This window comes from Lagopus leucura, unplaced genomic scaffold (genome assembly GCF_019238085.1).
Source record: "Lagopus leucura isolate 7727_CA_CO unplaced genomic scaffold, USGS_WTPT01 Super-Scaffold_100048, whole genome shotgun sequence".
Classification (NCBI taxonomy): Eukaryota; Metazoa; Chordata; class Aves; order Galliformes; family Phasianidae; genus Lagopus; species Lagopus leucura.
Window position 1 is genome coordinate 1,451,334 of NW_024962294.1, and position 142,094 is coordinate 1,593,427.

Genomic DNA, 142,094 nt, shown 5'->3' on the forward strand with positions numbered 1-142,094 from the left:
GCGTGGCAGCAGTGTGTGCATTAACACACAAATGGAGGGTTTCTGTGGCAGCCCACTGCCCAGCCTGTGCAGCCTGGGTAATATGTGTAAAAGCTGTAATTTGGGTTACCTTGGAGGAAAATTACCATCCAGTTTGTCCTCAAATCACTGCCTCGGTTGGTGTGCTGACAACTGGTCCTCCTTAGCTGAGTTAAACACCGGCTGCCCCACGTTCAGCTGTTCCTCTTTCTTCCTCAGCTCTGCCCCCAGCACTTACAGAAAGCCAATATTCCTATTAACTCAGCTCCTTGCTCTGCTCAGGGCTGACCAGTGGCTGTGGTGAACTGGCTTTGCTCAGATGAAAATGAATCTCCTAAACCTGTCAGTTTAGAGCTAAGCAACGTCTTGTTTTTAGTGCGTATCCCTTTGAGGGGAGACACAAACAGGGCAGAGTTGGGTTTGGATGAAAGTAGACCTCGGGGTGTGGAATTTCTTAAAGGTCAAACAGCTTTTTGTTTGTAAAATGATCCTTTGATGGGTCGGTTTTGCTTTGTTTCTTTATAACAAGTTTGTAACAAGTTTTTCCCTTCCAGAAATCGATGTATTTTTCCTTATTTTCACTTCTAATTCCAGCAGCTTTTAAATTCACGCTCAAGTTTCTGCTTAATGTCCATTCACTTGATTTCCCAGCCATGCTTTATCTGACCCGTACGGATTTCTGAACATCCTGAATTTTGGAATAAGAGAAACATTGGAGCTGACTGCAGTGCGTGAACCTGAACGTGAGGAATGCCCAAATGTTGGGAGGGCAGCCCTGAGCTGCTGAGCTGTGAGCGTGTATAAAACAGGGAGGAAAAAACAGAGCATAGGGCTGCAATTCATAACAAGTGACAAAATAAGTTTAAGTCCCAGTGCAACCTATTTGTTGAGCAAGCGAGCTGAAATACCTTGCAGCTGAATTGCTGAGTGTGTCTGCTGCTTTTCCCACAGAACTCGTTAAATCTTTTTATGTAACGTTGCTGCAGCCGCGCTTCCCAAATGCTTTTCTTGTGCATTTCCGTTGTTGTTTTGATGTGTTTTAATAATCCCTTTATCCTTTCAACTTGCAAAAGTCACGATTCGACAGCCCAAATAGATGAAACAACTTGGGTAGGAGGCAAGCTCTGCTGGGTCGTGTTTTAGTGCAAACTCATGCTGGAAAGAAAAAAAAGCATCGTTTATTCCTGGCTTTGAGAACCTAAGTGATGAGAAACGCCTTCAAAACGAAAACATTCAAGCCCAAATTCCCCAGCAGTGAAAGCAGCCGCAGCACGGCTGACAGCAAATGGGTTTTGCTTTGGATTATTCCATGGGGAAAGCGAGGCTGTAGCTCTGGAAGCTGCAGCTGCAGAATGTGCTCATGTGGGTGGGGGGAGCAGAGGGGGCTGTGGGCTGTCCCAGCAGAGCTGCTGCTTTACTTGCAGCCTGGGGACCTGTTGGGATCGCTTCTGTGTCGGCGGACACTGAGGTTATACACAGTTCCTTGATCACTTCCTGGCCAATGCTGTTAAGGCTCATTAATGCAAATTAACAGCTGATCTATTTTTTCCAGAGACTGTTCCATCAGATGAAGTGCCATTATACACCAACTTTAAGGAAAATCAATGTCTTAGTCCTTGCTACAAATCGATTTATGGCTTTTCTGCTTGCAGCTGATTGGGCCCATCAGCCCTGAGCAACAGAGCAGCGCGCCCTGCAGCACTGCTGGGGGCCAAGGGTGGAACTCCACGCACTGTAATGTTTGCCTTTAAATAAATTCCATCCTGGGATTTCTTTATGGAAAAGTTATGTAAAGCCTTACGTGCAGGAAAAGAAGTGAAGCACTGTAGTTGCTGGGTCTGACTTTGTTGCATCCCCTCCTTTGTGCGCCGATTGTTGGCTCCTGTTGAGAGCAACGCTGGCAGGATTGCAGCCGTCTGAAATGTGGCTTCCTTTGCTTCCTCTGGTTGTGCAGCAGCAGGACAGGAGCTGGTGTGGAAGCAGAGGGGACCCTGTGCATGGCAGCCCTGGGGCTGAGGGCCCCTCGAAGGTCCCATGTCCTGCATGGGGCCGGCTGTGTTGCACCGTGTGGCTGTGTGGTCTCCTGGGCTCTGACCGAGTAATTAAGTTTCAAGCTTGAAATGAAATGTCTGTCTTGAAACGAGAGTTTAAATGAATTAGCTGCATCTATCAGTAGGCGCTGAAGGGGCCATTTTAATTTAAAAGGCAGGTATAATCCTGGCTTGGCACATACAGCTTAATTACAGTCAATTTTGACAATAAACAAAAACACGAGGGGAGAGCGGAGCCTGGCAGCTGTGGGATTTAAATTTTTACAAGTATTGAAATAGCTTTCTAATTAATTAACTCTGACCTAACGGCGTGCTGCTGGAACTCGGTTAGCCCCATCCCTCGGCTGAGTTCTGTCATTTAACCATTAAATCTGGGGCAGGTAATGGGAGCCACCACGGAGGTGGGCTGTGCTTTGGAGCTGGGCAGGGAGAGCAGCACAGGGCTGAGAGCGTGGGCTGATGGAGCACAGATGTGTGTCTCAGCGCTGATTATGGGCTGTAGCTGGAGAAATGGAGTGATTTAATGAAGTTTTGATACAGCTCATCAGATACCGAAATGGGAAGATGCAATATTAATTTAGAAACGCATTATCATTTCAATTGTCGTCGTTCTGAGGAGCATTAATAACAGGGGAGCTCGTGGCAGTTGGGAAAGATGATGTATTATTCTAAAGGCAAAAATATTCTTCAGAATTATGTTTCATTTGACACCTAAACAGCCAGCATATTCCTATTATCACCATGTAATCAATTTCTTGCCATGTCTTCCATGCTTAGGAGACGTAATCTCTTCCTGCCCTTCATGTGCAGCTTGGAAGGGTGGGCAGGGCGAGCTTGAAACACCGCGCTGATGACTTTTATCTTTTAATCCTAAATTCTTCTGTGGAATTAAATGACTTGGAGCTGTTTGACAGCAGGAACCTCCTTTTGCTGTCACAAACAAAAAGATGCAAATGTCATCTGCTGCTTGTTCCATCCATGTCCAATTGTGCCATCTGACACCGCCGTCACTCCAAAAGCTTTAATCCTTTTTTGCACTGAAGTTGGGGGCACCTCGGGGAAGGCACCCAGCTGACATCACAGCAGCATCTCTTCGTGATGACGGAGGATGCAAAAAGCACGCTGTGGTTTTTCTGCACTGTTTGCTGCACGGAGCAAACGTGCATTGGTTATTTGGAGGCTGTGTGGAGTCGCAGTCCCTTCCCCAGGGGCTCACAGGCGTTGTGTGGCTGTGGCACGGAAGCAAGCGGTCAAATGGATCCCTGGCCTCGGGAGCAAAGCCCTTTAGTGGTGTGTTTGAGCATCCAGGTGTGCTGCCCTGGTGCTGGGGCTGCATGCAGTGTGTGTTGGCACTGTTAGTGCCCTGCTGGAGTGCGCGGGCTCCCTCTGTAACTCACGAGTACTTCATTAACGCTGCCTCCTGGCAGCGGTGCGCGAGCAAATTCCCTGTCTGAAAGCTGAATCAAAGCAATATTTTGTATCTATTCTTAGTCACTTCCATTTAATCTGTAGATACTTAAAATCCTCCAATGGGCTGACTGCAGGGCAGCTCCTTCCTAATGCTTTAAAGTGAATTCCAGCCCTCCACACTCCTGCGCTGAGCTGTGGGGCTGGGGCTGAGCTGGGCTGCTGCAGAAATGCTCCTGGGGGCCCAAGGGGTGAGCTTGTGTCAGCAGCCAGGATTTTACCATTTAAAACACACACAGAGAAGGAAAAAAACGAAGCAAGGATGAGATAAAGCTGCTGCTTGGACTGAAAAAATCCAAACCAACAAATCAACAACAACAACAACAACAAAAAGAATTCCTCCTCTGAGGAAATATTTCTGTAAAGCAGATATTTAGAAAAAAATGATTTCCTTAGTAATTCTTTTGCTTGGCTGCAGATTGGGGTGGGAAAACGTGCTGATGCCTGAGCTTACCCAGCAAGAGGTGGGCTGTGATTTCCCTATGCTGCCTGTGCAGAGCTGCACCCCCCCCAATGGTCAGTGCCCAGCTCTGCCCTAATGGCCAATTACCAGTGCTGTGCCCTGGAGCTGCTGTCGGGGACAGCAGCCTGAGGGACAGCTCTGTCTTTGCTTTTGGCATCTTCTGGTTGAATAAAAACCTACAAAAATCAATCCTTGTGTTCAACTCCTGTGTGCCCAACTGAAGTCAGTGAGGGCCTTATTGCCTCTGCAGCACTCGGGGACAACAAATGAGGTGATATTTTACCCTTCAGGTTCTGCCACTGGCAAATGCTTCTCCGTGTGCTCCGCGAATTTATGGTGCTGGTGGCAGGGCTCGGTGGCACCCCTTGTTAAACGGAGTGATTTATTACAATGAGGAGCACTTCATTGGGCTGATTAGCACCAGGTGAAGTAATTAGCGCAATCAGGCGGGGCTGAGTTCAGGCTGAGAACCTTTTGTATGAAAACCAGCTGTTTGCAGCTCCGAAGCGCAGCAGCGCTGGTGCACCTGTTTGCAAACAGCAGTGGGGGGGCTCCAAAAAGTCCCCAAATACCTGAAAGTGCTTTTCCCCATCCTGCTGCTTGTTCTGGCTTTCAGCAGCGCTCTATTTATGCAATTATATAGTACGTGATTATGTATTTATATAGGAAGGCTGTAATGCTGCTAATGAGTGCTTCACGGGGGCCAGTCACTGTGAGCAGCCCCTCGTGCTTTTTGTGCTGTGCCTGGGGCTGTGCGGCCCCTCGGCTCCACGGCTCCACGGCTCCGCTCCGTTCTCCCCTTCAGAAGCCATCCCGTATCTCTGCCTTGCATGCACGGCTTTTAAATTGTGGCTTAAGGCTCATTTCTGTATCAGGGAGACACGCACTCCTGGTTAGGTTTTTAGCAGCTCTAGTTCATTGTATTGTAATTGGATAGCCCTGGGGAAATCGCTGTCACACTGGTAGGCTCCTAGGGCTTTGTGTGTCTGTTGGTGGATTACACGCGCGTTGTTTCAGGTGCTCATGTGCTCATGTGTTCCCTTTGGAGCAATAAACCATCACCAGCAGTGGGAGGGGACAGCTTCCCTTCCTGCGGGGATGTGCAGAGTGGAACTTGAGAGCCATGGGGGTACCTTGAGCTGTATGTGCTGCTGTGGGGTGACACGCAGGGAAGACGTTTGTGCTTGCAAATTATCCCATCTGTTCCAAAGGGTGTCTGGCAAACGATTTGGTGACGCCACGTTTCCCCGTGTTTCAAAACAAACGTGGGTATTTCCACCCTTGGAAATCGCTCTCAGAAACAACACACAATCGAAACCCAGATAATGGATTTTACAGTCTGATCAACTCCCAGGTCTGTGCTCGGCTTTGCCAGAAGCAGAAACGTTTTGCATCTCTGCTTATGATGATCCCCCTGCAGAGAGGAGCTCTGACAGAGCCTTTCCTGCTGCCCCAGCAATGAGCACCACGTGTGGGTCCCTCCAGGGGTTTGTGGTAAATTCATCCTAATTTGTGGGCCCAGCAGATTTGGAGCTTTCAGAGCTTATCTCTCAAACAGCCACGGGTCTCCCAGTCCTCCAGGATGTGCTGCAAAGTGCTGGAAATGGTGCATAATGAGGGAGTGCCCTTTGGAAAGGTGAAGGTTGCTGCCAGCTCATCTCTGTGCTCCAGGCTGGATGGTGCATCCCAGACTGTTCAAACCCCTCCTGCAGCGGTGTGGGATGTGGGACAGGCATCTCCTGCCCTCCTAAAGCAGAACGCATCTGTTTGGGTACTGAAGTTCTGGCCTGTTAGCAAACGATGACCCAACTGCTTTTTGTATTGCGCTCAGTCTCGTGTCTTCCTGTGCAGCGTGAGCAGTTCTGTAGTTGGTTTTTATGCTTGATTTGGTTATTGGGGAGGAAACCAGACACGGCCGTATTCTGCTCATCTGGAAGGAATGAGAACAGAAGCTGACTTTTAACCATTAGTTTACACCACAGCAGTTTAAGCAGCCTCCTGCGTGTTGAGCCGTGCTGGGAGATGCTCCTGAGCACTAATTGGGGTTTGTTAGCCCTTCTGTTTGCACAATCTCATTCAAGTGGAGACCAGGAGGCGGCCCCGCGGGACTGCTCGGCTCTTTGACTCCATCTGCAAGTCAGCAAGATGTTGCAGGCAGCTTCACGCGTTTCCTGGCCCTTCATTCCTCCCAGCACAGTGAAGGTGGGTTCTAAAGCCAGCAGTGCAACGGGATCTGATGGACAACAGGAGTGCAGCTGTGCAGGAAGGGCAGTGCAGAGCCTGATCCCCGCGTGCTGAGGGCACAGCTCGCAGTTGGCTGCTTTGTGGTTAGAGGGAGGTTTGTTTTGCTGATTATTTTCAACACGTTCCACTTAATATTTGCCAGAATTGTGAAACTCTTGTAAAACCCCTTTGTAAGTACTTTTGGATTACTCCTTGTTCCTGTTTCGCTGCAGTGAGATTGCACTTGTTTCTAGCCAGCAGTGAGATTTTCCCTCTTATCAGCTGACACGAGGAGATGGGGAAATGCGAGCAGGAAGCCTGAGAATTTGCAGCCTCCAACAGAAGAGCTCGTTCTGTTGCTCATTCCCTGCCTCTGGGAGAGCTGCTTCTGCCAGAGCAAACCCTGCAGGTTCCGTCCCTACAGCTTGCATTGGACGGGAGCGTTCATGCAGCTTTTTCAGCTCCATTAAAAAGCACAGCTGCCCAAGCAGCTAAATGGATGAGGCTAATGAACATGTGCACGAGCTGGTGGTTCAGGATCTAAATTGCCTGGGAGCAAGCAAAACAGAATTAGGCAAGTAAAGAACCTGATTGTTTTTCAAGTGATAAAAAATTGGCATGAATTACAGGAGGCATTAGAAAATCTGGAAGATGTGTAGATTTAAATGGATGCATTTGTTTCAATTATGTAAGGAGGAGGGAACCGAAGGCCTGTTCAGAAGTATCCCAGACTGAGGATTCCATGGGATTTACTTGGATTTCTGGCCTAAGAATCAATGCCTCTGTGTTTGTATCTTAAGAACAGCTTGTTTTTGTTGTAGAGGAACCCATCTGCAGCAGAATAAGGGCAGAACAGCCAACAAGGAGCTCAGCAGCCAGACTGGGACGTTGTGGATCCAGCTGAAAGTTTGGAGGAGGTCTTGTGAGGTGAATCCTTGTATGATGGGGAAGAGTCCCATGGCTGCACAGTGCAGGTGTGCTGCTCCTCCTGCATCCTCAGCAGCGCCTGGAAGAGGAGGAGGAGGAGCAGGAGGAAGATGGCTGAGGCTGGCTGGTGAAGAGCCCTGCCCTGCAGTGTGGATGCGCTCCGGGAACCAAAGCCTCATTTCCTCTCCACGAAGCCTGGATTCCTCTTTATGAAGTCCTTGGGTTTCAAGTGAAAGATTTTAATTGGAAGTTGTATCACGTTACTTTCCCAAGCCATTATTGCTTTTTTCAATTGCAAATATTCTTCCTATAGCCCCTGGAAAATACAATATTTCTGTGAACGTTTTGAAAAGCATCTCAAAGCAAATTTTGATTAAGGCTCTGAGGACCGAGACGTGAGGAGCGCGCTGGTACAGCCGGGCTCCCCAAAGTAATTTGTTCTGATGAAAAACATGAACGTACTCATTTGCACCCCTTGCCCTCTGGGGCACAGACCCAGTGTCCTCGGGGAAAGGCACTTTCTGGTGCTGACAGACAGGTGGCAGATGTGAATCCCCTCCTTGTGGTGCCCCAACTTAAGGCTCCTGATGCTTCTGACAGCCCCAATCCCATGGCAGTCCCCTCCAGGATGGAAGCCCAGCATTTCTGGAGGCTTGGCTGGCCCGAATGCACCGCCGTGTTCCTGCTGCTGCTGCTTGCCTAGCTCTCCTCCCCATTCAGTTCTCGAGGTTGCAGTGGCATTGATTGAATGGGAGATTCATGGTGGGAAATTAAGCCTCCAGAAGATACAATAATTTAAATAATTGGCATTTTTTGTGTGCGTGTGAGAACATGAGAAATACAGAGTGTTCATTCACCGTAAATTCCTCCAGGACCAGGATAGCAGAAGCAGATGAATTCTTATGAAACAAAGATTCTATTTTCATGCAAATATCTCTCAGTAATAAAATACCAAGGGAATAAAAATGACAGGAAAATGTATGATGTACAAGCAGAATTGTTTCCAAAGCAGTGTGTTTCCATGAAGCCTCAATAGGTTTTTATACAGTGGGCCATGTTAGCAACAAAGCACGAAGTGGGATCAGGCTGTGCGTGAGCAGTGGGTGCTGTGCTGAGGTGGGGAAGTCCCCTAAGGGAAGGGGAGTTGGATCTGCAGGGGAGAAGGCAGCTCAGGGAACAGTGGGAAGGAGCCCTGAAGCCCTTATGTGTGCTGAGCATTGCCCAAGCCCAAGCTTTGCTTTGCTCACCCCTCTCCTTTTGGGCTGCAGTGTTGGCTGTGGGCTGTAGATTTCAGTTCAAGCAGCCATTATTCAGGGCCACCGAGATGAACAGTTCCTGCACATGGCACGTATTTAGCACTGACTTGGACTATCCTCTGTCAGCACTAATTAATTAGCCAGAAAGACTTCAACTCCTGCTCCGCCATCACAGTGCCAGCACGATTTTAAGGCCAAGACATTACTCTCTCCTCTGTATTTCTTCTTAGCTTGCACGTGAATGAAGAAGCATGCCTATGGAGTTGCACAGCTGCAAAGCTGGGGATGCATGCATGCAATGCTGGGGATGCATAGTTGCAGTGCTGGGGATGCAAAGTTGCAATGCTGTGGATGCGTGCATGCAATGCTAGGGATGCACAGTTGCAGTGCTGGGGATGCATGCATGCAATTCAAGGGATGCAGAGTTGCAATACTGGGGATGAATGCATGCCTGCAATGCTGGGGATGCACAGTTGCAATGCTGGGGGTGCACAGTTGCAATGCTGGGGATGCAGCCCCCATCCAGCAGTTGGCCTGGAGTTCCCATTGGGGGCTGCAGGTGCCTTCAGTGTTTGGAGATGGTCTCAAGCAGGAGGCTCACCTCTCCATAGGCAGCTGATAAATGATGGGATGGGAAGCATTCCCTGCTGCCTGAGCTAATGATTGCTTTCCGAATGGCATCTGTGTGTGTATGGGGGGGGGCAGCAGGAGACGGGGCTCTGCGGGAGAAGGGGAATAATCACAGCAAACTCCATCTCAGCAAGTGCTGCGGGTATGCATCATTTTTATTGCAGGGAAGATGAATGGATCCTGTGGTGGCTTTTGTTTTGTTTCAGCAGAGGGAAGTGTTTAAATCGCCGGTTGATTTCAAACCATGTGGGTAATTCAGGAGCTGCTGGGCTGTCTGAGCTGCTCAGTGCTTCTGAAGCTGCAGCACTTCTGCGTGGCTTTCCTTCTGCACCGAAACGCTTTGATTGCAATTCCTGTGGCACTTCTGTAGCAGGCGTGCAATAATTGTGCTCAACCCTCTGCCTTTTTGGTAGGGATGAGCCTGCCTCGAGCTGGGCCCGTTTGCAGCCATCTCCGACGGATGATTTCATGTTTCTGCTCCACCCCAAGCTCTCCAGTGGAAAGATTTCAGATCCTGTTCCAACAGAAAGGCTGCCTGAATGGGCAAGTTTTTGCACACCTCAACAGACAGGTTTTTTGCACACAGTCACATTTTTGGATAGAGCAGTTTGTAGGTATTTGTTGGTGCAGATTTCCCTGGTTTGCCGTGCGCTTGAGCACAGATGCTCTTCGTGCGGGGTTTTACAGGAAAGTTTGTCTAACTTGTGCAAAGTGGGACTTCTTAAAAATTAAATTCGATGCTTTTTCTTCTGTTTAAAACCTTTAGTAGTTGTGAAAGCAAAAATGCTCTGCCCAGAACGGCTCTGTGTAAGGTCAGTGTGAGGAATTGGTGCATGGGGAGGGGTTAAAAGACCCAGTCCAGGCCTTGGGCTGATGCAGAGCATTGCTGGTGCTGCTGGGTGTTGCTGCATGCTGCTGCAGCATCACTTGGGGTTTTCCCTGTTGTATCTCAGACCTTGCCAGCATGCATGGACATGGCCATGGAGCTAAATGAACAAATCAATGTATAAATGACCAACAATCGTTTGGCCTCGGAGGCTGGAAGAGGCACATCTGACAAGGAAATCCAAATGCCAAAATTAAAATCTCAATTAAATATTGCAAATAACGGGTAATTACGGGGTGCTTTCTCTTTTTGTTTTATGCTCACACTAAGTTGTAAGGAATTATTAGATATTTAACTGACATTTATCCAGATAGCCCACAGCAAGTTAGGTAGCAGTTACATGCTGTTATAAATGTCACCAGTTAAAAATTAATTGCTATGCTATCTAACTTGCTGTGGGCTGTCTCCTTAAATATTAATGGTGTGTCTAAAAATACATTGAGTTGAAGGGATGATCTGGACGTGGGATGGAGGAGCTCTGAAGCCCCTGCTTGCAGAGGAGTGATGCTGGAGCAGCGCTGGGTTGCAGGCATTGCTCCCTGGAGCAAAGCAACACCGAGCTGAGCTTCTGTGTGCTTCAAAAGCAGTGCAAAGCGAAGGGATGCAAAGTGAAGGGGTATTTTTGTTGGAGATGTCTGCTGCTATGAATAATGCATGCTAATCTCCCAGAAATGCGGGGCAATCAGAAGGAGACCATTGCAGGAATAAGGACCGTTCCCATTGACTCCTGCTACTTAAAGGCAAGGGATGCGTGCTGTGCTTTCCCAGCCAGACACCACTTCAGCACTTTGCTGTTCCCTGCACGCTGATAAAGCACTGGAGGGGAGAGCTGGGTGCTTCCCTTCCACCCCTGCAATACCCAGATGGCACAGAACACCCCTGCAGACACACTGACACGTGGGGCTGAGCATAAAACCGCAGAGAATTGAATTTAAACCGCTTTGGAACAGGCTGCCCAAGGAGGCTGTGGATGCCCCATCCCTGCAGGCATTCAAGGCCAGGCTGGATGTGGCTCTGGGCAGCCTGGGCTGCTGGTTGGTGACCCTGCACACAGCAGGGGGTTGGAATTGGATGAGCACTGTGCTCCTTTGCAACCCAGGCAATTCTATGATTCTGTAATTCTACTCCCCATCCCTTCCCCTAAGCAGGACAAGAAATGCAATTTCATTCATCGTGTACTCAGTTCAAAGCACCATTTACTGCCGAAGGATTGAACAAATATAATTTAAGGTTCCACTGTGCATGTGACAGATTTAATTAGTGTACATGGGAGCTCAAAGTTGTTCAGAAAGTATTTGTTTGCATAAAAATAGGCAATGTCTGCAATTTAAACTGGAATAAAGTACTGCAGTTATGAAGAATTTAATGAGTTGTTGTGTAATGTTCTGAACACCATCCGAGATGGGAAATTCTATTAGGAAATAAAAACGAGGTTAGGAAATGCAATGCAATGCTTGCTTCCCTGCACCCCCCTGTTTGCAATGCTGTGTGGCTACAGAATGCTGCACCTCTGGGCTGCTCAGCACCACTGCAGGCTACAGGGGAGATATTCCTTGTTCTCATCCTGCAGAGCACTGTTTATTCAGAGGGAGATGGCAGCTTTGCATGGTTTGCTTTTCATCTGCCCTCCAGCGCTCTCAGATCGTTCGGATCTGTGCTTCAGAGCTGCTCGGAGCAGCGGCAGGCACGGGTGGAAGCACCATTCAAACTACCAGCATCTCTGATTGCAGTGCTGGGTTTGCTGGGCAGGCTGGGGGTGTGGTTTTATTCCAGGAATACTTTTTTTTTTCCATTGTAATTCCATGTAATTTCCATCTCACGCTTCTCGCGTGCAGCCCAGAGGTGTGGGGGAGCTGCTTGGGAGCTTCAGTTGTTCCTCGTGCCTCTGGAGGTCACTGTAACAAAGACAAAAGTGCAGATCCTGCAGGTTGTTCCTGGGTTCTCGTTTGGCTGCTTGCACTCAAGGCATTTGCTGTGTTAAAGGCCCGTTCTGCACGTGTTTTAAAGACAGTGTTTGTAAGGTCATAATCCAAGGGGTCCTCAACCCTGCTTGCTGCACTTGTGGTCAATGCATGCATCTGCTGCACTGTCAGAGCAGGCAGTGCCTGCAAAGGGCACCAGGAGCCCGAGTGCTTCTGAGGCAATGCCTTTGCTGTCTGGCTATGTGGATGGTGTCTCTTCCTCTCCTAGATGCTGTTACCATTTAAGACAGAATAGCTGGGCTGTGATCTTGGGTCCTTTCTGTGAAGGTAAAGGGAAAAGCTCCCTTTTGGAATTGAAATGTGCCTGCCTCAGTCTGAGGATTTGTTTTTTTCTCTCTGGTCAGTAATGGAGGCCCTGCCGTAGCACTTCGTGTCTTGCCTTTAATGGTGTAACGTGTGCTGCTCCGTGTGAAACCCCCCAGAATCCTCCATCTTTTTCTGCAGAGTTCAGATGTGATGAAAGGTTTATATTCAGCTCACTGAGGCCAGAGAGCTGCAACAGTGGTTTCTTAAGAGACGTGGTTCCAAGTGGCAAAGACTGGAGGCAAGTGAAGGCAAAGCAGTGGCCAACTGCCTCTTAGGATCCTCTGTGCGCTGCTGAAGGGTCAACTGATCCTTCTTAATAAAGTGAAGAGGTGCTGACAAGCTGCAGTGTAATGTAACAGCTGCCAATTGTTTTTTGTAGTGCACAACAAAGCAGAAAGCAGCCTGACTGCCGTAGCATTTCATCTCTTTGGTGCTTCTGATGCTGCAGAGTGCTCCAGGGGCTTGAAGCAGCACAGGAGGCAGCGGCACCCAGCGCCCATGGCACACATCAGCACTGCTCTTCCAAACAGACCCCTGTCTTCATTGCGTGCGCTTTGCTTTTGTCATCTTTGTGTTCTGGAGGCTGGGTTGAGGTATAACAGGAGAAAATCCTCATTCACAGGTGTGAGGAAAACACGTTCCACATGCAGCTGAAGTAATGAGGTCTCTGTATCGATCCTGTTTGCAGAATCCAAACATCTTGTGTTTGGATTCTCTGCGGTCTAATTAGACGTGAGCTCTGATGTGCAGCCTTTCCTCTGCCCGGAGCATTCCAAACATCCCTCCTCGCTCCCCATCCCTCATCCCTACAGGTTCTGCAGCAGGAGGTAAAGCTTGAAGCTCGGGCTGATGTCTTTCTATTCTTTTTCTTCTCCAGAGCTTGTTTAGGTGGCATTCTGATCTTTCTTCTAGGTGTGGCTGAAGTAAGCTGATGAATTGGGCAGTTCCTGGAGGAGAGGGGGGTGAAAAGATTCCCATGCAGTATTGCTGGGTCTCATTTCCCCAGCAGAGCCAGCTGAAAGGCTTTACTTCAACCAGGAATAGGTCAGGAGGCCTAAGTGTGTCCCTGGGTACAGCGTGAGGAGTTGGCATCCCTCCCTGTACAACTTCCATTAATGCTTCTGCTTAATCTGTTCCTATCTGAAAGCAGCGTTGCTGGGCGTTCCCTGGCTGCCACTCATTGCATTCCTAGCCCTCACCAGCAGAAGTGGATGCTCAGAGGACCTCATCACCATTCCACACCACTGGGTGTCTTTTAATCCCGTGTGTGTGATGGCAGCGCTGCTCAGGAGGGATTACTAAGATCTGTCATGCCAGTGATACACAGCGTGACCTTCAGCTCTTATTGCCCAAATAAAGTTGGGCAGAACTTTCCGACGGATGGATGCAGGCTGCAGCGCAGAGCAGGAGGATTGCTCGTGGTTGTTCATCACCTGAAAAGTGCAGTGTCTGTTCCCAGATATGTCAGGATACAGACACTGGTTTTTGTTTGATGGCTCGGCTTGACTTTTCAATGACTCAAATTTACATCATGGGTTTTCAATCATGTGCGTTCTCAGCCAAACTCCAGATGCCTTTGATCTGTGCCCATGGGTTAACTGCTCGGAGGAGTCTCCAGGTGTTGGTATTGTTAAACAGACAACATATTTTTCTTTTGATTAGACACCGGGGTTGGCACAACTGTCTGCTTTGCAGAATTATCTGAGCAGCTTTCTCGAGTGCTGGAAGTTTACCCTTGAATATGACAAGTATAAAACATGTTTTCTGTGTCTGTGTATCTTTCAGTCAAGTGATTGATCTACTGCATTAGTGAGAGCTTCGGCTTTGTCACCCTGACGCTGTGCTGTGCTCTGCACGGGGAGGTGACCGATTACCAAGGGCACTCCTAGGATGGAGTAATCACCAATAGAAACCTTTGCATCATTTGCAAGCACATGAATTTGGTTTCTAAAATAATAAGCGCAAAATACCCGTAAGAGAAATTGCTTTCAAGGACAGCAGACGAGCTGCTCTCACAGTTTGCAACCCGAGTCACATCACTTAGCATCTTCTTGTCAATTTACATTAGCTTCTCAGAGGTGTTATCAGGCAGCTGGTTACAAACTTCTGCTAATGCTGCTTCAACAGATCTATAGGATCTGCAAGCACACGAGGGATTGTGCTGCGAGCTGTGTTGAGTAATGATTCCTTAAGTTATTTTTTAAGAATTGATACAGAAGTGATGAAGATGCATTGCAGAAGCAGGACGGAGTTCATTCAGTTTAGTCGAGGATGTGGGAGTTCCTCTCCAGGGCAGGCAGGAGGCAAGGTGCTGCTGGGCACAGCACTGAGCATTGCTGCCTCTATGCTTCCTCCCAGGGAAGCAACCTGCTGCTGGCTCCAGGCTCTGGTCAGTGATTCATCTGCTGAATGTGAAGGTTTCTATCAGCCCCAGGCACAGGGTAATGCTCCTTGGTGTGAGCACAGGGTGTGCAGTGGGTGTTGGGCTGGGGATGTCCTCGGTTGTTTTGCCTCATAGTCGTTGCAAGCCAAAAAAGGAGGCAAATCTCAGGAAGAGAGAAGCAATACTCTTAGCACCTGCAGAATGAGAAATGGTAAATAGCAATTATAGCCATAAAACGGATGGTTTCTACTCTGGCATTTAAAAATGATTTATTTGGAGCGAAAAGTCAGAGAAACAGAACTTCCCAGGAAGGAGCAGAAGCAGAATTTCACATCCAGGACTGCACTGCAGCCTCGCTGCTCTGTGCTGAGCTGTGCTCCCTCTGCTCCCACCCTGCCCTGTTGGTGCAGCACTGCGTCCCAATCCAGGCTGCAGAAATTGCTGTGTGCTTTGTGGCACTGCTGGCTCCGACTGCTGGAAACGCGGCCTGAATTGTCGAGTGCAGGGAGAAAAAGATGTCGTGGAAGATTGAATGGCAGCTGTCAGCTGTGCACCTGAGCCCCATCTCTGCTTAATTTGTCTCAAGAGAGGAGAAATTCCTGGGTGACATTTAGCTGCGTCTCCAGAGGTGGGAGAGGTTGGGGATTTTGGAGACCGTTTCTGTGAAGTAGCACAGAATAAGTGTTCAGTGTTCTGTTCTCCCCAGAGACTCCGGGCATTTCGTTGAAATACCACGAAGAGAAAAGCAGAAGCACGTAAAAGGTCATTAGAAAAAAATTAAGAAAGTGGCATTTGGAGTCAGCTGAAGTGCTGGCTCTGTGCTAATTGCAGCTCCTAAAGATCACCAGCAGCGTTCTTAGGGATCATAGGGAGATGGGGCAGTTCTGCTGCAGCTTTACCAAGGGCAGTGCATAGAATCACAGAATGGCCTGGGTTGCAAAGGAGCACAGTGCTCATCCAAATCCAACCCCCTGCTGTGTGCAGGGTCACCAACCAGCAGCCCAGGCTGCCCAGAGCCACATCCAGCCTGAATGCCTGCAGGGATGGGGCATCCACAGCCTCCTTGGGCAACCTGTGCCAGTGCCTCACCACCCAATGGGTGAAAAACTTCCTCCTAATATCCAACCTAAACCTCCCTTGCCTTAGTTTAAGACCATTTCCCCTTGTCCTATCACTGTCCACCCCAGTGCATGGGGCAGAGCAGATCACAGTGTGTCCCTCTGGCACCTGGAGATCTCTTTGCTCACTGAGTCCTACGAATCTGCAATAGGAACAGCAAACGCTGGGGGGGATCTCTCCCAAGTTAATTGGAGAAGTTAAATGGATTTGGAGGTTTTCAGTAGCATTTCAGCTTTTAAAAAGCAACAGCAACAAAAAACACACAAAACAAGAAAACTCTGCAGGTTGGAGGCTGTGTGGAAGGGTGGCTGCTCCCATCGGGTCCTGGCAGCTGCAGAGGGCACTGCCCAGCTCCTCCTGCTCCACGGGCTGCAGCACAGCCACATGAAGACAAATTCTCCTTCATCACTGAGGAAGTGCTGGCATCCACGGAAAGAATGAATTAAATTGCTGTCGTGAAGCACGTTCACCTCTTGGTGTGTGTGCTTAATTATTTGGTGGCTTTTGCTAGAATGAAGGGCACTGAAGTGGCTGTGTATGCTCTGCGTGGGGTTCAGTGGAGTGATCTTTGTATTCTCGACTTACAAATGGCTTTGACTCCGCATCTAACGAGGGACCACATTAGGCATAATGGGAAAGGTATAGCAGAGAGGAGACCTTTCAATTGGCACCTAAAAGGCACCGGGTTCTGTATGGGATGACAGCGTGAAAGTGCCTCTTAGAATAACCCACGAAAAATGCAAGAGATGAGTGAAGTGTGAACCCAGGAGGAAGGTCTTGAAGATTGTGCTTGCAGCAAAAATCTGATCAATCAGGAACAGAAAGCGAAACAATGCAAAGCCTGGCAGCTAAAGTAGGTCAGCAGTTAACAAGGCAATGACTCACGCAGAGAGGGAGAATTTAATTTTTAAACACCGGGTCCTGAGTTTGCTTGAAATAAAAAGTATATATGCATTCAGCAGCCGGTTAAATGAGATTGAAAAAAAAAAACGTGCTTTGTTTCGATTTCATTCTGCTGTTTGAAGTTTCTTATTGTATTTACTTAAACGATGCTTTAATAACACAGCATCTAAGCCAGGGTGACGTCTGTGGGCTCGGCATTGCTGGAGCTCACAGTGTGTGGAACAAGTGATGTACTGCCAAAAAAGGGATTGCCGTATCAGTTCCATTCGTTCACCCTTTGCAGAGCCTGAAGGATGTAGAAGGCAGAGCTGAAGGGACATCTTAGAAAACACTGACCTGGATGACGTGTTTGTGTGAGCAGTCGGTGCGGTGATGCATGGCTTCTGCTCTCAGAACTGTCCTGTGCTTGCCCAAAGCCCGGTGACGTCCTCTCTGTGGTTATAATTGGTTTTTATCCTATTGATTAATGGAGGAAGGCATATCTTGAAATCATTTAGCAATGAAACAATGCTGTGGTAATACTTCTAAGAATGACACGGAACTTGTTTTTCCTTCTTGGATTCAATGCTGGGTTTGTTCTAATGAGGGAAACTCAGGCAGCCCCATCCGGCAGAGCAAACCCAGCTCAGCCCTGGCACTGCTTCATGAAGCCCTCATCAGTTTTTGGGAGCAGGAACTTTTTTTCACCAAGCCAACTTTTCTCCATGCTGGAGCATCCCACCACCTGAACATGGGCAGCAAATGGATGAGGAGCAGAGAGGGAACGATGCTCCCTGCTCCCAGATCGAGGTAGGCTTGCATCAACCCCTCTCAAACTGAACATACAGTGCCCACGTGGAGCTGTGCACTGGTATAACTGAACAGCTGCTCCACACTGCTGAGCTCCAACAACTGAGGTTCAGCCAGCAGTAGGGAGGTTTATGCCTGGGAAATGTTTGTAGAGAGGAGGCTGGAGCTCCTGAGCTTTGCTGGATGCTGGCGAAGGAATATTTGCAAATACTTGAGCGGGAAAGGAACGGAGCAGGAGAATATTTTAAACAAAAGCAGAGATTTTGTGAAATCCTTCAACCCATTTTGCACGCAGGCAGCTTCTCATTCGCACCTTTTCCAACGAAAGCCATCTGTTGTGTGTTAGCCAGATGCTCCCCTTCACTTCCCAGTGCACGGCAGTGCCAGACTGCCTCCCAGGGCCGGCTCCTCCATCACACCTGCACTCCCTGTGGGAGCCAACGCTGCCCTGTGGGCTGCAGCACGGTGGGAGCAGGGCAGCACTCAGCAGGACCGCTGCCCACCTCTGCCTTCTGACCATTGCAGAGGGGATCACAGAATCACAGAATCACCCGGGTTGGAAGGGACCCCAAGGATCATGTAGTTCCAACCCCCCTGCCTGGCAGGGCCACCAAACATCCACATTCAGATCAGGTTGCCCAGGACCCCGTCCAACCTGGCCTTAAACACGTCCAAGGACGGGGCATCCACAACCTCCCTGGGCAGCCCGTTCCAGGGCCTAACCACTCTCCTAGTAAAGAACTTCCCCCTAACATCCAACCTAAATCTTCCCTCCTTCAACTTGGATCCATTTCCCCTAGTCCTGCTGTTATCAGCCCTTTTGAAGAGTTTACTCCCCTCCTGGGTGTAGGTTCCCTTCAGGTATTGATAGGCTGCAATGAGGTCACCCCGCAGCCTTCTCTTCTCCAGGCTGAACAAGCCCAACTCCCTCAGCCTGTCCTCATAGCGGAGGTGCTCCAGCCCCCTGATCATCTTAGTTGCCCTCCTCTGGACCCTTTCCAAAATCTCTGTGTCTTTCTTGTACTGAGGGCTCCACACCTGGACACAGTACTCCAGATGGGGCCTCACAAGAGCCGAGTAGAGAGGGACAATCACCTCCCTGTCCCTGCTGACCACCCCTCTCCTGATGGAGCCCAGGATCCCATTTGCCTTTCGAGCTGCCAGAGCGCACTGCTGGCTCATATTCAGTCTCTCGTCCACCAGGACCCCCAGGTCCTTCTCTGCCGAGCTGCTCTCAATGACCAAGGGATGATGGGCGATGGAGAGCGTTCCGTTCTAACAGTTGTCCTGCAGGTGTGTGCTTCCCGGCCCGAAATTACATGTATTTTTAGAGGTGAGGCGAGTTGTGGATTAATTAAGAACGTAGGTTTCAGGCTCCTTCAGATGTGAGCTCCTATTAATATTTATTAAAAACGATTATATATTAATACATTCATAATACGTAAGATATATGCGGCACCGTCGGTTTTAATAGATTTTTTTTAGAACATCATTATAAGTGGGGATTGTTCTCCTCCGTCCTTCTTCGAGTTTAAAGAGTAATCGTATGGATTTATTCCCCCAGTGTTTATACAAGGCTTTTTTGGAAAAGCCTCCTTTTTAATTACCTTGCCAGTCCATCAATAAGGGCTGTAGGCAGTGTAATTTCAGCTGCAAGTGGCTGTATAAACTGCAATCAGAACGCTCAGGAGCAGAATGGCTGTAGGTGTGGATGTGATTGAGTGCAATCTGCAGCCCTGTGCAGAGGAATGTGAATGAGCACAGGGCTGTGCTGAGCTCCTTGTGTTCTCCTGCTCCTCCAGGAATGGGCGCTTTGGAGAAATGCAGCATGGAGGAATGGAGGCCTTTGGTTTCCATTCATGCTGGTCTGTGGTTGACCTTCACCGATCTTCCTCCTGGTTGCTGATGGGGACTCAACCTCTTCAGTTTCCAGTCTCATTTGCATTCAGAGCATCCCAATTAGAGGCGAATCGCTTTACAGATGCGCAATTCTGCGCTGATCACTACGCTCAACCATTTCATATTTACGAGGGAAATGCCTTCAAAAGGAGCTCTGCCACCTCCTGCATCCCGAGCTTCTCTCCTTGCAGCTGTAAGCAGTGAGGAGCAGCATCACGGAGGGGGCCGTGTCCCTCTGCAGGGCGGGGGGCTCAGCCGGTGCTCCTGGCTGAGAAAATGAACCAGGCACTGCGTGTGCATCACTGCTGTCACAGCAACAAGGCCTCGGCAGCCCGGGGCAAAGCCCGCTTCTCTGTGTTTTGCTGCTTGAATTTAGGTTTAATTTTGAATCGGTCCGCGGTGATATTGAAATAAAAATAGTTCTAACATGTTTTGCTATTAGCATATGTTGGCAAGAATAACGCGCCGCCGGGCTTGGTTTTGTCAGCCTCGCAGTATGGGAGCTCCAGCTCTAAATGTTCACAGCATGTTCCTCAGGCTGTGTTAATGTGCATCAATTCTCGCTTACAAATTAACACTGAGCGCTTGCAGGAGGAGCACAGGCAGGCTGGGGCTGCGGCAGCGGCTCTCTGTGCCATGGCCAAACCCCAAAGAAAGGAAAGTTGGTTCTTTTTATTAAGGTCAGGTGGATAAGCCTTGTTGGTGCTTACATTGCTGACACGTGACGTCGAGCTCAAAGATTCTGAAGCCAAACTAACACTGTAGGGATTGCATTCTTCCCCGCAGCTCGGTCCGTAGGCAGTGCTGTCCATCCAGTGCCATCAGATGGGAGAGCAGAGCAGGGGGGGTTGGCACAGAGTCAGTCTGTTCCAGCTCAAAGTCAGATTGGGAAATACCATCACCTTAATTCATTATCATTTCACTGCGAGAATCGTAATCTTGTCATTACCTTAAAGATGGCATAAAGGATAATTCTGTTCCCAGGGGAGTGGGGAATGCTGGGCTGTGTCACACACCAGTGCACTGTCGCTGCTATAATTACGGGACACACGCAATCTTATTTAAAACCTGGGGAGCACCTGTATAGCCAGGAAAGGGGCTGTGCTCATTACGCTGCATGGCAACTGCTGATGTTGTTATACAGGTGTGTGTTATTAAACAGTTTGCTCATTCCATTATGTATTTCCCTGGTAATTGTAACCCTGGGCATGGAGAGCTCCTGGGTACCGGTGTGCCACTGAGAGATGCTTCTGTACCCCCAGCTGTGTTGGTAATAAGGAGCTCTTGTGAGTCATCTCCAAAACCACTGGACCAAACAGCTGAGCGGTGAGAGCCCCGTGCTGCAGAGCAGGGAAAGTTCGAGAAGTGCATTTGGGGCTTCTGTTCTTTTCCTGTGGCCTGAAAGGGGCTGTGGGGCAGGGATGCAATGCAGAGCTGTCAGGCAGGGCCATGGGGCAGGGCTGTGGGGCAGGGCTGTGGGGCAGGGCCATAAGGTTTGGCCACAGAGCAAACCGGAGTGCTGATGGCTGGCGACCACAGTGGCGATGTCCGTGTGAGCATCAATCTTTGTGAGTGAGGAGAGGATGGAGAGGGGCAGTCACAAGTGAGTTATCCTGTCACTGCTGACAAATGAAGATAAATTGCGTGCCACCGGCTGTTTATTTACATGCTGTGCTGGGGATGCATATGGGTATGAGCAGGAGAAGCAGCACAGTGTCACATATGTGATCACTGCTGCAAAGGGCGGGGGTGAGAGGTGAGGGTGAGCGTTGGTGATGGCTGCGTGCGGCCACTGGTGTGTGCTGGGAGCACAGGGAGCAGAGGGAGAGGATTGGGGGAGCTCCGTGTTTGTGCTGGAGCTGTGGCCCCATCAAAACTAAGCTGGTGGTTCAACTGCTGTTGTTTCACACCTGAGCAAAGAAGCTCCTCTTCTGCAGGTCACTGTCCTGCCGTCTCAGTTCTGGGTGCAGCTGGCACTGGTGTGTCATCCTGCTGGCTGCTGTGTGAGCACACGTTGGCAGTGAACTTGGGGTGTCAGGACTCAGTGCATCACCCAGGGAGGGATTGCAGGAAGCTGCCTGATGCTTTGTGGATGAACGTCTTTGTTTTCCCAGGGCCCACAGCAGCGAATAGGTTGAAGTCTGTAATTGCAAGATGTGTTATGTGGGAGCAGTGCTGATGCACTCCATAGCAGTGTCTGACTGCAGCAGCCATGCAGGTGCAGAGCGGTGTGCCTGGGAGCATCACACACTTGGAATTTGCATCTTCATCGATGCAGATTAGTTTCCAACTTCTCCCTCAGCTCGGTGCAGTCCCACTAATCCTTTTACAAAGGCATGAACTGCTAATCCTGGTCCTGCACCATCCTTGCTGTTGTTTACGCAGCTACCTGGATTAGTTTCCATGTTTATAATGACATCTGTATTATTTGTATTATTTGCGAAGAGTGCACTTCAAAATATGGGTTGACTTTTTGCCGCTTCCTGGCATGGAACCTCCATTCTGTAGAGCTTCCTGAAATGGAAAGCCGTGGCAGCCAAGGGATCGTGTCCTTCAGGTCTCTGCATTGGGCTCACAGCTGCTGCTGTGCATGGAGAGCTGAAGGCGTTATGCTAATCCCGTGTCATGGCTTTTGCCTGCGGCACAGGGTGCCAGTGGGGATTAATGTGAGGGAGAGAGCGGTGTGGTATGGACCTGGAATAGCTGACAGGCTGAGGAGTGTGGACAGGTCTGACGGGAGCCCATTATCTTCCATCAATATGTTGATAAACTGTTATCACTAAATTTTCCTGAGCCTAACATAAGCTTTGCATCAGGCGGGTATGAAATCCATTACTGTCTGTCACACTGCTTGGCTGTTGGAAGGAAATGGGTTTCTCCATTAGGGTTTGGTTGGATTCCTTTATCTGCCCCCTGCTTTTCCTGTGACTCTCATAATGCAAAATGACAAAGAATCAAAAAAGACACCCAAACAGGGGAGCGGAACGAGCCGCATTGCCCTGCTTGGCCTCATTAAGGAGCCTGAGGTCCGAATTCACTTGCAGATTGGCTTGCTTAGTGAGTGATCCCGTGAGCTCACTCTTTTTGCTTAAAAAAATAGGAGAGTAATTTTTGTTTTACAGTAAATTTGGCATACAAATGTCATGGCATAGAGAAAACCGTTTATCGTCATTAGCGGAGCAGCTTCCCTGACCCTTTTGTCTTCACAAAAGCAGATGGCACGGCTGCCCTATCATTTGCTTTTGTTTTATTAATCTCACAGCTCCCCCAGCAATCATCCCTGTCAAACCGGGATGTGTGTGATCCAAAACTGCCCGCCAAAAACCAGCAGCCGTTTGCAAACAACCCAGCAAACACAAATAAGCAGAAGGATAACGCATGCAGGCGCACTGTGAGTGTTACCCATTCCTCTCCAAGCCCACGGCCGGGCTGTGAGCTGCTGTGGTGCCCTGCTGACCCTGTGGGGGAGGCTGTGCTGTGCCATGCTGTGCCATCTATGCTGTGCCATGCTGTGCTGTGCCATGCTGTGCCATCTATGCTGTGCCATGCTGTGCTGTGCCATGCTGTGCCGTGCTGTGCCATGCTGTGCCATCTATGCTGTGCCATGCTGTGCTGTGCCATGCTGTGCCGTGCTGTGCCATGCTGTGCCATCTATGCCATGCCATGCCATGCTGTGCCATGCTGTGCCATCTATGCCATGCCATGCCATGCTGTGCCATGCTGTGCCATCTATGCCATGCCATGCCATGCTGTGCCGTGCCATGCTGTGCCATGCTGTGCCATCTATGCCATGCCATGCCATGCTGTGCCAAGCTGTGCCATGCTGTGCCATCTATGCCATGCCGTGCCATGCTGTGCCATTTATGCCATGCCATGCTGTGCCATGCTGTGCCATTTATGCCATGCCATGCTCTGCCATGCTGTGCCATCAATGCCTTGCTGTGCCATGCTGTGCCATCAATGCCTTGCTGTGCCATCTATGCCGTGCCGTGCCATGCTGTGCCATGCTGTGCCCCAGTTGCATCCGCAGTTTGCCACTGTTTCCTGCCCCAGTACTTGCAGAGCAGGAGCTGCTTTCTGCCACCCCTGAACGCAAGGCTCACAGCTCCGCTGGTGGAAGTGTTTGGATGCCAGCTGGCCGTGGAGAAGCGCTTTGTCTCATGTGTGTTGTCACTGTGCTGCAGCAGATCCCACTTTTCGCTCCCAGTTTGGTGTGTGCAGAAAGAGGGAGACCGAAGGACTTGGCCAAATCTGGCACCGAGCTGGGTGTGAGGAGTGCTTCCTTTCCAGCAGCAGCACCGACCCGTGGGTTCTTGGGCTCACAGCAGTGCATGGTTCTGATGCTGGGTTTGGTTTGTGTGCTGGCTCTGGGCTGGATCCTGGCACCCCGTGGGGCTCCTGCTGTGAGCACAGCCCCTTGCTATGCCTGGTGCCGCGTTGGGGTCTGCCAAGGACAGCTGGAATTTAATATAAATAAATAAAGGAAATGAAGAGTGTTTCCCAAGCAGCTGAGAGGTCAGCATGGAGCAGGCTGTGCCATTGCTGCTCTTCAGACATCCTTCCCTGCTTGTAGTTAATCCCAGGCAGACAGCCACAAGTGTGTTTGTTTCCATCCTCTCCCCTTTGCCTTTCTGTCCTCCTGCAGTGCACACCAGGCCCTGGATTGTCACTGCTGTGACCGGCCCTGTGCTCTGCTGCTGCTGGTATTAATTTTTTGTTTATAGAAAAATCAATAGGCTTTGAGTTATCAAAAGATGTGTGCGCTGCCGGGAAAGACACAAAATCAATGCTGAAATATTGCCTTATTTAATGGCTGCTGTAAATAGCTCTGTTATGATTCTTTAGTAGCAGTAAATGATGAAAGCAGAGGAGGGGTCTGTGGGATGCACTGTGCTGGCCTGCCCACCGCCCAGAGCTGGCAAGTGCAGCTCTGAGGGGCTTGGAGCAGCACAGTGCTGGTGTTTAGTGAACATAGGGAACAATGACAACATGCTGTTCTTGGATGATGATAAATTGTCTGCGTAGCTGCGTGCTCCAGAGGTACTGAGTGGGCCAGGAGTGAGGGTTTGGGCTCCAGATCTGAATATTTGCTGAGCTGTGTCCCTGCTGCTTGCTTGGCTGGGATATGGATCCATCCCTGTGCAACTTGTGGGGCTGGGAAGGAGGCAACGACCTAAACTGTGTTCAAATGATATCGTGGAGCTGGAATCTGCTCCCAGCAGACTCTCAAGGGAGTTTTAAACAGGAGCAGCATGTATTCCTGGAAGAGAACAAGGCACAGCTTCCATTTGCATCTTCTCAGTTATCCTCTAACCCTCGGTCCTCCTCACCAGCTGTCAGGAGAGCCGTTCTCCAGCACTCAAGTACGAAAGAAGAGAAACCCAACTTCTCTCCGTGCCCTTGTCTGAATGCAATGGGACCAGTGAAAGCAAGGCTGATAGCAGGGGAGGAGCAGCAGGAAAGCAGAGTGCCTCAATGCCCAGTGAGCACGTTGAAGCTCAGGGCTCCATCAGCATCTGCAGGGGTGGCGCTGCTTTGGCTGCTCTCTGCTGAGGATTCCCTCGCCTGAGATGCACCGAAGCCCAGCGCTGTTCCCTCCTCCCCACGCACTCCTCTGGGCAGCAGTCGGCCAGTCACAGCATTTTCTTTTTATTACGCGTTTAATATTCATGAGGCATGCAAATTAGCGGAAAGGTAATTGCCCCAATTAACACCAAATAGGTTTTTCTCGCACATCTGAAGCAATTTGATGCTTCTGCTTATCTCATAAAAAGTTTCCTGGTGGAACCGCCTCAGACGCGGTGTTCCTACAAGAGCCTGCTGAGCTGTTGTAATTAAGCTGTGATTAGCCAGCTATGAATACATGCTTTTGAATACGACATTTCGCTCTTAGGGCTCCTACAGATAACACAGAGAGCACCCAAGCTACGAGCTGGGATGGAGCTGCCTCATGATGGCACGCTGCTCGCCACGACCCCATTGCCATGGCTGTGCTGCTGCCTCAGTGCCATCACACCATGCTCTGCCATGGCAGAGGGCTCCTGGCTGCACCCCCCACCCCTCACCGTGTGCTCTGAGCACAGCAGCACGGCAGCATCCCCCCGAGCACAGCCCTCCTCCCAGGCTTGAGACCAAGGGCCACGAGGTTGTGTTCACTCAGCCAGAAACATGATGTATCTTGTGGCCTCTGAGCCCAACCGCAGCTGTTTGTAATGTCAGGGTAGTGCTCCGAAATGAATTACAGCTGGTATTTCATCACACGTGTTATTCGGCTGAAGGATAAAGCAGAGGAAGCCGGGACAATTCAGCGAGGAGAGCGAGCTGACAGTTCGTGAATAAATGATGCATTATTCACTCCGCTCCTGTTGCTCTGTGCGCTCGTCCCGATTCCTCCACTAAAGCTGGTTCCTTTCAAACCCGGCTGCGTTTCCATCTCCCCGCCTGACCCGGAGTGACAGATGAAATGGTCAGGAAATGTTCTTCGGAATTGCAAGTTCTGTCAAAGCTGATTCTGAGAACCGCTTGCGGAAAATTCCTATCAGCTGCTGATTTTCACCCCTTTGCACCTCGAATATGGTGTGTGAGCTTTCTAACTTGATGTTATTTCGGTTCTAAAAGCACTTCAGGATTATTGTCAGAACAAGCACTTTCTTTTCAGCAGCCTCTCTCCTCCCTATTACAGCTCCTAGCAGGGCTGTTGCTGACTTGGCCTCTTTGTGCCAAGCATTGCACAAGCAGTGTGCACAAGACCTGAGGTCTCCAAGCTGAGCAGAGCCTGGGTTTGGCTTTGAGGTTGGCTTTTCAAGTTGGCTTTGAGGTTGGCTTTGAGGTTCGTTTTGAGGTTGACTTTTGAAGTTGGCTTTGGGGTTGACTTAGGAGTTGGCTTTGGGGTTGGCTTTGGAGTTGGCTTTGGGGTTGGCTTTGGAGTTGGCTTTGGAGTTGGCTTTGGGGTTGGCTTTGGGGTTGGCTTTGGAGTTGGCTTTGGGGTTGGCTTTGGGGTTGACTTTGGAGTTGACTTTGGAGTTGGCTTTGAGGTTCATTTTGAGGTTGACTTTTGAAGTTGGCTTTGGGGTTGACTTTGAGGTTGGCTTTGGAGTTGGCTTTGGGGTTGGCTTTGGGGTTGGCTTTCAGCTGCTGCAGTCAAACCAGTTGGGATCTGACACTTCTTCCATGTGTCTGGGATGGAAATCCATGGATGAGGCAAGCACAAGCCCTGTGCCAAACCCAGAGTTAGGCTGAAAATGTGGTCCTTCATATGTGGTCCACATGACGTGCGTGGAACAAGGCAAGTCCCTGCTGTGCTGTGGATTGAGTTTGACCTACTGCTGAGGAAATCTAAAACTTCAGAAGGAAGAGTGTTTGCACAAGTAGAGATGCAGCACCAGAGAGGAAATGGCAGAGTTCAGTGCTGAGATGGGGGGAGATGGAAGAGAAAGCAATATCTGTGCAAGGTGAAAGCTGGGCAACGTACCCAAGCAAAGAAGGAGATCCCAAACAAAATTCAGAGAAGGGAAAAGAAGGATTTGGGGCAGGATCTGACATGTGATGTGCAGGCAAAGGTCAGCAGCCTTTGGCAGCGCCCCTGGGATGGAGTGGAGCTGCTGGGGAGCAGCTCTGTGCAGCAGCTGTGAGTGCTGCGTTGCTGCACAGCGTTCCTTGCAGCTCCCCTCGGGCAGCGCAATCACAGAGCACTGCTGAGCTTTAACCTCACTTGGAGCTGCTTCATACAGAGCCGTGTCCACGTTGAGCTTATTGAGACTGGGAGGAAACATGCAGAGCGGACAGAAAACTTCCTTTGCTAATTTCTCCATCTGTTTTGTGCCTTTGCTCTGTTTGCTGTGTGGGTGCTCGTTGGAAGATGGGCGTTTCGAAGCTGTTGTGCAGCTTTTCCCAGTAAACATGCTTTGACAGTCACTTCAAGTGGGGCTTTTGCTGCAATTCTCATGTTTCATTTCTTTATGTTCTGCCAATCCAGCTGAGTCCTGCTGCTCTTCTTTGTCCCTCTGCTATTCCAGTCCAACCCTGCCCCCTACATGAACACACGGAGAAGTATTTTGTCCAATTTAAAGCCAAGCAATTTTTATTTGTAGCTGTAAGTGGGTCCATTAGTGCTAGTCAGAGGAAAGCTGAAGAACATTTGGGAGATAATTGGGCCTGGGTCCATCAGAAGGTCTCAATGCAGAGCCTGCAGCACTCTGTGCTGGTAAAACATCTGTGTAAATAGCTCTGAAGCTGAGGTTTCATTAGAACTGCCCATCACGACAGTCCTCCTAGAGCTCTAAATACGCCAGGGACTCTTCTGCGTCTGCCCAAAATAGCAAGCTCTCCATTTAGCGGCCCTGCTCTAAAACTGGGGTCGTCTCATTTCAATGTTCCCGGCTGCAGGCGTGACCCAAGGTTCTTTGTTGTAATGTGCTGAGCTATCAAAGCCTCTCCTGATAGCGTCTCATTAGTCCTGGGAGAGGTGAGGCTGGGGTTGGCATCCAGCTGCGCTTCTGAGCGGAGTGTATAATTTTCTCGCCACATCTGGGGAGGGGGAGATGTGTAATGGCATGCAAATAGCCCTCTGTCACAGCAAAGAATGTCATTTCCAGTAGGATTTTCTTTGGGAAAAAAAAAAGAATATACCTTTGGATGAGAGGAGATTATTCTGGTGTTTGTGGAGCTGAGCAACACAGAAAGTCAGATGTAACCTCAGGCTCTTTTCCCAGCTCTGCTCCAGTCCTGCTCCTTTCCAGCCCAGCATCCCCATGCAGGTCTCCCGTTGCCTGCCTGGCCCTGGCTTCCCACACAACCATTCTGCCCTATGTTTCTGCATCTCCTGTGTAAGGCAGGCCCCATCACCCCTATGCAGCCATGCTGTGGAGCTGCTGGGTCCCTCCTTGCCGAGTGCCGTGTTCAGCCGTGCACATTTGTTCAGCAGATCATCATCTGTTCCTTCTGTGTGCCACTTAAACTGCCTGTTGTTATGCAAATCCGGTAATGCATTTATGAGTGCTCTCCAGAGATTGCGAATGGCAGCTAATCTGGTTAGTGGATCGTTCTGCCCTGACCTGTGTCAAATTCAGCACTGATGCTTCCTGCGTTCCTCCAGAGATGGAAGCTGTTCTGCCACCGTCACCGAGCGCTACAGCAGCTCTACTGACCTGAGCCTGGGGAACTGCTGGGAGGAAGGATAAACACACACATGTGGAGAAGCATTTTTGGTGTATTCACAGCTGCTGGAGGTGTCTGCAGCATCTCTGCAAACGGAGCTCAGCTGGTCTGGAGTGAAGCAAAGCTGGGCTGAGCTGTGCCCCAGTGAGGAAAATGCTGGTGCTGCTGTTTGGGGCTGGACAGCACAGTACTGAACCTGAACCTAACCAAACACTAACCCTGACATTAAGCCTAATCCTAATCCTAATCCCAATCTGACCCTAACAATAAACATGACCCTGAACTTAACCCTAACCCTAACCCTAACCCTAACCCTAGCCCTAAACCTAACCCTAAACAAAAACCAAACCTAACCCCAACCCTAAACCTAACCCTAACCCAAACCCTAGCCATAACCCTAAACCTAACCCTAACCCGTACCCTAACCCTAACACTAAACCTTACCCTAACCCAAATCCTAACCCTAACCCTGACCCTCCCAGGCACAGCTCTCTACTCCTCACTCGGTGCCCTGCTCACTTCTTCCCCACGCACTGAGCGCAGCCAGAATGATGAAATCCCCACACGTTTCTTGCTCAAATGGTGCTTTGATTGTCTGCGAGCTGAATGAAACATTTCTGATTTTTTAAATACTGACTTGAAGCTAGATTGAGGGAAATGAGCTCTGTTATTGAACGAGAAAAGGTTCATTAAAAAGTCACTTTGTTTTGACTCTACATTTCAAAGGCAAATACCTTCAACAAGCCCAAGTCTTTGGATAATTCTGATGTACACAGAGCCCTTTCTCACTCATAGTTCAGTGGAAGGCTGCATCACACAGCTCACAGTGGTGCTTCCATCATCCCATCCCTGCCATGCATGCAGTGTGGTCGGGTCCTGAGCCCCTCCTGCCCAGCTTGGCACATGTGCTGCCCTGCTGCTCCCTGCCAGATGACAGATTTCAGGAGAGCGTTAGTGATGAGGAGCTCCACTTTCATCAAGGAAAATAATTAGTGGGAATGCATGCAGTTTACAAAAGCGGTTCAATTAAAGAGAATAACAAGCCTTTTACAGCAACAAAGGAAGGGCTAAGTAGACCTCAGTGAGTAAATAAAGCTGCAATCAGTGCGATTAATTTGAAATCTCAGGAAGGCCTGAACTCGATTGGTATTCCAGCAGCCTAATGTCTCTCGTGGGACCACAGAAGAAATCATTCCATGTTTTAGGGAGAATGTGAGGCCCTCACTTCTTGCAAACAGCAAGAAAAAAGGAAAAAAGTGACAAGCATTATTTTTGCTCTAAATTTCTTGTCCTTGGTAGCACAGGTTTTTGTTGGTGTTCCCTTTGTGAGGCTACAGGGCAGCAGAAGATTCCCATCTTTGATTCCTCCATCCCACCCCATTGCTGGGGCTCTGGTGGCAGTTCTCTGCTCAGCTCATCAGTGCTGGCACTGCTGCCTGCATCCGTCCTCCAGCCCAGCACAGCCATCCCCTCCCATGCGATGTCCTCTCTGAGTTAATCCAGTATTATTCAGGGGAAAAGGAAAAAATAATTTCTGTCTGAAAATCGATGACATAGGTGGCAATTATCACACACACAGAATCACAGAATCACAGAATCACCCGGGTTGGAAGGGACCCCAAGGATCATGTAGTTCCAACCCCCCTGCCTGGCAGGGCCACCAAACATCCACATTCAGATCAGGTTGCCCAGGACCCCGTCCAACCTGGCCTTAAACACGTCCAAGGACGGGGCATCCACAACCTCCCTGGGCAGCCCGTTCCAGGGCCTAACCACTCTCCTAGTAAAGAACTTCCCCCTAACATCCAACCTAAATCTTCCCTCCTTCAACTTAAAACCATTTCCCCTAGTCCTGCTGTTATCAGCCCTTTTGAAGAGTTTACTCCCCTCCTGGGTGTAGGTTCCCTTCAGGTATTGATAGGCTGCAATGAGGTCACCCCGCAGCCTTCTCTTCTCCAGGCTGAACAAGCCCAACTCCCTCAGCCTGTCCTCATAGGGGAGGTGCTCCAGCCCCCTGATCATCTTAGTCGCCCTCCTCTGGACCCTTTCCAAAATCTCAATGTCTTTCTTGTACTGAGGGCTCCACACCTGGACACAGTACTCCAGATGGGGCCTCACAAGAGCCGAGTAGAGAGGGACAATCACCTCCCTGTCCCTGCTGGCCACCCCTCTCCTGATGGAGCCCAGGATCCCATTTGCCTTTCGAGCTGCCAGAGCGCACTGCTGGCTCATGTTCAGTCTCTCGTCCATCAGGACCCCCAGGTCCTTCTCTGCCGAGCTGCTCTCAAGGACCACTCCTCCCAGCCTGTACAGGTGCCTGGGGTTCTTCCGGCCCAAATGCAAAACCTTGCACTTTGCCGTGTTGAACCTCATCAGGTTCACCCGAGCCCAGCCCTCCAGCCTGTCGAGGTCCCTCTGAATGGCATCCCTTCCTTCCACCGTATCAACCGCACCACTCAGCTTGGTGTCGTCAGCAAACTTGCTGAGGGTGCACTCAATTCCCTCATCGATGTCATTAATAAAGATGTTAAAGAGCACCGGTCCCAACACAGACCCTTGGGGGACACCACTTGTTACCGGCCTCCACCTGGACATAGAGCCATTGACCACCACCCTCTGTCTGCGGCCTTTCAACCAATTGCTTATCCATCGGGTCGTCCACCCATCAAATCCACTTCCCTCCAATTTGGAGATGAGGATGTGGTGGGGGACCATGTCAAAGGCCTTGCTCAGGTCCAGGTAAATGACATCGGTCGCCTTCCCTTCGTCCACCAATGCCGTCACTCCATCATAGAAGGCCACAAGATTAGTTAGGCATGACCTTCCTTTGGTGAAGCCGTGCTGGCTGTCTCGGATCCCATGCTCGTTCTTTATGTGACGGAGCATGTTGTCCAGGAGGATCTGTTCCATGATCTTCCCAGGCACGGAGGTGAGACTCACCGGCCTGTAGTTCCCCGGGTCCTCCCTGCTCCCCTTCTTGTATATGGGAGTGACGTGACCCTTCCTCCAGTCATCCGGGACCTCACCTGACAGCCACGACTTCACTGCATCTCCGACTGTGGGATCTCCCTCTGTAGAGGCTGTGAGCAGTAGGTGCACACACAGCAGCCCCCCGTTCCCCCCTGACCCCCCAGCAGCAGAGGGGTGAATCCTCATCCTGCAGAGCGGTTGGATTCCTCTGATTCAATTACTCTTCCCAAGGCCTCCTCTTGCTAAACACGGCGAAGCTGTGTCTCAGCAGAACAAAACAAACACTCAGCCTGGATTCTGTGGATCAGCCTTTTGCAGCACCCCAGGGAGGTGCGTGATGTTGTAAGCAGACAGCAGACAGGTAGAAGCAAAACAGCCCATGTGTGGGCCTTCAGCTGGGTAAACAGCTCTGCTGTGCTCCTCTGGGTGCAGCTGGTTAGGGTTAGGGTTAGGGTTAGGGTCCTCCTACCAGCCTAGTAGCGAGGGCAGCACGAGAACAATCGATTTGTACCTGCTCAGGGTTTGGATTGATCCCCCCCAACCCCTGTAGTGCAATTCATGCCTTTTCTCATTTAAGCATGCTGTTTCTGTGAACCCAGTCTGCAGCAGCTTTGAGTTGCAGCAGGAAAGGTGCCCTGAGAGTGAACTTTACCCGAGCAAGTGCTGAGTGCTGGGCAGTGCCTGCTTCAGGAATGGCAGCTCGGAGATGATGGGGTCAGGCTCTGCAGTGCGGTGCCAACCTCCCCATAGCGGCCGTTTGCGCAGCAGAAGGAGCAGCGTTTGCATTAAGTCCTCCAAAGTTTTGATAACCTCGTTTCCCTCAGGGGAGGCTTTAGGCAGGATAATGTATAGCCCACTGTTGTATGTTCCGAATTCCATTTGCTGGAGATCAGTATTTTATTGCTAGAGCAGTGCTTAAAAATTGTTCTCTATTTTCTCAGCGTTGTGGGAATTTCTGGCACCCGGAGAGGGAAGAAAAGGATTTTTTGATAAGACGCAGCCTCAGTCTTTATTTATTGGTTCTGATGGGAAGCTTTACCCCCACAAATTAAACCTCTCAGTTCCCTGCAGAGGGGCTGTCATGGAGTGTGGCCTGGCCCCCCGGCACAGGCTCTGAGCACACAGTTTGGTTACACCTGGTGGCTGTCGGCGCCCGGCCACCAGCAGCGCGGAGCTCCAGCAGCTCTACCTAAAAATAGGACTCTTTGAGTCTCTTCTTTTGTTCCTCTTTTTATCCCATCCTTCAGCAGCCGCCGGGGCCAGCCGTGTGCTGTACTTTAATGCCTCCCCAGTGGCTGTCCTTTGATTTGCTGTGCAGTGCCTTCAGCTCCAGCATCGCTCTGCCAGTTCTGCAGTCAGCCCGTCCCCAGCTGGCACTGCTGCCTCCATCCCGTGCCCATCACCTTCACGCTGCCCACATCCCTCCCTCCACATGTCCGTGTCCCTCAGCGTGCCCTTGCTGCTGAGCTGCCCATTGCTTTCAGCAGCACAGCTTCCAAAGGCCGTGGGCTGGGAATGTGCATCTGCACCGTGGAGAGGTTGGGGAGCCCGGAGGTGTGAGCAGGATGTGCTTCTCCTCATCCCTACTGCAGAACGTTTCAGCTCCTTGTGTTTCTGATTTTATTGCTGTGTTTTCAAAGTGTTACCACAATACTTAATTGCCACAGTTACTGAAATACTTGGATAATTACCTTCTATTCCAGTTCTCATACCGTAGCTGTGTCAGCTCAGCACTGGCTCTGCAGTTATCATCAGACAATGCTTCTGGACAGCAGTACCAGACAAATGGGTCTGCTTCTCCCTTCGGGGCAATGACAGTTTAAAAATGCCCCGTCCTGCCCGTACTTCCTCCATTTGGCAGCTTTTTGGTAGTTTATATAATTTGGCCGTGATCCCCTGTCTAAACCATGTCCAACATTTCATGCAATAAACTTAATGGACTTTTCCATCTTTGAACAGCTGAATTCTTTCTGAGCAGCTGCTCTGGGTTATTGATGGCCTAATTAGAGCTCTGCCTTAGGCCTGCCACCAGACTCTGGGAGACTTTTACATATTCCAGGATGTAACGGAGCAAAGTGTCTCCAAATGATCTCAGAGCACAGCTTGGATCTGGGGAGCTCAAGGTGGGTGAGGAGGACTGAAGGATGCTGATGGGCACAATCCAGGGGCTGCAGAGGCCCCAGCACAGCGCTGCTCCCAGTGCTGGTGGACCGACGTGCCCTGGGTGTGCTCTGTAAATCCAGTTAGGAATAAATCAAAGCAGCAGCAAGCCATCGAGCCACCCGAATCTCAGACAGATTTGTTTGTGTCATTTTCATTTGCCTGCTTAATCGAATTGGTTGGAATTAGAGGGTTTGTCTGGATAATAACATTTTCTAACCCTCTGGAACACGAGAGGGTTCGGCTGCGGCGAATGCTGATGTAAAGAGAGCGATGCTGATTGCAATAACCTGGCCCTAGATAGCATCAATTACCCACTTGTGGGGGATGTCTGTGTGCTGGCTGCCAGCCCTGCACCATTCCTGCCTTCAGGGATTCCACTGCACCCAGCAGCCCTTGGTCTGCATTGGTGCTTGTGCTGGGGGCGGGCGCAGTGGCATTCCCACTGCAGAATACAACTGCTTTGGCAGCCTTGTCAGATTGCATATTGATTACAGCCTGGCTGTCTCCTTTACTAATTTCCTCTTCTCTCGTGCCCCTCGGTTGCTGCTGAAGCTGGAGGCTGCTGGGTGGCCGAGACAGGGGCACATGGTGATGGCTGGTGGGGTGCCTGGGGACAGCTCTGCACCACTCTGCAGGGCTTGGGGCAACGCTGGGGGATGGAATTGCTGGGATTCAGGGGCTGCAACTGAGCTGTGCGACTTCTGAGCCACCCTGCTATGACTCCAATGACTGATGTGGCACATGTTGGTAGTGCAGGCACCTTGGTGTTCCTGTAGACTTCTCCATGGAGGAGAAAAAGCAGCAGCCACATTCAGCTTCTCCACTGTTCTTGAACCCAAAGCCATTTGATCTGGATCCACACCAGTGGCCCTACTCACAGTAGTGCCATATTTCCAGCTGGGAGCTTCAGGGCCAGCTGTGAGACAGGTGTGGATCTTATGCCATGGACAGCAGGGCAGGGGTCCATAGGGGTGAGCAGGAGATCTGTGCGTGGAGGAGCTGCAGAGCCAGAGCTAAGGGCAGGGCTTTCTGTTCTGAGCACTGCAGTACCAGAATTCATCATGAAGGCCATACAGATGGTATCACCTGGTGTTGTTGTGTGGTTACCCACAGTCTGGGCTGGGCTCAGTGCTGTTGGCACAGCGCACTGCTGAGGATTGGGTTCCACCAGCCTGAACGCTGCTGCCAACCAAAGGAGTCCCCCTGTGCTCTGCTCCTGTTTGAGCAGATGAGAGCTGCAAAGCCATTAGCTGCGAGCGTGTTCCTTAATGTGGCATAAACAGCTAAAGAAGATGTATTTATGCTCCTTCATTTGCAATTGATAATCTCAAGAGTGAGAGGCTGGTAATAAATAGTCTCGCTGGGGCTCCCGTCCCGCTGCAGCCCATGCTACAGAAGGGAATAGATGGCTCATTTGCATAAGATAATGAAACTGCAGCAAAATAGTAAAATTGCAAAGCAACTTTGTTTTAATAATGACAGATGCTTCTTAAACACTTTAATGATGTCTCTCCGAGCAGTTTTCAGCCACAAGCAGAATGAGCGAGGTTCTTGCAGTGAAACCCGGAGCCTTCCTGCGAGATCCACCTCTTCTCTTCCCCGTGTTGCAGTGATGCCCTCACCCCGTGCTCTGCCCCGTGCCCCTCCTTCATGTAACAACACCCCCTCTGTGCTGGTACCCACAGAAGGAACCCACTCCCTTTGGCCATGGCAGAGCACCGTGGGGCTGCGTGTGTTGCCTGCGCACCATCACTTCCCTGCCCTACGAACCCCTTTGAAAGCACATTAACTGGAGCCCATATGTTACACCAGTGCTGCCAGAAGATCTCTTGTCTACTGAGATCACACTTTCGCTCTGTGTTTGGAGCCTGCAGCACAGAACCATTGATACAGGGCTCCGAGTGAGAGGTGTCAGCACCCTGTCTGCCTGCAGTTTGCTCCGTGCTCCCGGCTCCAGCAGTGCTGCATCCCTGTGCAGCTGCACTGCTCTGCAGTGTTTGGAAGCCCATCTCCACAGATCCTGGGAGATGCTCCCTGCAGGCAGTGCTCCAGGCATGACAGCACCAGGGAGCATTTGAGCCTTTTGGTTTGTTTTCAGAGTTGGGAAGTGCAGAGGAAACCCCACGTCCTCTTCTTCAAGAAGGCATCCTCCTTTTCTCTGTTCCATCTCCAAGTCTTTGAGGAAGTGAGGAGCGTTCAGCTCATGGGAACGTTCAGTCCAGACCTGGGGATGGGTTTAATTGGTTGTAGGGCTGCAGTTGGTGTCCGCTGCCCTCGTGCCACGGGATTACAGGATCACAGAATTGTAGGGGTTGGAAGGGACCTCTAGAGATCATCGAGTCCAACCCCTCAATCACAGAGTGGAGCTCTGTGCTTTGGGATCAGAGGATGCTGCTGCAGACAGAGCAGTTCTGCTGTGATTTGGGCTCTGCAGGTTAGGAATCCACAACGCAGACAGCAGGCACCGCTCCCTGATGTTTGCCCTGTTTGCCCCGATGGGAAGGACTGATGCTCAGAGGGAGCGCGGCGCCTTTTTACGAGTGAAAATCCGTTGTCTGATTAAATATTCATGGCACATGATTGGCAGCACCGTGCGGGCTGAGTGGCAGGGTTAATTACTGCCTGGTGACACGGCGCAGTGCAGCATGGCACGGTGCAATGTGCTGGGAGGCTCCCAGGAGCAGCCCCACGTGCTGAAGGAGCCTCGCGAAGGCATCGGCTGCTTTTACCTTTTTTTCCCCTTCTTCTTTTTGCCGTGTCCTCTGCATATTGATCAGGGCTCAGAACAAAAAGAGGAGCTCTGCGGGGCCCTCCTTGGTAGGGACGTCGGTGCTGCGGCTTTCCAGGGCTGGAGTGAATAACAGAGATGAGAACAATTTATGAGGTGACCCTTAGGAATAATTACAGTGTGGAGAGATTCTTTTGACTGATGCAGAGGGAATGGCAGCTTTGGGGGATTGTTCAGAGCCCAGAAGGGCTGAGGTCCACCCATGGCTGTGGCATCCCTGCAGTGAGCACAGCCATGCAGTGCTGTCCCTCTCTATGGACCACAGCTGGGCTGTGATGCTGGGCTGCATTTAGGAGCTGCATTCCAACTAAGGGAGATGGAGACATCAGGCACAGACCGAGGCAGATTTCATTGTTTTCTAGAAATCATTTTTTATTTAAAATTTAAAACCATATTACTTCATACAGCAAACTGTGCACTTTGATATATCACAGTGTCTTAAAAAGGAAAATAATTGGAATTTTTTCTCATTTCTTTTTCTTCTTTTTTTTTTTTCTTTTCTTTTTTTTTTTTTTTTTGGAAATTTTATTTACATCAGCCTAGAATGATCAGCAAGTAACACAGTTACTATGAAACCAAAATTGTTACAAAATGTTTACAAAAAACTATATTCATAGAAATTCTGCATGTCCACAAAGGAAATTCCCCTGAATGTCAAGGAGACCAGTTTTTATTTTTTTCTATTTTTCCTTTTTTTTTTTTTCCGCACTCTTTTCCATTGTTGTCAGTTGGTTATTTTGTTTTTTTGTTGTCGTCGTTTTCCCTTTTTGTTTCTTTTTGTCCACTCTTTTGTTTGACAAAGGTGTGGGCAGTGCAGTGCATCCCACACCGCAGCGCTGTGGGGCTGAGCGGCGTCCCTCCGTGGGTTTGCAGCGTTGGTGTCTTGACCCAAATCTCAGCAGATCAGCCTAAATGGAAGAGCAGCCCCAGAGGGAGCTGCCCTTGTGTCCCTGCTCTGTCTCACAGGAGACCTGGAAGGAGAAAGCAGGTGAGGAAGGGACAGTGAAGGGGAATGGGGACGCTGCGGGTACAGTTCCGTAGCCCTAATGGGTTTTCTTCATTTTCTCCTCACTTCTTCAGTCCCTCTGCCCACCAAGCAAGGAATGAACCTGCTTGAGGATTGGAAGTCACATTCCTAAGACATGAGTCGCTGGTAGCCACGAGCAGGTCACAGGGCAGCTTGCAAAAGGCTTCGATGCTTTGTCATCATAGCTGCTCCTTATGGGGTCTCCCCTCTGCCATCTGCCAGGTTCCTCACTGCTGCCTGCACAGCATTGCACAGCCCAGCCCTGGCTGCATCCCAGCTGCGTTCCCTCTGCATCCCATCTGCATCCCAGCTGCATCCCAACCTGCTCCAGCAGTCAGCAGCGATGCTGAGATCAGGGCTGCCCAGCGCAGTGAGCAGGGCTGGGGGGGCCGTGGGGCCGATGCTGTCTGTGCTGTGTGTGCTGTGAGCTCCCTGCCCGGCAGCACAGTGCTGTCAGCAGAGCTGGTGCTTCCTGGGAGTGAGCAGGGTTGTGATGGTTGAACCACACAGACACGTGGAGAGCTGCTGTGTGGTTGGAGAGAGAAGGGAGAAAGCAGAGCTGCAGCGGTTTGTCTTGCTGGCCCACAGCACGAGCAGCGCTGGTGCTCACCTGTCACTCTGGGGCATTTGTGAGTAAAAGGAAATTGAACTGGTGTCAAAGATGAATAACTGGTGCTCACGGCAGAAGCGATATTTAGCTCAGTAACAAAAGAGGTCTGCGGAGAAGCAAAGTGAATGCTGGTTTGGGGGTGGTTTGCTCTCAGGAAATGTAAAGCAGGTTTCAGGCTTTTTTTATCTTCGTTGTGGTTGTAAAAATCTCTGTCTGATGGCTTATAAATCTGCAAGGGGAGCATCAGCTCTGCTGCCCTGCCCAGCCCCAGGGTGGTGAGGAGCACTGGTGCATCAGCTCAGGGAACAGAGCTGTGCTCATGGTGCATCCTCAGCCAGTGGGTGCACAGTCAGCAAACTGCAACCGTGATGATGTGCACTGAGGTGGCAGCTTTCAGCTCTGACTTTTCACGATTTCTATGAGAAGGTGGAAATAAATGTGAATTCTTTGCATACCTCTACTTGAGTCAAACTATCCGTTCTTAGTTTCGGGTCTCTACGTTACTTCTTTACATCAGGGGAGAACAAAATAAAGACAAATTCTGTTCTGGGGGGGAGGGGTTGTCTCCCCTTGATCTAGGTTGCTAGTTGGGATCAGCTCCAAGGAAACCTTCCTGATGGAGGGTGGGAAGAAGCCCCCCGTGCTGTGGGATGCCGGGCAGGGGCTGGGGGCTGCGCTTTTCTTCAACACCACCATCTGCACCAGAGCTTTGAAGCACTTTCTGCAGTGCTCACGTGCTCGTGGTGCTCGGGGTGACAGTGGGTCTGCTTGCTTCTTTTTGCAGTGGTTGGGAAGAGATGAGTTGTGTTCCCATGGAGGGACGGAGCGGAGCGGAGCTGCTCAGCGTTCCTTTCGGTTAGCAGAGGGGTCTTTGGTAATTCTGACTCGATTGGTGCTCAGGACCAGCCTTCTGGGTTAGCGACCTGAAAAGAAGAACACAGTGCATGGAAGATTCCTTAAGAACACATGAGTGCGTTTGCATGGAGCTGTGGGTGGGTGAGAGGCACTGGGCTGAGCTGCACCGTGTGCTGGGACCCCAACGGGATGCTTAGGTGTGAACACAGAGCTGCGGCCAGCTTCATGGCACCCGTCCTGTCCTCCTCTGGGATACAGCTCTCCTCCCATCTCTGCTGCAGCCCATGAGCTCTGCTGCCTGGCAGCAAGGGGAGGAACCGGGCTGTGTGGTGTGGGGCGTTGGGGCAACCCCAGGTTGGCAGCAGTTCTTTGCAGTCCCCACACACACCATGTCAGCCCCTTCCCGCCTGGCTGCAGTTCCATTCCAGCTTGCTGGGCTGCCTCTGCTCCACCAATGGCTGCTGGGGTGCCTCCTCCATGCCAGCAGCTGCAGTGCGTCAGGAGGCTTCTCCTGTCCCTTTCTCCCAGGTGTGCCATGCACACCCGATGGACAACATGTCCCTTTATTGCCATGCTGGAGGAGCTGTGCTCGGGGGCTCCTCGCTGCCCGCTGGGGCTCGGTTTGGCTCAATTCAGTTGTGCCTCCGCGTGTTCTCGGTGTGTAAACATCAGACTCTGGTGGGGCGTTGGGCTGCACGAGGCCAGGGAGCAAAGCTGTAAAAAAATGAGGAATGAAAAACAAGAAAAAACAAAACAGAAAAGCCCCGAGACCCACAGTGCAGTCTGTGCTTTGACGTTGCTGCTTCTGCGCCGGTGATGGATGCAGCGGTGTTGAAAGGCCTTGTTCTCGAAATGAACCAAACCAAGCTTTTTTTTTTTTTCTTTTTCTTTTTTTTTTTTTTCTCCTGCGTTTTTTTCTGTCTTTCTTTCTTTTTTCCCTCTTGTTCCCTCTTGATGAAAGGATTTGGATTTTTCTTCCAAATCCTTTCTTCCCCCACTTCGGAGCAAATCCTTTGCGCATCCTTCCCTCCCGCCCCCAGTTTCTGCTGCCTATGGGAACACGGGCGTCAGGCCGGTGTTGCAGCTCATGCTGTCCTTCCCTGGCAGCCGGCGGTCGTTGAAGGTGTGCATGTTGATCACAGCATCTGCCTTCACCATGACGGGTGGGGGTGGTTTGTGCTTGACCCGGCGCTGGCAGGTGAGTGACAGCCGGATCTCATCGGCCACCGCGCTGCAGAAGGAGCGCTGCGGAGAGGAGGCACAGAACACATCGTTACCACCCCGTGCCTGCAGTTTTGGAGCTCATCTCTGCAGCAGCAGAGGTTTGGGCCGTGCTGAAGGCATCAGGTTGGATGTTAGGTGAGATTTCTTCTCCAAAGAGCAGTGATGCACTGGCACAGACTGCACAGGGAGTGCTGGCGTCACCATCCATGGAGGTGTTCAGAGCTGTGGGGATGTGGCACTGAGGGACATTGTGGGCATGGGGGGCGCGGGCTGGGGTTGCTTGGGGGCTGAGAGGGCTTTTCTGACCTCAGTGACTTTGTGATTCTATGATCAGCTGTGCTCAGTGGGACTTGAGCTGTGTGCAAGCTTTGGGGTTGACTATCTCTGCTTTGGTAAGGTTATACCTTGTGTATGCTAACTCCTGCAGGAAGACAGAGCTCTGGAGGGTTTGTGTGATGCTGGTGGGGGCTGGTAGGGTTATGAATCAGAGAGGCAGAGTCCTGCTGCACTTGCCAGTGAGCAGTGTCTGCACCTGTCTGCCCTGACACACAGCCTGAGTGTTTTGCCATGGTTTTGCTATGGATGCGCTTCCCATTGCAGCACCGCAGCACGCAGGAAGGACATTCCTACAGGCTGCCTTTCAATGCCATGGGCTCTCATTGTGCACAGGATGGGACGGGCAGGGAGCACAGGGAGGGCACCCAGGGGTGCTGTGGCTCTGCCCTGTGCAGGGGGCTCAGGAAAGGGAAATCCTCAGCCCAAAGCTAGCAGGGAGGTGTGGGATTGGTACCTGCTCACGTTCCGCCGTCTTCCTCAGCTTGTAGATGAATTCCACCATGGCCACAAAGACCGACAGCACCAAGCCTGCTGCCAGCACGATGAAAATGCCACCAATGTTCTGGATGCCCAGGGCACTGGCCTCCTTGTTCTCATCCTCAGGGCAGCCGTTCCCCCGCCACCACTTCTCCTTCATGACGTGCAGCTTGTCCTCCTCCTGCAGCTGCAGGATGGCGATGGTGATCTTGTCCCGGTACGGTGAGCCTGGAGGCAAACAGCACAAAGTGGGGATGCCCTCCCAGTGACCAGGACCTCCACATCTCTCTTTTGGAAGGTGGTCCGTATGAGCTTTGGTGTTTGGAAATAGGCTGTTGGGAGAGGATTGTGTCCCTACAGCCACTTACCCATGGGGGTCCCAATCCCGTAGCCTTTGGAGTCGATGAGCCCCCCGACCTGGGTGAGGTTGCAGTTCCTCTGGGTGATGTACTCGATGGTGGTGGACTCCATCAGCAGGGCGTAATCAGCCGTCAGGGTCCGCTGGATTCCTTCCTCGTTGTTCTTAACGAGAGCTGTGGGTTTGCTGCTCATGAAAGCCCACATTTTTTCGAAGGTAGAAATTTTGGATTTCTGGGAAAATGATACCAAAATAAGAATTAATGTTCTGTTTGCTGGGGAAAAGAAAAAAAATTGCATCTTTACAGTTAAAAAAAAAATAAATGACAGTGAGAGAAGACAGAGGATGTGTTGGAGGATCTGTTTTTCTCTCTCTCTCTCACACACTCTGTTGTATTTCTGTCTTTCCCCAAGCACCACAAGGAAACGTCTCCTCTGAGGTATGTGCAACTGCCAAACAAATTTAACGTACCCACATAAACAGAGGCTTGGAAATATTCGAGAAGATTGTCTTATGGTTAAAAATAGGCTCTGGTATTCTTCCACGAGCAGCAGGCATTCTGTTAGAAAGGAGGAGCATGCTGTCTGGCTTGCTCTTTGTACAGACACGTTTTTCTTCTAGGAAATGTGTTGGTGAGAAGAAGTGTGGCTCTTTTTGGTCTTTCCATAACATCTTAAATACAGGCTTTGTCTGTGGCCATGCTCTTGGTCGGCTGCTGTGCTGGGGACAGGCACAAGGCTCATCCTGCACACGGTTCTGGCTGCTGCTATCCATGTATTTATATAGGGGAAAATGAGCTAAGCCAGGCAGTCCCTCTTTATGATTGATATTTCGGATGCTTTGCCTGTCCGCCTCCTTTATTCAGCACGTGGGTTTGTGGCTCTGCTCACCCATCCAGCACCCCAGCAGTGCCACATGGTGACAGAGGCCATTCCTCTGCTGCTGACCCATGGGCTCATCCCTGCTGGAACAGCCACGGACTCGCTGATGTCAATTAGAATTCACACTCGTTATAATCCGCTGATGAACCTGCGGTGCAGGAGCGAGCTGCATTCAGGAGGCAGGATAATCTCCCTCGCCTGAAAATCCGGTCCAGTGCCCGTGAGCTAGATTTGTGGCATCTATCAAGCCTCAAAGAGCAGCAAGAAATGTCGCCTCCAAAAGGATTATTAAATATCTGTGCATTACGATGGGTAATTGAAATGAACAGCGCACTCGAGTTGCCGATAACGACTTGTTTAACATTTATATAGTTCAGATCAGAGGCCTCTGGGTTCACTGGCTCTCCCTTTTGCTCTTTCTCTTCCTGCATTTAATGCTCCTTGGGTGTTGACACAGGGCTCTTAAACAACATCAGTGTTCTCCCAGTTTAAAGCGCAGAGCAAAATAAACTGGCAAAAAATCAATAGGCTGCATTTAGTGAAGCTAATAGGACTTGCATGAGGCATTGTAGCTCTTCAGGCAGCTTAAATTACATGAGACAGGACTGCTTGGAACAGAAAAAAAACCCACTTTTCTCTTCTCTGCTCTTCTTAAATCCCTTCTTTTGACCTGCTCAGGGACTTCATTGTGTGGAAATAGCAGGATGGATGCTGCGTGTCTCCAGCACGGAGTCCTGGGCTGCAGACCTTCCTGTTTGCTGCAGCCCCAGCCTTGTGTCTGCCCAGCAAGCTGCTGTGGCCTCGTCCTCCCCAAACAGAGCCCTGGGGTGAGCTGTGGTTGCAAAGGCAGCTCGGCACAGCTCAGCACAGCTCAGCATAGCTTGGTGCAGCTCGGCACAGCTCTGCTTTGGCTGAGCTCTGCAGTCTGCAGCCCTCCACCTCCCCACAGGGAATTTATTTCCAGTTAGTTTCTTTAACTCGGCTAACAGGAGATAAGAGCAGTCCCTTTCCAAGCGAAAATTCACCAGCTGTAATTCTCAGTGCAGCACCAGCGGTTTGATAGAGCTGGCTATTTGTTAGAAGTCCAATTTAGAAGTGATTGTCAGTCATGGTGAGAGCAGCCATCAATCAGGCGTTGCAGGAGGAATGGGGAGCTGCAGCTCACACCTCACAGAGCGCTGCGGCCGCACTTCAGAAGGCCTCATTCATCTATGGGATGTGGGTGATGTCCCCTGGGAGCACACCACTGCCATAAGCAAACCCGTCCTCGTTATGCACAGTAATTCGTTAGCAGTAAATGGATACTCGGTGAGTACATACGTCGTGTACACGTTGTGGGATGTGAATACAGCACCTGGAGGTGTTCAAGACCAGGTTGGATGCAACTTGCTGACCCTTGGGGTCCTTTCCAGCCCAAGGTATGCTATGGTGGCAAGCAGCCCCTGCCCTAGAGCTGAGTGAGGGGCATGCAGAAGTGGGCAGCAGCCCCACTGTGTGCAGGGAGTGCAGGAACTCAATGCCTCTGAGCTCATTCTTTAGAGTCACAGCTCAGGAGCTGCCTTTAATAACCAATGCTTCAAGAGCAGTCACCCAAATAAATTAATGGAATAGTTTAGAGGAGGCAATATGAGGCGTCTTGCCAAGACATATATGCTTTTTTATCAGTGAAATTGGCAAGAAAGTAACTTTCAGGCTGACGATTTTCAATTCCAGCCTGTATGAAAAAATAAATTGATTTTCCCCAACTGAAGATACTTACTCTGGAGGATTTAACATTTCTGTACAAGTGAATGTATGTGTACACACATCCACACACCCTCACATTAAGCCCCACGTTTGTTCAGAGCGAGACAGCATCTCCTGCACGATATGAAGGATTCCTGGCATGATCCGCAATGAAAGCGAGATGCTGCTCCCAAATTAATTGATCTGTTTACTCCTGTAACTCAATCTGCATCGCCGGGAAATAAATAGCTGCTCCAAGGTTCTTCTCATGAAGTCGCAGTCTGCTGATGCAGTCGGGAAGCTCTCAGTGCTGCGGTCTATGGGGGGCTGAGGGGGTCTCAGGGTGGGCAGCAAACAGCCCATGCATGAAGGCTGAGTGGGTGCAGCATCCCCTGTGCTGTGCCCGTGTGTCAGAGGGCAGTGCTGGCGTTCATCTCCAAACAGCAACGGCACAACGCAGGGAAAGGGAAACGTGCTGCAGCACTGAGCTGTGCCAAGTGCCCATTAGAAGCCCGGAGAATGATTCTGATGCATAATGATAGGAAGCTATAAAGATGCTGTGTCCTTGGTTTAAAAAAAAAGATGGTTTCCTTTTATTTCCATATAAAACTCTTATTGGAAAGAGTAGTTAAAACGCCCCAGTAAAAGGCTGTGTCTCCCAATGCTTGCTCCTTCAGGAGGCAGCACTGTGCTGCTCCAGGTTCAGCCAGCAGCCATGGTGAGGAATCCTACTGCTGGCCATCAGAGACCCTAAAAGACCCCCACCAACACACAGACTGAGCATTTGCAAGGAGACAAAACCCTGCTTCCATGATTTCAGGGGGAGTATTGAATGCATACCGCCCAGGAAAACCTTTGCATATGCAACACAAGCACTGCATGTAAGCTGAATATCAGTTGTGCAAGGCACACGTGGTGGTGTGCAAGGATCCCCTCGTGCACTTGGCACTGAGAATAAAGCATGCCTCTGTGTTCTGCCGTGGCCTTTTCTTGCAAGACAGCTTTTTAAGGTCACCATTAAATTTAAATTCCTCTCCAAGCTGGGATGCTCATTGCTCAGGTTAATCACCCCTCATTTCGATTCCTTTATTCTCTTGCTCTTTTCTAAAAGTGTGTTTTTAAAGGCCAGCTGCGGTTCCAAAGGTCTTTTTAAGTCTCTGGGTTTCTTTCCATTTTTGAGGCAGCAGTGAAATATGAATGCTCTTGGAACCCTCCCCGCAGTGTTGGCTAACTTCTGAAATCATGTTTTAAGCAGCAGAAATAAACGTGATTTGATTCTGAAGCCTTGGTGGCATTGCCATGCATGGGGCTTCAGGAGGTAACGTGAGCAGGGGCACCATGGGGCAGGAGGGGCATTTTGGCTGCACACAGAGCAGTGTGACCCAGGATGGAGGAATAACAGTGGGGGAAGTGTGGAAATGGGGATTCTTAGGGAATGAAGGAGTTTTCTGTAGGCTTTAGTGTAAGGAGCATCCATCCTCTTTGCTGTAGGTTGAATCATCTAAGCCTGTGCTGGGTACAGCCCCCATTGCTGCAATTTTATAATTGCAACTTCAATTAGCAACTGGGAGAGAAGGATTTAGCCATGATGTGAATCTAGGTAAGCTAAAGCGACAGGGTTAATGTCTTAATGAAGATGGCAGGCAGGAACAACCTGCTGGAGAGGGGGGCAGCATCCCGAGCCGCGTCTCACCTTGAAGAAGGTCATGGTTGCGCCGTCCTTCACAGCCCCATACTCGATTTTGGTTTGCTTTGCCAGGTCGTCTGCTGAGTCAATGGGGGATTCCATCCTCTCCACCGTCAGGAAGGCGGCGAGGTTGGCCGTGTAGGACGAGATGATGATGAGGGTGAAGAACCACCAGATGCCACCGATGATCCGCGTGGAGAGAGCCTTGGGCATCAGCTCAGAGCCTGGGGGAGGTGGAGGGGGGGATGGGACCAGAGAAGGGACCTGTTTTATATCCATCATCCACGTGTATACGTACATATACAACAAGGATTGGGTTTCACTGTCAAACTGTAACAGCTACGCAATTAAAGCCAGTTGCTTCTGAGGCACGTCATCCAGATGCATGCGAGGAGATCAGTGGGTCCCTCTGTCCCTTTCTTGCTGACCTTGGGTACAGTGCACAATTTACAGGAAATGTTCAAACCGAAGTAATTAACGAGGCAGCTTTTATGAGATTTGAATAGCAAGGCACTGATGAACTTTGATGAGTGTTTTGTTCTGCCATTTAAAGAGTGCTTTGCTTTTATACGGATCACTTTTCAAAGCTCTCACTCCAGGGAGTGCGTTCAAATACACAAGGTTTAAAAAGAGAAATCAAACATTGAGAGGAAGGAACTATCAGGGTCCGGTGCTTTGAATGGTGGTTAGAAGTAGGGGAGCTGGAGATGCTGCTGCATGAAAGGCGTAACAGGACTGGAATGACTTTTACTGAGCAAACATGAAGGACTAAATGGGCTGTGCTATTTTTGTAATCACCCAAGACACCTTTTAGAGCCAGGAAAGAGCTCTGGGTTTGAAACAGCTGCATTTGGAGGATACAGCCAACCTGGAATTTGCAACAAAGAGCAATTTTGGCTTTGCAGAGCAATTTTGTGCAGCGGCATCAAAGCCTGGTGTGGAGTGCAGCTTTTCTCCTGTCTGAGCGTAGCGAAGAGGCGCCGGGAAGCAAAGCATTGGGTTTCCAGTTTGCTTCAGTTCTTCTCAAGACGCCTCTCCTCTCCATCCCATCCCTCGCCCTTTGATGCACAGGGAAGTGTGACATCAGTCTACCTTTGAAATGTTTTTCTTCTTAGATGTGGGATTGAGTTGAAAAGAATGCAGCTCTTTTCATGTATCCGCAGCCGCTGCCCATTGGGGGCAGGTGTGGGCAGGAGCCCCACTGCTGTGGGGCAGTGCTATGGGTCTGCCACTTGCTGGCTGCCACCACCACTGTGGGATAAATAAAATGGGAAGGGTGTTTGATGTTTTCCACTGATTCCTATTCCTGGATTTTCTGCAATTAGACCACAGCTGTATTTTGCTCCTCATTCAGCACTGCTCACAAGCTCGCTCCGTGCTGTCTTCCTAATGGATTTACTCTATTCATTCCATCTCTATACATTCTTTTTGCTCTGTTGCATCCATAGATACAGCTGTAATCCTATCTGTGCCCGTTTCTAAGCTCCCTGCCACGCTGGTAACCCACACCAGCAGCTCTGGGAGTGCTCCAAAGGGCTCTCAGCCATTTCCCAGTGCTTCAAAGGGCTCTCAGCCATTTCCCAGTGCACAGAATGACCACACAGGGATGGAAACAGGGACAGATCAGAGTGCACAAAGCTCTGTTTTCTGCAATAGATCTGAGATAACATATTTAAACGCATGGCTGAACTAACAGAGCTGGAGGGCTGCTGCTATGTGTGGCACTGCCCCTGCACAACCCGCACTGTGATTCCCAATAGCTGCTCTGGAGCTGCTCCTTCCAACACCTGCACTTGTCATTAAGAGTAATTACTGTTAGCAGGGCACATGTGAGCTGGCTGTGCCCTGCAGGGTGAGCTCATGGGATGGGCTTTGAGCCAGCGCCCAAAAAAAGGGGGGAAAAAAAGGCTGAGATGCTCAGTGCTGCTCTCACCCAGCAGAAATCTGGGGGCTCTGTGGGCACACGGATGTAGGAACCCCATTGTGGGCTATGCCTGATCAGAGCAGCCCCACTCCCCATCCCCTGACAGCTGTGCCCCGGGGCTGGCAGTGTCCCTTTGTGGTGTCTGCTTGGATCTGACAGACACAGCGATGCTATCTTGTTCCTGTCACATAGAAATGAAGCCGTATGTCTGAAAAGCCGCGGTGTGGGAGAAGCAGCAGGGAGCTCTGTACCTTGCTGCATCAGCGCGCCCATCCCGAACCAGAAGCTGTTGAACAGGGTGAAGTTGTTCTCCACGATGTCCGAGCCTGGGTTGCAGGGATGTGCGTCGTACCACTCGTATGGGCTGAACCTGTGGGGACGCAGAGCAGGAGCTCATGAGCTGGGATGTGGCACAGAATACAGGCCATGCACACCCGGTGCTGCGCGGGGCTGCTGCTCCATTTGCCCTTGCAGCTCCTTAAAAGAAAAAGGCAAATTCAGTGCCAGGTTTTGGGCAGTAACCAGCGTGGCTGGGAGGCTCTCTGTCCCACACTGCTGCAGTGATGGGACGTGACAGATGTGGGAGCAGCTGGGATCCTGTGCCTCTGAGCAGAGGTGCAGCGCTGATCCTGCAGGCGGCTCTGGTGCAGGGGACTCTGCTCGTGCCTGTGGGATTGCACCCAGTGGAGCTCCTCACAACCCCACAAGCAGCAATTCTGTGTGTCAGTGCTCACTGTGGGCACACAGGAGAGCACTCCTTCTCCAGGGGGAATCTCCGTGGACAGCCCTCTATTCACGGGCAAAACAGAAGGAATTCAGTCATCTCTGCACACATCCTGCCCAGGAGCAGTCCATAGGATCTGCCTCTGTTAGCCAGGAGCTGGGGTGGATGCCCCGTAGGAGGGATGCTGAAGTTTATAGAGCTTACATTTTTTATATTTTACAAATATTTACATTATTTTCGAGTCCCAGATGTTGCAGAGATTAAATTAAAACCATAATTGACATAATTGTTCTTGAACCAGGCATTAATTATCATCTCCTTCTGAAATCCCTATAGCTTTGCAGCAACCCCATGGCCGAGCCCAGCCTGCAGCTCACGCTGGGCAGTGTTCCCCCATAACCCATGTTGGATGTGCTGGAGGTTTGGTGCTTTGCTTCTCGTGTCCACAGGCATGGAGGGGGATGTGCTCAGAGCACAGAACAGCTCTGTCCCAGCACAAAGAGCTCACGATTCAAGGAGCTGCCCCAACCTCTGCTTGCTGCATGCGCCTCTCACAGAACCCAAACTCTATAGCGCAGGATGGAGCTGTGCAGGGGATCCTTGGAGCCGCCCCCACCACCCCCCTCCCTCTGAGTGGTGAAATGTGAGAAAATCAGAGAGGAAAAGCAAACATTGGGCTGAGCTGCGCTCTGCCTCATCTGTTCAACCTGCTGTCAGTGTGTGCTGTGTGAGCGATGCTGCCTGAGCCCCAGCTGTGGGGTAGAGGTGGAGTTTGGGGTTGGATGGAAAATTTCTCGGGCTGCCCGTGGTGGGCTGTTAGACAGAAAGGAATTGCTGAGATCAAATGAGCCTGGCAGGATGGCATGCTGCAGAACTTCAAGGTCTCCGAGTGAGAACCTACCGATGCTGTTCAGATTACAGGGAAATATTCAGAAAATTGCAAAGCAGCAACTGCCTTCGGTGCTTGAAAAGCAGCAGGACCGTTAAAAGAAGGGGTGGGTAAGGAAGGAAGCAGTGAGCACTGCTTGGTGACCCCATGCAGATGCAATCTGGGCTGCTTGGGATGTGCCATGGGCTGGCATCCCTCTTCCTCAGGTGCAGAACAGGGGCTGAGAAATATTTCATCAAAACCTCTGATTACTTTCTTGTCTCTTTTTGGCAGGGGAGCGTTTCAAAGAAGGCTTAGTTAAAGGTGAGATCTAACACGAAGTGCTTCTGAGTCTAAATTGCATCTCCAGAGAAATCTCCCATGAATCACCCCGTCTTGATTGCAATTAAGATGAGTGTTGATCCCCACCCTGCTGTGCTAGAAGTGATGGGTGGTGGCTGTGACCCCACATTGTGTCCCCTCACAGGAGATGCCACGGAGCTGTTGGCATTGTGGTTCTTCAGCACTGGGAGCAGAAAGGCTGATTAAAGGGGGAGAGGATCACGTCCATCGTTCCCTGCCTCTGAGCAGCCCCTGGGTTGGCTGCAAGCAGCACTGACCTATGGCTGTAACAGCAGCACATGACCCTGGTGCCTGGTTTGGAGCTCACAGCTCTGAGTTCAGGCTTTGTGATGCTGAGTGTTTTTTTCTCCGGAGGATGGAATCTGAAAGGCCTGGCCAGGGTCAAAAGCAGATATTGGCTGTGTTGCTTCTGAGTATGATAAATACATCCCATATTTCCCCCATGAAAGCTCTTAACACTCTGTTGTTCCTGCAGAACCTTAGTTACGTGGAATGCTTGATGTTCTTAAGAGTCTGAAGGCAGAAGGAGCATCAGGAACAGAACACTGTTTGTAGGGCTGTGTTTCAGCCCCTGTGTAGCCCACACAGTGCTGTGCAGTGGGGCTGAGCAGTGCTGGGTCCCAACACAGTGGGGGTCAGGGGCTGCCAGCACTGTCCTGTACTGCAGTGCCTTGTGTGGCTGCAGAGTGCACAACAGACACGCTTTGGAAGAAGAATCTGAATCCTCTGAGCTGGGTTTGGTACTCAGATGAGTAGGGAGAAATAAACTCATAACAGTTAAAACTGTATTTGAATTCTAATTCCAAGCTGTGCGAGCATCCCTATAATTGATGGCGTTCGAGCCAAAGACGTTACGGCAGCAGAGTCCATCTAGCTGTGCTCTGCATGGCTGACAGAGACATAAAGTGAAGAAATTCCATTAATCATCGCAGTATTTCTCCTTCCTGTAATTACCAGGGTTCTCTGTACCCGGGTGAGCACCTGCCTGCTGAGAGCACCAGCACTGGGGGCTCAGTGCCTTCTGCCCCGGCCCAGGGCTCTGCCACATGGCAGAGGTGCATTGCAAGGACAGGGAGGGAGAATGCTTCCCTTACAGCCTGCAGCCCTTGGGGACCTTTGGTGCCATCAGGGGACGTGAGGCCCCTGCAGTGGGGGGTCAGGGGTGGAGAAGCTTTGCCCCCCAAGGTGGGCTGGGGAGCGCTGGTGCTGTCTGCCAGGCAGGGATTCCTCTGACAACTGCTGTGATGTGTAATTAGGATATTACACAGTAAACTTAGGAAATCATCTCTAAAAGCCTCCAAGGACCTGAGGGAGGTTGAAAATTGCAGATTTGTTGGAACACGAGGGTTAATCGGTTCTAGTTACTGCAGTTTCATGTTTAATCTCTGCTCTGACTGCCTGATGGATGGCAGGGGCTGAGGCAGGGGCTGCCTCCTACATTGTGCTGTGGGGAGAGGCACAGCCCTGGGGGGCAGCAGGGGCTCCTGAAGCACTGCTGCATGGCTAGAGGTGTGCAGCACGCTTCTCTGGGCCTCACCCCACATATCTGAGCACCTAAGGAGTGTACAGGGCCAGGGATATGGCCAAGAGCAAGCAAAGGCTTTGTTCTGCTTTGAGGAGGTGGCATCACGTACTCAGAGGAGCCCTGGACTGTGAATCTCATCAAAGACGCTGTGAAATTAATAACACATGCAAATGTATGCAAATTCTGCTGCTTTTAAATATAGAGGTTTTAAACATGTTAATTAGATGCATATTAATTTCTGTAAACAGACACATTGTCGGGTCCGTAGCAATGCGCTCTCTGTTCTTTTGCCATTGGGAAGGCTGTGGGGCTGGCTGTGCCCTTGCTGGAAGTGGGCTGTGCAGGAGGGGAGGCACTGATTGGAATGCACACAGTAGGGTCACTACAGGGAAGATAAAAGTTGGGCCTGTTTTGGTTTAACACAGAGCAGTGCCACAGCTGAGCACAAAGCCATCTGCACTCTACAAAGCCACGGATGCCCTAAGACCCTGTGCTGCAGCTGATGCTGGGATCTCCCTCTGTGGGAAGGGCAGGAGTGGAGTGGAGCAACGGGTCATGGGCCAGGGGTAATCTCATTAATGAAACAGGATTAACATCGTGGCTCCTGTGGTGCAGTCGGATCCCTGCAGAGTTCTGTGGAGTGTGGGGAGCAGCGGGGCCCTGTGGGCATCCCCTTACCTGGCTATGACAAAGAGCACGCAGCTGACCCCCAGGTAGGCGAGGAGAATGTACATCCAAATATCAGGAGACAAAGGGTTGAGGAAGGAAAACACACTGGGGTTGGTCCCGTTGGGCTTCCGGTACAGAATGCTGACCCCCAGGGTCATAAAGGGCTTGGAGAAGTCTATCGCTTTTTCCCGTACGTGAGTGATGGTGAGAGGAGCAACAGCCAGGTCAGCTTTCTGTGCACGGCACGGGGAGAGACACAAAGGGAGAGAGAGAGAAAGAAGCCATTAGACAGTGAGCATCCTCATCCTTCCAGCCCTGCTCCCCAGCACATGGAGCTGTGTTTGCTGCCTGCTCTGCTCCTGGGACGCAGGGCAGAGGGGCTCCAGGCACAGAGCCTGGATTTCAGCTGTGCTGGGCTGTGGGGAGCCTGGGTTCAGCTTGTTCTGGTCTGCTGAAAGGCAGCATCATAACCCGACCCCAAAGGCTCAGCCTGCACGGCTGGGATGGCTTGGGAGCCACAGCAAAGCCCATGCTGCAATGGTGCAGAGGTTCTGTCATTGCTGCCTTCACCAGAGTGCTCCAAACCCAGCATTGTGTGTGTCCCAGTGTGAGCAGGGGAAGCTGGTGGAGATAGTGAAGGATTTCACTCCTGAGAGAGGGAGGAAATGAGCAGTGCTGCGGCCAGGGCCAGCAGCCACCTGTGTGAGATCCTGCAAGCCAGAACTGTCAGAATGATGGAGCAAGCAGAATGCCGGCCAGGAGCTTGTGCTTTGCCACAGAAAACGAAAGGAGAAAAATCTGCATGGATGCCCGAGGATCAAAACGCTTTTAGCACAGTAATAAAATTTTACTGTGTCATTTCAGCAGCTCCCATGATCTGATGGCAGCCCCACATCCTCAGCAGCACGTGTCGCATACAGACAGAAGGAGGCAGCAGCCCGGGCTGTGCTGTGCCCACAGCTTTCAGGGCAGGATGGGGTGCTTTGATGCCCTTTTTCTCAATGCAGATTTTTCTGGAGGTGGCTCTGATTCAGGCTTTGCTGATGGAGAGGCTGTGGATCAGCTGGATCAGCCCTCCAAGGGTGCAGCTGCCATTGGTGCCACCGTGCCACCATGATCTGGGTGTCACATACTGAATGCTTCTTTCTCCCATCCCCAGCTTTGTGCTCTGCACGGTTAGATGGCTTTTATTAGAAATGAGGAATTGTGGTGAGTGCCAACAGCTTAAAGGCCCTTATCCAGCAAAGCCACTTAAGCACACGCTTCTGCCTTCTCGGAGCCTGCACACCCCTCCAAGTGCTACGGATCTCCTCAAGTGCTGCTCTGAACCAAGGCCAGGGAGCCAACATTCTCAACACAGAACAGGGCAGCCCTGGTGCTGTGCCACTGTGTGCTCTGTGCAGGGAACTGAGCTCACTGCAGATCTCTGCACTGCTCCCATGGACCGTGCAGTCCCATCTGCAGCTCTGCTCCGTGTTGGGCCACAGCTCTGCAGCCCCTGGAGCAGAGCACCAGGACATATATTTATTCAAGAAAGTAAGCTGCCTCGGTGCTTATTTTGCCAATCTGAGCTCTGTGTTTACATAAACTAATTAGGTGTGCGTTGCCTGAGAGACAGGTAAATAGTGCATGCGTTGCTGGGTTATTATACAGGCTCTTTCTGGCAGCACCCAGACGTTCATCCCCTATCGGGGCATCCCCAGGTGCAGCTGTCCTGCTGGGCACAGCTCTGCCCACCGCTGTGCTGGGAATGCTGGCAGGGAACCCTAGCAGGGAGCTGGGCTGAAGTGGGGAGGGTTGAGGCTCTTGCAATCTTTTCTTTAGGGAAGATCCTCGGAGAGGGAGCAGGAACACCTCAGGGTGTCACAGGGATCACAGTGACAGCAACCGAGTTCTTAGGGATGCACCAGGGAGGGAAGAGCGGGGAGCCAGCACAGAGCTGGGGCTGCTCCCCACACCACAGAGAGCTTCAATCAGCCGCTCCATCGGTCTGATCAGTCTGAATGCTCCCAATTAGCAGTGCTGGGCACAGAGGAGGGGTGCAACCCGCTGCTGGGGCTCACTGCCATCTTCTGACACTGAGTTCCTCCAGGGCATAAATAAGAAGTGAAACAAGAGGAGCCTCATCCGCCAGCAATTGGTTTTCCTGTTGCTGGCCCCATGGCTCCCAGATGAATCCCCTCTCTGCAGCACTTGAGATAAACACCCACCAGTGCACAGCGCTAATGGGAACGTGGCAATGTGGTGCAATATGTATTTCTGCCAGAATGTACTGTCAATAAATGCCCATTTATTGTGAAAGTGTTAAATCAGCTGTCATAAATCGTCCCTAAGGATAGACATTACATCTTCTCTATAGTTACCATTGGCAGGGATTTCCATTAGAAACCCTATTATTTTTCACGCCTTTTTTATTCCCACAAGAAGTTTTCAGATTGAATGGAAATTTGATATGTACTGTCTCAGCAGAAGACAAGTTTTATTTGTGAACGAGTTTGTGCAAAATGTCCAGAACAACTCACGCTGTGGTTTTATGTGGCTCTGCCCACAAACAACACGGAAGATTTGCAGCCGTTCTGTTGGCAGACAGCTACGATTTAGAACCGGGATGGATGGGCCATGGCGCGCAGCGCAGCTCTGCTTGTATCAATAATAATTCCTATGAATAAGCAGCAGTAATAGCTCAGTGCTGATGCAGGGCAGAGATGTGCCATTGCCAGCTCGCTGCTCACTGCCTACGGATGCAGGGCAGGGTGGGTGATGCTGCGCAGGGTGAGCAGCAGGCGGGCACAGGGCAGAGAGTTGCTTGCTTGGGGCTTATCTGCTCCTGGGGGCACAAATGGGGTCAGGCTGTGAGCGACTCTGACTGCTGTTGCTCTTCCTGTTTATGCTTAAGGCCAGAGTGAAACAAAGCAATTACACAAAGGCGGATTGCCCAAGGCATCGCTGCCTATGGGCAGGCATGTCTGGATCAGAAGGGACAGCGGAAGGATGCGCGACTCCAAAGGCAGCAGTGCAGCAAGCTGTGCAAACAGCCCATCCTCTGTGCACTGTGCACTGCTGTGAGCTGAGCACCACCACACCCCAAAACTCATTCGTCACACCTCCTAAGCAGCCCCACTGCCTGGGCATCTCACAGCACCAGCAGAAGGGCCCGTGGGGTGGGAGCTACCCCTACCTATGTGCTGAGACTTCCCAAAGACCCCCCTGCTTTGCGCAGGTGAGATGGAGATGGCAGAGGACGGTCAGCCCTGATGTCAGTCTTGCAGTGCGGGCAGCGCTGTTCCCATCACTGTGTCTGAATGCCATCTCCAGCACTTTTCATAAGAGTTATGACACGGGTTCAAACTCTCCTGAGCACCGATCAGGTGTTGTTCCTCTCCTTGCATGGTAGGAAGGAGCTCTGCTGCTAAGCAAGGGCCGCATCTGGTTGCAGTTTCATTTTTTAATGCTTTACATAAACACTGCTGTAAAAAGCAATGACGTGTAGATAAGGGACAGAATGGCTTCAGACAGGGTCTGGGCAGTGGTTGTAAATCACTGCCCGGTGTGCACTCAGCCATACCTGTCAGAGTGCAAGCCTGATGCTTGCTTGCAAGGAAACCTGCAAGAAGAGAGGTTTGGCCCTTTGCTGTTGCTGAATGTTAATGTACTGTTTTATTAAGAGGCCAAGAAATGCTTTGGTGCAGACTGACTGTGAATTCAGGGCATGACTTAATGAGGTTGTTCCCCATATCTTCTCAGCTTGTCGTTTCCAGTCTTGGGAAGATCAGAAAAGCCCCTGAGAGCCCTGCAATGTCTTGCAGGACATTGGAAGTGACATGGGTCAGACTAAGTGACAGCGCGGCTGTTGTTCCCCATATCTCATCTCCTGTTCAGAGCTTTTCCCCAGCAGCCTGCAGCAGGGATGCTGTGCTGGGAGCGGGGACCTGCTCAGCACTGTGGGATGCTGTGATCTGGCACGCTACCAGGGGACACAGCCTGTGTCACACATCCATGTCACACACATTGCTCAGGGCACACAATAGCCAGGGCTGTTGTGTAAGAGACCCTTCAATCTAAAGTCTGCACGAACCTGTCTGGAAGCAGAAATACAGAGGCAGATTTGCACAGCCTGTGGCACATTCCCCTGTGAGGCAACGTGTCCTGGTCCCCAGGGCTGTCCTCGTGTGCCCTTGCCATCCTCCTGCCTCTCCAGGATGAGCCATCTAAGGACTGCCGTGTGCTTCTCAAACTGATGGAGCATCACCGTGTCCCTCTAAGGGACATAATCATTATCATCTGCATTTTACAGATGGAGCAAGTACTGCACAGAAGCAACTTGTCCAATGTCATTTAAGGCAGACAAGACAAATCTGGAAACACAACCTAGATCTCTAAGCCCCAGCTCTGCTGTCTCACTGCGAGACAATGCTCTGTTATCTGTTCACAGCAAAGCTCATTTACCGAAGTGACTCACCCAGCAAATGCATCCTTCTCACACGGCCTGGAAGAGCATCACGGCTGCTACGTACAAGAGATTATTTTTGTCTCTTTTCTGCAAGTGCAGCCAATGAATCTGGGAGGTGTCAGTGAGGCTGGGAGGGGGTCCGAGTGCTGCACCACTGGGACAGGGCTAAAGGAGGGACAGATGTGCTCTGTAGCACCTGGGAAATGGAGATCAGAGTGAACTCTGTCCTATCTCTTCTTCCAGAGACCTTTTCCAGGAAGGAGAACTTTGTACAAACACCACAGCCCTGAGTGGCCCTGAGGGGGCATGGGGTGTGCTGGAGGCAGAACCCAACTAGGAGCTCAGCATCTGCTGGCTGTGTGTCCTGGCTTCAGGCTAGGTGACCTTTTGGCAGCTGCAAGAGCAGGGTTGCCCCTGGAGTTGCGTTGGCGTCAGTGGGCTTCTGTAAACTGCCTTATTAAAAATGCAGATATGGGGAGAGAGAGCTGTGCCCTATACGTTGCCCATGCCCTCCGGCTGTGCCACCCAGGTTTGGCCACGCTGTGCCCCAGCCCCACCGCAGCCCTGTGCCCCACTCACGTGGTCGATGAGCTCCTTGATCATCCCGTTCCACTGACCCTTGTCGTCCTGTGCTCCGTACTTGCCGTCCTCCACCAGGCGGATCTCGTAGGTGAAGCCCAGGATGACAGCCAGCTCCTTCAGCAGGTCGATGCAGTACCCCTCGAAGCGGTCGTTCCCAAACAGGGCCGTGTCAGATTTGCGGAACATGACGAAGGGTTCCTCCTGGGCACGGACAGCACAGACCCCATTATGGCTCAGCCTGGCTCCAGGGTCAGCTCGCCAGGCTGTGCTGGCACGGGGACACGCTGGGAGTAAATTAACTTTGCACAGCGCAGCAGCTAATTAGCAACCTTGTTTACCCCACAAAATTTAATTTTGTCTCTTCTGAGCGGCCAACTGTTTTCCATTTGGTGGGATTTCAGGGACAAAAATATCCATTTCATGCTCTGAAATGAAGTGCTGAGGGGCAGTGCAAGGTCAGGGGGATGAATAGGAGCGCCAGTCCTGCACGGTTGGGTGCCCACCACGCTGTGGGTCTGGGGCTGAGCCCAGCAGGCTCTGTGCATGGCTGCTGCAGCCCAATGATCCCCCAGTTTGGTTCTGTTCCGTTTTGAAGCGCTCCCTATGGGATGCAGGGCTCTGCTCTGGGGAGTGGGGAGGTTGGGGCAGCAGCTCCAAGTGGAGAAGTGCTCCATGCCCATGGGGCAACGGGTAGCAGGTGTGGGTGCAGCAAGCGGCACGGCTTGGGATGGCATCAGGCATGGGCAGCCACCAAGGGCAGGGAACGGGGGGCACAAGGGCAGCCCGAGGGGGGAAACACGGAGGGGACGACAGATGGGAATGGCAAAGGCTGAGAAGCAGCGGGCAGGAGCTGGGAGGCAGGCAGAGGTAGCAGCAGCTGATAGATGGCCACAGTGAGGACTGCACACAAGGCTGGTGTCCTTGCCGACGGGGCTGGGCTCCGGCACCGTGCTGGGGAGCAGGGCTGGAGCTGGTGTCTGCCTGCAGCACAGAGCAGCGTTTGCAGAAGCACAGAGCGATGCAGGAGCACCGCTGTGACGGGGCTGAGTTTGGCACGCAGCTCTGTTACGCCTTGCCCCCCCTACACCTCCTCCCCAGCTTTCTTTTTTATCTCTAGAATTAGTGCTTTGTTTGTGGATCGGCCCAATCGATGGGTCTGGATATAAATACGGCAGCTCCAGAGCAGCTGTAAAGCACTATTAATTTTGGGAAGCGCTGTAGGGATTACATACATATTTAACAGCCGAAGCGCCGAACATTAGCACGGCGCCCGCTTCAGTAATGCATCTGCAGGTCTCAAACATTTCCTAGGGGGTAATTCTGAACTCTGTGAACCACTTATTCATGGACTATTTCACAATTTATTACTGAAAATGGCCAGACATCCAATTCACAAGCTCTCTCGGTTTGCTAATCGATTTCTCAGTGAAGGTGCCCTCAATTTCATAACTTCACAGTTCCCATATTGCTTGGGGAGAGTGGTGCTGGCTGCTGGGGTAATATTTCTCTTCCAACAAGTTGCTGCGATGTGAACAAAAAGGGGAAAAAATAACCTTTCGTGCTTCCCCTTCTGAGGCTCCTCCTCTGGCTTTCCGGCACAGCAGAACAAAGGCAGAGTGCAAATGCACAAACAGTTTAGGGATGTGGGTTTTTAGAGCCCGGTCTGTGAGGGCGCAGTGGCTGCAGACTGGGGCTGAGTGCATTCCCTGTGGGCTGCAGGGTCCCCCCAACCCCGTGCGCAGTGCAGTTCATAGGAACTGGTGCTGTCTGCATGTTTTGCAGTGTGTACATCCTTGCAGAGCATGGGATGAAAGCACTGCCCGAGAGAAGGATATCAGAGGCAGATGGCTCACAGGTCCCCATCATTTTGCATTGCACCCTGGTCTTGGAGGGTCACCCCAAGTGGACGTTTCCAGGCCCTGCAATGCATCCTGACCCCAGCAGATGCCTTCCCCAGCTTCAGCCCAGCTCTCAGCTCTACCTACGCCTGCCCTTCCTGCAGTCCCATGGCCTCACCTCACCTTTGCGGGCTCCTGCACCTCCCAGTGCCCCCCACGCATCCTCCTTCCCCTCTCTTCCCCCTCCCTTTTGCTTTGTCACTTCACGTGCACTTGTGTCATAGCTCCTGATCTGGCTGTTGTTTACCTGTATCTGCTGGGGAGCTGTGGCTGCACCCCCTGCCACTGCTCCACACACAGCCCTCAGTCTCACGGATTGCATAGCCTAAAGCTTTCAGCCTCAGAGATCCCCCCAATAGCAGCTCTCCACCCTCCCTCCCCCCAAAAACAAGAGGACCATGTGGCTGTGAGCCGGCTGTCTGGGGTAGATGCTCCTTGTTCCTTCGTGGTGGTAACTCCACGAACCTGCACTGTGTGATACGGCCGTATCCAAACCAAAGCCACTCGTCATAACTCATTAGATAGAAAATAAAAATTCATTCTGATCTGATGCCTGCCATCAAATCCAATAGCCAACGTGCGGACAAAATGCAGCGTGACAGCAGGCAGCAGAGGGGCCCGCTAAGCAGCCGTGCTTTGCTGGGTAATGGCATTACTCAGAGCTGGCTTATCAAAGATGTGCTTAGGAGAGGGAAAGAAACGCGATTGTCACAGCTCAGCCTGGGTCTGGGGCTGTTCCTGGCATCGCTGTGCAGAACACAGCATCCCTGATGGGGGCACTTGGCAGCCGTGGGGGTCCCCAGGAGGTGTCCTGACTCCACAAGGGCGCACGTGGGGGGCAGAGGGTGTGCTGAGCTCGGGGCAAAGAGGGGGAAGAGCTGCAGTTTCTTACCAGCACAGTGGTGACAATCAGAGATCTGTTGCTCAGTGAGTCCGTGACGTTGGGCCCTCGTCCCTTGGAGATCTCGGTGATGTTCAGACCATTGGAGGGGTTCCATGTACCCACCTGAAAGGAAGCGAGCAGACAGAAGGTGAGCTGCTGGAACACCAGCACTGTTCCCTGAAAATGGAAGTTGCTTTCTTTTGGAAGCAAAGCTGACATCAGCTTGTCTCACCCAACCGAAATCTGCGATCGTCATTCAGCATGGGTCACTGCTGTGCTGTGCAATGGGTTGTGTGCTGCATGGGGCAAAGCTTGGGGAAGGCAGCAGGGTTTGGAGCTGAGTGCACCATTTGCAGCTGCACTGAGTGGGGTGGGTGGTCAGAGCACACTGGCTGTCGGCTTTGGGTCAAAGCAGAGCAGAATCAAAGGGAGCAAAAATATACCCAAATTTGGTTTTAATTCCCTGAGCGGAGCCCTCCCAGGAAGGTGCCAGGAGCAGCAGGGAGCACCACATCTCCTCCACCCCCCTGGCTCTTCCAGGTGCTCTGCTTTTCTCCAGCTGTCAATTTCAATAAGTCGTTAGGCTTTGAAGGTGTCTATTGACCCAGAAATAGCAAAACATGTCTCTATTTAGAGAAGCTGGCTGGGCAGCTCTAAGCCTGTTAACCCAGACTGTGCAGCACCGGAGGCTGGAGGAGCGTGACGGCACGGTGTGGGGTCAGCAGGCTTTGTAATGGGTGATGCTGCCTGAACAGAAACCTCATAAACTCCAGAAGACTTTCCATGAGCGCTGTGAAAGGCTCTGAGTGTTTCAGGTGAAACTCTGCTCTCCATCTCCCTTCTGTGCCAGCAGCTGCAATGCGAAGGTCTGCATTGCTAATGATGCTAATAGGGGGTCTGAATGAGCCTCCTCTACTCAAAGCTCTGTGGGATGAGGCTTCTTCAGGAAAAGGAAATCCACGGAACTTAAGGCTGAAGTAATGAATTTAACAAAATGACAGAAAGAAAAGGAAAAAGAAAACAAGTGCCTTAAGAGATCTGTGCGGCTCAGATAGTCAAAGCACTTGTAATTAGGTTTAGTTAATGCTCTGGTAATCCCTGGAACATCCAGGAGGTATCGGGATCAGGAGTGCAATCCTAAAGCTCAACAGACATAAGCTGCTCTACATAATGCAGAACCCGAGCAGGATTTGTTTGCTGTTCAGCATTCTGTTATTTCAGATTAACCATTGACAGCAGCGCGGCGTCGGCGGAGATTTGACATCGATACTTGAGAGCCCCTCCTGAGCCCACAGGAAGCTTTCAGACAATGAGGTGGTGAGCTGTGAGATGTCAGGATTGCTGCAGACAAAAGTTGCACGCAATATGCATGGAGCTGCGGGCGGCGTGAGGCACACAGCACTGATAACAACGTGGTCCTATGGAGCGCATGGCAGACAGATGTGCAACGTGGAGATGCACTGTGCAGTGCCTCACACATCTCTCTGCTACTCCAGCACTCCAGAAAGCTCTGTTTTGGGTGGTGCTGCTTCTTTTTTTGTTCAGACTCTAGTGGGGAAAAAGAAGCAGTCGGGGTACAAAGATCAGCGTGTGCTCAGTTTGTGTGAGATGGGCTCTGAGCAAACGGGGATGGGGGTCACAGGGTTTATCTGAAATAATGTTTTCTTTATTCTGTGCTTGGCACCAACAAATGCATTGCTAGGGGAGGGCTCTGCTGACCTGGAGATTTGTTGCTGCAAGCACAGAGCTACTATGGTGTTGTGAAAGTGTGACGACAGCTTCTGCTGGAGAGAAGGGAGCTGGGAGCTGGGATGGGATGGGATGGGATAGGAGCTGGGAGCTGGGAGCTGGGAGCTGGGAGCTGGGATGGGATAGGAGCTGGAAGCTGGGATGGAAACACTCTGTGAGCACTGCAATTGATCCCCAACCCCAACTTAAGGAGGCATCTGCTCCCCTCAGCGGATTGCAGGCTGCTCCTGACTGCTCCCAGCTGGTGTCCCTGTGGGATTCATCCCCTGTCCATGCCCATGGGCACAGGGCTCAGTGCCTTGTCACTGCTGCCAGCCCATCACCTTGTGTGTGTCTGAAAGCAGATGGCTCCAGAGAGGGGATGAATGGCTGCCCTGGAGCTTGCAAAACTGCAGCACAGCCCTTAGTAGGGCCAGCACTCAGCATCACTCTGCAAAGGGCTCTGGGAGCCCTCGGTGTCTTTGTGTGTGGGTTTGGAGTCTGGTGGGGGTCATTGGTGGCCATGAGGCAGCCTCAGGCTTCTCTGTTTTACCTTAAACAAACAGACCTCACCTTGAGACTGCTGTGTTAGAGGCTTTGGTGCTTTTCTTTTGAAAAGTAATTGGAGAAAGGGGAATGAAATCCCAGTGACCACTCAATGACCAGCATGGTGTCTGTGCCCCTGAGACCTGCAGCAATACAAGAGGCTGAGGCTGCTGGGACAGCCAGAAAACACGCTTTGCTTTTTCTTTATCATCCCTTAAATAACACAGAGGCAAATTAAACTACGCAGCGCATCCTCCAGAACCCAGCCTGTAATAAGTCAGTGCCATTTCCAAGCAATTTTCCTTGTGGAAATCACACCAAGATGATGCTTTCAAGAAGCTGTTTGCTGTTCTGTGAGCAAACCAAGCAAGGAGCTGGGTGGGATGGGTTTTATCCCCCCCTTAGGCTGGGCGAGCAGAGGTTAATGGCTGATCTGAGCATTCCTTCTGCTCCACGCTCTGCCGTGTCCCCAAGAAGTGCCACAAGCACTCCTGCAGCTGGGATCTGTAATCCTCCATGCGCTGCTCTGGGGCCGTGAGTCACAGCAAAGGTGTGGAGAGGAATCAGAGAAATCTTGCAGAATAAATATCCTTTTTATATAAAACCCAGAAAACAGGGAAGCAACACAACCACCATTCATCTCCTCCACGTCAGAGCTGTGCTGGGGCAGGACAGACACTGCCTACCTTTTCAAGGCCGTCTTCTTTCAGGCTGATGATGTCCAAGTCAAAATCTGTGCGCAGACCGCTGCTCTTGTTAAAGACGATGCGTCCGGTGAGTCCTTCCCACTGGGCCTGGAGGGGAGAGGAAAAACACAGGGCTGTCAGTTGGCATCGTAAATAAGCTTCTTGCCCTCTGCTCTACTATCTTTTAATTAGTCCCACTCCTGGTTCTTTCTCCCCAAACAACATGATTAATTAATGACCACCTCCATCGCCGTGTTCTGCAGATGGAGACGTTCAGAGCGCTCTGCAGTCCCCGTGCTGGTTTTGTTTGCACCTTTCGTGTCCGACAGCTGTTGGGGCTGTGATGACTCAGTAAAAAACTCCTGCATTCATCATAGCATCCTTGCGGGCTGCATTTATCCTTGCGGTGCTGATAAATGCTGGGCTGCGGGGAGCCCAGCTCTGGGACAGCTCTGCTTGAGCTCATAAATTAAGAGCTGCTTTTGGCAGGATGCTGATGCTCCCGAGGGGAATGGGAGCCTGAATGTCCCGAGCAGTGGGCAGCTGTGGGAGTGCTGGCACTCCTGCAGTGTGACCTCAGCAGGTGGCACTGTGGCCATCGCTGCAGCCATGCTCACAGTGTGTGGCAGTGCTGCTCGGGGTGCAATAGGGGCACACTTATCTCTGCACTGTGCTGTGTTGGTGCCAGAATGGGAAACGACAGGAGGGCACTGGCGTGTGAGCTCAGGATAATTTGCAAAAGGAACCAACCAAACAAATTATTTACACTGTCTTTTGGCAGCCAGCTGGAGCAGCTTTCCACAGAAGGGAAGAAAACATGAAATAGGGGAGAGAGAGAGGCAGAGATAGAAGAGATACAATCTTCAGAGCCGATTAAGAGGAGGTTCATTCTCTGCCTGTGATGGGAACAATTCCTCTCACTGCTCCCACAGCTGCATGGTTGTGCTGCCCAGGCTGGGTGCAGGGCTGTCCGCAGGGCAAGCTGCAGCACCCTGACACCAGCAGTGTCCTTCTGTCTTTGTGTTTAAGGACCTTATGGGACTCTGTGCCCAACCTTTTAGGTCCAACCCTGGGCATGTGTCCTTTGCTGCAGCTGCTTCCCTGACTTCCTACGCAAAAAGTCACTGCTCCAGAAGTTCCCAAAGGCCAGGGGGTAAAAAGGTGACTTTCTTACAGAGCCACACAGGCAGGTTTGCACCATCTCCCTGCCTTCATTTGTTCTTACAAAGGACTCTTTGCAGCCAGAGCAACACGTGGGGTCCTGGGGAGAGTTTTCATAGCCCTGGAAGCACGAAACCCTCTGTTACGTGTGCAGGTACGCCTCACTGCTCCTGCTGCAGAATCTTTGCCGTCATTTTGAGCAATTAGAGCTGCAAATCGGGCTCTCACCTCCTTGATGAAGTTCATGAATCGTCCGCCGAAGCGCCAGGCCTTGTGCCGGTGACACTGCAAGGAATTCACTGTCATCTGCGGGGCGCGCTGATAGCACACGGACACCACGTGCACAGCATCATACAGCAGGGCCGCGTCTGTCTAAAGGGAAGGGAACAGCATTTGTGGCTCTGCAGGGTGCTGGTGACACCCGTGCACACAGGGCAGAGATGCAGCAGAGCGGGTTTCTGTTCTTCAGGCTGAAAGAGCACAGCTCTGTCCTGAAATCAGAGCTTGGCACAATGTCATCTGTCTGCGTGCGTCTGTCTGGGCTGTTCCTGATGCTCTAGCTGCTGTGTTGTCAAATGGAGAAGCTAATTCTAAATGTAGGAGATAGAAACAGAGCTTTCTTATTTCATCTGCTTAGTCTAAGGAGGGTAAAGCAGCCTTACATGAGAGCATCTTAGCCATGCGCACGTGAACGAAGGGAAAGAAGAACCAGAAAAGCAAAGTGGCTTGTCCCTCCCTGTGCATGGAGAACTTTCCAAAATGACCCAGCCAGCACATCACAGCTACATAACATCTGCCTACATTTCAGTTTTTGAACCAGGGAGAACTTTCTGTTTCTGTGAGGTGATGGCTTTGGGTACCATAGGGTGCCCCATCTCTCCTCCAAAGTGCTCAAGGGCATCAGGTTAATTTTACATCCTGCTGTGATGAATCCTGCTGGGGAAAATACATTGTTTGCTAGCTTCCCAAAGCTGCAGAACGGTGTGCAGCACAATGAAACAAGTAGCACAGCAAACAAAGGGGAACATCCATCAGGACGTGGCCATGGAGAAAATCCTCCAGCATGGCACTGTCCCCATGGCTGCAGCACCCAAGCGTGATGAGTGGGCAGTGTGTGTCCTGCAGGCTCCTGGCACAGCAGTGGGGACAGACTTTGTGTGTTTGGGGCTGGGAGAGGAGCACGAGGACGTGGCCAGGCAGTTTCATGGGGAATTAGTGTAGTGCTGAGACCCTCCTGCACCCCTGCATGCAGCGCTGTAGAAGAGTAAAAGAAGAAGAGTGATGAGACTGTCTTCCAAAGGAAAATAAAGCAGAATAGAGGGATACGAGGAGCCTTCTCAAGGTGAAAGTCTGGGAGCTGTGCTACCTGTGGGAAGGATCGGGAGGCAGCCAGTCAACAGTTACGGGGCCAGAGACAAACTTGCAGGGAAGACAGATGGGTGAGCAGGTGCTGCACCTTCCGAGTCGTAACTCGGTGGAGCAGAGCTGCCATCAGGCCCTAAAAGGAGTCATCAAAGCTGCGGCAGAAGCTGTCTCTGGGCATAGCTGTGGCTCTTCTTCCCTGCATCAATCTCAGTGAACTGCCTGACCCAGTCCAGTCATGTGCTCTGCTCCTTCTGGAGGCTTCTTGGGATGACAAACCCCATTGTGCTCTGTCTTTGGCAGTAGTGAAAGCTTTGGATTTGAATGCCTTGTGCTGTCGTCATGCTCTGTACCATCATCACACCTTGTACCATCATCACACCTTGTACCATCATCATATCTTGCACCATCACCATGCCTCGTGCCATCACCATGCTTTGTACCATCACACCCTGCACCACCACACCCCATACCACCACACACCACACCATCACACCCCACATCCCCATGCCCCAGCCCATAACACCATGTCCTATGACGCCCTGTACCCTCAGCACACCCCACATGCCCCATACCATCATCACGCCGTCGAGCAGCCCCAGCTCTGCTTTGGGAGCAGACTGCAGCCTCTCCATCGCCCACTTCTCGATGATGGAGGACACGTGGGGGTTCTCCACATTGAGGATCCTGAAACCAGTCAGGTTCACTCCAGAGTAGCGGTATGGTTCTAGATCTAGTGCATAAAGATCCTAAAAAGAGAGAAACCGGGTTAAACATTGGATTTAGCTGTGCGGTGTTAATCTCTTTTACACTGGGTTGTGTGTGTGCCATGGCAGAACACGTGGGCAGGAGGCAGTGATGCTGCAGGGCTGCCTGTTGCAACCCATGCTGCTGTGTGCTGGTGGGGCTGGGAAGTGATGGGAGAGAACTTGCTGTAAGCACCAGAGCCCTCCGGGTGCTGGGGATGGTGGAGTGACTCTGAATCCAGAGTGCCAGTTTGCAGACAGCTATCAAAGAGGAACGGAGATGCATCTCTTGACGTTCCAACCAGCCTACACAGTCTGCAAATGAATGAGAGGGCCCTTTATGCAACTGAAAAAAACTCTCCCAGCCAGGCAGCCCTGAGCTGCTGGCAGCCGGCCCGCGGACATGGCTTGGCACACAGCAGGGATGGGCACTCCTTAATGCATCTCCTGGCTCTGGTGCTCAGCTCGAGATGGACTCCAGCTCAGGGATCATCCTCAGTGCCCCATCACTGCTGTGGGGGTGAGTGATGAGCCCAGGGCACAGCCCAGAGCCTGCACAGCCAGGATGGGACAGAGAGCTGCATGGATGTAGTTGGGGCATGGGATGCATGGCAGCCAGAGGTTTTGGAGCTTTGTATGTTGTGGCTGTACCAGCAGGATGTAGCTGGGCTGTGTGCTCACCAGACACAAGCTCTGTTCTGCCCATAGGCAGCTGCAGAAACACTGGCCCTGAAATGCAGCGCCCTGAGCAAAGCAGAACACAATCAGCACTCACCAGCAGCCAGCACTTCGTGCTCAGTGGGAGATCTGAGTTCCTACAGCTGTTTTGCTTTCGTAATATTTAGGAGTTTGATCTCTCCTTGTGTCTCCCCATGACCTTGCGCCCTGGGCTGGCTGCTGATGGATGCTGGGCTGTAACCTGCTGGAGCAGCCTGCAGTGCCGTTCATCACAGGCAGCACAGCACAGCGCAGGCCCTGGGCTGGGTGGGCATTTGTTGGTTTTTTTGTTTTCTTGCTGAAAAATGGCAAGTGCAAACCTCACGTCTCATTAAAGGGCAATGCTCAGGCCTGGTTGTATGCTGACTTTCAGATGGGTTACAGCGACCGCTAGCACACAGAGCTGATAAGCTCAGACATACAGATGTCTGCTGTGGGGTCCTCTGCTCCGTGCAGCTCTGGGCTGTGCTCCCACCAGTGCAGCTGGGCAATGCACAGCCCCACCGAGCATCAGAGCAGCTCAGGGAGGGGAATTGCCCTATCAGTTTCGCCCACATTTTCCGCTCCTGTACAGCCACAAATTGGAACATCTGGTTCTATTTTCCACCTCATCAGCATTCTTTTTCGCCACTTTTTTTTTTTACTGCAGATTTATTCTCCCCTCCGTCCCGCTGCCTTCAGGACAGTTCTGCTTCCCGGGGCTCTGGGGGATCCTCCCCAGGTGATGCCATTCCCCATGGGAGCTGCAGTGGGCACTCACACCACAAATGCATGACATCCTCATGTCCACACTCCCCAGCCTGAGCTCGGGGGCTGCGGTTTCCCTCTGCACAAAGCGTGGGAGGATCCTTGCTTCCTTTGGGGCACTGGGAAGCTTCCATGTTTGCAAAGAGCTGCTTTCCAAAGCTGCTGGGAAATCCCTGGAAGCGTTGGGCTCAGAGGACCATCCGTGCTCGGGACATTATGGGATAGCAGAGCTGCACAGAGAGCTGTGCTCCTATAGGGCAGGCCGGACTGGGGCTGCTGCTGCAGGAGCACTGAGCAGAGCCGTGCTGCTGAGCACACTGCAGCAGCATTTCGTGCCAAGTGTTGATGCACTGCACTCGGTATTGACTGGGGACCTTTTAGAAACATTCAGTATAACATAATAGACTAATTCATTAGCACCCCATGGGTCTAGTACTGTAGACGCCGAAGCACATGCGTTGCAAGCTAGGAAAACATTGCCTTAAGGAATGACAGATTAAAATATCTTTCCCATGATATAACTGTTATTTCAGGAAAGTGGCATTAATTGTGATTGCTTATCTATTAATTTATTATAATTCTTCTTTTCCCGCCTCCAGGCTGTACCTACACATGAAATGTACTCTAGGCTCAGCTGGGGCTGATTAATAGGAGGTTATCTGGGAAATGCTTAAAGCTGCCTGGAATAGATAATAGTAGCAGGGGTAATTAAAATGTCTTTTGCATTTGAAAAATAAATTTTGCAGTTTTTAAGGGTTAGTTTTGTCTGCTGCTTTCCTAAAGGCAGAGAGATAAATTGGATTTTCAGAATCACGCAACACTCAACAGTAGAGTAGACAATAGCATCCCGAGCGGGAACAAAAGCAGCAAGCTGGAAAGCCCAGACCAGAATGGCTCCTGGTGTTGGGAAGAAGTGGCCCATGGATAATGAGAGCAGAGCTCATCTCGTGCACAGGCCTTTCTGCAGAGCACACAGGATGGAGCTGTAATGGTGGTGGAGCTGCTGATGGTTCTGCTGGGTTGTTCAGCCCAGATCTGCCCACAGCCTTCCCCGCCATCCCACCCCTCACCCTGCAGCTCCCCACTGGGGGACAGTTGGGGTTACAGAGCAGATACGTTACCAGAGTGGTGAAGATGAAGTGGTAGTACTCCGTCATCATTCCCATTGCCATGGCCTTGGGGAGAGGAGGGAAAGGCAGTTAGTGGGGGAAAGGAGGGAGTAAAACTCTTCTCCAAGGAGCAGTGATGCAGTGGCACAGACTGCACAGGGAGTGGTGGGTCGCCGTCCCTGCAGGCGTCCAGAACTGTAGGGATGTGGCACTTGGGAACATGGTCAGTGGGCATGGTAGGGTTGGGTTGAGCTTGGATCTTGGGGATCGTGGGGGGCTTCTCCAAGCTCAGTGATTCTGTGATTCTCTGATTCCATAATCAGGAAACAGTCGTGGCTCTCCCTGTGGTGCTGACTGTGAGCGTGCTTTCTGCAGAAAAACACATGCAGGAGCACTTTAAAATCTCCACTGATGGGAAAGCAACTTCACGTCCCCCAGGAGATGTTTACTTCCCTTGTTTTCTGCTGAAATTACTAGGGCAGAATTTCGCTCCGAGGAAGGAAGTGACAGTTTGGAAAGAAGCAGGATGTCAAAAACCACGGGTAAAGGAAAGGATGGAGATCACAAGCCTTGAAGTTGTACCTCTGGGGTGCATCTTCACCCCGAGATTCTTGGGAATCTCTTTCGAGAGCCTTGTACCTGTGGGGCTCTCAGAGCTGCACACCTGGGTGCAGAAATAGATGTCTTTGAGGCCATGTGAAAGCAGAGGAGTAAATGGAGGGTTCAGGTGCAGGAGGTGGTGGTGGATGGCAGCTCTGTCCTGCTGCAGGCAGCCAGCCCTGCTCCTGCAGCACGAGCACAGCTGATGTCTGGGTTGGTGGGGAAATAAATCCGTGGTGAACCAGGGGTAGGAGCTGCAGGTGAGCCCCAGGATGGGATGGGAGCTCCATCAAAGTGAAGGCAGCACATCTATATACTGTGGAGAGCTGCAGCTGTTTGGAGACAGCTGCCAAGGGGAGCAGAGGGGCTGAGAAGCAAGAGAACAGGCATACAGCATTACGAAGTGACCAGAAATGGGCATAGCTGGAGAACACAGATAACGCCCATGAGCAGGCAGAGCTCTCCCACAAAGTCCTGCAGTGATTTGTTTGTCCAGGAAGGAAAGGAATGGAGTGGCCGCTGCTGCTGACAAAAGAGCAAACCCTGCTGACACACAGAAGGGCTCTGGAGAAGTTCCTTCCCTGCAGCCCCCCCCTCCTCCATCTTCCTCACTCTGCACTCGCAGCGACAAGCGGAGCAGATGGCACAATAAACTATAATAAACCACATGATAAGTGAACAGCACTGAGCACAGCCAGCATGCTAAAATAATAGGCAGGAGACAATGAGTCCCTTCTATTGCTTTCTTTAATAATCCCTCCTAGGCTTTCTGATTTCTCTTCATTTTGCATCAAGCAGGTTGCAGGAGAAGTCTCTTTCTCTGCTTGCTTTCCCAACCCTTCAGGGCATCTATTTAATCTGTATGGCAGCGTCTTGCTGGGCTGATCTGAGCAGCGCTCTTCCTGAAATGTTTCCCTCTGTCTGATGCTGACCCTGCCACGTAATGGCACTTGGGTGAGAGGAGCTGGGCCAGCAGCTGTGACAGAGGCAGGAGGCAGGGAAGGAGGGGGGGAGCCTGGTGACAGCAGATCACTGATATCTGGTTAGAGTGCAAGAACTGCACACAGTGCCTGCGAGGACACGGCTGCCGCCCTGCTGCAAGGAGTGGGGCTGAGACCTCAGCGGTGCCACTGTGGCATTTGTGCAGGATGGCCCAAAGGCTGCCTTAAGAGAGCTAGCATGGAATGTACGCGTTGTACCTTCTGCTGTAGGCAGGACTGAGCCCAGGTCCACACCCCTCGTGTCCCACATCCCCCCGTGTCTCCATGTCCCCCCGTGTCCCCATGTCCCCCCATGTCCCCAAAGTCCCCCCGCTCACCTGCCTGAGGATCTGGGCTGCCATCAGGTGGCTGCAGTCGAAGATGATGCGGAACTCCCTGCCCCGCTTCATCTCCTTCAGCAGAGGCCGTGCATCGTCCGTGTCCAGGGGCAGCTGGCGGATCTTCAGGCGGATGTTGTACCGTGATGGGGCCATGATGAGCTCCTGCAGCCGGATGAGGCCTTCAGGCATTGCACAAAGACAAACCCAGAGCGTTACGGGATGGGCTGCCCTGCCCTGCAGGCGGGCATCAGAGTAAGCTGTTTCCTTTTGGTAATAATAGGGATGCAGACAAGCCGTTCCTCCCTGCCCTGGATGCTAAAGGTCTATCAGAGTAAAGGGCAGAGCTGGGTCCTGGCGCTGGGTGGGAAGAAGGGAACAGGGCTGCTCCCAACCTCGGTCATCTCTGTTGTCAAACTGCTTTTTCTTAAGCAAATATGCCCTTGAGAAAGGACAGGCTGTGATAATTATCTACATGACAAATTAAAATCCGCGGTATTTATCATGTGCAACAGCAGAAGAAAAAAATGAAAACGCACTTAGATTTATGAATAGCGTGGTTCATAGCGGGCACTTAATCACAACTTGTAACCGTCTCGCTGTCCTTAGAATTCGTTCCTGTTTTATGTGGAATGTACAAAGCTGTGCTGAATGCAGCTGAGCTGGAGCTATTGGTATCTCATGCTGCAAGAAGGAGTTCAGCAGATGCCTATCGCAGGCAGGAAAAGCAAAGCGAGTCCCCGTGCATAGTAGAAGTGCATTAGAATATGCCACGAAGGGAACATACTGTGACCCACATTTGCAAAACAGGAATGTCAAACTGTGTTCTCATCAGCCCTCCCCTAAAGAAACCATTTGGTTTAGTGGAATGAGGTTGGACAGGCTCTCCAATGTGTCTTTTGTTTCTGCTCTTTTTTTAATCTATAGCACTGTGCAGCTCTTTGCTTTGTTTAACCATCAACAGCATTCTTTAAGTGAAAAACTTTGTCAGCTATTTTTTTACAGAATTAGCCAAAAAAAAACAAAAAAAAAAAACTTTGCAGAACTGCCTTTGCTTTCAGCTGGGAAAGTGCATTCCCAATGGCAGCCGTGGAGCTGGGCCAGGCACTGCCCCGCAGCTCTGATCCCCCTCATCCCTCTGTCCCAGCCCTGGCTTCTATGTGCCCAAGGATGGAAAAGCTCTGGGATGGGACCCCGGGGCGTTCTGCACACTGTGAGATTTGGCTTCCAGAAGGGTTCCTGGGAGCACCTCCTAAGTGGGACCCACAATAAGAAATCTCCCAGATTCGTCCTTTCGAAGCACCTCCTTCACCTACCTGTGCTGTCATCGTAAACCACAGTGGCTGACCTCCATTTCAAGTACTGCACCAGGTCCAGAATGGCATGGCTAAGGGAAGCATAGTCAGGATAAAGGTTGACGTAGAAAGTGTCCTTGTTATCCAACGGGTGGTGCTTCCACCTGAGCTGGATGTGTGGCACCTCCAGGGCATTGCAGATGGACTGCACGGCGTTGGTGCAGGAGCCTTGGGATGGTCCGAATATTGCTACGACGCCGAGAGCCAGCTGGTCACAGGCTGCAAGGGGTGAGAGGCCATCAGCAGAGCAAGGCAGCAGTGTGGGGTGGGGGCAGTGGGGGAACGGCCAGACTGAGCTGTGGAGATGCCAAAGACATCACCCACCTGCAGCCAGGCCACCCAGCCACGGGGTGCCTCTTTGGCATCCTTTGTGCTGAGCCCCCCAAGCTCATCCCATGGGGTGTGCCTGGGGCTGACATCCCCTTGGAGCAGCTCATTTCCATTGATCTGAGCTGAATATGCTTCAGAGGGTAATTACCTCTTAATGGGAGTGTGGCTGGGGGCTGCCCGGTTAGCTCGCCATTGGGGCTGTGTTGGGTATGAGCACAGAAATGATCAAAATTGCCCTGACAAATGCGTTTTCCCATCAATTTTAATAGAGTTTCTTTTCTGCCAAGTAATGCTTCCCCGAGCTCCGCTGAAGCTTTCACTGAGAAATTAAAGCAGAACAACTGCATTTAGGGCTGGAGGCATTTTGGGGGGAAAAAAACACTGAAGTTTTTCACAGGAACAGATTATTTCTCTGTCGCCTCTGCTGCCTCCCTCCAAATCAAAGGGCAGCGTGGGGTTTTTTGACAGCTCTGCTTCATTGCAAGGCATTAGGAAAGCTGCCCTGAAAGAAAGGAAGCCGACGTTCTGCACCGGGGAGGTTTGAATTGCTGGGGATACAATGAAATAAACACAGCGTGGCCTACAGACCTGCGTGCAGGATGAGAAGCAAGCGCTGAAAGCAGCTTTGTGGGGACAAAAGGAGCAGTTGCTGCCCTGTGTCAGTGCCTTGGAGGGTCGGCCCCTTGCAGCTGTGCACTGAGCCCACGGCTGAGGGGAATGCATTGCCTGCTCACCTTTCTTGGTGGCTTCAAAGCTGTCGTGGAAGTGTATCCTCTGGATGTCGTAGGTCAGCGTGGTGTTGGGCAGCAGAGTTCTGTTCCTGTTGATGATGTTGGCAGAAAATCGGAAGGCTTGCTCCTCTGCGCTCATCACCTGCGTGTTGGGGCCATCGGTGTACTCAAAGATACCTCCTAGAACACAAAAGGAGCAGGATGGAGCCGTGGATGCTGTGGTTATGGTGGCACACAGCAAGGGCGAGAAGGCTCAGATGGAGCTGTGCCATCAGCGAGCTGACCAACAGCTCGTCCCAGAATCATAAAGTGGTTCTGCTCATTGGCAGGTGCTGCAGGGAAGCTTTTGGTGTCGGCTTTTCAGGGACAAATCTGATGCCTTGGAGTATGTGTATGAGGCAGGTGCGTGGCATGCTGTGGGAGCAGGGCCAGCCCTGGGGAGAGGCACACTGCTGGGCTGGGCTGCTGCTTCTCATGGCCTTTCAGTGCCCTTCCCGTCTTCCATCGTTCCTCGTGTTTGCTCATCCAAGTCCTTAATTCACACCAGCAGAGATCTGCCTATCCCACAGCACATCAGCTCAGTAATGCACATCTCGGATGCTGCTTCCTCGTGCTCAGGAGCTGTTTGTGCCATTACACCTCCCCATGGGCAGCGAGCTCATGTCGTGGCATTGCCTGGCTCCCCAGCTCCGGATTGCTACGTCTTGTCCTCAATTCCCTGCTGACAGCCAACCTAATGGAAGCAACTCGGGGTGGCTGTAAATTATGCACTTGTACATCATTGTAGGTACAGCCCTGCGCCCTTCGCAGAGCTGCGGAAAGGCTCACAAACCCTGCTCCATCTTATTAAAAAGTAAACCAAAATAATTAATGGATGAGCGAGATAAGCAAGTGCAACTGGTAACAGATGGGCTCTGGGTTTGTTAGTGGGAAGAAAATCTTCCTTTCCAATTTAAGGTGGACCTAAAGTATTTCATTACAGACACTGGAGTTGTTCACTGAATGCTTCCACTGGGAAAAAATATTTTAGGTCTCAGTAGTAACATGGGCAATGGGGGGAAGAGTAAAGAAAAGATTCTGGAGACCCATTTCAATCCTATGGGATCTCCAAGCAGTCACTGTAGAACGCCCAGCAGTGTGGGCAGGAGCCCAGGATGGCTGTCCCAGAGCCCCATGCTCACTGGATCCTGCTGTAACCTCTGGCTATTGAGGGATGGATTCACCCCTATCAGCTGTACACACCGGTAGCTCATCCAAGTTTCACAGGGTAGGGAAGATTCTTGCTCAATATTACACCAGAAACAATAAACAGGAATGAAGTGAGCATGAGGTTCATCCTCTCTGTTCAAAGATTTACTGCCCAGAACGTTGTAGCAGAAGATTTTTTTTTGTTTTCCAGCATCATCCCGGAATGATAACTGGTTTCGTGTGACATCGATCACAGAGCAGCTGACACGAGCTTTCAGAGTTCCTTTGCAGCACGTCTTATTAGGGCACAATACAGAAGGTCTGCCTGTGTGGATTACTGCTGCTTGAGCCCAAATAAATTCCCATTCCAGACATCCAATTGGATATAATAGGTTTTTTGACAGAAACAAATTTTCCGTGCAACCACCCAATAGCTTGAATTTAGTACCAGGCAGTGGAAGAGGGCAGGAAGGAGCCATATATCTCTGACTGCACTGCCGGGTGCTGCAGACACCAGGACAGTGTGAAATCCATGTTTGCAGAGGTGCCAGCAGCAGGCACCACTGAGTGCTCAGCACCGAGGGATGCTGTGTGCTGCCTCTCTCCTGGCTCTGGGTCTCTCCTTCAGATATATTCATTGCAATCATTATTTAAAGAGCCTAATAACCGGCTTGGAGCAGCTGATTAATGCATAATCTTCATCATGATTACATAGCATAACTGGCATTAATTTGAAAAGGCAGCTAATTATGAAAATAATTGTTGCAGCTTTTCCATCTGAACGAAGTGGAGATGATTTGTGGGATGGCATCAGCTTGCAGATCGTGGGGAGGCTTGGGACCCCCTGTACCCCTCGGTGCAACGTGCTGCAGGGCTCCAGCAAGCAGCCTTCCACTGAGCAGCACAGGGAAGTCAGCACAAGGTCTGAAAACTGAGCATTTACCCTCAGAATGAACATGAAGCAGCCATTCCATGGGCACACCAGAATTCCCATGGGTGCTGAGAGCAGAGGGAGCTCGGAGGGGCTGTCAGCTCCGCAGGGTGCAATGGCTGCAGGGGGATAGGAGCTGTGCTGTGCCTCTCTTGGGTGGAACACAGAGAGCCAACAGGCTGTCAAAAGCCAACAGCAGAGCAGCTTCCACTTTTATATACTTGTAAAGCAGTTTTATCAGAGATAGTAAAAGTAAAAGCTCTCTGGTGTGGCCGCTTCTCATTCAACCACTTCTGTCTCCGTCCGGGTGTTGCTGAAGTTATTTCCAGCACTGGGGAGATCAGTGGCTGCTGCTCCCTGATGTGGGGCTGGCTGGCAGCACCCAGAGCTGCTGTGCAGTGTCCTGCAGATGTTCAGAGGGCATTCGCTGCACAGTACACCCAGGAAGGGACCTTGCTGTTTCCTTGCCCAGGCAATGACACACAGGTCCACCTTGCAATGCTATGAGCTGCTCAGCTCACACTGAGGTTCAGACTGTGTTTGTTTGCATATATATATATATTTTTTTTCCCCAAAAAACCTTGTTTTTGTCCCACATTTGGTATGATGGGAACTAGATCTGGGAACCAGCCCATGGGAGATGCCTCAGTGCAGAGTGCAGAGTGCTGCTGGATGCTCTCCATCATCAGCACTGACTGTTAGCAGTTGGTGGTAGAGCAGAGTGCTGGATGGGATGATCAGGGTGGGGGTGGGTTGCAGTGTTGGGTTGTTGGGTGAGCTGCATGCACTGCAACTCTGTGCTTTTCTGCAGTATGTGGGGAAGGCACAGGGAGAAACTCTGAGTCATCAGATCCCAGCAGTGGATGGGATTCTAACTTCTTGGAGTTCAGGTATCAATCACCAGGCAGGTTAAGTAAATGTTTGTCTTTTCCCTTTAGAGTAGGCTAATTGCTCTCCAGAGAATGTCAATCAGCAAATGAGAAAGCACACTAATTAGGATCTGCTTCGTGTCTTATCATTTTGTGTTACTCGATCTGACTGGATGGCCACTGACATTGCTGCTGAGGTGGGAATTGAGCAGCAATTCATAACGAGAACCCAAAGCAAAAGGCTGAACCTGTGCCTGGGATGTGGAGCTCTGGGAAGGGCTGTGCACAGCTGAGCCCAAACCTGTGCACTGCTGCCCCATCCCAACTAGGGATGGTGGGAATCCAGAGCTGTGCCAGGAGAGCAGAGCTGTGTCCAGGCTCCATCCTCTGCTTCGCCCTTTGGTTGCAATCAGAGCTGCTTCCAGCTTTGCAGAAAGCCGGGTCAGGAAAGTCAGAGAGGTTCAGGTTATCACTTTCTCCTCCCTCCCCCTTTTTAACAAAACAAACAGCTCCATCCTCAGCAAGAACTTCCTTCAGCGCTTGGTGCGTGGTGCGATCTCGTCTTCTACTCCGCACAAAATCACGGAGTTATTTAGCTCTGAAGAACAACCATTCCAATAGCACTTCTCTCTCCCCCGCTGACAGTGTTGTTAACACATTTAGACAGCTTTCTGACAGCCTTTCCGTGTGACATCCTGGCAGAAGTGCTTGGTTTGAAATCGCTCTCGCTGGGTGCAGCACGAGAGCTGCTGCCTCCCCTCGCCTTGCGCCTTGGTCCGGCACTTTGTCCTCTTCTGCTGAACCCCATTTGGGGATGGTGTGAGCACAAGGCTGAGCTTTGCACGACTCCTGCCTGTGCATCCACCAGGGGAGGTTTGGCACTTTGCTTCCACTGCTGGGAGTGGTGCAGTCAGGGGACGGCACTGCCTTGGTTTGTGTGTTCCCAAGGCTGTGTCTGAACCCTCAGGGAGAAATGGGAAAACACCAGTGGGAAGTGAAGGGAGTTCCCTGAGTTGTGCACTGAGTATGGAGTGAACACTGCCCAGTCATAGAATCACAGAATCATTCAGGCTGGAGAAGCCCTCTCAGACCCCCAAGTCCAACACCCTGCTCCCCCCCCACCCCCATGCCCATACGTTCCTCATTGCCACATCTTTCCAGTTCTGAACACCTCCAGGGATGGTGATCCCAGCACTCCCAGCACAGCCTGTGCCAATGCATCACCACTTGGAGAAGGAACTTCTCCTACTATCCAACCTGACTCTCCCCTGGTGCAGCTGGAGGCCACTACCAGGATTGCCCACTCAGCACATGGCTGCTGCAATAGTACCAAATGTGATGGAGGCAACAGAATGCAAAGGCAATATCACTGCAGAGAAAAAAAAAGAGCAACAACTACTTATTTCCCCCCCCAAATTTTTCTATGTTTCCTAAGGAGTTGCTACCACAGAACACTCCAACCCTGGACACAGCTTCCCTTGGTCTGGGCACTCTGTGCCCCCCTGGTGAGGGACCTGGGGGTGACGTCAGCATCAGAGCAACCCCCAGTGTGCAGCACGGGGATAGAGAAGTATTTGCTGAGTAATGCCAAGGAGATGAATTCGAGCAGAAAATGAAATCTGTCCTGTAAGGAGGGATTTCCTCCTGCCAGGGCAGCACGCCCAGCTCGGCGCCGAGCCGCACAGTGCAGCTCCCAGGAGACGGCATCTCCTTCTTTCTTCATTCTGATATTAAATATGCAAAATCTTATTTCATTTGCACTGTATTAGGTACTCCATGTCACGAGGGGTGACATCCTTCTCCTATGGATAAGCCGTTTAACGGATGAGCAGTCAAGTGGCAAAGAAATACATTATTAATGTTTCTGGTTAAATTAACTGATTAAGAGCACTGTAGCTAAAATGTATGTATCAGCACTTTAGCCTCACTAAATGAGAAATTAATGGAATTTGGCGGCTCGTTCTGTAACGAGGAGTAGATCGGGGCGGGCTGAGGGGCTGTGCCCAACGGGACGCCTGCAGAGAGCTGCAGGGATGTGTCTGGCTCTGTGCTCCCACTGCTGGGTTGCGATAGGGGGATAGAAGGAGTGGGGGCTGCTGGTGCAGCGGGGCAACGCGGGGACACTGAGGGTCAGGGTGGGGGCTGCTGCAGCTCCTGGCGCTGCTCCTCGTTTGCACGGGGTGAGCTGTGTGCCCTCGCAGCAGCCACGGCCAAGAGCGGATCAAAGCGCCGAGAGGAGATCAAAGGCCTTCTGCAGTGCTACAGCAGAAAGGAATTAAGTGAGCAACAGATTTCCTAATGATATTTACATTTCTCATTTGCATAGGACGTGATCAACATGAAACGGGCTTTTTCGTTTCGTTTTGTTTTCTTTTTTTAAGCAGGCTCAATTAATTAATTTTTAAAAGTGTCATCATGGTCTCCTAGGAGTAGATTCCATCAAGGTAAGGGCAATGGAAATGCCAGGAAGAGTCAGGTTTACCCAGTGCACAGTGTGGCACAGCAGTGCTGGGTGCAGGAGGGAGCAACTCTGGGTGCAGGGGACGGCACAGCTGGGTGCATGGGATAGCAGAGCTGAATGTATGGGATAGCAGAGCTGAATGCATGGGGTAACAGAGCTGAATGCATGGGATAACAGAACTGAATGCATGGGACAGCAGTGCTGAATGCATGGGATAACAGAACTGAATGCATGGGACAGCAGTGCTGAATGCATGGGATAGCAGAGCTGGGTGCAGGTGGGAGCAGAGCTGGGAGCAGATGGGATAGCAGAGCTGGGTGTAAGGGACAGAAGCGTGTGGATCTGGATCTGTTTTTGCTGAGGTTGCCACCAATACAGAACTCAGCCGCAGTGTTTCCGTGCATCGTGCCCTGCCACACTGTCACTGCTCTGCTCCCCAAACCTTTCTGGGGCTGTGTATGCTCAGCAGCTGTCCTGGCAGCACTGCCTGGAAGTGGGAGTGGGACACAGAGGTGTCCCGCATTGGAATGAAGCCTGAAATGAAACCTCAAACCCAATTAAAATCAGAGTTCCCGCATGTTAATTAAATTCCTCTTCAATATTCATTGCGAGGCCCCAGCTAATAAGTGTTAAAATCCACCTGGCGTGCAGCATTGCAATATTAGGCTTAAGGAATCGAAATTAAATCCTACACTTCATTCACAATGTAACCAAATAGTGGCAGTCAATTGTTTCCCATTCTCCTGTGGATGCGTCCAAAAACGGCGAGATGAGGAGCGGAATAGCAAACGCGGTTCTGCAAATATTATGACATATTGTTTGTCATCTGCCCTAAATATTTAACAGTTCGGTTTCGCAAGATTGTTGTGCCACCTGCTGAGAATTTGCTCCTGATAGATACGGAGTTTGATTGGCAAACAGAGTTCTGCTTCGGAGCTGAAAATCCCAAACCCATAGTGGGGTCCTCCTGGTTGGTGTCCTGTCCATTCCTCCCCACTCTCTGTAATAGAAAGCATTGAGAGAGGGGGAAAAAAAGCACAGAATTCTCTGGAAAGATGGTTTCTGCTGCATCCCTCTGCCCTCTGCCCAAACTCCTCTGCAGGGAAAGAGATGAAAGCTCTGTAATAGATTTCATTTCCCCATCACTCACTCTTTGCTCACAAACCACACATGGAGCAGAGGGATGCGCCTGGAGCTGCAGGAGAACTTGAGTGTCCCATAAGCATTCAGAATGGGCCAAAAAAGCCCCTTCCCTCTGATAGAGGAGAACAAAGCACGTGACAGAGCCCAGGAGCTGTCTGTGCCCCCTGCAATGGGGGGGGCTGCAGGGATCTGACTGCCACAGGGGCAGAGCTGAGCACAGCCTGAGCTGTGTGCTAATGAAGCTGTGTGTTCATTAATATCACTGAGCCAACTGAGCAGATCGCAAATTGAAGCAGGTAAATTATGAGTTTGATAGCTTGGAAAAGGGGAAACTTCAAGAATGCTTCATTTGTAAAGAGGGTGGAAGAGGAAAACTTTATTAAAGGATTCCTAGGCAGTGCAAATGGAGCGTTGTTGTTGAGGGCTCCCAACTTTACCATGAGCAGCAGTGGGTGAGCTGCTCTGAGCTGACCCCAAAGCCTGGGGGCTGTGTGGGCACTCGGTGGTGTGTTGCTGCACAGTGTTTTCCCAGGGATGGCATTGATCCATGCAAAACTAATTAATGAGATGCAATGTGCTCATTGTAATGAGCATGGTGAGGAGCATGCTGCTGCAGGGGGCTGGGGTTACTGGGGTGGAGGGCCATGCACTGAGTTACAGGTGCTGTGGTGGGCAGGGGTCTGCAGTGCCCACCTGGAGCCTGCACTGCTGTGTGGCTGCAGCTCTGTGGGGCACACACAGGGTCAGATATTGCAGGTGTGGCAGTGAGAGGAGAGCTGCCTTGGCATGGGAAATGACCACCTGCTGCTTTTCCCAAAGTGGCTTTTTTCAGCAATTCCCTTCCTTTTAGGAGAATTGGTAATTTCCTGTGTGCTATTTGTTGGGCACGAGGGGTAAGCAGGGAGTGATGAGCTGAGAATGGCGTGAGTTCAATGGAAAAGAGGATTGCTGGGAGTTGGGTGAACTCGGGAGGAAGGGCTGCATGTGGGTGAGAGGTGCAGAGGGAGCGTGGGGTGCAGCAAGCTGAATCTGGCTTCAATTAAACAGCATTCAAGGGAGAGAAGCAGGAAAGCTGGGAGTGAAGGCTGCCTGCTGCCCACCCCATCCGTGTGCAGTGCCCAAGAGCCTTCTCCTCCCCATGGTGTCTGCAGTGAGTGGTGGGCTGCGTGGGAAGCTCATGGCATTGGGCAAAGCACTCCTCCTCCTGCACGTGGAACTGAGCCTAGAGACCTGAACCCTTCTTATCCCTTCATTGCAAAACCCAAACGGTGCCTTCGGTCCCATAGTGCAGAGCAAGAGAGAGATGAATCCGAGCGGTCCACGTGAAAGCAAATTTGGAGAGAGACGGTTCTGTTGTCTCACAGAGCGTCTTCATTCTTGACGCGTGCAATATATTTAAAGGCTGTTTGGAAAAGGTGCTTCTGGCACCTCCCAGCCCAGCACTACGTGGGAAAGCACAGCAGACAGAAGGCTCCTCCTGCGGGTGCCCCCTCAGCCCCCGCTTCCCATGCAGGGAGGGGTGGGCAGGGATGCGGTTCCCTCTCAGGCAGCAGCTCACAGGAAGCACGATGTGAATTATTTTGCTTCTTAAATGCTGTTTGTGGAAATACTTCAAGGCCTGACCTCAATCTCATCTCACCAGACAATGAGTCGGAATAACCCCACCGCTCAGCGTTTCGCTGGGCTTTGTTCTATAAAGAGAATGCTGTGGCTTTATAGTTTAAAGAGACAAAATGACAGCAGCTATCGACGGCAAGGAGGGGAAGGAGTGGGTTTGAAATCTGTTTGCAGGTGGTAGAATCGTGACTCAGGATGGGTCTTTGCTCAGGATCACAGAACTGAGCCCGGCTCAGCGCGGTCCTTATGAGCTCTGCTGCTGTCCCCATGGCAGCACTGGGCAGTGCAGTTGCTTGGGGCCATCCCCCCCCATCTGTCCTTTCAAAAGAAAGGAAACTGCTGTTATGTTCTGTCCTGGTGGGCTGCAGAGCGAATGGAGCAAGCAGCACAAAGCTGCACGGTGCAGCCTGGCAATGCTGGGCCACCAGGAAAGCACTTGGAAATTGGCAGGGAGGAAAAGGTCTCAGGTTCACTCTGCAGGAACCCTGGGTTTGTGCTGCCTTTGAGCTCCCGTGAGCTGTTTTAGACACTGAAAACTCTCAGCTGATGAAAGATATTCCCAGGGTGGAAATCTGTGCCAGTTGTCAGCCAGCATCTCACTCCTTTCCGTGCATTAACTGCCAGCAGCAACTAAAAATCCAACTGGCATCCATGCGCCCACCAGCCCTGTGTGCTGTGGGACTGCTCCACCTGGGTTCCATCCAGAGCATCATCACCTGCAGCACAGCAGAGCACAGCTGGGGCTGAGCACTGTGCTGGCTCCCCGGGGCCACAGCACCAGGTAGAGCACGACAGGCTCTCAGCTGTAATTGCTTTTCTCAGGTGGAATAGTAATGGGAGCGGGGAATCAAACCGTTGCTGTGTTAGCACTTCAGCAGCTGGGGGATCACTTATTGCTCCTAAAATGCAGCTGAGGATGGGGCGAAGGGCTGAGCTGGGGGTGCTCGGCTGCTGCTCACAACCACTTTTATATAACAGATTCTGCTGGTTTGTTGCCCCTGAGCAGCATGGAGGTGAGCAAGGAAGGAGAAGCGGTGCTTGATATTGAGCTCCCGGTTTCAGGCAGGCACTGAAAGCATTAAGCAAAGGGTAAGAAGGGGAATTATTGGCCTGACTGGCAAAGCAGAGCCCTGTGGTACTGAGATTTTTGCAGCTTTTCTCTCCAATGACGTTTTCAAATGCTTGCGTGTCCTTCCAGGTGTGTGAGCTCAGACAGCAGCTGCTTTGCGAGCACAACCAGGGAGCTGGAAGGCAGCAGGGCAGCCGGGGAAGTGGCTGTGCTTGTAGCTGAGAGCTATAGCAAATGCATCAGAACTTCTGGAACTTAGTCCCAGGCAAAGAGCCAAACTCTCAGATGGTACAGAAGAGCACAGGGCAGCAGAGATCAGAATTCCGTGTGCCTTCCTGCTCTGCAGGAACATCCTGTCTTTTGGGGACACACATAGAATCAATGAGGTCAGAAAAACCCTCTCAGCCCCCCCCCCCCAGCTCCAATCCCAGCTCACCCCTTCTATGCCCACTGACCATTGCCACATCCCTGTGGTTCTGAGCACTCTGGGGATGGTGACCCACCACTCCCTGGGCAGCGTGTGCCAATTCATCACCACTCTGAGAAGGAATTTCTCCTACTAGCCAACCTGATATTGATATTATCTAGAAGCATGAGCTGAAGCATGGGTAAAGCATTACTAATAGAGGTGGTAGGAGAAGCCATGTATACTTTCTTAGTCAAAACTTGCCCCTTTCACTGGATGCAATGTTTCAATGTTACTGTTGGCTTTTCACACCAGTGCTGCTGCTGCTGGCTTCACGCTGTGTGCATCCATCCCCCCCATCCATGTCCCCTTCACTGCCATCTCCCAGCTCACCCTTCCATGCTCACCTCACACACTTCTGATAGCCGTAATCCTCCTCTATATTGTAGTAATTAAGTGTGTGCTTCCCCAAAAACGTGAGTCAATTTGGGTGCGCTCAAGCTTGTGAGCTCAGCATTTTGAATTTGGGAGGCTCTTCCTAAAGCGTTCACACTGAGCTAACACATTTTTGTTAATGCTTTCAAACGGAGATGAAAATAATGCATTATTTCAGAGACAGAAGGCTTCACGAAACCCCAAATCCTGCTGGTTCAGCCCCTGCTCCTGCTTTGTGTAACTGAGCCTTAATGCAGTAATGACACCGCAATACACTCTGGGAGGAGTGTGGAAGCCCTGATGGGATTAACACGCCGTGCTCTTCATTGTAGCTGAGTTCTCCGAGCCCATGGGATCCTGTCTGAGCTGCATGCCGTGCAGCTGAAACAAATGTCCGGGTCTGAGGCATTTGGGCTCCCTGTTTTGTCTCACTTAAGCAAGTTCATTTCTTCCTGCATTTCTTTTTCTAATGCAAACTCTCAGAGCAGGCAGGGTCTGCAGTCCAAAGCCCTGGAAGGAGGTTGTTGTGAGGCGGGGGTCAGCCTCTGCTCCTGGGTTGCAGCAATAGGATGAAAGGAGATGACCTTAAGTCGTGCCAGGAGTGGGTCAGGTTGGATATTAGGAAACGTTGCTTTTCAGAAGAGCAATGATGCAGTGGCACAGCTGCCCAGGGACTGGTGGAGGTGTTCAGGGCTGTGGGGATGTTCAGGGCTGTGGCACTTGGGAGCTTGGTCAGTGGGTAGGGGGGGGTGGGCTGTGGTTGTGCTGGGGGATCTTGGTGGGCTTTTCCAGCCTCAGTGATTCTGTGGTCCTCTCAGTGCTCACTCAGCACCAGTGGAAACATCACAGCCTTTTCCACGAGGAGGGAAGAAAGCCCATTTTTCTCAGCTGTGCTGAATTATTCTGTGAGCGGTGTCACACACCAATAGCTGATGCTGCTCCTGCTCTGGTTACAGAGCTGTGCCAGAAGCAGTGCTGGAAACAAGGGGGCCAATTAGCTCCTGGGGCTCCTCTGCCACCTTTGAAGTGTGCGCTGAGATATTTTGTGTAAGCAGGCTGATATAACAGCAGAGAATGAGGCTTCTTCAGTGTGTGGCAGCAAGGTGTTTCCTTAAACAAACACCACCAGGGTGTGCAGAGGGGTCTGCGGGCAGCTCAGCTCCCAGGAGGGACCACACCAACCGTGAGGGCATCTGGGGAACTGGCTTCACCACTGGGCTGCATGATGTTGGTACCCAGATCAGCTCTGGCTCTGAGTGCTCCTCATTGGTTCAAACATTGCTGAGTGGCGCAGGCTTCTGGCTGTTCCTGTAGGGCGTTGCGGTGGCTGTAACCATTGATTAATGACCACCAGCTGGCTTGAAGGTCACCCTTATGTTCTCCTTGAGGGTATGAAAATAAACCCTCAGATGTCCTTTCCACGAGGTGCTGTGCAGAGCGCCCAGGGCCAGGGCTGTAAAAGCACTGCAGTATCGCAGAGCAGTGCCTGGTTGTGGGCATCTCAAAGAGAGGAAGTGGGAATGGGGCACAGGAGGGCCAGGGTGCGTCCTGGGGAGGTGCTGAGGGCACCGTGCTGTGAGGAGGAGCTGGATGAAATTCAGCTGTAAAATAATGGGGAAAAAGGGCTGTCTGTGTAACCAGGGAGCTGCTAAAGCAACACACCGAAAGGGAAATATAAAGCTCGGAAATTGGGTAATAAATCTCTGCCCTCATCAGAGAAGAGACAGTTCTATTGGGAAATAACCTTCTAAAACACAACAAAGTGGGATTTACGGTCCAATTAAAAATGCGCAAATAGGAGAAAGACAACGCTGGATCCTTTTCTTCACTTTAGGAAGAATGCTGGAGGATCTGCTGCCACAGCCCAAACGTGGCTGAAAAACCGAATGCAAGAGCCTACGGCTCAATGACAACAGATTGCCATCATAAAGCAGGGCTGAGAACGGGGCTGATTCCCAAAGAACACAGCATGGGAGGCTGTGAGCTGAGCGTGGCACTGTGGGGCTGTGCAGGAGGGGTCCCACAGCAGTGCTGAGAGGCCCTGAAGTGCTTCAGTGGGGAAAGAGGGGAAACATGTGGCTGTGGGGCTTTGCACGGAGCTGCTGTCAGGAATGCTCTTGAATACTCAGCGCAGCTTCTGCATGAGCAACAAGCGCGGCTTTGGCCACACAGACCATCTGGAGCTCCCTGCGGGGATTCAATAAACTCCTTCAAATTGCTTCAGACGTTTCCCACTCTCTCCACTTATTTTATGTGCAGAGTTCAGCAAGGCACCGTTTCCTGCTCGAGCACCACTTGTCGCTTACATTCGGGTCGTTTTGCTTCTCCTTGCCAACGCCGACTGCAGCGGATCTCAGCACCCTGCCTTGGTCACACTGCACCCTGTGTGCCACGGGGCTGTCCCAGCACTGCTGGGAGCACTGAGGTTATGCAGCAGGGAAGCAGCTCAGCTGCCTTTCCCACAAGACTGCATTTTGCTGCGTGCTCCTCGTGCTGCCCGCAGCCATCGCCGCCTTCCCCCCATCGGCTGCTCGTCAGGAGGCAGGGCACGGCGACCGCGGTGAATGATGATATAAAAATAAGCATCAGGCTGATTATTGGCTTTGTCTGCGTTTTGCAACCAGATGCTCCATTGTCTGTTGAGCCTGTTCTCCAAATCCGCAGACATGTACATGGTATTTCAGATCCGCAGACGCTCTCTTGTATCTTAATTTTTCAAGTGTACCCTTGAAGCTGCCCTAACAGATGCACCCCGCACGCTGCCTGCTGGTTCTTCTCCTGCAGCACCTTGCAGTCAGCAGCAACCTGAGCCTGCAGGAGCTTTGTTTTCCACCCCTGCCAGAAAAGAACATCCACCCTACCTCCATGCAAAGCAAACAGGAACGTGTCTCACAGCCCTCCTGCTGGTTCTCAGGGATTCATCTCAAGGAGGGAGAAACTTCACCGCGCTGTGGTTGGCCCTGGTTCAGCTGCATGGGGCTCTGAGCCCCTGATGGAGCTGTGGGTGTCCCCGTCCACTGCAGGGCACTTGGATCAGATGGTTTTTAAAGATACATTTTGCATGTGTCAGGCTAACTAGGAAGGGAATGGAAAGTGGAAGAGGAATAGCACGTGCCTGAGCTGGGGGCAGCACCGCCTGTGCCAATGGTGCCAAATTCATTCTGCTCCCATAATAATAACACAGCAAAGTTTCCAAGTGCTGCAGTGATAGACATCTCTTCCCTGAGCTCTTCAAAGGAGAAAGCTCCTTTGGTCATCCCTCGCTCAAGACACGTAGGCTACAGCACAACAACACACCTCGGCTTTCAACAGCGTTTGCAATTAACACCGACATCTAATGAGAATAGCATCACGGCTATTCTGCTGCCAGCGGACTTAGAGGATGCAAACATCACATGCAGCATCTTCAGAAAGTCAGCAGGAAGGGCCTCTCGTGTCTTTTGCTTTTCCCAGGAACGTGGAGACGTGGCACAGGGGTACATGGTTGGTGGGTGTGCTTGAGTAGGTTGGGGTTGGACTTGCGCCTGCTGCTCCTTTTTTATCCACATTGGTGCGTTCTGATGTTGGCATTTATTATTAATTATTTGAAACCGTGCTGTAGACATTCAGTTGGGCACATTGTCAGACAAGGTCACAGCCTACAGAGCTTTGGATCTATTATGGGAGCATCAGGCAGCAAGCGAGGCTGCAGGGCAGGGCAGGGCAGGTGGGCTCTGCAGGAACACGGGGTTGCACTGACTGTGTTCTGAGGGGGCCTTGGGAGCCTGGCTGATGTGTCACCTTGTGCCAGGCATTGCCATGCCCATGGGAGCAGCCCTCCCAGTGCTGCTTGCACTGATGGTGGCAACGTCCAGTGCTCTGCAGACACAGTTTTGCATGGCCCCTCCAGCTGGCACTCCTCCATTCTGACAAAGCAAGCAGATAAAAGGAAGAAGAAAGATTTTTCATACAAAGCATGTTCTGGGTGCTCCCCAGGTCCGTTGCTGGTTGTCTGCAGTTGCAGCGTGCAGGAGCGCTCAGGGCAGGTCCCAGACCCCCCTGTACCTCCCTGCCCCACACCTGGGGAGCAGCTGAAGGTGGCAATGTGCTCACCCAGCACAGCTCAGTAAATGCAGCTGTCTGCAAAGCGACGGTGCGTGAAATCTGTTCTTACAGGTGTGCCATAAAAAGGGACAGAGCACACGAGTACGGGTCAGGTGGCAGCAGAAGGGCTCTTTGCACATCTTTCTTAATGGAACGCTTTGTGGGGAGAGGGCTCTTTTCAATTAATCTGTATTGATGGACAACAGTGCCTGCGTGCACTTTCTGCTTTCATTTGGGGAAGATGCTGGCTGTGGGTGCCAGGTACCAGCGGATCATTGCATGGTGCTGAGCAGGAGAACAGCATTGAGTGCTGCATGGCCAACACTGAGCTTCTGCACTGGAAAACACTCAGTGCCAGTGCAACAGGGGCTGGAGCTGGAAAGCAGTGTATTATATTTGTGCCCTAGGAGAGCAAGCAGAGAAGAGGAACTGTTGTTATTAAGTGTCCCTATAGAATGGACTGCCTGAGAGTGAATGCACGCGGGTGATTCAATTGGAAGTAATGCTTTCAAAGCCAGGATGCATCTGTTCCCACTGACCTTAATGAAATTATTTAGCACCCCACTATTATACTGCTTCAAGAAATAAGATTCGCTGCCTGATAAATATGAGGGAAGAAATTGATCCAGGCAGAGGAAATATGGATGAAGCAGCAATAGGAAGCAGAGCTGCTGTGCCACACCGGCGCATTGCATCCAAACACCTTTTTACAGCAGCAGCACGGAGTGCTTTAAAACATGCTGAGCTGTGTTTTATCCCCAGTTAGCAGGGATGGCACATGGTTTTTCATGTGAAGAAAATACGTTCTATTCTGCATATTGCTTCTGCAGTTTGCAGCTGCCCCGCGTTCATCTCATGCTTCATGCTGTCCCACTGATGGATTGGCTCGTGCTGGGATGTCACCTATTCCCACCTGCCTTGCTGACCATGAGCATTTTACCAAGATCTATTCAGCATTTCACACGCATTTTCTACTTTGCCAAACTTCTGATTTATCTTTATTGTTACCGATTCCATTTTTTTTTTCCCCCATTTCTTTATGCTTTTGGTGCTGAATTTTTTTTCTCTATTTCTTTAATTTTATTACTGGCTTCGGTTCAGCAATAAAGCGGGATGGGCTGCGGGCCAAAGCTGCCTTCCTTCTCTGATTTGCCAAAGAAAATGTATTTCCATAGCCGAGTAAATTCTCAGAACCCCCACATTTCTTGCACCGTTCGCCTTCTACATCTTCCCAAAGATTTTGGGCAAAAGGCATCTTGCTTTTGGAGCTCCAGGCTCTGCCACCTGCTGCTGGGCAGCTTTACTCCTACCCAGACAAGAACGGAGCCTGGGCAGCCCACAAACCCCATGCACAGCTCCTCATGCAGCTCTCCCTGCTGTCTGTGTGCTGCAGGAAGCTCAGCAGCAGCCACGGCGCAGGGATTTAAGAGGAGCGGTCACGGGGTCCCAGCACACCTGGCTCCATTTTCCTGCTCTCTCTGTTCTGAGCAGCGCAGCAGTTCCTGGAATCTCAGGCACAGGCTGAGATTGCGGTGTTTTTAAGCCGTAATGAAAAAGGTAATTTTCCCAGGCTCCCTGCAATCTCCGTCATTGGGAAGGCATTTTGTGCAATTTTCGGTACTGGCTGTAATCTTCTACCCAGAGATGATAGCATGCTGCTGGGGGCCTTTGAACCCCATAGAGCTTTGGGCTCCAGAGTAGGGGAAGAACTAAGTGTGGTTGTGGTAATGCCAGCCCTGCTCTGTGCACACTGCGCCGAGCAGACATGAGAAGGGTGGGTGTGCATGAGATGGGAAGCACAAAGAATGAACCCTCCGAACGTCTTTGAGATCTTTGGTCAGGATTTGGGAACACTTTCTTCTCCAAAAGAGCTGTGATGCATGAGCTGCCCCAGGAGTGATGGGTCACCGTCCCTGCAGGCGTTCAGAACTACAGGGATGTGGCACCTGGGGACATGGTCAGTGGGTATGGGGAGGCTGCCTGGGGTTGGGCTCATCTGCAGCCATCCATAGAAGCTCGGTGCTCACTGATGCCTTAGGGCTGGGGATGTGTACGTGCAGGCAGTAGGATGCAAACAGGCTGTAGTGCTCAGTCGGGTGATGTTATGGATTTGAAGGAAAACAGAAAGGAAAATGTCAAAGCTGTTAAGCTTTGGAGAGCTCTCAGCAGTGTGTGGGCAGTGGGGACGCCGGGAGGTTGGTTAAAAATAGGAGCCAGAGGGAAGTGGCTCTCACAACGGTGACGTCGGTGCTGGTGCCCTGCTGGAGCACTTTCACTGCTTTTTATTAATCACAAAAGAAGGGAAAAAAAAGCTACCAGAAAGAAGCATGGGCCACTCGAGGAGCAGGGCTTGAAGCTCAGCTCCGTCACCTGGTGTGGGCCTGGATTGCATCTGGGTCAGTGCTCAGAGCCAGAGCAAAGCACTGGGGGGGGGGTCTGCAGGGGCACAGGGCAGTGCTGCAAGGCTGGAGCTCTTCCCAAAGCCATTCCTCGCGTGAGGGCACTGCAGATACCTCTGCCAAGTGGCACTTTACACCTCTTTTGCATCTCTGGAGTGCAGATCCCCACTTCAGCACAAAGCAGAACTGCAAAGAGCAGGAGGAACGATGGATGCTGGGAGGGCTATGAGGAGCTCTGAGTGCTGAAGTGTTGTGGCTGTTTGTGCTGCGAGGGCACTGTACTCTTAAGGAATGAGGAGAGGAGGTGCTGCGCTGGGATTTAGCATGCTGTTCCAGATCAGGTCGTTCCTTGCTGCGTGTGAACTGTGCTCAACAATAAGGTGTGCATGTGATTGTGCCATTTCTGGTATCTGTTCACACGTAGACCTTTGTGTTGAACTACACTGAGTGGAGGACAGCACCGTGAGGCAGCACTATGGCCGTGGTTAAAAGGCAGCACACAGTGCAGGTTGGTGCCTGCAGCCTCCTGGGGAGGGATGGAGCTGGGAGCAGTGGGTGCAGGATCCTGCCCTTGCTTCTTCCCCACCCTGACCAGCAATCCACAGGTACCAGCAATCCCTGTACCTCCTGTTCTATAGAATCACAGAATACCAGGCTGGAAGCAGACCCACAGGGACTGTCAGCTCTGTGCTGCCATCGCTGCGTGGTGCCATCAAAGTGGAGAACCACTGGGAAGGCTGAGAGCACATCAAGTGGCACACAGTGCAGGGCAGGAATGAAGGAGCTGGGTCCAGGCATTCAGGCATGAGATGACAACACACAAACAGAATGCGGGCGCCTGCAAATGCACTGCAAGCAGAGCAGGGTGAGCAGGGCTGGCAGCGACATCTCCTCTTATCTCCTTTTCAATTACTGCTGCAAAGTGGACTGCACAGAGACAGCAGAAAAGTCACAGACCCTGCAGAAGCAGCAGGAATGGAAGCAGGAATGGGAAAAGGAACGGGAAAAGGAATGAGAGCAGGGCTGGGAGCAGGAATGGGAGCAGGGTTCTGGGGTGGAAAAAGCCAGGAGGAAACAAGCACCGTGGCCACAGAACAGTCGTAATGCTCACCTTATAAAAGCCACAAACCCCGTGATTTAGAGGGAGGAAAACTACTATTTGTTTCCAAATTTACAGGCAATAATCCTTGATTTAGATCCCTGTCTGCCTCCTGTATAGACTGCAGTATAATTTAGAGGACAATAAAGTCTGGGACCATAATACCATCCCTGCCATAAATCAGGCGGTACCGCCACTCAGTGCAGGAATTATTAATCTCTGTTCCAAACGATATGCTGGCACACTGCTTGGTGTAGCTGCTTATGCAGCAAGCTGAGATAGCACTGCCCCCCATTAGTGTTTTTCACTTTTGCAATGAAATACTCTCTGCTCGTACCCAAGGGGCATTTATTGCCCTGTTTAGATGGGGCAGCGTTGCGCACGTGGAACACCTAATGCTGGGGCACTGCTTTATGGCAGCACTGCACTGCTGCAGGACATCCCCAGGGCAATACTATGAAGGCTCTGGAGGTGCTGTGAGGATGCTGCTCAGCACAGGCTCGAGGTGATGCTGTAATTGTGGGCTTTTCCCCACAAGAGGTGGCTGCAGCCCCTGCTTTGGGTTGGCACAGGGCTGCTGCAGGGCTCCAAAGCCACCGGTGCTCCTATGGAGACCATCAGGAAAGGCACCACCATCTGGCTTCAAGCATTCAAGCGAATCTCCACGTAGTCCTCGGGACTACTTAACGACTGATGTTTTTAATAAAGCACACTTTATTTGTTAGGCAAATAGCAATTTTTTTTTTGCTTTTAATTTGCAGCTTCGCCGATTGTCTGCAAAACCGTGCTCAGTGTAAAGCAAAGGGCTGAAAGTTACATTTGCACTTTATGAAATATTCAGCACTGAGATTTTCCCCAGGAATGTCCCCATCTGCTGCTCAATTTCTCCTTCGTGCTAATTATCAAATATATCTGAGCAGAAATAAATAATAGATATGTTTTAAAGCAGCAGAAGTAAAAATTAATGAATGTTTGGTGCTTTGTGGTGCTGTTCCCTTTCAAGTTGCAGGAGCCCGGGCTGCAGGAGGGCAGCAGAGCTGCATTAGCAGAGCTGCTCTGCACAGGTCCTTCTGCTGTTCCTTTGGCTTTGGTGGCTGCTCGCTGTGGGGTTGCTTAGGGTGGATTTGGGGCTTCTCCTGGTGCCTCAGCCCTCTGGGTACCGCAGTCCTTGTGCTGAGCTGACTTCATGCCCTTGCAAAGAGCTGTTTTTAGGAGTACTGATGATGTTGGGTTCACAGAGCATCTCACCACGGGATGCCCCTCCTTGGTGCTCTTAACATACAGGCTGTAGGATGAAGTAGACTTAGGTATATTGCAGAACCACGGTGTTTTTTAGGTTGGAAAAGACCTTAGGATCATCAGGTGCAATTCTCAGCCTAACACAGTGAGCCCGCCACTAAAGCATGTCCTGAGGTACCATAGATGTGGTGCTAGGGAGGTGTACTGAGCTCTGTATGGGGCTGTTCCAGCTCAGGAGAGATCTACCTCTGAGCAGAGGAGCAGGTCTATGTGCTGTGCTGACAAAGCCCTCCTTTTGAAGATAACCTTTTAGGAATCAGTGCATCTTCTTGGTCGGTGGATCTACAGTCTGTCCAGTGCCTAAAACCAGCCAGTTTTATCACTATCACTCTTCAAAACAGAGTAAAGAGTTTGTGTGATTCTTCTGGTGAAGATAAACGCATCTATATGATCAAAACCTTCCTGAAAACAGCAGGGCTGTGAAGGTGGTCCTGCTGAGCCCTGGGCTCACTCTGCTCCTCAGCTCCTGGCGAGCACAGGGACACTGCAAGGAAGCAGCAATGCAATTCCTGCAGCAATTCCTGCAGCTTTCCATGCAGCTTTCCCTGCCAGGAGCCCTCAGCACGGCAGCAGGACCCACACGTGTCACACTGACCCCATAATTAAGCTCCGTATTGTTCAATTTTCTCTCTTCTCATGGGAAGCAAATGTCTTCCTAATAGTGCAAATTGCTGTGGAAGCGTTAATGAAACACGTTGCAACTGTAAAGCAGGAAGAAATCTGTTACCATAAATTGCATTTCAATTTCCTTGTTACCAATTAGATGAGGAGAGCCAGGCGGGTCACGTTTGTGTACAGCCAGCAGCAGCAAGTGTGAGGTTATCCCCAAAGGGCTGAAAAGGGCTGAAATCACAGGAGCTGGAGCTGTGTTGACTCATCTTCTGGTGAGGATGCAACAGGAAGAGCTCTGTCTGTCTGTGGGGACCCCCATCAGTGGATTTCTTTACCCACAGTCCTCAGGAGATCCGTTCTTAACTGAAGCATCCCTTCTGGCAATGAAATGCTTTTACTTTTGGGAAGCTTTTCTTAATCTGCAGTGTCCACCCTGCATCATGTTACTCTGGTTGAAAAAGCCATAGGAAGATGTGTTACCAGATGTAAAGGGAGGCACAAAGCTGGTTGGACCTCTCCTCTCTGTGCATAGGAACCTTCTGAAAAGCAAAAGCACAGATACCATCCAAGATTAAAGAGCTCCACAAATGAGATTTGATTCATCCTTCCATCACTCCTAGAAGAGATGCACTGAACCCCAGAGTTTGCTGTTCAGATGAAAGCTTGGAAAGTGTAAAATGTGCACATTTATGGTTGAAACCACGGGTCACATAATTGCACTGAAAGGAAGTATTTTTGGTTTGCCACTCGGGCAAAAAGCTCCTTTGATTTATTTTTAAAACACATTCCTGATGTGGAGATGAATGTCGGCCATGTGCTACAGCGACTGGGGATCCCTCCACCAGCAAAGCCTCCACGTCCCTCTGATCTTCTCCATTTGGTCACAGTGGAGATGAAAGCTTTGTCTCCTCATTTGCAGGAACATCGCATTCCTCCTCACATCTGTTTTCCCCAATTTATTCCAAACGACAGTGGAATTAACATACATAATGGCAAGCAAGAATCTGGCTCGAAATGCTTTCATAAAAAGCTTTCTGCCCAAAAGATTCAGCTCTGTCCCTTTCAATCCACTTCTCTGCTTCCTTTGAGATAATGGCTAAGTTGGTGTTCTGCTTCAGACCAAGAAGGACGGGGGCTCAGTGACATCAGGGACACAGTGAGGGCTGTTGGTGCTCAGCAATGCAGAAGATCCAGAGTGTCATTAGGAGCAAATGCAAAGCAGCAAGCCAAACCTTGCCAGGTGGAGGTGACTTTGTGTGATGAGCTGTGATGAAAGTCTGGTAAAACGTAGACATGCTTGATGTAGACTGGATATAGACTGGAGATTTGGACTGGATGTGAGGGAGAAGCTGTTTACAATGAGGGCAATGAGGCACAGGTGGCACTGAGAAGGGTTGGTGCCCCCCAGCTCAGGGAATGGGGCTCTGAGCACTGATGGAACTGAGGGTGTCTTTGCATTGCAGGATATGGGTCCTCAAGCAGCCTCTAAGGGTCCCTTCCAACACAAATCTCTGATTCTATGTTAAATACAGAAAACGTATGGAAAAGCTTCATCTGCATCACTTCTGGTCCACCAAATCCCACACGCTCACTGTGAGCTTCCCACCCTCCCAGTGAGCACACACAGGGAGCAGCCATCCCTGCACCAGTAGAGCAGCTCCAACCCCTTCCTTCATGGGTCACCCAGCAAAGGGACTGCAGGGCAGCGTTCCCCATTACAGCACAGCCTCATGCATTATGTCTTTGTTATGCTAATGCCCCAGCGCTGCACAATTTAAATAGCACTTCCAGAAAAATTAAGTATGTTCATTGACACAGTGAAATGTTTTCACCCTCCATGTAACCTTCACAGTTTCTGTACAAAATCTATCAGTCAGTAAACTATTCATCTGCGAATGCTTACCAATTATTATGCTAATGTATTACAATACATTACAGTGAATTCTTTTTAAATGCCAGGAAATGCAGCTGTCTGGCAACCTAGCTCGCCTGTATTATGGAGCTATCAATAAACAGCACAGCATTTGCAACTGGATTTTGACTGCTTTGTTGGAATGACGCAGAATTTTTCTTATCGCTGCTTATTGTGAAGGAATTCAGGACCCAAAGTGCTGCGATGTGTTCTCTGTGCAGGGGATGGAGTGCAGAGCTGGGGGCTGCACGGGAACAGCTCAGTGTGTGTGGCACAGAGCTCTGCGTGCCCACTGCCAGCACTTCACACTTCTTGAGGTGATGAAAATGCTCATTCTGTGCTGTAAACTGTTGCATTTTAAGGCCCAGCGCATACTGGGAGCTCTGCATTCCCGTGTCTGAGATGCTGACAGCTGCAGCAGCAACTGCAGCGCTGCATGCACTGCTATGTGGGCTCACAGAATGCATGATTTTCCATATTTGCAATTGCATAATACTTCTGTGCATTCATTTCTTCCTTGGCATACACAGAACGTAGGCAGGAGCCCACACGCATTGGTGCTGCAAAGCATTGCTGCTCCATCAGTGCTTCTTGCAGCCCCCCCAGCCCCATGGTGAAATTCGTGCAGCAGTGGCCAACGTTTGGGAGTGCTGGAATTGAAAATGCAAAGAGAAATAAGTTCAGCTGGAGGCATCCATCAGAACTTGTGCAGTATTTGCCTTCTCTCAGGAGCTGATACCCATGAATTTGGTTATTAGAGTCATAACGTTCTAATTATTTCATTTAATACTCTAATTATCCCTTGTGATTAATCCTGACCATAACAGAAATGTCTGTGAGTCTGGGAGGCACGTCCCAATAGATCTGGCAGTACGAACGTTAATTTGAGTTAACGAGGATGGTGGCCTGGGGAAAAGAAGCCAAAGAGTGCAAGGACTGCTGGCACTGAGTGTGTGCAGCCCCTGGGCCCATCTCCCATTGCCATCCACTGCGTTTGGACGGACGTCGTGCAGGGCGCTTTGGCCCCATGGCATTTCAGTGCCTATCTCAGAGCTGCCTTGATCCCAATGGCTTGCTCCATTTCCTCTTGTTTTCAGCTACAGGGTTGCATTCAGAGAATGTGGAAGTATTTCAGATCAGTGTGTCTGTTGGCAGACCCAAAAGCAGAGCCAGTGATGGGAATGGGAGAGTGAGGAGTTGCTCTTACTGTCTGGTCTTCGGACCCAAGGGAAACCAACATCACCAAGGCCTTGGTGGGTGAGCTTTACAGTGTTGGATGTTTTCGGGCTGCCCTGTGCACAAATACCTCTGTACACACCTTCATGCTGTAGTTGTACCAAGAAAAGTCAGTGCCTGTGTCAATGGCAAAGCCTGGAATTGTGTCACTTCCTCCTTGAGACGTACCAACATCACAGAGCTGTGCGTGCCCCCACTCCCTCAGACAAGTGTGCATTCACATGCACACACACACGTGTCCTCCCAGCTGCATGCCCGCCTGCAGGGCTCGGCCATCTGTGCTTTTATGTGCACAGCAAGGGAACGTATGGACAAAAGGAGCACACGCTGCTGGCACAGGCTTCTATGGTCTTCAGAGGAGGGCTTTCCCCATCCGACACATCTTTAAGCAGCATTGTGTTACCAACAGCTGATGGTGTCTTTGCCCTACGAGATGGGAACCGATGTCAGTGTGGAGCTGGGGATGTTTCCACCCCATTGGCACCACCCGGCCCCACTCACCCCACTCCTGCACTGCCCACCTCCATCCAATGCAGAGCAAGTGCTCCATGACTTTCTTCCATATATACAAAAGGTGGGAGGGTGCAGAGAAGAGCCCTTTGAGCTGAGGAACAACTGCTGGCTCCTGGCTTTTTTGTGTGTCCACCAAAGAACTGCTGTCTGCAGCATGGACGTACCCAGGGAGGCTCCCACCTGGCAAAGGGCAATGTCCTGTGTGCACGGGGGGGGTGCCAAGCAAGGGAAATACTGTGAGTACCCAGCAGTGCCAAACTTGCAGGGTTGTGCCAATGCCACTCTCCACACATTGCTTCTCGTGCCCTCAGACTGCCTGCTGGCTGTGGCGATGCACTGCAGCTCATGGGCACGGCCAGATGTTGAGCAGCTGAAGCGGGCACAGCCATGGGCAGCGGCCAGGAAGGGGCTGTCAGAGCAAGGAGGAGATCCTCCTCCTCCCTTCCCTTTGATATCGTGCCTATTCCAAAGGGGGACGGATGCAATTTCAGCTGTCAGAACCACGGTCTGAGTTCTGCTGTGATGTTCACCCAACAGGAGCTGCGGCCCTGGGGAAGCCAAGAGCTCTGGGGGAAGCCGAGTTCCCCTCTTCTTTCTGGCATTCAGTTATTCACTGCTCTTAATTTGGCAGTTAGGGAGCTGGTGGAGGACATAATGCAGCAATATCCTCATAGTGTGAGCCTTAAAAACAAAATGCTAAGAGATGGAGAAAATGGATGTGAAATCACGGTGTTCACAAAGCCTCCGGCGCTGCCCATGCTTGAAGGGCTGCCTATTAACACCTGTGGTCAATAACAACATTCCTCTCCAAAGATCCTTTCAAAAGCATCAAGGATGGTGGTGGAGAGCATGAAAATAATCTGATTAGTGCCACATCCCCTTCTGCAAGGTGCAAAGTGTTACTTCTGCAGCAGTTTACTTTTCCATTGCAAAGTGAAAATCAAAGTGCAGAACCACACAGAGAGCAGAGATCCAACCTACGAGGAACAATGAGGCCATAAAACCAAACTGTAAAGTTAAATAATTTACCATAAATATCGAAAGCTCCCAAATTATTCTCTACATTAACTGCCTATGTTTAAAATGATCTTTGCATTCACCATGTCACAGATGGCAACATCAGACAAGAGAGTCCTTGACAAAACTCGCTGTAATTATTCTTTCCACAGCTGCAGTTATTTTAATGCCTTTTCAGTTAAGCTGAAAGAGACGCACACATTTTATAAATAAGGGCTTTTAAGCAGTTTGACAATGAAGCATTTGAAACGTACCGTGCAAAAAAAAAAATGAAAAAAAAAAGAAGAGGACACCCAAAAACTTTCAGTGGTGAAACCTGGGAGAGCCGTGGGGGCACAGGGAAGGAAGGCACTGCTCCTCCTAAGCAGCGTTGAGCAGCCGGAGCTGAAATGATGCTGGTACAATGGCACGAGGTCACTGCTACCCACAGCCTGTGCCAGAGCATCACTGCTCTCCTGAGGAGAAATTGCTCCTGAAATACCCAACCTGGCCCTCACCTGGAGCAAGCTGAGGCCATTACCTCTCATCCTATAGCTGCTACCTATGAGCAGTGAAAGACCCCCACCTGGCCACAGCATCCATCTCTCCTAGGGAGATGGGCTAGCCCTATTTCCACCTGCTTAGAGCAGCTGTGAGTTTGAGCCGTATCAAAGTGCAGCAACGGATCCTCGAGCTGAAGCAGCAGAAGTTACATTCCTGCAGGAATCCATCCTCAGTGCAGCACAGCTCAGTGCAACCTTCACCTACACCTCTCCATCTCCTCAGTGCCTTCAGAACACCTCTCCCCAAATCCATCTCAGGATCTGGACAAGGGGCTGCACTGATTCAAGCTTTGGGCACGCAGCAGCTCTTGTGCAAACCAAAGAAGCCAAACCCTCTCTTAGTGAAGTTCTCCCAGCGAGTTGCAGCTGTCCCCACCCCTTCAAGCTGCTCATTTAAAAGCAGTGGAAACGCTGACAAATTGGAGCCACGACTGAAATGATGAGAGCAGCACCGGGAGGGTGCTTTCCCATTTAAAGCAAATAAAGCAAAATAAAAGCAGGGAAAAACGGTGGGAGGTTTTTGCGGAACGAGATCCCGGCCGGCTTAGACATGCAAAGAAGACGTTGTGGTCCTCAGTGCTGCAGCCCAGGGAGGCTTTGATTAATGGGGGTTATTGTCAGGGAGGCCTGGCTGTATGCTCAGTGCTGAAAGGCACCAACCCGCAAAGTATTCAGCGTTATACAATAACAGATTGTGTGCAGTTACCCTTAGAAAACAAATGTGCTCTCTCTTATATAAGATTATAGACCATCCATCACTGGCTGGCATTAAGTAGCACAGAACAGCAGTGTATGTAATTAGCAATACATGAAGTCCAAACATTATTTTAGAGGGGTTGGAACAGCAAAGGAGTGGATGTTGCAGTTCCCCTTTCAATTTGGAACTTCTCCTCTCCCCGTACCCAGAGCACTGATCTCTACCTCCAGGTGAGACGGACACAATTTGGGAACCTGCAGAGTCATCAGCCCCACAATTAGGAGCTGTATGTAAGCACTGGAACAGACAAATACACTCCATCCTTGAAGCAGTCCCCAGATTTCATAGAATCATGGAATGTCTTGGGAAGAGACCCCAAGGATCACCAAGTTCCAACCCCCTGCCACAGGCAGGACCACCAACCTGCAGGCTGCCCAAGGCCCCTTCCGACCTGGTCTTGAACACCACCAGACAGCTTAATGTTGAGTCTCCGGATGATAATTAAAAACAAACACAAAAAGTCACTTATAGGAATTAACGTCACATTGTGACACACAAAGCTGCGTGCAAAGCACACTTCCTCTTTCAGACATTACAGGGCTCGGGATTTTCCTATTTCTGAGAGGCAGAGCAGTCCTTCGATGGGAGCAGCCATGCCCAGGGCTCTCCCTGTGCCCATGACCAGGGCTGAGCACTGCATGGACCCAAGCAGGAGCTGGGCACCAGAGCCTTCTCCTTGCTAATTACACGTCTCAAGCAGGCTGTAATATTGGGCTGTATAATTGGGACGTAATAGCTCAGACTATTGTACGTCAGTTAAATACCAAGGGATTATTAAGAGTATGTTTTCAGGCTTTCCAGTCCCATGTTGACTAAACAGTTGTTACATTTCAATAAATGACTTTAAAAATAAATGAGCAGTCGAGCGTGTTTAGGATACGTGCTTTTTTTCCCCCAAAACAAATCAAATGAGAGAGTCCCAGGCTGCAGCCTGTGCTGTTCAGTAGGGCTGTGCCTGCTCTGCCTCTTTGCTCTGCCTCAGACCACCATCAGTGTCTCTCCCAGCTCTTTCCATTCCCATGCCCACGCTTTAAAGCCCTCCCCATTACTGCAGCCCAGAGCAGCATGGGGTGGGCTTAGCCCTGTTTGGCAAGTACAGAATCGAAGCACGGAAGAGCAAAGTCATTTGTTCAAAGCCAGGTGGGGAGTCTGATACGGGGCAGAACGGGAGCCAGTGAAAGATCAAAAAATACTTGTCTAAAAATAAGGCTTTGAAGGTCTGTAAAGGAAACGCAGCTCTAACAAATTGCGTTACAATCCCAAATGCAGTTAGTCGTGTGGCTGACACTGTAATGTCTGATGAACGTTCTGGTGGCTGTTGCTCATATCCGGGGCGCTGCAGAAGGGAAGGACATGCAACAGGGCTGCTTGGCCCCCCTGCCTCCACCAGAAAGGTTTGGAGCAGCACACCAGAACCAGCAGGTGCAGCCAGCCCAGTAACCACAGTGATGGGTAACTCAGGACTGGCTTCACCTTCCTGTTAAGATTGAGCCTCATACAGCTTTCTGCACTGTGGTGCTGCTATGAGGAGTTCTCCTGCGAAGCAGTGGATGGGTGCTGCCCTGCTGGATGCATGCATGGTGCTGGGAGCACACTTTGGAAACAGGATTGGCCCCAGAGCTGCCACCACCCATCCTCCTGCCCTTCTCCTTGGAGTCAGTGACCCCTAAGAGTCCAACACAGGGGAGGGAATCCTCATGGCTTTGTATGCCCTGATGGGTGGATGCCCATCTGTGCCAGGAGGGTCAGTCTGGGAGGTGCCACCATGCATGTTGCTGATCCTGCATCCATCCCTGCTCTCGGGGTTGTTGCTCTGAGCAGATGAGGTGCTCAGAGCACAAGGAGTCTTTGCAGCACCTTACTTCTGAGCGGAACTCGGAATGCATTGTACTTCCAGAATTCGTTTCCACTGCTCTGCACTGTTGAACCTGAAGAGCTAATTAAGAAACCAAGAAATTGGGAATCTCCAACCAAGTACACTGTGAAATTAATGAGGACCTACTGAAGAACATAAATAATCTGTGCTCCCCATTAGAGGCCGTTAGCACCATTAAAGCAATCCAGAGGAAAAACGGCAGCGCACCGCCAGCCAATCCCCTTTGAAATCCATCACTGTCAGAGCCTCCATTCTGCCGACTGAAATCAGTGGTTAACCCCAGAACATCCTGACTATTTAGAAATAATTACTGTTGCTATAAATCAAAAGCGATGGTGAAACTGGTCACAGAAATGTAGATACAAAAATCAGACTGAAGTATCACGCTCACACAGGAAAAATCCTTCGTTCCCTGCTGGGTTTACAAGTAATTTTCTAGCAGTAAAATGCAAAAATTTTGCAGTGATCATAAATAAACCTGGGATAAGAATTCTTTGCAGGACTCCCAGGTCCGCTCCCTCAATGGCGAGGTTTATTGCTCCAGTTTCTCTGTGCTTTCTCTCAAACTGCAGCTGTCAGAACGATTTACGAATTATGGTCCTGTTGGCATAAACTTCCATATTTCATAGCAAAATAGGTTTTCCCACGAACCCACAAGGCACAAATTGATATGTGAGCACACTGAGTGACCTCAGGGATGCAGCCTAGACCCACTGCTGGGCGATGTGGTTGTGTGCACTGGGGAATCATCCCCCCAAAACTCAGAGCTGGGCTGTGCTGTGTCACCCATAGGGGCTGGATCTGTGGGAAATAAAGGCACAGACTGAGCACTTTGTTTCTCACCGTTGGCATAAGCAGAAATTCCAACAGCAGGGCTAAAAGCATGCAGCAGTGTGGGGTCCCAACCAGTGGTGGGAGCTTTGCATGAATGGGAGTTGGGGGTGGGCAGGGGGTTTTGGATCCGGGCTGGAACAGGGAGAGAAAAAAAGGGAGTGGAAGTTAATCAGGTCAGAATCGCCTCCAAAAAGTGTGAAAATTAAATGCAGGTTCGTAATGTAACGATAATGGCATACGAATCAGGTTGGGTTGCAGATTTTAGCATGCCACTGCTCTCCTCCTAATTGGAAGAGATGGATCCAACAACTCAAATGGCCACACTTGAGATATAAAGTCGTGCTGCAGAAGGGGAAATATTTCCTGATTTTCCTCAAATCACTGCTGCTGTGTAAATGTATGAAGAAATGAAGCCAGTGGAAGATAGCTGTTGTTACTGATGAGTTTACAGCAGATGGGTGTATGTGCAGAACTACTCCTGTCTGTTAAAACACATCACCAGGGCTGCAGGTAGAAGAGCAGAGGATTGTTTCTATCTGATCTTTTTACTTATAACTTCTGCCCTAATTGAAGGTGATGCTGTTGCAAAGGTGGGCTCTGTGTGAGTCTGAAATGATGGCAGCTCCATCCAAGATGATGCAGCACGCTTTGTGGGCAGCGCTTTCCCTGCGAAGCAGGTGAATAGGAAAAGAAATGTAAAAGCCCATTTCCATTCAAACACCATGAGCCAAACCCCGGAGCTGAGTGCCCAAGGACTCACTTAGAATTTCTTCAAAGTAAAGGCGACAAAAACTGATCTTGCAGAAATAAAAATTCCTAAGAAGGAAAGTGCGTAAAGTGGGGAAGAAAATGGTTTTCTTTCCCCATAAATGAAGAGCAAATCTTAAAGAATTTATAGACCAGAAATTTAAATGAAGAAGTTCCTTTTTACGGGTCCCTGTTCCAGAGCTGTAGCAGCGCTGCGCATGGAGGTGGATCAGACCCAGAGGGGTCACAGCACTTCTGTCCTCCGGAGCTCACAAAGCAAATGAGCTTCTGATGGCATTTTGTCTTCAGCTCTGCTTGCAGTTATGAATGCTGCATTCTGAGCACTCAAATCTGAGCAAGTTTCACTATTCACTGTTTAAAAATCCTAACAGCAGTGCCGTGCCGTGGGGTTTGTCCCAGCACAGATCGCTGCTTGAGTGCCTGGAGCTGCTCCTGTGTGCAGCTCTGCACCCAGCTCAGCTCATAGCAGGCTCCCAGCACCCAGCACCCAGCTCACCCCTCATATCTGTGAGCAGCATTCTGGCTAATTGGGATTCCTTCTGCTTCTTCCCACGGTTCATTCTCTGGATGAACCCTTTCTGATTCACAGAGGGCAACAAAGAGGTCCTTGTAAGCAAGTCCTTGAGCTGGGCAAACCCGACGTGCCCCGTCAGCACTGGGAGCTGCAGCATCCTTCAGGGTGAGGCAGCACAGGCACAGCACAGCTGGGATGTGTGCCAGGGCAGGAACACCATTAGGAACAATTGAGCTGCCCGTAATGCAAAGCAGAGCCAGAGAACGGGGCAGGAATGACCCAGAGCATGATTTGCAGCGAATGTCTTTTTATCTCATAAATAGGAGAGACACTTTGGGATGATTATCCACCCAGATTTATCTCTGCAGCTCCTTGTGTATCCTTCTGCGCTTAAAAATGTCTCACTGCCCTTTGCATTATTGCATTGCCCTTTACATTCATACTGCATAAACCTCTCAAGCACCGTAAAACTTACAAGGTGTAATATAATGCTGTGATTTTCTTTTACACACCATAAACAAAAGTCACTGGGAAAGGAAGATGGCAAGGCAGGCTTTATTTGGTCTGACAACGATACGGTGTGATTCAGGGTGAAAATATGTACACAAGTCCACATCATACACTCTTGCACACTTAAAATCATGAGCTGGATTGATTATCCGCCACTGATGGATCGCTTCAATGTATTAAATGGATTATTCCATAAATCACCAGCTGTGCCAGGAATGAAGTGTTAGGAAAGAAAGAGAAAACATTATAGATCTGTCTTATGCAGGTGAATGGAAAGCTGAGCGGAGAGCTGGGGGGGATCCTGGGGTGATGGGGTATCACCAGGAGGACCCCAGGGTCACAGGGTTGAAGAACCCTGAGCTGGGAGGGACTGCAGGGAGCTTGGAACCCACAGCAAGGAGCAGAGCACCCGTAAGGCTGTCACGGGGTTGAAATGAGATGATCTCCAAGGTCCCTTCCAACTCAAGCCGTTCTATGATATGATGTAAGAATGCAATCCAGGCACTGGGTGCAGCTCCCAGTGCTGCATCTCTGCCCACTCCATCTCTGGATCCTCTGCTCAGCGGCCACTGCTTCATCCATAGCAAACCTGTGCTGTGCCAGTGTTGCCTGAGCTGTGTTCACCCACCTGCAGGGATGGGATTCGGGATGGCTGCTGTTAGAATCACTGACATCTGAGTGCTTTGCATTCACTGCAAAACCAACCACCCAGTCTAACACTTCAGTGCCAATAGACAGTCATAACTCAGCTAAATTTGTGGGTTATACCAGATTTTATTTACTGTTTCATCCTGGGAGATAAGGAGGAGATGACAGCCATCTATTCATTAAAGTGAAGCCGCCCACAGCTCTCGCTGGTTTCTCACCATCCGTGGCCATCTTTAATGAAATTTGGGTTTTGCAGTACTGGTGCTGTTGGTTTAGGAATGCAGATGTCCCCACACACCTGGGGGGCTCAGCGCCCTGCCCTGCTCACCTCGATTCCTTCACAATCAGCTGTCATTACCAGCTAACGAGCATCCAGTGGCCCCTGTGAGGCAGCCAGCAGCCTTTTCCCGTTTCCTATTGGACATCCGAAGCACTGTGATGGTCTGAACTGCTGCAGTGGCACCAGCAAATGCTCCCAAAGCTGCTGTTTGCAGATGTGAAGAATAGAAGGCTCATTTCAATCCATCAGCCTCACACTCCTTTGTAATGCTCTCCACACCGGCGTTGCTCGCCCTGTACTGGGCTCCCTGGTGCCCACTTCCCAGCAATGAGCAAAGTGCAAATTCAAGAATTTATCTGCACACTTCTGGAATTTTAAGGCTTTGTTTTGTTCCCTCGGTGCTGGCTGGTCTATGTGTATGCTTAAAGACTTCCTAAACGGGGATGCTTTTCTGGCTCCGGAGTTGTTTGGTGCATGTATGGTGAAATTCAGAGCAGTGCTGTGGATTGCATCTTGCACGGCTCTGGGAAGCGATGTCTGCATCAGAGCAGGGTGCTGCTGGTTATCTCCTCTCCCAGCCATAGCAGAATGGTCTCATCCGTGGCTGTGTGGTGCTCAGTGCTCCCTGCAGATGCAGTACATGAGGGGAAGCCCCTTCCTGTATGGGGCTGCTCCTTGGGAGCAGAGCCCTGTGCTGCGAGCTGTTGCTTCTTGGTAACGACCTGAGCCTATTTGGGGCTTTATTATGAGTGCTAAAAGCAAGCACGTTGTCTGTTTTTATTGGTAGTGAACACGAGTAGTGCTGCGCAGCCCCATCATGCTACATCCATCTGAAATGAGGCAGTCCTGCCTCACCAACCCCTTTTTAAGGACATGGAAGCTGCAGTATTCAGTGGCACGTTGTCCCACTGCCAACAGCAGCACCTGCACAGCCCTCACTGCAGCCCCTGCCTTCGCCCACGCTTTGCAGCCTTCACCTCTGCGGAGCTCAGGTGCTCTCTGTGTGCTCTGCCTTCCTCAGAACCTTCGGAACATGCAAAGGGAGAGGAAAGCAGTCTAGACAGCATCGCATTAATCCTCTAGCCAAAAAGAGGGAATCAAGATTGTGCAGCAAAACCGGCGCAGAAATGCTTTACGTTGGATCAGGAGGCTTTAGGAGGCGTGCTGCAGACAGATGCGCAGCGCCAGGTTTGGTTGGAGCTTTGTCCCCACAAAGCACTCCGGTGGCAGCTCCTCGGGCAGCGCTGTCCCATGCAGGGTTGCAACAGCACTGGGGGGGAGGAGGTGGCTGGAGCTGCTGCTTCACCCCCAGCAGTGGGAGATGGCGAGGAACCAGTGCCCTCTGCTGCTGCGGGGCCGGGCAGGAGAACTGCTGCATCCCAGCAGCACCGCAGGGCGTGCAGTTTTTTGCTTTTGCTATCGTTCTGTGCATCTCGAAAACTCTAGGAAAATCTTTTCCTAGCATCAGCCTCCATTTGCTCTCGCCAAGAAGAGCATCCAGAAGGTAGTAGAGGCAGATTTGCACCCACTGGTGGTGGAGCAGAATTCTGGCTGCAACGCGCAGCGAGCGTGCAGCTCTATGGCACAGCCACGGTGCAGAGCTGGGGGTGGGAGCTGCAATGATGCAGGGAAACCCTTCCATGCACACAGACCCCTCCGTGCACACAGACCTGTGCATTGCCCCACTGAGGTCCCACTCACAGCTGTGACTTTGGGCACTGTGCAGCTCCGCTCATCCCAGGACACTTTTTCCCCACGATGGAGTGGGGTCGATTACTTTTTCTGCCTTTCCTTTTATTTATTTCTTTTCGTGTGGTTTGATCTTAATTTCCCGCACCGTGCTCCCATGAGGATGCTGAGATCAAACAATTAGGCTATTCCGCCATAAAGAGGTAACATTGTTATTCAAATGTATTCAGAATTAATTTACCACCAAACAGTTTTACAGCACCGGGATGTGCTGCCTGATGCACAGAGCATCTCCTGACCCACAACACCTCCCTGTGCCACTCAGTGCTCAAGCAGTGGCTGCACAGCCATGCAAATGCAGGTGGGGTTGCAGGAGAAACCTCCACGAGGGTGATCACAAAGCCTTTTAGTGGCAGCAGGGAGCGTGCAGCAGCAGAGCCCCAAAGGAACACAGCTTAGGGGGGTCCCTGTGCAGCGTTGAACCTGGGAGCTCTGTGCCCCCCAGGTCCCAGTTCCCCCCAGTGCTGCCTTATTTCTGATGGCAATTTCGCCTGCAGTGTGTGGGAAGGTGATTGCAGAATTAAATTCCAGGCGGGCGTAATGAGCCTCCAAAAAGCCAATCACACAGTGGAGGGTAATTATCCACGGAATTTGTTTTCTGTGTATTTATATAAAATAATCAATGCTTTTTTTCTTTTTTTCTTTTTTTCTTTCCTGCACTGATTCTGATCCCGTTGGGTTGTCTGCTCTGCACAGCATGCAGTCGGTGTGCAGCCCTTCCCTGGGTGCACACAGCTCTGAGGAACGGAGCCCACGTTCTCAAAGCATCACCATCCCCACCCGTCCCTTGGGCACTGCTGCTGCTGCACCACAGGGCTCTCATCCCAAGGAAAAAAAATATATATATAAGAAAACACAAAAGCAGGAAAAGAGCCAAGAGCCAACGGTGCGGGTGGTTGCTTCTAAAACCAGAGAGAAAAATGGAATGTATCCACACGGAGGAGGGCAGGGAGTGGGGCGGGGGTGGCTCTGCCATTGCAGGGCTGCAGCTGCTGCCATCCCCATGCAGGGCTGTGCTGCAGCCCCGCAGCGCTGGGTGCAGATGGGAGCAGCCACCAGCAACGCCAGCAGCAGGGCCATGCCGAGCGCTCCTGTGCTGCAGCTTGCACCATCTCCTATTAATCTCAGCCACTACGTCTTGCTAACGGGTCATCCTTTGGCACAGCCATCCCAAGTGGATCCCAACAATGCTTCAAGGATGGGCTCTGTTTCCCCACGCCAGCACCAGCCCAGCCCTGCCACCTCCAATGGAAGCACTGCACATCCAGCTCCGGCCATCCATCCCTGAGCTGGGACGGCCCAGTGCCACAGCAGCACCCTGTGCACATGGCTGGGCTGTTTTCTGATGCAGCATTTTCAAATACTTATCATTGCATAATAATTAAACAGCTGCTGGGGGAAAGCTTCAGATCCCAACTCCTACCTCTGAACAACAAAACCCGGCGGTAGGCTTTCTTTGTGCGTGTGTTTGCGTAGATTATGGTTAGATGTGTGGATTAAATATTTATATTTCACACGTGAGAGAAGGAGCGCTTTTAGCTCTTCCTTTCCTTTCCTGGATATCTCCTCGAAAAGAACCAAAGCCCCGCTGTATTTATTTTAATTGTCAGCTTCATGGGAAAACAGGGGAGCTTTGGAAAGTCACCTGTTTTCTCCGCTTTAATTTTCGGCTTTAAAACAATACTTATGTAAGCGTTCTCCAGTTCTTGGCATCGCCTAATAATTAAAATAATTACTGGAAAGCCAGAGCAGCTTTGCACAAATGAATGCAGGGGGGGAGAAGCCGCAGTTTCCCAGTGAAAGAGGCCGGAATTATCCCAGTTCTAGCTGAGAGCACAGGTGAATGCAGACCTTCCTGCAGCCCCATTACAGCTCCTTTCTGACCCTTCTGTTCCTGCTTTAGTGGTGGAGGGCTGAGCAAGGGGCTGAGATGCTGGTTGTGGCTGGCAGTGGGGCTGCATGGGGCTATATAGGGCTGTGTGGGGCTATATGGGGCTGCATGGCACTGCATGGTGCTCTATGGGTCTGTATGGAGCTGCACAGAACCCCGCACGGCGCTGCTCCTGGGGCAGCCTTGGTGCTGGCATTGCTCTGCTCCGTGCCTGTGGTGAGGAGGAGCAGAGCCACAGCCCAACCACAGCATTTTGGAAAGGGCTGGCACAGTTTCTCTACTGGAATCTCCTGGATCCCTTTGTATGATTGCTTTGATCCCTGCCTAGAAAATCTGACAGAGCTGAGCACTGCCCCAGGGATGCTCCCGGCTCCAAACACCCCCGTGAGCAGCACTGATGCTCTCAGGGCATCTCCCATCCACCTTTCCCATCACAACTCGGGGTGCTGCAGCACACGCAGGGCACATCTGCGTGGCTCACAGCAGCACAGGAGAGCAGTGTGTGCCCTGCAGGACTCAAGCTGCAGTCCGTGCCAGGGCCAAGCACTCACGCAGCCCTTCTGGAGATGGCAATATTTCACAACGCAGCCGCCCTTCAGGACTGGCATTTTTCTCTTTCTGGCTTTCCCATGGTTGCTGTGCATTCACATCAGCATAAACAAGTCCTTTCTTTTTTTTTTTTTTTTTTTACACTAAAAAAACATCCACAAATCTATTTGGTTTTCACTGTTTTCTCCAGCTTGGACTCTGGTTCCCATGCAGGCAGTAACCCTGTCCTGACTGCTGTTATGGGCACACAGCAAATCCCTGTGGATGTGAACTGATGGCGAAGTGCATGGGATGTAGCAGGGAATCAGAGACTTTCTTTACACGACACATTTCTGCATCTAGTTTAATTAGAGAAAGAAAGATCATAGCCTCTTTCCCAAGCTGTTATCTGTGCAATTACTTTATGTAACATCATTAAAAATTAATTTTCCCCAGAACCTCAGCTATTTAATGAATACCACCCGGCCCCCCGCAGCGCCGTAGCACCTTGCAGGCTGCGGGCTCAGCACGGCTTCCAGCACTGCCTGCCCTACGCAGCCCCACAGCAACACCCCGTGCCCGAGGGCTGCTCCTGGCTGGGGTTAAAGCTCCTCCGAACAACGCTCCTCCTGCAGCAGGCTCGCATCTCTGCTTACAGCCACACCGCCTTGCACCGGCACAATGCCCCCCTCTCTGGGGCACAGCATCCCCTTCTCCGGGGTTCAGCGTCCCCTTCTCCAATGCACAAAATCCTCTTATTCGGGACACAGAATCCCCTTTTTTCTTGGTGCACATCATCATCCCGCTCTTGAAGCACAGCATCCTCCTTTCCGGGGCACATCATTCCCCCCTTCAGGAGCACAACATCCCCTTCTCCAGAAGCGAAGCCTTCCCTCTTTCTGGGGCACGGCATCCCCTTCTTTGGGGTACAGCATCCCCCCTTTGAAAGCACAGCATCCCTTTATCCCGCGGGCACGGCACCCCGCTTTCCAAAGCAAAGCATCCCCCTCTCCGGGGCGCAGCATCCCTTCTCGCACCGGGCACCGCGACGCTCCTCGTACCGTTCTCAGCATTCCCTTTCCGATCCAGCACCGTCTCCATCTCCCCCTTACACGGCACAGCCCCGCACCGCTCCGTGTCCCCGCTCCGGGCTCCCTCCCGGCACCGTGCAGGGACGCGCCGGTTCCAGCCCCGCTCCCCGCATCCCATCCCCGGGCGGGGCAGCGCACCGCACCCCCCTTGCACCGCACTTCGCTTACCTATCCGGATGACATGAGGCATCCCATGCGAGCAGTGTCCCCAGAAGCCTCCGAGCAGGAGAGCCGCGCAGTATTCCCAGAGCACGCCGCGGAACGCCGGCCACGGCTGGGTCATCGTCGGGCAGGGCGCGGGGCCGCGGCCCTACGGCCCCAGGGGCAGCGGGGCGGGGGGCTGCGGCCCGGGGCTCAGCCGGAGCGGCCGCCCATGGCACATCGTAGTGAGCGCGTCGTGCCGAGCCGAGCCGCGCCGAGCCGTGCTCAACCGAGCCTCGCCGAGCCGTGCGGGTCCAAAGCGAGCCGTGCCGTGTCGAGCCGTGCCGAGCCGGGCGGCACCTGCGGAGTCGGGCTGTCGGTGCGCCCGCAGGAGCGGCTCTGTCCCCTCCTACCACTGATGCGCGCGGCTCTCACAAAGCCCCGGAGTGGAGCGTGCACACACGCACACTCACACACACGCACCCGCGCTCACACCCGCACCGACACGCTCACCCCGGGGGGTTGCGGGAACGGCCCGCCCCGACGGCTGCTCCGCGTCCCGACCCACAGCGTCCCGCTGTCCCCAGTGTCCCCGCCGTGTCCCCGCTGTCCCCGCTGTTTTCCCTCTATGTCCCCGCTGTCCCCGTGTCGCGGGGATGCTGGCGCCCTTTGTCCCCGGAGCGGTGTCCCAGGTGTCTCCGATGCTCGTAGAGATGCCCACTGTCCCCTGTGTTCCCAGAGCTCCTGGGAATCTCGCTCTCCCTATGCCTTCAAAGGCCCCTCTGTGCTGGGGATGATGGTGTTCCCTCTATTCCCAGAGCACCTGAGGGTGCCACTGTCCCTGGAGGCCCGCACTGTCCCCTGTGTCCCCCAGAGCTCTCAGAAATTCCCACATCCCCTCTGTCTCCCGGGATTCCCACTGTCCCTTATGTCCCCGGATGTCCCCACTGTCCCCTGTGTCCCCAGCAGCCCCTCGGGGCGCGGGGCAGCGCACAGCAGCACGGTTGGGTGTGGGCTCGGGCTGGGGATGGGTTTCATTTCGGTGCCACCACCGAGCCCCGCGATGGGGGAGTGGAACGACTGCGGTGACAGAGACGGAGAGCCGGGGGAGGAGGAAGCGTTGCCAACCGGCGGGGCTCGGAGAGGGCGAATTTATTTTTTCTCATTTAAATAATTCGATCTATTCCATCATTTCCAATCGTTCCCATTTGCGAGCTGTCTGCTAACTACATCGCCTGGATCGTCTCGAGAGCAAATCTTTAATATTCTTGCAAACATACTATTAGTCCGTCTCTGTTCATCCTTTTAATTCTGCCCGTTTCTCCGCTCGGCGTTGGAAGAGAAAACCGACCTCGCTCTTCCTGCAGCTCAACCCAGTGCCGCAGCTCCGCCCGGACGCCGTGAACCCCGGGGGGGCGGAGGGGGAGGTGTGCAAATATGCATCACTCTGAAAGTCGGAGCACAGCTCCTTGGGGGTCCGTGTGTGACTGAAGGCTGCGCAGCGAGGCGGTCCCCCTGCGGGGCACCCGGTGCTGTGGGGCCGATCCCGCGCCATAGGGAGAGGCGGTCGTTGTGGAGCTTTGGAAAAAGCTCTGGGGAGGGGGCTGAGTGCCCGCAGGAAACCTCCTGGCAGTGCCAAGGGAGGAGAGCAGCCTCGGTCTGAGGGTGTTTCTATCTCTCAGGGCACCAAAAGGAGTAGGATTCAATACGAGTGCATGCGAGGGATTTTCTTCACTCGGTGCTTAAACAAGGGACAGCTGTTGCTGTGGGCTTCGTGTGAAATCAAATGTCACAGTCTGGTGAATCTGTGCACCTGGAGTTAGAAAAATGCTTTTGGGAGGAAGACTACAGAGAGAGTTGTTCTTTGCTCTTCTAGAGTGCAACACTTAGAGAAGAGTTTGGTTTTCAGTTAACTCAGGACAAGAAGTTGTGATTCTGCAAACTGTTGGAACCAGGCAGTTGCCGGGGTGATGTTTGCTGTTAGATGTTGAGAGGCTCCAGCTTCTGCTTTGCTCTTTGCTCCCCACTGCTGTAACAGCACGGTGGGGTTTCAGAGGGGTGAGCTCAGGTGCAGATCTGCTGTCCTGGGCTCTGCGTGCCCCTCTGTGCAGCCCTGAGGATACCAGCACTATTTGGATGCTCCTGGTTGGGGGTGAGGGTGCTCAGCTCTGTTGGATTTCTCCTCCCTCAGTGCTGCTCGTGGCGTTTGGAGCCGTGCATATCACACATGGAGGTTACTCATCTACACTTTACATTCCTCATATGCCTGAAATCTTGCTTCACTCGCCCACAAATAGAGCTGCAGGCTTACGGTTGTTCCAAAGAGGGTGGATTTAGTGCAAGGCTTCTCCGTGTTGGGTATGAAACTGTTTGCCAAAATGGGGGGAAAAAAAAAATATGGCAACAATTTCATTGATATCCGAGGAAAATACTGCTTGACAAAGGACTCCTTCACTCAGATCCTTGCTTCAGAAGAGGCGCAGACCTCAGAGAGAGAGAAATACTTCAGTAGCCGCCACACATTTCCGTGCCAACGAACAAAAAGAGGTTCTTCTCATTGCTAACGCCGTCTGAACCGCTCGATGCGACCCACGTGCGTTATGTTTGCATGCGTGCGCCTAACAGCCGCGATCACCGCGAGTGATGCTGCCCAGCTCTCCCGTTACGGAGCTCCTTGGGTCCTCCGTACATCGCGATGCTGCGGAGCGCATTCCTGGGCCGTGAGTGCCCTCTGCTGAACGCACCCCGGCTCCGGGAGCTGCGGGCTGAGCGCTGCGGGGGCTGCCGCCCACCCCAGGACCGCACCGATCTCCTCGTCCTCTCTGTGTGCTGTGATGGAGAAGCGCTGGGTGGGCGCTGGGTAGGGATGGAGGTTTCCCACTTGGCAGATTTCTCCCAGGCTCTTCTCTCTGCTCATTGGAGGCACTGCACAGCACTGCGGGAGGGGAGTGAGCACTGGAGCTGGAGGGAAAAATGCACTTTTTGGTACAGTCTTGGTTCCAGAATAGTGCTTCTAGAAAGGTCGCAGCCCCACACGGTGTGTGTTTGTGTTGGAGGATGCTGCTGTGATGGCTGGTTTGAAACACACCTGGTTCTGCTGCGTGTGTTGTTGTAGAAGGCAGGTGTGCACCAGAGCAGGAGCTGGGGGGCAATGCTGGGGCCACATGGATTGAAGGCTCCATCCCTGTGGGGCTGAAGGTGGCTGTCAGTGGGCATGGAGGGGATGGGGGGGGTGGTTGGACTTGGGGATCTCAGAGGTGTCTCTGACCTCAGTGATTCTGTGATGGACACTTAGAATAACAGGGGGCAGAGAGGGAGCCTTGTTTCCACGGTGCATCTCCTGAGGATGCCCTGCGGCTCCGAAGAAGCAGGGGCAGCCAGGAGCTGCTCCATCAGGTGCTGCTTTTCCTGGGCTGCACGATGGTGTGGCTGAGGCCGGGTGGGAATGCAGGGCTGTGCCAGGAGCCAGGAGTTTCATCCTCTTTCTGCAGAGGTAGGAAATCAACCCCCCCCCCCCCCCCCATCTTTAGGATTGGTGGGAGAAGCCATTTGCAACTGATGGGTGTAAATTATGCCTGCTTAGTCAGACAAGAAAATTAGAGGCTGCAGAATTAGACTCTGCTTGCAATTATCTTTCCATGGAACCAGTTTACAAAAAAAAAAAACCCATCGGCACACTCCTAGCTTTCTGATAAATCCCCCAGCAGCGTTCTTTTCTGTCTGTCAGCCCCAAAATGGGCCTGGGCAGTTACCCCCCATGTGTCCAATTGCCCACGTCGAGGGTTGGGATGAGTCACAGAAAGCTTCCTCTCACCCTGCATGCAAAAGGCGAGGAAAGAAGGGCTGTTCCAAACACGGCTCAGCACCTGGGCACAGGGTTGGCTGTGGCACTTCCCAGCTTAGCAAGCAGTGAGTTACATCCCATTTTCACAGAATCATAGAATGGCCTGGGTTGAAAAGGATCACAATGACCGTCTCGCTTCAACCTTCTGCTATGTGCATGGTTGCCAACCAGCAGACCAGGCTGTCCAGAACCACATCCAGCCTGGCTTTGAATGCCTCCAGGGCTGGGACATCCACAACCTCCTTGGGCAACCCAAGGTTTATCCCATTAGAAGGGAATGGTGCAGCAGTCACGAGTTGGGAGTGCAATGTAGGAAGCTGCCTGCATCTATGTGATGAACTATGTGACCCTGTTTGCTTCGTTAAGTCATAGCAGAGTCTCATTAAGACCTTTAGGATCATTAAGTCCAACCTGACCCCAGCCCCTTGCTTCCCCTTCTCAGCTGCCCCATCCCTTCTATTGCTGGCTGTGTTTGAGGCAGGGGGTGCAGAGCTGTGCTGCACTGTGTCTGCTGTGCACCGGTTCCCCTTCATGGTGGGAGCACAATTTGCATTGTGGAAACCTGACTGGAAAACAACGAGCCTCTCTTTAGAGCAAATTTTCATGATTTTCTATGGGGAGCTTTTGTTGTTTTTTGTTTTTTTCCAAGCATAAGGAAAAAATAGAACAGCGTCCAGTAAACATCAGATATTTAAAGCAGAATGTCATATATAAAGAAGTACTTTGTGTTGGCTTTTTTTCAAGTGTAAAAGAAGACAGTGCATAAATCTGCATAACTGTGGTTTTGTGTTATAAGCATTCGCTGGGGGGAGGGGGAACAGCATGCGGCCAAAATCGGGTGTTCTGCACCATTTTGGGGGGTTAAAATCCACTTCTCTCATCCCAGAGGCACACGGGGTGCTGCCATTCTTGGCTCAACCCCTTCCCATGGTGTGGGGTGGCTGCTGCCTGCACTGAGCCCTTGCTCTTAAGAATTAAGGCCGAAATCACATGGGATTGAGTGGCTTTTAACAAATTATGTCTGAAATTGCATGAAATCCATTGGTTAGTGTTTGTCTGCATAATGTGTTGAGGAGCATCAGGGATGTCAGGTGCTTTTGTGCTCTGCTAGGAAGGGGATGTGCATCCTTCCCGGAATGCAGTCCCAATTTCTGTGCAGCACTGTCACGTTTGGGCAGGGCAGGGTTTATCTGAGGGTGGTGGGAATGCAAGGGGATGGGGCTGAGCAATGGGCACTGCAATGGGGGAAACCCCAGGCAGGGGGCAGGGAGAGGTGCACTGAGGGGGGTGTGTGTGTGTGGATTTGGGGTCTTTGGAGCTCTGTGTGCCCGTGGCCTCTCGTTATAAAGTGAGCAGTGATGACAGCAGTGCTGTGCCACGGTCACAGCCTGGTGCTGCAGCAGTCTGAGTGCTGCTGGAAGAGCTCACTGCCATGTGTGAGGGATCAGGGCAGTGGGAATGTAATTCGCTGTTGTAATTTTAGTTTCTCGACTTGGGGAGAGGGTTTCTTTGGCATGGGCCATCTCTTGGTGCTGGGTTTCAAAGTGAGGATGAAGGGACACCCCTCTGAGCAAAACCTGGTGTGTGGCACCAGCTGTGCTCTGCAGCTGTGGTGGGACAAGGGAGCAAACAGCCCCATATCAGCAGCTGAAATGCTGCTGGGTCTGAGAAGCAGCAAATGCAATCTGTCCCTTTTGTATTTGCAGCAAAGGATCCTACAGGAACCTTGCAGCAAAACGCCTTGACGCCGTGCTCAAGCAATGTGAACAGCATCGTGTCTCTGGGGATCATTAATTCATGCAAAGAGACAACTGCCAAAAGGGGAAACACAGTTCCTTCTCAAGCTTGAAAGCCCTGGGAAGGTGAAATGCTTGGGTGAGCCTGTCGGTGTTCTCCTGCAGGTAGGAAAGGAGAGCTGAGATCCTGGACATAAAGCTCTGCACCCCCTCAAAGCGTTGTGAATAGAACAAACACTGTTCTTATTAATAATGAATTAATGTACTGTTGTGATGAGTAACTCAGAATAAGGCACTGCCATCTGCTCTTAGAGGTAATTCGGAAGAGGTTTTTGGAATGGTGCTGATCTAGAAAAAAAAGCCAAAACTCGTCTCATTGTTTGCTGCTATTACTCGTTAGTTGAAGGCAACTAACGAGTCGCCAGAGCCTTTGGGGAAAGTCCCACAGACAGAGGAGCTGCTGCTGGGGTGTGCAGCCTGCAGTGGGTGGTTCTGTGTGCCCTGTACAGAGGCTGGGGATACTGCAGGATGGCTCCACAGCTCAGGCCAGGGCTTAATCCACTATCCCTTAATATCTGTTTACAGCTAACAGAAAACCTGTTGTTGTTTGTTTCTACTGGAGGATTGCAATCCCTCCTTGAGGCACACGATGACAGCAGGAACACCTTTGCTTTTCAGGAGGAGAAGGCTTTGACCTTGGCTTGTGCTCATTTGCAGCTGGGAGATGCTGCAGAGAACAGCCTGGAGCCACAGCCATCCCCAGGCAAGGAGATGCTTGTGTTGGGCTCCTCACAAACACACAGCAGAAGTGGGTTCTGAGGTCACTGCATCTCTGGGATTTCTGCTGGTGCTCTGCGTGGCTCTGCACGATGCTGCTGGGAAAGTGGATGCGACAGAACCAGGTGCTGCTCCCACTGGGTCGGACCTGCAGCTCATTTCAGTGGTTGCCTGCAGCTCCTGCTGGACGTGCACTTCTCACAAGAGAGGCTCCGGGGTAGGGAGGTTGTGGGATTAATTTCTGGCTGAAGGAGCAAACAGCTGTAGGTGAAGTCAAGGGTGATCAGCCTCAGCCAGACAGCCGCGTCCCAGGAGATGCCTGGGGTGCCTCTCGCTGCAAATTGCTTTGGATGTGTGAATACAGACCTCTTATAGACTCCAGCACTGCACCGTACTGCTCGTGTCCTCATGCTGCCATCGTGTCCTCAATCATCAGGAGCTGCTGAAGGTCGTGGGAAGAGCACGAAGCAATCCAGAGGTAAACCCAGGTAGTTTGCCTCGAGGAACCCTCACTTTGCACCCAGTTTGTGGGATATCCCTTCTGTTGGGTCCATGCTGCAGCCCCAGGAGCATCCCAAGCAGAGTGCAGGCACACATGGGTTATTTCTGCAGCATGCTCTGAGCTTGCTTTCAGACAAACGGTGCAGCGTGAGCACCCGCTGGCAGGCAGCGTGCTCAGCCCCCTATTAAAAACAGCAGAACAGGTTTAATCTCTGGATGGCAGGGACGTTTGCATTGTCAGCAGTGTTTGATCCAAGTTTTAAGGGCAAAATTGAAATCGTTCTTCAGCCGGCTCTGCACATTGATCTCCAACACAAGAGCCCTTGTAAATAACCTCCTGAGAGCGTGTCACCCTCTTTCTCCTCCAAACCACCGCGCTCCAAGAGAAGGGTGATCCCAAGGGTGCAGCAGCAGCCAAAAGGAGAACAAGTGAAAATGGCTTCGGGGCTTTTTTTTTGCTCTCCTTCCTCCTCCTGCAGCCCACATCACATGCTCCAAATCACAAACCATCACTGAGGAGGAACGCTGAGGCTCTCAGCTTTGCTGTGTTTGATAGCACAGACCAGTGGTTCAGTTCCCACCACTCCAGGCCAACACAACCCGTTTTCCCAACTCTTCTCTTGGCTCTGTACCCTGGACGGGCTGTTGGCTGGTGCTGGCATGGCGATGGGTTCAGTCTCACCTCTCCTTGCTGCTGATCAGTGCTGAGTTTTCCATTTGTCAGCAAACTGATCGGCTCCGGCACGGCCTTCAGGGGAGAATGAATGGCTCTGCTCTCAGGATCAATAGGACATTTTCAGGAGTATCTTCCACCGAAGGGGATGGTGCCCAGTGTTAGATGTGCTCCAAGCACAAGGGTTCCCTGGCTTTGTTGATTATTTATCATCAGCGAAGTGACAAAATTAAAAAGTTATTTTTTTCCTCACCTAAATGAGACAAAACGATCACTTAAACCTCTTGTAGAATGGCTATGCCTGCAATTCGGAGATGAATGCAAAGCTTTGGGACATTTGGAGCAGCATGGGGTGCATGCTGGCTGCAGTGTGCCCACAGCTTCCATCCCATCCCTGCGAGCACTGCTGGACCCATCCTCCCACCTCCCCACCAGAAGCTGAGTGCTTCGCATTGCATCTTCAAAGGCCTTTAAGTATTGTTTGATTTCAGTAAGCTGATTCATTAGCTTTGAGATAAGAGCGTGCTTAAATGATTTGCAGAATCGTACCAAGCCAACGTGGTTTCCAAATGAGATGTAGTCCCATTTCTTCCCCGTTAATTTGAGATTTATGAGATATTTAGCAGGTTTGAAGGAGCACTGTGGCAGTTCCTGTGTCCCACCGGGTGAACCCATCCCACAGCTCTGCGCTGCTGTTGCAGGTGTGCTTCTGTTCCAATGCAATTCTCTCGTAAGAGTAAGAAATAGAAATAATATCATGGAATCATCGTATCATAGAATGGCCTGGGTCACAAAGAAGCACAATGCTCATCCAGTTCCAACCCCCTGCTGTGTGCAGGTCTCCAACCAGCAGCCCAGGCTGCCCAGAGCCACATCCAGCCTGGCCTTGAATGCCTGCAGGGATGGGGCATCTACAGCCTCCTTGGGCAACCTGTTCCAGTGCCTCACCACCCTCTGTATGATAAACTTCTTCCAAATATCCAACCTAAACCTCCCTTCTCTCAGTTTAAAGCCATTCCCCCTTGAAATATATGTATTTCCAGGCTTCTAGGTCATGCTCTCCTCTCTCTTGCCCTCCTCATCCTCCTGACCATAAGCAGGAGGGGATGGTTCACACTGAGGACAGCGTTGTTGGGGCATCATCACATTCCAGCCATTCTCTTGACACGGGAGTAGCAGAGAAGCCCTTGAGTGTGGCTGGAGGAGGGATGAGGCTGCATGGGGCCGATCCCAGCTCCCTGCCAGCTCCACTGCACACTACTCAGCAGCAAAAGGCAAGCAGGAGATGAATGAGAAGGATGCGTGACTTGGAAAGAAGATGAAATCATCTTTAATGAAGCACTTCAAAAATAGCTTTGTCACTTTTACCCGCCAAGGAGGTTATTGTGATGAAATGGCATTATCGTCTCGTGCTGGTTTTTAAAACCAAGCTGCACCTCCTGGGGGGGAATGCAGCTCTCAAAAGATCTTTGTTTTATCAAGGAGAAGAAGAAGGAAAAAAAAGCAGCACGGGGAGTTGTGTGTGCTCAGTCAATGGGTCTCATAACTCATGGATAGAGGAGTTTGGAACCAGCATCAAGCTGAAGGCATTAATAGCCTCTGCTTTCAAGTCAATGGGATTGATCAGCAAATTCGGTTCATTTCTGAGTGATTATTGTAGAAAAGTGGAAAGCAAACCAATATTTAAAGATGTCCCCACAAGCAATAATACATGATTGCAGGCTTTGGCAAGCTGGGCAGCAGCAAAAGGGCTGAATGACATAACAGATCATTCATAATTGTCAACCAAATTGCATGGCTGGTATTGAGCTTAAAAAACAAAAACACAAGAAGCATTTCTTATTGATTCCTGTTTCGTTGGAAACAATATGAGGCTGCCTTAAAGAGCGGGGAGTGGGCTGCAATTGATTCTCTTTTCCTTTTGAGTTAATTCCAGTAGAATTGGAGATTTGATTTGAATTCTGGTTTTATGAATGCGTTTTTCTTTCCCCTACACTTCTGTTATTACAGAGGAGGCGGGAGAGCATAAACATGGGAAAGTTTATGACAACGGGCACAAACTCCTTCAGAACAGGATGCTCCCCATCTTCTCTGGAGTGTAACTCCTAAGTGTACAGGTACAGAGCTCGATAGGAATGGCAGAGGTTGGGTACCACTCGGTTGGGTCTCCCCAGCCCCACTCATTTCTGCTCCCCTCACTCACTGGCCCTGCTCCGTGCTTCTTGGTGTGAGCAGAGTCTGGGGACAGAACTCCATGCTCAACCCTCACCCCATTCCCGTCCTCAGTAATCACATCTCCTCCTTCCCAGCTTTCTGATGCCTTTCCCATGCCATCTTCTAACCTGCCCCATTCGCTCCCTGCCCCTCCATCACACAGCCCTTTGGCCATGAAGGTGATGTGCCCGTTCTCCCACCCCCAAAGCTGTAAGACCTGCTATTATTTAAGGTCCTCCTTACACGGGAAGGAGATGTAATCACCCTTCACGGGTGAGATATTCCGTGGGGATTTGTTTCACATTACTCGACATTAAAGCGGTTCGCTTTATATTTTAGTGCTTCACTTAAAAGCAGGGCAGTGCTCACGGAGTGCTGTGATCCCTTCCCTCTGTCTGGAGGTGTTCCTTTGGGGAAGTGAAGCCTGCAGCAGTTCTGCAGCCTGAAGTTAACCCATCGCTGGTGCAGTCTGTGTGTGGGATGGGTGGTTGGAGCAGGGCTGGGGGTCTGCACGCACTGGGAGCTCTGCATGGGTGCAGCCCCCACGTTGTTTGGTGGTGCTGCTTTATGCTGTGTTAGCAGAGCTGCAGCATAACTGCAGGATCACCCTGCAAATATTGCAGGGCCCAAAGCTGGATAGGTCTGCATACATCACGGGCTGAGTAGTTCAGGTAAACAGGTGAGCTCCTGCCCAAACAACCCCCGGTGCTCCACAGCCAACCCCAGCCATTCCTGCATGGGTACCCGTGGGTACACTCTTGCATATTTTGCCCTTGGGTTGTGCTACACTGCTGTATTTCACAAGAAGCTTTTGCTGAAATGTTCTCCTTTCATCACCATAACTTTAACACATGCATTTTATAGGGAGCTCTTCTGTGTGTCAATAAAAGACAGCGCTGGTGTCACACGAGGCTGTGAGACACAGTGACAGCAGCTGCCATGGGCTGCACGGAGCAGAACCTCACTCTTCAGCCCTGTTGCTCTTCAATGGGAAGATGCTGACATGTTAAGAAGAAAAACATGTTTTTTCCCATTGCCTATGCCATGCTGGGCTGCAGGAAAGACACGTGGTACAGCCTGGGTGCACGTTGGGGTGCAGCCATGGCACAGCAGTGCTTGGTGCATGTGCACATCTGCGTGCACTGCTGCTCTGCAGCCGTTGCTGAGGTGGAGCTGGAGATGGGCACAAAGCATGAGCACAGAAATCTATTAGCATAAATTACTGATGGAGTCACCCAAAAAGCTGTGTACCAACCCCATGCTTAAAAACAGTAACAGCACTTCAAAGGGGCAGTAGGCCTGATCTGTTCTCAAGATAATGTGGATAACTTCAAGCACCAACCCGTCTTGCTTGCGCTCCTTCTCTTGGTGTTCTGCATAATCTGCTGTGTCCAGCTAAGATTAGATAAAAGCAGAAGCAGTTTGTTTTTCACTTTCCAGCATTAACCATTTGCTTCTCCTTCCCCAGAGGTGAGGGCTCAGAGCTCAGTGCTCCCATGGCTTTGGGCTTCACCCAGATTTGGTCTGGGATGTGGCACGGTGTGACGGTTCACCTGCTCATTTGTTTGCTCTTTCCCCCTCTTTTTAGAGGATCTTTTGGGGATTTTGAGGATCCTTTTAGATCCAAGCTCAAACCCTTGCATACAACAGCTGCTCTCAGCCAAGGTCTGAGCATCCCCATCACTCACCACGTGCAGTGCCAGGCGTTGCTGCGTGGGGAGGCTCGATGCTGTGCACCAAACAAAGCCTCTGCACCACTGCTGCGCTATCGACAGCTCTGCTGCTGCTCCGTGGCTGTGCTTCGTTTGTGGAAAGTGCTGTAATTATCCCCTGGTAGTCATTTTGGGGAACAGCATACAACTCCTGAAAAGAAATCCAAATGGGTTCACCTGATTGCAAAGAAAACGCTTTAAATATCGAACCGTTTTTCTAAAGGTCTGAGTTCTCTGTTTGCTTCAGCACTTAGCAGCCATTTTGTTCCGCCTCCAACAATGGCTGTTTTACGCCCAGATCCCTTTTTTTTTTTGTTGCTGTTTTGCCCTTTTCCTTCCAATGAAACCCTTAAAGCTGTCTCTTCCCTCACTACCCATGCAGACTTCCCCACTCAACTGTCAGGCTGTTCAAGCCAACTGCACGCTTGATCTGGTTCTTTGGATGAGCTTTATGTGTTCAGCAGCTGAACGAACCAGTCCCCTGTTTACAACATTTACATCAAAATAAAGTTTCTGGAAAGAAAAAGCAGCTTAGAGTGCAAAGTCACTGGAGAAGTAATTCTTATGCTTTTCACCAATAACGATATTGAAGGAGACAAAGCCAGGCTGGCTTGGCGATGCAGAGGTGCATTAGGAATGTGGTACTCTCCATTATCCAGGATTATTGATGCACTGGGCTCACAGCATGCTGGCAATGGGAAGGCAAAGCTGTGCACTGCTCCCCAGCTCCCACAGCTCTGTGGCTCATGGGTCTCCATGTGGTCCCACGACTGGGAGCTTGGAACCCTCCTGCTCCACTCCCTGCCTTCCTCACTGCCCTCCTGCTTGGTACTCATTGAGAAAAAGCAATTTAGGAGCTGACAAAAACTGAAGCAAACTGCTACAGTTAATTAATAGCCCACCACCTCGTGCAGTTGGTTCCAATGGAAGGCTCCAGCATCGTCACTAATTGGGAAGTCAGGCCAGATCTCATCCAACAGAATGTGCTCGCGTTGATGATCAGTGATCTCCGTACTCGGGGGCAGTTTTTTATTTCATTTGCAGTAGTTTGTTTTGATGGATGAATTAAGTATTCTTGAAGTATCAAAACAATCTTTGTAGCTGTGTAACAGGAGCGGGAGGGATGTCATTAAAAATGAACCCAGCTCTATCTGGATGCTTGGCAAAACAACTTCAAACGTACCCCGGTTATTTTGGGGGAGAGGAGCTGTGTTCTCCCAAGATGAAAGAATCCAATTGAGAATATTTTAAAGGAAGGGTTGGTGGCAGGAGCAGGAAGGCTACCTGGGGATCCTCCTGAAAACAAACAGATGAAAATCCATCTGCAGGTGTTATAGAGCTGAGTAGAGCTGCTGGGTGCAGCCCCTAAGCTCACCCAGCCCTGAGCCTGCTTTGAGAAAGGAAAGCAGTGAGCAGTGATATTTAATGCAGGGCTCTCCCAGTGCAGAGTTGGAATGCATTGACCTCTTGCAGAGGCATCGTTGGGCGGCTGCTGTGACACAAAGGGAGATGGCTGTGCATGGAGCTCTGCTGCAGAGCTGGGATGCAGGGGTGGCACACAGCAGTGCTGGGGCTCTGGTCTAGCTCTGTGTTTGTTCTGTCCTTAAGTAAAGTTGCACAAATTATGCTAATTATTAAATAAGGGATTCCAGTTAGGAGCGCTGCATCACACCCAGATGGGATCCACACTGCATCATCCAAACCCAGGCTCCTGGTCTGGAGGTTGGTGACACTGCACATAGCAGGGGGGGGGTTGAAACTAAATGATCATTATGGTCCTTTTCAACCCAGGCCATTCTATGATTCCATGATCCTATGATTCTTTGGGCTTGAAAGCACAACAGCCTCACACCATTGCAGCTCAGCCCCATCAGCTGTACAGACAGCCCCTACTGCCATGGTCAGGGCAGCAGAGCAGGCTGGGATGGGGGTTTGTAGCTGAACGCTGCCCACACTTAGGATGATTTGAAGTCCTGTGGGTCTGAATAAAGCAGTGCAGAATGTTTGCTTCCCACCTGTTTGCTTTTTTTTCTTGCCACTGATAATCCATTTGCATCACTGCTGCACACTGGTGCAGATTTCCCAGAAAGTTGCTGTGCAGTGAATGTGCCAGCTGCACAATTTGTGCATATCTTTAAGCAAAAAAAAAAAAAAAAAAAAGGAAGAAGAAAAGGTGATATTTTCCTCTTTGCATGCAGTTTTTAAGAAGCAGAGAGCGAAGAGCCATAAAATCTCCCTTTATAGAGGTAGCAGGCAGCAGCAGAGTGCGCTAAAGTGAGCGAGGAAAACCCAAGGTGACATTTAATTTTAGCAATAATAAGCTATGGCAAAACTCCTCTTATTAAAGACCTGAGGCAAAAGCGTTCAGCTGGAGGAGGATGGAGCAGAGACACCATGGGCAGATGTGGGCTGAGAAGCATCAAACACAACTCGGAGCCCAGCGTTAATTTTAGGGAGGGAGAATGTAAGCGTTGGGTTCCTTCTGCTTGCTGTCTGTTCTGGTTTGGATAGAGGGGAGGGGAGACCTGCTGGGAAATGGCGTCAGGGGAAAGAAAGGGTTTAGGAAGTGTCCAGTGTACGGGGATGTGCTGCTGTGACCCGCATGGTGAGCGTGGGATGTGGGGGGAGGTGAGGGTGTTGCCTTGGGATGCGCCCAGTCATGGCAGCTCTCTCCATAGTGAGCTCTGTCCTAACAGAGACCAACCAGCTGGATGTGTGTTGGGATGTGCTGTGCTCAGCTCCCAGCTGCTGTGCAGTGTCACCTGGAGGGGGATGCAGCATGGTGACCCACCAAGGGTGCACACCTTGTCCAGCAAAGTGCCCGGCCAGGCCTCTGTGGAACGGCTGAAAACAGCACGGAAGGCAGCAATAGGAAGCAGGCTGACCAGCGACTTGTTAATTCATTGCTGCCTGAAGAGCCAGACCTCTGTGCCTGCATGCATGCGGGTATAAATAGATGCTCAGAGCCACAGCAATGAGCGGGTTGTGCAACGGCCCTCAGAGCTCACAGCAGCCAAAAATACCCTCGGAACAGCGGGCAGCCAGAGTGACGTTTGCAGAATGCTGCTAATGGCACAAACCCACAGCGGGTGAGTCAGCATTGGGCCGCTCTGCCTGCTGCTCCCGGTGGCCCTGGGTTGCATGGGGTGGGAGAAATGCAGGGCCGTGCCCCAGCCCATGGCTTAGCCCTGGGGTTGGCTTTATTTTCCTCTTCCATTCTGCAGAATGACAGGAGAAGCGATCGCGCTCACCTTGGCAAGAAAGCAGATCCTCCTATTGTCGGGGATAATAAGGAACAATAATTCTTGAAGAGATAGCAAGAGGCAGAGCTCCTGTGAAACGCTCCCGTTCTGTGTATAAACCTATCTCTATTTTTCAATCCTAAATGGGCCATGCATTGAAAGCCCGGTGTTTGAGCTGTCTCCATTCACTGTGAAAGCTGCAAAGAAATAGAAACCATCCGGAATTGCTCAGCCCCTGGAGAGAGGCAGTGCTTTCCCTGTGGATGTCTTATTGCAGTGCTGTGATGATTTTATGGCTTTGTGATGGGGTGAAGGATGTTGAGGCTGATCACTGGCCCTGTGTATTTGTCTGGGCTGAGGCACATGGAGCATCACAACAGGGTGTTTGGTGCACACCTGGTGAGCTGCTGGGGTGAAGCACGGGGTGGTCTGGGGATGCCATGCAGGAAAAGGCTCTCTTTTTCAGAAGTATAGGGGGCTGAAGGGATTGGCTGCATTCCCAAACATTGGGCTCTCAGCTGCCCCAAAGACCCCAGAGCAGGAGTGTCTGAGAGCTGTGCTCATACTGCTGCCTTTCTGATTGTCTGACGTGCTCTGAGCTAAGGGCTGGAAATCAATCACCCTGTATTTGAGCAGAATGAGCAGCACCTGGGTCGTGGTCAAGATGTGCTTTTGCAGTTTCCATTGTCTGCAGCGTCTGGGGATGTTTCATCAGAATGATGGGGAACAAATTACTTTACGCTCATCCCGTCAGGATGGCATAAATCCTCTGCTACTGGGATGTGTGTTGTGTGGGAGGGGAAGGATAAGGATGGTGGTGCTGATCATAGCAGCTGGCACCGGGCTAAAAGAGATTTCCAGACACCTCTGTTGTTTGCTGGCTCCAAAAGCTGTACAGAAGTCCAACCTTGCAGGGTGGCTGTGCCTCCAGAGATGCAGTGCTGCCCTGTGGTGGTGATGCTCACATGGCAGTGGATCCACTCTCCATTTCAGGCTCCTCACAGCAGGACACAGCAAGGTTTCCCCGCTGCCTCCAAGGCTGGCTGCACTACACATACATCAGCTCTTGCGTGACTCAATTGTATTAATTGTTGCACTAAATTATATGGTATTATTCAAGAAGAATGTTAATTTAATTTCCCTACAACTGTGTTCAGCTTAATTTTTAATCAAATCTGACAGCAGAAATTTAATTCAGGTGCTGCATCGTGGCTGCAAGAGGACCAAGTCTATAACAAATGTTCTAAACTCGGCGAGACAGTTTGCAACATTAATACACGTTAAACAGAGGTGAGCTGCTGAGCTGTGGGCTTTAATTATTCATCCTCTGCCACCAACCTGAGCGCCATGGGAAGAGCTGAGCTGAGCTGTGCGGGATGGAGGTGCTGGGGCTGCTCCTGGTCCTAATGAGTGCCACCAATGAAGCAGGCAGAAAGCAAAGCTGGGTTAGAAAACAGGGCTCAATCTTTGCAATTTAGCTGGTAATGCAGGGAGGGGACCAAAGGCAATTTGCAGAGGCAGAGTGAGCATGTAACTGCATCTTAAGCTGGGAGCAAGCAGGAACATTTTCCAGGTGACTGCAGTGTTTCTGAATTTTACCAAATGAAAGAGCATTTCCCATGGTAGGGCAGGGATGGATCTGCACTCAGGGGAGCAGGCCATGGAGATAAGGGGCTGTTCATCAGCTAACTAAAGACAAACTAAAGCAGTAACCCTGCAGCAAGCTGCTGATCCGTTACCCACAGTGATGCCATGAGCTCACTTTGGGGAGCCCTGGCAGTTCCTAAAAATCCTGGTGGAAACGTTGCACTTTGTTGCAAGCGTGGCATCTACAGTGCTTCCATGCAACGGTGTTGCTGTGTGTCCCTGCCAGGAAACACAGGGGCTGCACACATCCACAACAGTCACAGCAATCATTCTGCTCTATGAGAAGCTGCAATTAATAAGGGGTGTCAGAAACAATGGGTTTTATTGCAGTGATATTCATTGCATGCGATACAAAGAGAGAGAGCACGGTGCTTTCTGCGTGTTGCAAAGAGTGGGGCCAAGTGGAAGTAAATGAAGCATGATGTGGTTTAGGACGTTCTGTATTCTGTAGAAGTAGTTAAAAAAAAAAAAAAAAGAAATAAAAAAAAATAAGCTGTTCAAAAATGTTGATAAAGAAAATGCTTCCAAGGTGCAAACAGCTGAAAACACAGAAAAAAGGAAAATACATTGAATTCTGTGCTCGAACACATTGCTGTACGAGTAGGGGAGGGCTGCAGAAAGCAAATACTCCTTCTGTTCTGGAAATCTGCAGCACTGGGATAATTGCTACCTGTGGTTGCTGTGGGAACCATAACTTTTCAATTCCAGATTTTGAGTGCTTAAAATCTCAGCCAAATGTGCCACATTAATGTGACTTGTGTCATATTATGGGAAATCAGCCAATTTGTGGTTAATATAAACAGGGTGGGGAGGGGGAAGTTTGGGGGCGAGTAGGGGATGAGTTCTTCCCCGTGGTCACAGGAGTCTGCAGGAGGGATCCTGGCAAAGGAGGAAAAGGGGAGAAGAAAAACAGGGGGAATGAAAAGCTTGGCAGGTGAATAAGGAGGGCCCCATAGAGGTGAGATCCCCCCCCCAGGAGCTTGTCAGCCCCCTCTGTGCTGTGAGCATCCCAGCCCCCTTTCCACCCCTTGGGGAGCACTGCTGTGCCCTGTGCTTGGCTGAACGACCTTTAAGGTCCAGGAGCTTTATAGGGCCATTATTTCATTAGCCTAATAAAAGGTAACTGTCCTATCCAAATTTACTGCTGCTGTGCAAAGGGCTGGGAAGGGTTGGGGGGTGGGCTTTGCACATCCATGCCCTGCTGGAAGGGGTGTGCAATGCGTTGGTTTTGTACTCTGTTGAAGGAAGGGGAAACTCAAGTTCCTGCTGGTGCTCTGTGCTGGATCTGATTTTTTTCTAGTGGTTGCTGCTGAGCTCATTTACCAACTTCTGCCACGTGCTCTCAGGTGCCCATACTGTCTTGCTGCACCCCTGACCAACCCAGAGGGTGTTGCAGCATGCACCCTCCTTCCTTTCCCAGTTTCACAGCAGAGACAGCAGCAGTACTGTAGATGAGGGGCTGTGCCATCGTGTTTCCTCACTGGGGAGCATGGGGAGGTTTGGGCTGAAGATGGGATGGCAGGGAAGAGCGGGGTGATGCTGGCTGGTCCCCAACAGCCCCATGACAGCCCTGGGCTCACATCAGCAGTGATGCACCTGAAGTGGGCCAGAGGCCAGAGAGCATGTTATTTAGGATATTGCTGGCAGAAAGCAATAGGAATAAACTGGTCCATCACTCAGCCCTGGTGCCAGGTGTGTTTCCATGGCTCATGGCTGGCTGAAGCCCAGCAGAGCCCCCTGCGGTGGGCAGAGTGATGCAGCACAGGTTGGGGTGCCAGGAGCATCACCACAGCCAGAAACCCACAGCAGGGATACTGCCGAACCACAGAGCCAAGGCAAAGGGGCTGCAGCACAGGTACATCTGCAGTGATGTTTTATGGATGACGTGAGGCCCTTGAGCCCATAAAGAAGGATTTGGGTTTGTTCCAGTGGATGTCATTGTTTCCAGCTGCTGTGCTGCATGGCAAGGTCCTTCTGCTGCCTCTTCTGCGGCACTGAGAGGTGACAGCATGGGAATATGGGGCTGGGCATTGAAAGCAGGATGCTGGAGCTCTCCCTGTACTTTTCAGGTCCTGTAGAGCAGACTCAGGTCACCCCCCAGCTCCCAGCAGGGCTCTCTCCTGAAGCCCATTGCAACTGGAGCCTTGCATTCTCTTTGTTGCTTAACAAGGACTCTAATTAGTTCTCTGAGCTGTTGTTTTAGAGCCTGGTTAGGAACTCAGTGCACACGTGTAAGGCTCACGTTAGATCGAATGGGAGAGATTTCAAGCTTTGCAAGTTCATAAACAGACGATGCAGATTCCCAGCGTAGCAGCAGCACATTGCTGTTTGCATAAATAGCAGGAGCTGTTCCAGGAGAAAAAAAAAAAAGCAGAATTCTTTCCTCAGCATCACACTGGGCAGAAGGTGCTCTACCTACTTGGAATGAATGTCCTCATTTAAAAAGGAAATAAGTCGGTGAATTCTGTGACTGCTTGTGAAAGATGTTTGCAGTGCAATTAAAATACTGTTTTTTCACATGAGAAGCCATGCAGTGTTTGTTAAGAAAAGGAAACGATGGTGCAGCCTGGTGCTCCTGAAGGGGCATTCCCACCTCCAGGCTGCTGGGCGCAGCGCTGCCCTCCTTGAGCTGGAAGCAGAGACGTCGGTGTTCAGAACTGGGATGGAGGTTTCTGCTGGAACATTCGGGCTGGAGGTGTTGGATCCAAATGCATTTTTCACTTGGAACATCTCTGCTCCAGAATTTTAAGGAGCTCCAACTTGATGTTTGATTTAACACTTTATTGAGTGTGTTTCTTCGGAAGGGGTTTGGGGCCGACAAGCAGCTCGGGGTGGGGAATCTGGTTTGGGATTTAAACCTGTGATCATACAACTCTTTCCAAATTCCAATTAACTTGGCGTTTTTCGTAGTGTTTTTTCCTCCATAAGCCTCTGTTCTCTATGCATTTTTAATTAGCTTTATCCTGGGAAAACATGAGAGCTCTAACTGCAAGTGAGGAGAATAAAGGCAGCTGCTGCACCGCTCGGAAAATCTGTTAAGTACAGGGAAGAGCGTAGTAAAAAGCAAAGCAATGAAGAAACGTGAGCTCTGCTCTAACACAAAACTGTGAATGGAGATAAAACCTTTGCACAAACCATGGCTGGCTGGAGCAGGATGCAGAGTTACAGCCCTGGTGAACCTGTGGCTGCGTGTTGCAGATTGGCAGCAGGTCATCCCCACGTCCTTCTCTCCCTAATGGTCCTCTGCTGAGTTTTGGGGTTGGTTCCCCCTGGTGTAGGAGGAGATGTGTGCTGGAAAAACATCAGTAGCAAAAGCATGACAGCAGATAAACCTGGACTCTTATGGAGGATTTAGTCATGTAGATGATCTTTCCATTATGCATATTTTTGTTGTTGTTATACTTTGAGGAGTTCTGGCAGTGGAGAGGTGTGTCAGATACCCCCATGGATGAGGCTTTGTGGGGCTCTCCTCATCCTGTGCTCTCCATGCCCGCCTCGTTGTGTTTGGAAATAGTCTAGAATATAATTTAGGTGTTAAATGTAACAAAACAGACTTCTGGTTCAGGGCTGAGCAATGTTAACACCAGGCTGCAGCCTGCAGAGCCGGTGCGAAGCGCTCGGTGTTAGCATGTGTCAGCACGGGCGGTCGCTTACCTGCACACACAGTGCAGTGACACAATTCCAAAATCTTCCTACAAATTGCATCCATCAGTTTCCTACCGCTCCCCTTTGGGTTCTGCTGTTCCCCAGGGCCCATTGCTGCAGCACGGTGCCACCTGGGGATGGGGGGTGGGCTGCAGCCATCCCCTTCTCCGTCAGCACTGATCAGCATCACGGGAGCTAATGGGGAGCACAAAACCTATTTAAGAGCTACATTTACCACTTGGCTGATTCCATTACACGGTGTAATATCCAGGTGTCACATTTCTTCTCCCACTGCCTGCCTTAACGCTTTCCCAGCCCTCTCTGCTGCTCTGGGTGCTGCTGTCCTCCTGCGCCCATCACCTTGGGATGTGCCTGAGGTGGGGAGGGTTGTGCTGGAACCACAGACCAGACCCTGTGCTGCTTGGGGCCATGCTGGGTGCCACCAGGTCCTTGCACCCTTCCCAAAAGGTTTCTGCCTAAGGGCTCTTTGCTAGGAAGCAGCCACAAGGTCCCTCGCCCAGGGACACCAAGTGTCTGCAATCTCCAGGAGCAACCAGCACCCTCTCTGCAGTAATTCTGGGTTTAGAGCAGATATTTTTCAAGGATTCAGGTGCTTTGTGCAAAGCAAATAGTGTAGGAGCTCTGCCGTGAGCACAGCGGCACAGAATGCCCCACGGGGCTGCTCCATGCAGGGCTCTGCTATCACTGCGTGCTGCTGAGAGCAACCCTAAGAACTCATTGGTGCTAATGCTGTGCTGAGCTTCACCTGAACAAAAAAAGTCTTTTGTCAGCAGAAGACATGCTGTACACACAGCTCTTTGAGTCCCATCTTGTCCCCGAGGCTGCAGTTCCTCGTTGGGTTTTCCTTTCCTTTTGTCTTCCTTCTGTGGATCCGTGGCTGTGTCACTTAACGTACCCACAGCTGCAGGAAAGCCCATCTCCAGGCCTTGCTGCTGTTTGCTGTTCTTGGTACACGAGTGCCAGAAGACGTCTTGCAAGTGTGCACCTCATGCTCAGCTGTCACAGAGGATCTGAAGTTCTCAGAAGTCCTGAAGCTCCTTTTATAGGTGTCACAAATCCGACATCAAAGATCGCGTATCAGTTTTGCTCTTTTGTTTTGTGTTGATGCTATAGTATACATTGCCTGTGGTGGTTTTATCTGTAGCTACAGTTTCAGAGAACAAGATTAAGGATGTAATTGCTTCCTTTGATTCTTAACGAGATCAAACAGGACGACAGAACTATCAGTGGAAGGTTCCAGGAGATGCGTTTTGGAGCAGATGCGTGCGTCTGTTTCTTGCACTTAAAAGCAGTGTGGATTGCAGGGTGGTGCACTGCAGAATCAGGCTGCACCTCCACAACTGGTGCTGATAAAGATACGTGGGCAGAGGGGCTTATTCCTGAGCCCAATTGCATGGGACTGTGTGAGGCAGCTTGGGCTGAGGGACCAGTGCTTGGGTGCAGTGGGCTGAGTGCATCTCTGCAATGTTACCCTGTGCTGCCTGCACACATGGAATGCTATCGTGCTGTTGTGTAGCACAGCTCCATGGAGTGTTGTGCTGACCTGCAAGGCAGGAGGGGTTTGCAGGGAGCCTGGCTTGCAGGGCAGCCCTGCAGTGCAGCAGTGGCATTGCTGTGTCTTTCCCCTCCAGCCCAACGTTGTGCTCTCCACGGGGCAGCATGCAGAATGAGGTTTGTGCTGTGAGAGATGAAGTTCTCAGGCTCAGCATAGTCTGCTGGGCTGATTGGCAAGATGCTGAAAAACGCCCCAAAATTAACATCCAGGTGCTGAAAAATAGCATTAAAATGCAACAAAGGTTTCTTTTCTGATACACTTTAAGCACAAAAATTTCCAATAAATAGAAGAGCTGAACAGGTACCGATGGAGGCAGCTCTGAGTGCAGGTGCAGAATGAACAGAAGGTGCAGTTTTGTTTTCCTCCCCTGAAATGCCCTCAGCTCCTCTGAGATCCCAGTGCGATAAGTCTCTGAGAAAGGAAAACGTTCCTCTTCGTGACCTTATGGATTTAAGATCTATTTCTAAGCCAAATTTTCATAGAAAAACCTGCCACACACAATCTCCAGATTAAACCTTTTTTTATTTTCAGGCAGAGATGACCTTTCCCAGCTCTGGATATTAAATATCACAAAACCCACTGCAATTTAAGCTGAGGATTTTACATTTGAATAAATGTAACTGAAAAGCAAAGCTAACTCCCCTGCAGAGCGCCTGGTGGGGGGGTGAGGGAGTCCCCACGTCCCTGCTGGGTCACAGCAGTGATGCTCACACACTGGTGTCACCCTGCAGGCTGTGTCCATTGGTGTCCATCAGTGCTGGACTCAGCAGGCACAGTGTTGGCTCTTCCATCACCAAGCAGCTCGCACTGATGGAGGGCAGCTCTGCATGAGAGCAGAGCCTGGATGGACAGACAGACAGCAGCAGTGGGTTTTGCAAAGGTAGGAGAGAAGCGATGGTGCCTGGTGTGGGGATGCTGGTTTCAGTGTGCTCACATTCACAGCAGTGCATGTCATGAGGTGGCAGCTATCAGTCTCTGGGCTTCTCTCCATTGGGAAATGTGCACTCGGTTGTAAAGCAGTTTGTTAAATTTGTCAGAACTTTAAACTTGGGCAGGGTTTTTTTTCGCCTTTTTCAGCTGGAAATGCCTTTTGGTTAACAAATGCTTTGCGACAACAAATCAATGTTCTTCTGTGTAACAGAATTAACTCAGCTTGCACTGCTGCAGACCTGCTCGGCACTTATATGTCGATAACGAATCTTTTCATGGGTGAAATGAAGGACCTCAGCTCATTAGCACGTGCGTTTCTGAGTGTAATTTGTCAATAGGAAGAAGTTAAAACTGTCAAAAGGTGTAAAGGCAGTTGGGGTGAAGGAGAACGTTAAAGAAGAAAAGCATTGCTGGGCAAGGCCAGGACAAAGTGAATAGCTTGGTTGGAAGTGGAAGGGAAGCTCTGCATGGGATCCCAATGCCAAGCAGGGGCTGGAGGTGAAGCTATGGCAATGGCAGAGGGGTTGGTCCGGCTGCAGTGTGAGATGAGAGCAGTGAGTGAGATGCTGAGAAGAGCAGCATCCATCAGGGCACTTCCACCCAAGTGTGTCTGCGTGTGGTTGGTGCTGTGGGGCGAGGGAACCTGAATTCCTGACCTCCCCCATTCAGGCCACAGTGCAAGTTGCCATGGTGACTCTCCGGTGATGGAGGCTCACTGCCAGAGGCATTTCTTCATCTGATTTCTATCAGTTTTTAAAGAAGGTACAGTGGTGGTATCTCCTGCTCCTCTCGTGAAAAAGGCATTTAAACACTTCATGGACAGAACAGGCTTTGGTGACTTTGCAAATGAGGCAAATAAAGAGGCAGCATTGGACGCTGTGCTGAGCAGGGCAGTGTTCTGCATGGAGCACTGCTGCCTTTGAGCGTTGCCTCTGCTCCTGTGGGGTTCAGAACACAGCTGGGCTCAGCATAATGGACCCAGTGGGATCGTGCCTTGGTCCCCATGCTCACAGAATCACAGAATCACCGAATCACCAAGGTTGGAAATGACCTTCAAGATCACCCAGTCCAACCATCCACCTATCACCAATAGTTCTCACTAAACCACGTCCCTCAACACAAAATCCAACCGTTCCTTGAACACCTCCAGGGTCAGTGACTCCACCTCCCTGGGCAGCTCATTCCAGTGCTTGACCACTCTCAGAAAAGTAGTATTTCCTAACGTCCAGCCTAAATGTCTTGAAGCCATTCCCTCTAGTTCTATTTTTGTTACACGAGAGAATAGGCCAACCCCCATATTAAGGCATGGGAGGACACCCAGCCAGAGGCACCTGGAGCGTGCAGGAGCATTTTGCAGTCTTTACACCACTATTGCAGGAGCATAAGAGCACAGATATCAGTAGCAGTGCTCTGAGGAAGAAGTGGCTATTGGTGGTTACTTCTTTATGTTTATTTAGCTAAGTGCCATACGGGTCTCAACAATGGCAGCGTTTCCACTTCAGCTCTAAGCAGACAGAAGCACCTCTTGTCTGAGTGAATCACAGCCGACTCCACTGGGGCCATTGTAAGTCACAATAAAAATGACAGACAGAGCCATGCAGGATGCCAGCCAGGAGCAGAATGGGTGGAAAAAAAAAAAGGAAAATTATGGCCCTTATCGCTCACTCCTGAGAACAGCAGCCCCCAAACACCTCGCTGCAGTGGGACGGAAGGGATAAGGTGCTGGTTCTATTCCCACACCATGTTGGCCTTCAGCATCATGGTGGTGCTTGAAGATATTTGTTAGGCTCTGGCTTTATTAAACAGTGCAAACACTGAAAAGCTGGCCTCACTGGGAAGGCTGGTGTTGTGAGTGCTGCACCTGATGGCAGGAGGTGATAGGATTAGGGGGTGAGACCACAGTGAAGCCATCCCATCACTGCTGGGTGGCACAGCGTTGTCTCCTGGCTGTGACCCCATACCATGCCAAGCCCACTGCTACCCCATAGCAACCTCATAGCACAGGGGTGACCCCAAGGACCGCAGCATCCTGGATCCACGGCCTGCTGCTGCACTCTGCACTGCCAAAACCCAGCAGAATTCACTCCCAGCACATAAAATGCAGAAATATGAGAGCTGTTTGCCAGAGTATTATCTAATCGTGGAGCTAAAGTGATGCGTGCGATGATACGGGCACATCTTTTACATGAGTAATCTGCGAGGAAGATGCTCTACATAAATGTCGCCTGATTTTGTTCCGATTTAATCCCCTTTATTTATTATCCTCTTGTACCTGTTTATTATTTCCAATTTTTCTTCCCTTCGCTGCACCTGCCACTTCCGATCCTATCACACCCTCCTTATGAGGACGATGAGGCACGCTCGTGTCGTTTCCTGCCTTCATATGGAAGTAAGAGAGAGAAGGAAAACAGACACTGCGAAGCCTGCACATGCCTTCTAGAAATAGTGCTGTGAATCCACCTGGAGCAGAGCTCTGTTCCAGTGACCCGATGGTGATGGATGGGCAATGATGTGATCCCCAGATCCCCATGTCCCTATGGGTGCAGCCCTGGGAGTAAAGACTTGCTGCCACCACACTGCTTCTCTGTCCCTGGGATGTGCCAGAAGGGATTTCTGCATTGTGTTCTGCACTGGGGCTGCTTGGGGTGATGGCAGTGCCATGGGGACATGGGGTGAGGACGCTCCTCTGAGCCGTGGAGGTGGCTGTGCTCTGAGCAATCAATCAGATGTAATTACACCAATTAGCTCCTTGTCCTGGCGATGTATCCACAATGGGCAGAGGAACACAGAGCTGTTCCTGTCCTTATTGCACACCGGTCAGGCTGGGGGATACGGTCACAGCTTAGCGCATAACCCGGTAGTTCGGTGATAAATGCTTCATTTTGTTGCTGTTTTAGCCGCCCTGCTTTGCGGGACTGATATCAATCCTCATTCCAATCAAAGTCCTTCTCAAACATGCTCCAGTGAAGTGGAATTTTCTGCAAAATAAGGTGTTATTAACCCAGCTCTCCTCCTCCCGGCGAGAAACGAAACCATTCTTCACCAATGAACCCTGCTTAAATAGCGATTAGCGGCGTTCCAGCAGCAAGACAAATGCAAAACCTGTGACCTTCCGTGCTCTGAGCTGCTGGGACTGTGGGAAGGAGGAGCAGCCTGCTTTTCTCCACCAGCATTTCAGCACGAGGTGATTTTTGATGTGTGTGCAGCCCTTCTGCTCCCTGTGCTTTCTGCTCAGCGGCCTCCCCTGCATGCGGCTGCTCTCGGGGTGCCCCGTATGGGTGCAGTTTGGGATGGCCCAACGTTGTGCAGCTCTGTGTGCAGAAGGAGCAGCTTGCTGCAGCTCGGCAGCGCTGGCAAACAGAAGTGTTACAGCATGGGGAAAACATTTGTAATTTAAAAATTGTCCCTATTTCAGAGCGTTAAAAAAGAAACGGCGCTTTTATTTCAGGGTTTGTCAGGATTTTGTTGATGATGATTTCCCTCCGTTGCCACAGCCTTGCATGAAATAAATAATTGCTTTCTCCTGCTCTGCAACGTCTAAATTTGAAGAGAGAAAGGAAGACGTGATGGGGAGCTCCTTTTTCTCTTTGTAGCCCTATTCATTGCAATGTATCCTTTCAATAGCAAACGGAGGGGAAATGAGGGGAGAAAACACACATCACAGATTATTTTTCTTCCCGAACTCCCAATGTGAAAGACAATATGAATTTCTGCCCCAGCTCCCAGCTGTTGCTGCACAGAGGTTTGGTGTTGCTGTGCAGCTCTGCCCAGGGCAGGATGCTGCTCCCTATGGCTGTGCCATGAGCTGCCAGGCATCCCAAGCTGCCCTGACCCATGCTTTGCTCCTGGGTTGGGCACCAGGAGATGCTGCACTGCTTCCCAACCCGCATCGCAGCCGTCAGCTCCAAGGATTGGCTCCTAAAATGATCAAATCTGGAAATGACTGAAAGGAAAAGAAACTTTCAGCTTCAGAGCAAAACTCTGCCTTGTGGGTATCGGCGCAATCCTCGGCGTTGTCATAAGCAAGGATGTGATAATTAGGGATTTTTTAAAGGGACAGAATTATTTTATTTGCTTCCCTGCCGGTTTTCACGAGGCCATCAGTCATTGCTTCACTCAGATAGGATTTCTTATGAGCAGTGACAGGATAAATTATATGGTTCTCATCCAGCAAATCAACATTACAGTACAACATTATCTCCTGCGGAGCGATGTCTGAACAAATCATAAATTCTATCCAGCTTTATTAGATCTGCCTTGAACTCAAATATTTTTTTTATTCCAAGCTGAGGTGTGGGATTTTTGTGCTTTTTTTGTGTTTTTTTGTTTTTTCCCTTAATTGTTAATCATATTAATAGGATGGGGGACAAAACCTCTGTTGGTGATGCTGGGTGCTGGTGGGCATTTTGTTGGAGGTTGCCATGCAGTCCAACCACGCAGCATTGGAGCTGTCAGCACCACGATGGGCTCAGGGATTTATTGAGATGTGACACATTAATTACTGGCTTCCACAGCCTCCCAGAGGATCTCCCTGACAGATTCCAAAGGTGGGCTTTGCTATGGAGGAGATGGAGAGCTTCTGCCTGCTGTTCCCTATGGACCCTTTGCTCCATCATGGAGCAAAGCCATAAATCCTGGAGTTGGGCTGTCCAGGACCACTGCAATAAGCATGTATGTGGTGGGGAGGGCATGGCAGCAGCTTTCATATGGTTCATATAGGAGGCATTTGGGGGTAATTCCACATCCCTTTATTCTCCCAGGCTCATCCAAAGCTCCAAGAAATGAGGCTGGGTGTGTGGGATGGGGCGAGCAGGGCTGAGTTATTGTTGAAGTTATTGATTGAAGAGTGGGAGAAGTAGCATTAAAGCCTGGCTCTCTTTTGTTCTACTAGAGAGAGAAAACATTTTCTTAAATTATGTGTCAATAAATAATTGTTTGTAGGGTTTTTTGTTGCTCTAATACTGGCATTAGGTAGCTCCAAGGCACATTTCAGAGAAGTGCAGCTTGCTTGGCCTGTGGGGGGTACGGAGCTTTTGGCATCAGCAGCATGCTTAGCTAAGGAAGGGAAGCTGGGACGGCTCTGAGGAAAGAAAATTGCTTCAAAAGCACTCAGGATGGAAGCAACAGAACCTCTGCTGTGTGGGTACCGTGTCCATAGCCCGAGTTCTGGCTCAGCAGTGCTCTGCAGATGTCTGTGCAGAATCTGATTCCTTCCTTCCGTTGCGTTACACGGGCAGCAGGAGCAGTCTGCACCTGAGTTGGATGCTCACAGGTTTTTGCCTTTTACTGACGCTTGCAGTTGTAGAGCTGGGCTCTGGGTCTGGCAGTCCACACGCCGTGAGGCTTTTTTTCCCATCATTGCTTTCTGACATTTCCAAGGAAGTCGTGCTTCCTGCCAGCGCATCTCATTTTGTAATTAGATTAAACTTCTTCTCTGTGCCCCAAATTTTGCTGTTCAAGAGCAGAAGTCGGGTAAGAAGTGAATTCTCTTATTTCATCTGCTCCCAGAAAGTGAACAGCGGAGCCACTTACTGTGATTAAATTAATCACTGAGCAGAAATGTGCTTGTAATGATCTGCCACCAAACCGCCTCTGAGGATTTTGAACATTTTACCATCAGGGTCAGCAGTTTCTCACCCCTTTGGACTGCAATGAAAGGAGGGGCAGCTCCTCACAGCGGTGTCGCTCTCATTAAATGAGAAGAGGGTATATTGGGCTGTCAGGGCTGAAACAGGTCAGAACATCTTAAAAGCAGGAGGGGGCCCAGGGGGACTGTGAAGGATGCGCGCTGCAAAGGGTCTCTGCATGCTGCACAGAGCTGGCCATGCACTGTGCTGTGTTGCATCCCTGCTGCTGTGCATCCTTTGGTCCTGCAGGCCATCCCAGCCACAGCAGGATGCTCTGTTTGGCTCAGCAGACGAAGCTGATGCTCTTTGCTTTGTCACAGGAGCAGAGCTGTGGGACAGGAGCCACCCATGGCACTGCATTGTGCTGGAAGGTGCTGCTCCGGGTGCTGCACCCTCTGTCAGGGAGCGATGTTCTCCTGCTGCTTCTTGCTGGGGTGGTCGGAGATAACATTGTTTCCCAGAAACAGGCACGAGATCTGAACTGACGTGCCGTGAGAAAATGAATTCGGCAGCTAATTTCCCCATGCACAGGTGGAGCTGAATGGGAAATGAATGAGCACTGGCTGGAGCAGCGCCCGGCTCCTCTCCCATCCCCAGCACCAATTGCTGCCACCACCAATTCCTTGGTGGGGGAAGGAGGGCGAGAGACAGCAAATGCAGCCCATGCACAGTGCAACACATTTGTTGTTGCATCTTCTGCCTCGTGAAGGTCATGGCATGAAGCACAGGAATAGAAAGTCTCGTGTTGTGTTGTTCCCCAGGCTTTGTTTACATCGTGATTACCTGCAGTGTGTTCTGTTGCTGCCAAAGCCTAATCTCTTGATGCTTCATTATTGTGCTAGATTTGTAAGAGCGATGATAAAAACAATTATTTTAAAGTAAGTAGCCAATCATCAAACCTCTGGATGCTGATACTGAAGAATTAACTCAGCATTAATGCGAATGCAATAAGCCATTAATGTGGGCACAAAAGTGCACAGTGCAAGTCACTAAATAAGGGATGAGGGATTAGCGGGGAGGATTTACATAGCAGTAATAGCTCCATATTAGCACATCTTACATATGGCAATACTTCATTAGCAACTGAACTCTATGTGAAGAACAGAGGCAATTGTCACAGCCCCAGCACCAACTGGTGTTGTTTCCAGCACATTCCAGCACATTCTGGATGATCATAGAGGTGTTTTCCAGCTTCAATGATTCCATGGTTCTCCGTGGTCGTGGTTCAGTGGGCATGATGGGGAGGTGTCGGTGATTGGACTTGATGGTCTTGGAGTTCTCTTCCAACCAAAGCAATGCAATGATCTCATGATTCCCCTTGCAGGACCTTCCTGTCCTGGCAGGACCCAAGGTTGGTGTGGAAGGGAGCAGCACAGAACAGATCCTGATGCGACTTTTCTGTGGCAAAGCCCCATTCCTGCCTATAAATGCACAATAGGTTATGGCTTAAGTAAGGGAGGAGATGGCTTCTGTGAACTGCCCTCTGGGTTCTGCAGGGAAATGCTGTGTTCCCACCCCATAATTCTCTGCCTGCTGCCGTCCCCCCATCAGCACGTACTCCTCGTTGTGCTGGAGAACAATCTCACTCTGAAAGGGTTCAGATGAAGCTGATCGAAGATGGATGGGGTGTGTTTTTCTCCCTTGACAATAGGCGTTGTTAAGGCTTTTGTGTGCAGCTCCTCAGCTTCTGAGAAATGAGCGTGTAATCTCCATTCTAACATGCAAAGGAAATCGAAAATCCATACAGGCCACTTTAAAACCTATAGATTTCAAAAGCTTTGTTCCCTGGAGTGCTGAGCACAATGCTGGGCACCTGTTGCAAGCAGGGCTGGGGGGCTGTCTGTAATGGGGACATCACTGCGCTGTGCTCTCAGCTGATGGAGCTGCCCTTCCTCTGGAGCAGTACAGTGACCCTGAGCCCATCACACAACACCTAATTTTGCAGTCTCCCAAGCAAGTAAAAGCCAGTCCAGAATCCTTTCAAATGGTCCCTTCAGGGACCTTTCTCATGGCACAGCGTTAAGCCTGCAGAGGTGACGTACCAGCCTGTCTGCTTTCTCTCCCATTCATATTGAATGAGAATTTAGGTCTCTATTTGAACAAAACTCTAGCAAAATGTTCAAAACTAAGCAAAAGTAAGAAAGTGTTCAGCATTTTGGTCATGATGATGGTAGGAACTTAATAACAATTAGAAAATAAAGTACAGGGATCGATTCTGACGACTTGGAAATGCTTTAGATAAGTAACACGGAGTTTTCTTTCCTTTCTGCTTATATTTAGATCAACCTCACGCACAGAGGTAAAATCATTTGGGTTAATTTTAGAACCCCCATAATTTCTTCATTACTGTACTGCATTTCCAACCAGCTCCGGGGCCTTCAAGCCCAAGACAGTTGACTAAAGACAAATTAGAGTTTGTGCTTCCTTTGTCTGCTTTAATGAGTGGCTGCCATTACCTTTGAGATGCGCCCAGGACTGTGAGCTCTTAAATGCCTGTTTCCAATAAGAAAGATATAATTTCAGTACTTAATGTTTGAAGATTAATTACATAGCAGCCCCTCTGCTGTTCCTCAGCTTCCTTCCCCTTCTTTGTACGTGGGTGAGGGGTCTGAATGTGGGGGCAGCTCGGGGTGCTGCTCTGGGGGTTCACGTTCCCTTCTCTGGCCGTTCCTTTCCCTGCAGAGCAGAGCTGGGATGGCGATGTCCATCTGAGTGCAGTGAGGATGAAGTTTGCACATCAGAGGTGATTTTCAGACCTGAGTGCTCAGTGTTTTCCTTCCCTGCCTCTGCACTCGGCCCAACTGCACGAAGAACCGCTGTAGTGTGAGCGCGAGGTTGTGCGGCTTTCACAAAGGCAAACACCCTGTAACAAAAACGTGGAAGCAATTGCAATGCTTAAGGTGGTGCATTTTTTAAATGCTCCTTTTAAAAATAATAATGCTTTGCATTTGGCAGCCTTTAAGCCTCTCCTGGATACACGCATTTGCCACCGGTTGATTGATTTCAGCAATTCTGCTATTACAGCAGAACTGGGATGTTGGTGGTCATTTATTCCTTGCTTGTTTGTCTCATGAAAAAAACAACAACAATTTGGATTTTTAAAATGATTTTAAGTGTTCCTTCGTGACCAGCCACCGAGAAACGTTTTATATCAAAATCGTGAGGTTCTGCATGTGGGTTTGGTAAGCAGCAGTCAGGCGTTCCCTGTGGCCATGCTCTCTTCACTTGGCAGCACTCAGAGCACCTCTCCTCCTGCATTCACCTCTGAATTCACTCCCAGAGAGGTGTGAGGACGTGGGCTCCAGCCTGGCTTGGGGAGCAGCAGAGCTGTGTTGCTTCTCTGAATGAAAACGCTCTGTGCAGTGCAGGAGGCTGAAAATAGGCCAAGTTTCCCCACCTGCACCATTTGCATTAAGCACAGAAGAAGAAACGAAGCATAACGCAGCTGGGAGTGGGACATAGAGAAGAAGACCCAGGTCTGGCCTAGGGGATGGGGACAGTGGGGACTGGGGCTGGTCCTTGTACCTGTGTGGGATGATGTGTTCTGAGGGCATCATCCCAGTGCCACAAACCCACACCTCAGGGATCTTTGTCCCTTGCTGTGCCTCCTGTCTCCATGTCCCCTGAAGTCCTCTATGGAGGTGGACATGAAGGAGGGCAATGGATGGGATTGGTTTTGTGAATGATAGGCAGGAGCCCTCATTTCCATGGGTGGAACTCTGTGGTGAGGCACTGGCACAGGTTGCCCAAGGAGGCTGTGGATGCCCCATCCCTGCAGGCATTCAAGACCAGGATGGATGTGGCTCTGGGCAGCCTGGTCTGCTGGTTGGCAACCTGCACACAGCAGGGGGCTGGAACTGGATGAGCACTGTGCTTCTTTGCAACCCAGGCCATTCAATGATTCCATGATTCTATGTGCCAATTCCTGGCAAATAAATCTACATTTTGTATACGACTTGATTTCAACCTCATAGCTCCGATGTATGTTTACTCCGGGGAGCAAGCACTGTTTGTGGTTTCCAGTACAGCACAGCTCATAATTTTTTCACACCTCTCAAAGCAGGTGACAGCTCACTCACAAAGCCCCATTCGTTTTCACACTGTGCACAAAGCGGTGCTTTTAATGTATGCACAAATAACATCAGAATGAGCCCGCAGACAGAACGCTGTCCCCATCCCACGGCAGTGATGAGCACCAAGCCGTGCACCATCCTGATGCCAGCAGGCAGCAAGACTTCTCTCTATAATTTCCTCTCGGACAGAGCTCTTAATTGCAGGAAGGATTGTTATGCTAATTGCTATTTTGCAGCGAGTTAATCCCGTGGTGTCGGACATCTAAATTAAGCTGTGTGCCACGGCAGGCGCTGCTCCCATCCATGTGTCACCCCACGGCCCCACGCTCTGCAAGCTCCTCAGCCACTGTGTTCTGTGCAGTCATCGTGCTTCGTTCAGTTATGGGTGTGTTGTGTTGGCACTCATCATTAATAACAACGCGGCGGCTGCTTCGTGCCGAGAGATGATTCATCATCAGTGGGAGCAGAAAGTCCGGGGGCAAAGTTTTATTTCTGACGTGCAGTGATTTCTCCCAGGAGGGTGTTCTGTCTTTTCCCTCCCAGGTGGGTGTTGGTTACGGCCCATCCACAAACAGCAGCGATGGGAATCAGCCGTGCCCCGCTCTGCACATCCCTGTCTGTGTTCCCTGTGTTGGTTTGTGCTCATCGTTAACAATGAATGCCTTCTGATCGGGTTGCAGCTCGTGGATTATTTCTGCACAATGCAAGGTGTGTTAAAATGTACCTTACTTCTAAAAATTAGATTTTATTTTGGGATAAGCCATTCAGCTCTAAATGCATTTCAGTCACACTGAGAAGATGAAAGAGCCCGAGCCGCTGTATTACTTTAAGTAATCAGGCTCGAGGCTCTGGGCAGCCTTGCTCCCAGCTGACAAATAGAAGGGATAAATAACCTGGA

General features: G+C 50.9%; 1 protein-coding gene across 1 annotated transcript; it reads right to left on the bottom strand.

The window, feature by feature from the left end:
- Positions 1–39,921: 39,921 nt before the first annotated feature.
- GRIK3 (glutamate ionotropic receptor kainate type subunit 3) lies at positions 39,922–109,141 on the bottom strand. The gene is made up of 16 exons (XM_042885019.1): positions 109,027–109,141; positions 72,585–72,761; positions 71,482–71,739; positions 70,166–70,347; positions 68,260–68,313; positions 65,504–65,677; positions 63,795–63,938; positions 62,406–62,513; positions 59,455–59,568; positions 56,662–56,865; positions 51,642–51,865; positions 47,735–47,853; positions 45,566–45,783; positions 41,277–41,499; positions 40,886–41,136; positions 39,922–40,116 (listed from the first exon to the last, which is right to left on the bottom strand). Exons 1-16 carry the CDS (start codon positions 109,139–109,141, stop codon positions 39,922–39,924), a joined length of 2,760 nt encoding a protein of 919 aa, XP_042740953.1.
- Positions 109,142–142,094: the final 32,953 nt, after the last annotated feature.

Coding starts and splice junctions, on each gene's coding strand:
- GRIK3 (XM_042885019.1), bottom strand. CDS start 109,141: ATGACCCAGCCGTGGCCGGCGTTCCGCGGCGTGCTCTGGGAATACTGC. Junction 47,854..51,641: donor GTGCTCTTTGTCATAGCCAG/GTAAGGGGATGC, acceptor GCGTCCCCACAG/GTTCAGCCCATACGAGTGGT. Junction 41,137..41,276: donor CGGGATTGGGACCCCCATGG/GTAAGTGGCTGT, acceptor GTTTGCCTCCAG/GCTCACCGTACCGGGACAAG.